Here is a 144,179-nt window from a genome sequence, read left to right on the forward strand (position 1 = left end):
TGTTGCATTTACAGCTTGGCATGCTCTGGATGTGTTTTCTTCCATTATGCATGTTGCGTTGTGATGCTGTGTTCAGTACACGGTCACAGAGAAAGAACGTTGTGGCTGCAGGGATCGGCTGTGTGTTTGTGTAGTGAGCCAGCGTGGAAGTTTTTGCTCTGGAAATGTAAAGCAGGCAAAGAATAACAAGCCCAGATATTTATATCCCATGGTGCATAATTTCAGCTTCATAAATGTCATCTCTCTCACTCTTCTCCCCCAAACTCCTCCTTCTCTGTCAACATCGTTTTTTATTTTTTCCTAATTCCTTTTTTATCCTCAATCTTTGTCTCTTATCCTTTATTTCCCCCCCTCCTCCTTCTCTTTTTGTTTTCTGCTTACTGCTTAGGTTATCTCCCCTCCACTTGCTTGTATCTACAAACCCCCATCTTCCCCCTTTCACACACTCTCTCTCTCTCTTTTGCTTTCTCCCTCTCATTCTCCCTCTCTCTTTTTATTCTGTGATTTAGGTCACTGACTGAGTAAAAGACTACACACAGCTGGCCTATAAACCGACCTCCTCTCCAGTCCTCTCCTCTCCCCTCCCCTTACACACACACACACACACACACACACACACACACACACACACACACACACACACACACACACACAAACACACAATGATGAATCACAATCTGGCCCTGGCACTAACTGACAGTGTCCTGAAAGACATTTGTTTCTTCTGGCTTATCATGTTGTATCTGTGCTGGACTTTACACCCTGCATCTCTCTCTCTCTCTGTATGGATTTCCTCAACTGGGCCTGTCTTTCATTTATTTATTTATTTGTTTTAATACTATAACAATCTCCTGTCCTCTCCTCTTATTTCCTGTATTACTGATCATCTTTCTCCCTCGTCAGTGGTTTCATAAACAAAACTCTGTGACCTGAATAAAACAATGCGCGATGGAAATATTGTGTGAGAGCTAGTGATTCAACCTCCTGCTCATTTCTCATCTCAAAGATCGCTGCAGTTTATTTCACTTTTTATTAGATTCTGTTCACTTATTGTCTTTATGCAACAGGGGAGATTTTGAGGGGGCATTAAGCATTTCTTTGATTGTTTCAATAGCAGTAGGTCAACAATTTAACCAGAGATTTGCTCATGCATGCAAGCTCTCTGCTCTTATCTGAATCTAATAATATGGCCACCAGATAGAGCACACAATCACACATACATGCAAACGCACTAACCGAGGCATGGGCCTGCACACACAAAAGGGCGGACACACAGAAGCTTAATCACATAATCTCTACACAAATAATTAATGACATCATTTTTGGTTGGCGCTACTACAACGCCGGCCAATTGGACGCCAGAGGTAATGAAGAGAGAATGAGACACTGAGAGAGACGGAATAGGAGAACAAGAACAAAGAAAGCTAGTATGAAAGAAAGAGAGCGAGAGGTTTGATGAGAGATCTAATAGACCAAAAAAAAGAGAGACAATACAGAAACAGGACGGATGGGGGAGAAGAATAGAGCTATTTGTAATCATTAGAAAATATAATAAGCTGTTTTTGGTCACACTGTTAATTTTGGGATGCGATATTACCTGATATACAGTATAACCAAGATTTAAGAGCATTTCACACACAGTAACAGGGGAAATAACGCACAACACAAATAGAAACCGAACCTGAAAAGCAGCAACACAAATTAAACCTCATTAAACTATTTTTGAATAGCAGCCGGCGGGAAGTAGACTCCAAAACAAACTCACAGTAGAAAGCCTTGATATGTACAATACATGTGTAATCATGTTTCTATGAATAGCATCACTTACACATCCAGCAGAAACAGAGCGGAACGTGCATCCCAGAGGATTCCTCAGTCTCACCACCTGTTGAAATACAAGACCAGTGTTCACTTTGTGGTTTGATCCACCAACTATTGAATAATATGTTCCTTTCTCTGGCTTACTAAAGGTTCAACATTGTTGTCATCTACTTTGACTCCCCAGCATTTCACACAGAGCAGGCACTAAGGACCGCAGACAATGGTTTTATATGCCCAATCTGTTTTGGGCACAAGTTTCCTACATTTATAATAATCAATATCATCATATGAGCATTTCCTGCATAACAGAACCACACAGTGCACAGATTATCAAAAGCAGACCAACAATAGTGGAACAATTCAGATATACTGTATGTTACACCTAAAGATACATAGTGGTCAATGGTTACACCTGAATAGCTGATAATAATAATAATAATAATAATAATAATGATATAAACAATAATAATAATAATGATAAGGAATTTGTAGACTGAGCTTTTTCCAGAGTTTTGGATATCTACTAACTATTAAAAGTCTAATTTTAGTATTATGGTAACTTGCTGGGCAAATTTAAGTTTTAACAACATATGTAGTTGCATTTTATTCACTGTATTTGCATTCAGCCCTATTTAGTCTTGTTGCTTGCTAGCTAGGCACTTACCTAGCACACCCTTTTATACCCAGTAATTATTGTTGGCTGGCGAATTTTGGGGTATTTACTGTAAAAAGCACCGTTAAACTACATTACTCTTTTACTCTTAGTCCTACGTACAACACAGAAACAAGTATGATATAAGTGCATATACTTACACTTAACCATTGACTGTACATGGGCATCATGTCAGCTCACCAAAAGTGAAGCCAATACATCTTATTCGCCCCCTGGTGGCCGGTGGCAGTATAGGTAATAATTCCCACCTCCTTCATGTTAGTGGGTGGGACACGACCCAAACTAAAAAATCAGAGCACATGTCAAATACATTTTTCCCAACGATGGTTTCTGTCATTTTAGGTCGCTCTTATCACGCTGATGTTTGTCCAAGTGCTCGTTTTTCTGATAAGTTTGTTTTTAATTAATTATTAATGACGATATAGAAAAAGGTTTGTGATGTTTGATTGACAGCTGTGACAGCCACTCTTAAGTCTCCATCAGACGGCGGGAATGCTGAAGGGGTGTATCCTGCACCGTCACAGCTTCCGGAAAGGAGGTATTTTGGCCAAAGTGAGGTTTGGCTTCACGTTGCAAGTATGATATATATGTCGAATGTCAATGATATATCCATTGTAGAGACGCGTCGTCCATATACAGTCAATGCATTTAACATAAGCTAGCAGTTAGCTGGTCACTAGGGGCTGGCCCGGATGCTAACACAACATTAAAAAATTGCCCGACGTGCTAACATGATTAATATTGCTCATTCTAGACGCTTTTTTTTTACCAAACTAGCAACTTGAAACTGCATTATTGCATGTAAGTATTTAAACTAGTATTACTTTATGCTCACAGATATATGTTCAGAGGTTGGAAAAGGGAGCAAAGGAAGACAGGAAAAGTTCACTAAGGCTAAGTTCTCAGTTAAGTTAACTTCTCGGTGCTGGCATGTGACTTCAATTGTTTACAGTATTTGCCTCTATTTTAAATGATCCACGGATTGCTCTGAGCTTCTGATCTTAAAATGTGGAACTTGACTTTGTATTAAGTTTTTGTTGCCTATTCAAAAATAAAATGTAAGGACAAAGTCATGAACCATTTTGAAGAAGAGAAGAAGGAAATGTTAATTTCTGTTCTTGACAGCACCATTATCCCATCTGAGCGTGTTGTATTTTCAATCAAAATTATCTTATGAGTATCACTGCAAATCCTAAAAAGTATATGTTGTGGGAGAGTATTATTAAGTGGCAGTTATATGGTATTAATCCATATTTATTTTGTAACATTTCTTGTCTCAATGTAAGGCTGCCTAGAAGAGAAGCAGATTGACTACACTGAGAAAATTCCAACAGTTGGTGAAGACTTTGAGATGTGGTTGAGCGCTCCGGAAAAAACAGGTATGTATATCTTCAGTAAGAATTACTGAAAAGGTCAAGGTCAAGTATAGACTTTTCTCTCTTAGCTTTATAGGCTTTGCAGAACAACTTTCCCCAAAAGTGTTGACAATCAATTGTAAAAATGAATCTGAAAAAAAGATCTGTCTCAGAGGTCACTTATAAATTTGTTTGAGGTAACAAACCAAAATGACACTGGGGTTTTCAGCCTAATCACTTCTTGCAGGGCAATCACCTGAAACCATGTTCAAACTGAATTGAAATGAAATGACCTTAACTCAGCAAATGTGAATTGAATATGAAAAAGACAGATGGTGAGAGAAGAGGAGCTAAAGATGAAGAGTTTAATGATGAAATGAATAGTCAGCTGTTAAATCAACAGTTATGGATCATAGGAGGAAAAGCAGCTCTACAGGAGTTTTTTTTTTTTACCTCTTTCCTTCTCATAATTCTTTCATCTTTTCATCATGTGAGGCGCGTCCCCGTGGAGAGGCGAGGCTCATTATTCATGCGCGCACCACGCTGCTTCTAATTCACACAATCACGACACGCGCCGGGCAGCTGCCGCCATATGCCATACTCACTGTGTGTGCGTGTGTGAGGAGAGGGGGGCTTTTCCGGCAAGTGGCTCTTCTGTCATTGACTGCCTGTCTGCCAATGACAGGCAGTGTCCGCCTCTCTCTCTTTCTCTCTCTTTCTGTCTCTCTCTCTCTCATTCACACACACATACACAGACACAGAAAAGCAGACACACACACACACACACCTCTGTCACCCTCGCCCTATGTTGAATATGCATCACTGCTGCATCATTTCCAAACCGGACAGATGAGCAGCAGGCCAACGGCCACATGCTGGCCTGCCGCTCAGGATCTCCCCAGGTTTTTTTGAGGGGGGTTGTTAGGAGGGGAAAGCTTGGTTATAGACAGCCTGTGGCCTGCCCTTCTACATCCACACCCCCTCATACCCCCTGTGGGATGGATCAACAGAGAGGCAAAAGGCTGAGGGCAGCGTGCAATTAGAGGAGAGTGCTATGCGAGAGGGGAAAAGCAATGAGGACACAAGACAACCTTATCTGTAAAGATCGTCTCTCTTTTTGTATTCCTGTCCTTTTTTCTTTTCTTTTTTTTGCCTCTTTGTGTATGTGTTTGTGTTTCTGTATTCATGTTCCGTTTCTTCGCAGTTTTTCCTTTTTTGTCATTTGCTCACAACCTTTGTGCTCACCTTTCTTCCTCTTTCTCTCTCTCTCTCACACACACACACACACACACACACACACACACACACACACACACACACACACACACCAGCAGCAGTAGTAGTAATCCACCAGTCGCTCTCACACACACATGCACACACACTTTCACTGTTCCCATGGAAACCCACACCGACGGAAAGCACGCGGGCCCCTGCCTGGAGGCTCGAGGCAGTGAGACTTCCCGCGAGGAGTCAGTCGGTTATTGATCCCTCAGCACACAGAAGCCAGTCCACTGACCAAGCGCGCATACACACACATTCACACACTCATGCTGCTGCTCTCAGCACAAAAACAAATCCACTGAAACAGGTCCCAGGTTTGACTTCAGCATGGTGAGTGACAGTACAGGCTGCAGTTTGACAGGGAAACTGTACAAATCATCATAGCAACACTAAATATGTGTCATACCTGATAAAAGGTAAAATCCCATCAGAAACAGATAACCACTTTGATTATAATCTGCAGTTGTAGTTCAAGCTTGAGATGTGAGCTTTTATGGCTGAGACACACACACAAAAGTAAAGCCCTCAATGGGCTGATGTTTGCTTTTTTGAAATTTAAGAACACAGCGATGAGAGGAACCATTCCCACACACTCCAACATGTAAACAAACATTATAATGTTCCTCAGCCAGAAAATATCACAGCTGAGCAATAAAGTGAATAATTCCCTGAGGGTTTGTGAAAATCCAATTCACACAGCATCACAGATATTGTGTGTGACATTAAGAAAACTGCATAAATGTTTCACTTCCCCCGAGCTGAGCAGTTTTACAAATGCAGGGGAAATTGTGGTGTCCACCTCTTCTAGTTTAATGTGAATGCACCATTACAATATGTCACACACTGACACGTCTATTTAAACTGCTCTCATACAGCACTCATAATTTTCATCAGCTAAAGCACCAAGAAATGTGAATGAGGGTTATTCGTAAACAGTTGTTTTGCTTCATTTAACAAGTAATAGTTTCCATTAAGAGCAGCAGGCCACAGAAGTTAGCAAAACATCTGGTCATTTCAAGCTTGTCAAAAAACTGTCAGATAGAGCTGCACGGAAGCCGCATTATTTTCCTGTTTAGAAAAACAATATAAGACGTTCTGTTCGTGTGTGCATAAATGCTGCTATTAATGGATTGCAGAGCAGACGGCAGTAGAGTGGATCAGCGGCAGGATCCAGCTGTTCCTGACCCACATTACCTCTACCAGACTGGGAATAAGATTTTCTCATTGGAATTAGGTTCACTCATTTCTGACTCCACAGCGAACAGTATTACAGGCGGCACACTGAATCATGAAATTGATTGCAGTCCGAAGTCAGTGAGTTCATTTTTTCGGTTTAGTCAATGCCACTCGTTCTGCCATGATGTATGTTTTTGCTTATCAAATTAAACATAATTTTCCTAGACATTACAGTGGACGCTGATCTTACTTAAAGGAATAATTATAAGTGAAGGTGAGCAAATATCAGAAACTACACACACACACAGCCATTACATTTGAAAAGTCTTTGCAGCAGGGTGTTGTCCATGGTCCTGAAAGAGTCGAACCAAGCCAGTTCACACCATTAAAAAACACCATTGTCATGTCAAAATAATACTGGTTATTGACTGCAGAAGAGGCAGATTCTCACACTTTTTTCCACCGACATGTCGCTGAAAATACACCTTAGATTTAATGAAAACTAAAGAATACATCCCTTTTTTGAAGAAAAGAACCTTCTGCTACTGCTATCTCTCCTTCCACGCTCCACAGCTAAAAGGGTGAACAAATTTGTACCAATTCTCTGGAGGCAGTTGAAAAGAATTATGGGTCAGATGTATCAATAAAATTAAACCAGAAACCAGAAACAGCTGACAAAACATGATTTACATAGGACTAGCTAAGACAACTATGAAGGAGTACATGCAGTGTCAGATGGAAATATCTAAATGTTGTCCTAAAATAATATGTGTTTAACCTCCCAGGCTGGTGATGCTTAACAGTTTGACAGTACTTCTAGTGTGGATTTTTTATTGAATGTGTTCAGACTGTGCTTTTCGTTGTTTTGAAGGGGACTGAATGACATTATTACCTTTGTCTTTTCCTCTGGACAAGGGCAATGATGCTAGAAAATTGGTCTATATACACTCCAGTCAAGTGTATATAGACCAATCTCTAAACATGAGTTGGATAGCTTGGAATTAGATGATTAGATAGCCTAATGTAATAACATAGACCTGAATGAGCCTGAATGTCTGTTGGACTGTTTGTTACAATAATTTGAAAATGTTTTATTTAAACATCAGGCTTTTATCCTCCTAGTTTAAACTTTCTCTTCCTGTAAGTCCTCCTTGCTTGTCTCTGTCTCTTATTCTAACATTCTCTGTCATGTTCACGCTTTCACCTTGTCTGTCCTTTTAGCCATGCTAGTGACCAGCTGGTTTGGTCCACCAGTCCAGACTTTGGTCCAGACCGAAACATGTCAACAACTATAACATGGATTGCTTTGAAATTTGGTATCTATGTTGCCCAGAGGACGAATCCTGATGACTTTGGTGATCCCTTCCTTATATGCCAGCAGCAAGTCTAATTTTGAGTGAAATATCTAGTGAAGTATGTCAACATCTAATAGATGGATTGGCACTAAATTTGGTACACATATCTATGTTGTCCAGATGTTTCCTAATCACTCTCAAGATCCCTTGACTTTTCCTTGAGCGCCACAATGAGGTTGACATTTGTGGTTTTGAGTGACATTTCCCACCAACCTTTGGATGGATTATCATGAAGATATTCCTTTTCCCCTCAGGATGCATTTTGTCATATAAAGTGATTAATTGTCTTTTCTTGTAACAACATTATCAAGTCAAAACTTTAAAGATGACCATTTCCAGAAATCTTTATTTTTGTACTCCACCAGAGTACCTTTGTATGTTCAAAAAACACCTTATTTATCTTATACTGGCTCTTTATGCAGTCCATCAGTATAGCCTTTATCTCTTTGCAGTCTGTTTTAGCTCCTGTCTCTTTAAGGGCCCTCCCGATTAGCTGCGCTGTTCTGATTGGCCAGCTTTACATATCAGAGTTCTGTAAAATTACTGCCAATGCAAACCAAATGAAACAAAATGAAAAGCTTTTAAATGACTAAATAAGAATAAGACTTTTCTTGTGAGGAATTTACAGAAGTGAAATATGCATGCATGGAACAGTTGACCATATAAAGAAATCCATCATGAGGCAATGTTGGCTCTGACTGAAAATAGACAAAAATGTTGAAAACCGAGCATGCAGAGCAGTCTGAAGCTGGTGAATTTCCCCTCACAGGGATTACCTCTACATACATTTACCTCATTATTTGACACGTCACCCACTTTTAACATGAACTTCTGATATTGTAAGTTGTCCAATACTTACCTGAAAAACTAATGACATTCCCCTCAGCCCCAGATGCATGTATTTGGTGTTAAGCAGCATGCTAACAAGAGTAACTAAGATGGTGAATAGTGACATTAGCATTTAGCTTTAGAGTAGAGCCCCTAGCATGATATAATCTTTTTAACCTATAGTACCCGATACTTCTCTCTTTGCATTGTGTGTGAACTGGAGCTGGAGTTGATGTCCTGGATATAGGTGATCCTGCAATGTCCCAAATCAGGACTTAGTGACATCTCCAGAAATATTAACTCTAACAATCCAGACTTGTACACATTGAACGTTATAAAATGTTTTCATTATACATAAAACAAATATAGAGTCTGGGCCAGTGTACTTCTTTATGCAGATTGTTCACAGCAAGCATTTGTTTGGAGCACTGTGCTTAGTGAAGAGTGGAGCACAGAGTTTGCTCATTTTAATTAGCTGTTATATAAACCAATTCTTATAATTATTCGGAATTTTTGTTGTCTTATAGAACTGCTATATAAATGAAGATTGCTTTGATGTCCAGCTTATGTGAAAGATCTCACAGACAGTAGCTCTTTTGCAATGTCTCTTTTGCACTACCTTGCTATCTACCCATGCTATCTCTCTCTCTCACTCTAACTCCCCCCCCCCCCCCTCTCTCTCTCTCTCTCTCTCTCTCTCTCTCTGTCAGAGCCCCACAGGGTGCTGTAGTAACTGTCTGTCAGTCAGTTTCGTTTAGTGTTTATAGTCTGTCCAGCCCCTCTGATCCATTATAAATAGCTCTAAGTGGCACAGCACTCCCTCCGTGCTGTCACTCAACACTCCGTCAATTAGACTTTCTACACACCCTAATTAATCTGACCAGTTAGTCAGAACAAAGATTAAGGTGGACATGAAACAGTTTCATCCTTAATCTAAAAACCCATTATCCAATTATTACTACATTTAAAAAAAAAAAGAGAACATAAAAAGAAAAAGTCTAATATTTAATATGTGTTCGTGCTGAATCATTTTGTTTACATAATTAGAGCAACACAGACAAGCAAGGATCAGCCTAAGTCAGAAGTTCATCTGATTTGACAGACTGGGCTGTTAATATTTCAGGCATTTTCAATGGTGCATTAGGGATTGTTCAACATTTATGACGTAATCTGCAGCTAGTCTACTCAAATTCCAATCAGAATAAATATTATTTAGGGCTGACGATCCTAATGGTAATGACTATATTTTCATAGATTTAAAGTGGGTTTGACGGATTAATTTCTCTTTATTGGTGTCTCTAGCCGATTAATCCATATGGATGCTCAAGAACATCCACTTAATTTTATTTAAAATTGTATTTTATTTTACAGTCTGGGTCTTTTTTTGCTGTTGACCTCAACAAGTTTCAAATGGGATATGGGGACTGGCCAAGTTTTAACATTCTTGTATTATTAGAGTTCCCATTCAGTGTAATTAACTGTCCATCTTCCAGCATAGGAACCAGAATTACTTCATGCCAGAAATTTTCCCTGGTGAATTCCCTGCTGTCTGGATGTTGCCCTGCTAGACCGAAGGCTATTAATATCTCAAAGACTTTCAAGGGTATGAAAGGATTAAACTAGTTTTGATTTTCTGTAATGCGGAATGGAAATATTTTTGATATGAAATATGCTGCGTAATCCCCACTGCCTCCTGTATTTTTTTTAAATTTCTGTTATGTGTGCCACATGTAGTGTTGTAGAGGTTATTTACTGTACCATTTGTCACGTTACATGAGCATCACACCCTAAATTGCTTTCTTGCCTTAAAAAAAAATCAAGATTTTTCAATTCATCCCACCCAGATTACAAATGCTCTTGCCATCTTTTAACACGATAAAATCACGAGACAATATTTCCCACTGGGAAAAAAATCTACTTTTTCGCTCTGTCTCATATCATTTCAGCTGCCAATATGGAAAGTGTACTGCAGTTTTTGCATTACTCACAGTGCTGCTCTCAGAGTTAGAGAGGATGACTATAATAAGATGTGTAATTTTGCTACAATTGCTGCAAGTGAAACAATATTTAGCTACAAGTGTTCATTTCCCTGTGAGATGTGTGGCAGAAATATACTATTTCTATTCTAGTTTCAGTGATTTCGGGGACAAAGCAGCAAGAAGAAAGACCTTCGATTCACCATGAAGAATTTAGATCCAAGCTTGGCAGCAACCACCTGCTCCGATGAAGTGTCCTTGTTCCAGACAATGAATCCCTGCCAGCTCCCGGGGAAACTTTGACCCTTGACCCTTGATGGGTGGCAAAGCATAAGAAGGCTACTCCTACTTGTCTGAAAAATGGTATTATCACACCTCTGCTATTATTACTAAGTGGGTAAACGGAGTAATACTGTCACACTGTTTCACACGCTGCCAAGTCACAACTTGTCTAGACGTTACCATGCTCCCCCGACATGCACCCATTCCAAATCCTGTTACCGCCGCCAGCCTGCGCCACAATAACCTACATTCCACAGTAATCACACTGACTGACTGAGGCGCGTGATGGTGTTGGAGACACGTTCGAAAAACGGCAGCAAATCCTGGTGACAGCGTACAAGGCTGCAGACATCCAGAGAGGGGAGAGAGGGAGAGCATTTTTTTTCTTTTGTGCATTTAAATCTTATTTGGAAAAGGAGGATATGCATGTTGGAGCACCATATTGCCGTGGCTGCGCTCCAGGCTTCTACCAGCTTCTGTTCAGGCTGACTGGGACACACACACACACATTGTCATACCATTGCACAGTAACTGTCTTTCTCAACATTTAGTTTTCAGTTTATTTTGACTAGAAGGTGAGACAGCTGTGGTTACTCCTCAGCATAACATTTGACTTTTTTCATTGTGGTTTGGGCACTAATATGTTAACAGCAATCATTTCGCCTTAGAATGAAAACAATGTAAGACAGGACAATTGAGAGATGGTGTTGTGTGTATTCTTTTAGGAAACACAACCGTAATAGTGCTGACAAAATAACTGATTTCAGGTACATACCCAACAATACATTTTTGATATTTTGAGGAACATAGATGTGTTTGGGTTTTTTTTTAAACAAAGCCCTTTTTTGTCATCTAACAAAAGAAACCAACATTCTCAAATGTAAAATGTCTAAAGACGAGCGGCCGTGTAAGAAATAAAGTGGCAAATTTACGATTAAAATTAGAAACAATAAAGAATGTCCTGCGAGGACATGTTGCTGTGCTGTGCTCTGAAGCACTGACACAGAAAGTGTACAGAAATCACTTCTACACGCACTGACAGACACACAGCAGAGACAGAGGGCCAAGCGAGAGAGCAGGAGGGATGATGACGTGCACGCGCATGCTCGGCCACGCGGCGCCGGGGCTCCGATTTGGCAGATCCTCGGCTTCTCCAGGCGCTGATGCACGGCGTCCCCGGCTGACACGCCTTGTGTATCTCCTCCCATCAGCCACAGGAAGAAATCATATTCAATTCCAGCCGTGTCATTAGAAAAACTACACCGCCCAGGCAGAATTATAAATTGGTATTGAATGGGAGATGGTGAGTGAATGTTGGAGGAAATTTGTAGCCAATATTTGCATAATATGATTTTTTTTCAACAAGTATCAGGAAATGAATCTGCCCATTTAGCCGTGCGCTAATTAGTGTTAAATTGGGATGATTGCCGGATTGCGCACATGAGTCTTTACCCCTTAAATGAATCACACTAATCCTATAAGAAATTTTAGGAGGATACTATAGGTTACTACTGCAAATGAATGAATCCCTATGGAAATAGTACAGCTTATAAAATGTTATAGTTAATCTCTCCAGAGGAAAACATACACAATAAAGCCAACGACTTTAAATGTATATGGATATTTCTTGTGTTTCTGTGTGTGTCTGTGTACGCGTGTGTATGTGAATTACTCACCGGGGATATTACGGAGAATGACGTCACATTTACTAGAGCTATCCCGTCTATTCAGAGCTTACGTCACCCGGCTGGAGTTTACTGCGTGTAATTTGAAGTAAGATGATATCACAAAATAAGAATATTTGGTCCCTATTTCACAAATGACGCTGCGAAACTGAAACTTATTCAAGACAGGAAATAAAATTAATCCGTTTCAATGATCTACTTGGTGCTTTACCTCTCTTGGTAAAGTTTTGTTTACGCTTCATCCAAGAACCTGCCCCACTGTTGCAATATTTCATTTTCTTTTAGATTATAAGAAGGATTTTTACTAATAGGCAGCATTTGATTTGTCTGTATAACTCTGGTAAAGCGTAACATATTTGTTCAGGTGAATATCTTTGAGATGATGCGGTGATGATGGTGTGATTGTGTAAGAAATAGGCTATAATGTCCCCTTCCTATTCCAGTTGTGGATATGGCTGCCGCGGGTGCTGTGTACAGCCCTGCGCACCGGAGCCAACCATTATGAGAGAGAGAGACGGAGAGAGAGAGAGAGAGATGCAAGCAATAGGGGGAGGGGAGGAAAAAGGAGAGGTGGAGAGTGTGATTGTGTGTGTGTGTGTGTGTGTGGATGGATGGATAGTAGCCTACCACCGGGCTAGAGGAGCGCACATACACACACACACGCGCACACACACACTCAGGATAGTGTGTGAGCCAGCCAGTCAGTCTGAGTGTGTGTATGAGCCATGTTGGATGTGAATGAACGTGAGGAGAGATGCTGCTGCTGCTGCGCCGCTCCTAACGCTCAGATCTCCAGCTCCACGGACCACAGCGGGTAGATGCCAACTCTTCAGGCCGACGGAGAGACGGGGGAGCCTGGGGGAAGGTGTCGGGCGGTGCCGGCGGTCCTGGAACTGGCCACCTAGCCGGAACGAGGGAGTGAGAGAAGTAACGGGGAGAAGGGAAGACGCACTCGAGAAAGAGAAGGAGAGAGAATAGGCAGAGGTGGAAGAGGGAGAAAGGAGAGGAGAGACAGAGAAAGGAAGAGACTAAATGGCTGCACCGCTACCGGGCTTCACCCCGCTCCTGCTCTCGTCTCTGGTACTCCACCTGCTTCTCCTCGGCCCTTTGTTCGCCCTCACCCCGGGGACGGTGAATACAGGAGGGGATTGCAACCGATGGACCCCGGGCCTCTGTTACCGAGACGCCGGTAAAGTGAGCCAGCAGCAGCAGTGCGAGGAAGCAGGGGAGTCGCCGAGGGGCAGCTGGAATCTACGCCCGAGCAGGTGGACTGTGGAGCGGATACAGACTAGGGGATGCTCTGGAGTGCAGCACGCAGGAGGGAAGCTGGGGGGATATCACCGGGATGGGACGAGGAGGACACGGAAGGAGAGACTAAAAGGAGTCGGGACGTTTTGGAGGAGCGGAGACGGCCCCCCGGCATCGCCGCCACCTCCTCCTCTTCCTCCTCCTCTCCTCCCAGGTATTAGGAGCAGGTCGAGCTCAGATGGAGTCGGCGCAGGAGAGGGAGTGGAGAAGGGGAAGAGGAGGAGGAAGGGCGTTGTTTCACCTCCCGCTTCACCTGCTTTCACCTCCTCACCGGTTCAAAACGGTAAAAAACGGGCAGTACAAAGAACTAGAGCGTGCGCGCAACGATGGCCGGCGTCGGGGCCACACCTCGCCAAACGTGGCGCCGACAGAGCCTTTGTGCACGCCTCTGGCCTGTGCAGGGAACCCGGAAGAGGAGGGGGAGAGGTTTGGGAGGGGGTTCATGAGGTGAGGAGGCTCCTTGCCACATGCTGCTCCCCGACACCCGGGCATCTCCACCGGTCAAGCCCCAACAAACAAGCCCCTTCCCCGGCCAACAACCCCTCACCTGGCAACTTGCCAACCGTTTCCTCTTGTTGCATGCATTCTCTTTCTGGATACAATTCACCACATGCTGAGGCTTCAAATTACACCTTTGAATTTAACCCCGGTTTCACTAACAATTCAGATTGTATCGGAGCATCAAAATTGGACTATGTTTTTAATTTTTCAACAGGTTATTCCTCCCAGAGTGAGTACACAAATGAAATTCAGCTGCATCCATGTTACAGGAACAACAGCAGGGCTTGGGATGCTGATGTGGGCTCAGCCAGGCTGGACAGGAGGGCTGGTAATTGTTCTCATTTGGGCAGGCACAATGTTATCGATCTCAGCAGCTACAGAGAGGGGGGTGATGATAGCTGTTTGACTGGATGCATTAGGAGCAGGAATGAGGGAGATGGGGAGGAGGGGAAGGAAGCGTACGGATGTAGTGCACCGGCAGTGATTAACCCTGGTACACTGGGTCCGCACATAGGTTGTTGCGGACCCTCTTTCCTTGATGCGAAAGCAATGTATTACCATGCCAGAATTATGGATAAGATGAGGGGGAGGGATGAAAGGGGAGATGGAAAGGATGGAAGAGGAGGAGGGGTGAGCCAAGGCAACAAACACATTAATTTATCTAATTATCCGGATAATAATTTGGCTTTTCCTATTCTGAAGCTCCTGTGTAGGGCTGATAATGAGCACCGGCAGGGGAAATCAGCACCGGCAAACGGGGGGCAGAGCAGGCAAACAAGGGGAGAGAGCAGGGAGGTTCCCGGTGGTTGCTCTGGTTGTTTGGACAGAGAAGAAATGGGGGATGGATATTTAGCAGAGTTTATGGTTCTCGAGGGAGGCCTAGCTCAGAGGAATCCCCCCATCCAATTCATCCCCAGCAACACTGAGACGCCCGGCCAGCGTTTTCTATCCAACAAAAGCGCCATTCCTGAAATCGCATCAAAATATCCTGGCCCGGTGCTCAGTACGCCCACTCAAACACAAACAGGCGATTATGCAGACACTGAAAACCTATCCAAACCGCTCCGTCTATCCGCTGATAAAGTAAAACCAACTTCAGAGACAGAGTTTACTGGTGACTCAGGCTTTTTGCGAAGTCTGCCTGCGAAGCTTCCCGTTACATCCCCCACAGTTGTGTCTGCCACGTCTTGCTTTGCAACAGCAAGTAAGCCACATTTTCTCACTCAGCCTGATTATATTACAGCAAAGCACCTATCGTTTTTCTCTGAAATGAACTCAACCACATGGCGGGACAACTCTCCACTTTCGCTTCACTTACCCTCTGTGGAGGACGTGATTTCAGCACAACGGACAGCTCCACCAGACATTCAGCTAGTGTTACTTTGGAGCAAATTCAACACCAACAGTAATAATAACAACAACCAAGAGGAGAAGGGAAGCAGGGAGATGGAAGGATATCGTCATGAATCTGAAATAGAAAAAACACCGTGGCAGGGTCAAACACAGCAACAAGACCTGTGGGAGAGCGCACTGCCAGAGTTGGGCCAAGCAGGGTGCGCTGACAGTGTTTCCACCGACTGTTCAGCCACCAAGCAGGGGGACCATCCACATATGCAATTAAAATCTGGTAAGCAAGTGCCATTAGAGCCCGAAGGTGTCAGACAGTCAGATAGGCAGCAGATGGGGACTGAGGGAGAAAGGGAGAGGGACGGAGAGAGGGAGGGAGACGGCGTGGAGGGCTCTGCTGCTGTTGCTGCCGCTGTTGGGGGAGGAAAATTACAGGTGGGGGAGGGCAGCGAGAGAGAGGCGCGGTTGATCGGAGGGAGAGAACCAGGGGGAGAAGAGGGGGAGACGGAAAAGGGAATAACAAAGGCAAGCCAGGCAGAGGGAGGGAAGGGTCAGGATAGGAGCAGTCACACCACTACCATCACACAGCCAGATAGCGAAAGATGGAAGAAAGAGAGCTGGGAGGATGAAAGCCACAAGGGAGGAGAGGGGGGTGAGAGGAAGGTTGTGGAGGAGAGGCACAGTTCAAGGGGAGAGAGGAGTCTGGAACGACTGATAATAGTGGCAGATGATGAAACCTCACAGGGAGAAAGGGGGAAGAAGGTTTTGATGCCATGGTCCCGCTCTCGACGTGCAGCCAACAGGCATCCTCATTTCTCCCAGTATAACTACCAAGTCCAAGTAGCCGAGAACCAGCCCCGCGGCACCTCAGTCATTGTCATGTCTGCTACAGACCCAGATGCAGGGGATGCAGGCAAGTTGAACTACTCGATGGTTGCACTAGTAAATTTTCGATCATCGGACTATTTCCACATCCACCCAGATACAGGTCTCATCACCACCACTCAGATTCTAGACAGAGAACACATGGATCTGCATTACTTCCGGGTCACGGCAACTGATCATGGCGTCCCTCGCCTCTCTGGCACCACAATGGTGGCCATTACTATTTCAGATCGGAATGACCACTCTCCTATATTTGAGCAGACAGAGTATAGAGAGACTATTAGGGAGAATGTAGAGGAAGGGTATCTCATCTTACAGCTGAGAGCAACAGATTTAGACTCCCCATCCAATGCCAATATCCGTTACCGGTTTATCGGTGACACAGCTGCAATAGCAAGAGCAGCCTTTGAGATCGACCCACGCTCTGGCCTCATTACAACCCGTGGAGTAGTGGATCGGGAAACAAACGAGCACTATACACTACAGGTGGAAGCCAGTGACCAGGGGAAGGAACCTGGGCCACAGTCTGCCACTGTGAGAGTTTTCATCACCGTTCTGGATGAAAATGACAATGTGCCACAGTTCAGTGAAAAGCGTTATGTAGTAGCAGTGAAGGAGGATGTGCGGCCTCACTCTGAAATCCTCCGTGTAAGTGCCACAGATCGGGACAAGGACAGTAATGCTGCTGTTCACTATAATATCATTAGCGGAAACAGCCGTGGACAGTTTTCCATCGACAGTGTCACTGGGGAGATCCAGGTGGTTGCACCACTAGACTTTGAGGCTGAACGGGAGTATACACTCCGTGTTCGTGCACAGGACAATGGCCGACCACCTCTCTCCAACAATACTGGCATTGTCAGTGTACAGGTGACAGATGTCAATGACAACCCACCCATCTTTGTTTCCACACCATTCCAGGCGTCTGTGCTTGAGAGTGCCCCAGTTGGAAGCTCCATCCTCCACATACAAGCCATCGATACAGATTCTGCTGACAATGCACGGCTGGAGTACAGGTTAACTGGCACCAGCTCTGACACACCATTTGTCATCAATTCTGCAACAGGCTGGGTCACTGTCAGCTCCATTCTTGACAGAGAATCTGTGGAGCACTATTTCTTTGGAGTGGAGGCCAGGGATTATGGCATGCCACCTCTTTCTGCTACAGCGAGTGTTACAATAACAGTGATGGATGTTAATGACAACCGTCCTGAGTTCCTCCAAAAGGAGTACTATTCTCGCCTGAATGAAGATGCGGTGGTAGGTACCAGTGTGGTAACTGTCACAGCTGTGGACCGTGATGTCAACAGTGCTGTGACCTATCAGATAACAGGAGGAAACACCAGAAACCGCTTTGCCATCAGCACAGCGGGAGGGGCTGGACTTCTCTCCTTAGCCCTCCCACTGGACTACAAACAGGAACGACGTTATGTTCTAACAGTTACTGCCTCTGACCGCACGCTCCATGACACCTGTCAGGTGCACATCAACATCACTGATGCCAACACACACCGGCCTGTATTCCAGAGCGCCCACTACGCTGTTAGTGTGAACGAGGACAAGCCGCCTGGGAGCACTGTAGTCGTCATCAGTGCAACAGATGATGATGTTGGTGAAAATGCTCGAATCACATATTTCCTTGAGGATAATATCCCACAATTCCGCATTGACCCTTCCACAGGGGCGATAACACTACAGGCAGAGCTCGACTATGAGGACCAGATGACCTACACTTTGGCTATAACTGCAAAAGACAACGGCATACCACAGAAAGCAGATACTACATATGTCGAGGTGAATGTCAATGATGTGAATGACAATGCACCTCAATTCCTCAGCCCCAGATATCAGGGAACAGTGAGCGAAGATGCCCCTCCATTTACGAGTGTCCTCCAGATCTCAGCCACTGACCGTGATGCACATGCCAATGGTCGTGTTCAGTACACTTTCCAAAATGGTGAGGATGGGGATGGAGACTTTACCATTGAGCCCACATCCGGCATTGTCCGAACTATCCGCCGTTTGGACCGTGAGAGTGTACCATTCTATGAGCTCACTGCTTATGCTGTAGACCGTGGTGTGCCTCCACAGCGAACCCCTGTCCACATCCAGGTTACAGTTCTCGACGTGAATGACAATGCCCCTGTCTTCCCTGCTGATGACTTTGAAATTCTAGTGAAGGAAAACAGCGTTGTGGGCTCTGTGGTAGCCCAGATCACGGCCACAGATCCAGATGAGGGTGCCAACGCTCAGATTATGTACCAAATTGTGGAGGGCAACATCCCTGAGATCTTCCAAATGGACATCTTTTCAGGGGAACTCACTTCACTCATTGATCTCGACTATGAGGCCCGCAATGAGTATGTAATTGTAGTCCAAGCCACCTCCGCACCTCTAGTAAGCCGGGCCACTGTACGGATCCGATTGGTGGACCAAAATGACAATGAGCCCACTTTGCAGGACTTCCAGATTATTTTCAACAACTTTGTGTCCAATCGGTCCAACAGTTTCCCCAGCGGAGTTATTGGGAGAGTTCCCGCCCACGATCCCGATGTGTCAGACCGGCTGTACTACACTATCGACAGAGGGAATGAGCTTCACCTGCTGCTCCTGAATCACACCAGTGGAGAGATCCGACTGAGCCGAAAACTGGATAACAACAGGCCACTGGTGGCTCCCATGCTGATCTCTGTCACAGGTAAGAGAGCATGGAGGGAGAAAAATTGGGGGGAAAGAATGGGAGGGTGTGTGTGTGTGAGTGTATGTGTGTCTCAGTTTAAATTTCCCTGCAGCTTTATTCACTGTGACAAATATGGTGAAGATAAGGACTGAGACTCCACAGGTTTGTGTGTGTGTGTGTGTGTGTTGGGTGGGGGGCCCGAGGTGGGTGGTAAGGCTGGATGGCATTAAGTTGAGCATTGCTTCTACCTTTTTCATTTGTCTTTTTTTCTTGACTTTCTTGACTAACCCTAAATAACAGCTACGCATGACAAAACATGTTAGAAAATCTTGAAAATTCATATTCCGGTTTTGGTTATCGATGGGACAAGTAATTGAAACTAACAAAGAGGCTTCTTGAAACACTTCCAGCTGATTGAATGAGTGGGAGGGAGAGAAAGGAAGAAAATGAGATTTGTTACCTGTTAGACATCTGCTATCTATACCTGAGTCTCTTAAGGAGATGACTCATGGGAGAAATTGTGTGCATGTGATTGTGAAAGAAATATACACAGTGACAGAGTTGTTACTCAAGTCATATTTACCTGAAAGCATGTGAGGTAAACAATTCAGATATTGGATGCTAGCTGACTTAACAGAGTTTCACAGTGTGGTAGAGGTGAGAAGTGTTTGAGAAAAAGATGATTAAAAAAAGCATGCGTGATGTTCTGTGAGAAAACATGACAATACAGAGGGGAGAAAACCTGTGACAGGTGATTTAGTGAATATTTGAAGGCGCTCCAATGTGAGATAACTGACAGTAATTATTAGTGGGTTTTAATATTAGTCAGTGTGTTGCCAGTTTATGAGATATGCTGTTAGAGGCAACTGGTGTAAAGCAGGTATTTAAATTTCAGGAATGGCAATGACGGTTGTGTTGGTGTGGTGTGATCAGTATCATAGGTACCAGCCACATGGTTTGATTGACAAGTGATCTGGGCAGTTCAAGTTGCCATAGTGATGAATGCTTTGTACTTTTGTAAAATTTAAGAAATCTATTGGAAACATGCAATTCCGACTGGCTACTGTCACTAGGTGTTACTGTAATAATTGAATATTTTGGGACACATATTTACTTGATTTCTTAAAAGAGTTCTGCTAAAATGACAAGTTGTTGTTTTCACATTTCTTTCTTTTTTTGTGTCCAGAATAAACAAATGAGAGCGTGGTCATTTGTGAGCTTTAAAAGTGCCTGTAGTCATATTTTTGAACTTTGGAAGGCTAGTTGTTTCCCATTGCTTCCCGTCTCATCTATTCATCATCTATTTGCTTGCTTTGCTTCCAGGCTTCCTAAAAGCTTTACAGCCCTCTTTGCTGTCAGTGATCAAAGCCCCAGAAACCAAATAAGAAACAAAAAAAGGAGAGCAGCATTGTTGCTTTGAAGGCCTGGTTAATGCTGTGTTTTTATTCTGTCAGAAAGCTTTAATGTTAGAGTGATGGCTTGGGAGTGCATGTGACCCGCTACCCTATTTACACTGCTTTTAAATTAGCCTCATGGGTGATGACCTCAGCTTATACATATTCATTTAGGTGTAATTTCGGATGTGTGAGTGAGGAACGGACTGTGTGAACGAGTGAGGAACCCATCAAGTGAGCAAAGAAAGAAGTGGTTGAGCGATGAAATGAGTGAAGCACCGAGTGAGTGATGGGTGAGTAAATAAGTCGGACAAAGGACAGTGAACAAGTGAGTGAAAGATCAAGCGAAATTAGTTTAAATGTTAATGAGTGAATGCTGAAGTAGTGAGTGCAAGAGTGAGTGAACAAATGAGTGTGCTTGCAAAACTGAAGTAAGTAGTGAGGTCATAAGTGGAAAAAGTGAGGGAAAGGATAAATAAAAGCAGTGAGTGAGTGGGTTACCATGTGATTGAGTGTGTAAAAGAATGAGTTTAATAGTCATAGAGTTAATGATCAAGTAAGAGAGTGACTGAATGAATTAATGAGTGAGTAAATGAAGTAATGATGTAATTTTAACATTAGAGAGTCCATGATGATGTGAGACAGTGCCTGAGTGATTACATGACCAGTACAGTGAGTAAATGAGTTAATGAGTGACTGAATGAAGAATTATACAAGGGAACAAATGTGAGCAAATGGGTGATTTTTTATTTATTTATTAAGGGGAGCAGCGACTGAATGAATGCCTAACTTTACTGGAATGAGTGAGTGAACAATGAACTTGTGAGTCTGTGTGTACCATAAAAAATGTTTGTATGCATGTGTGTGCCAACCTTTGTCTCCATCTGCCCCTTCCATTGAGTATTTAGCTCAGTTGAGCCAGACGTGTGGATTAATTTCTAATTTTCTCGCTGTTTCTCCGTCACTGCCAAAGTGTTTTACTCTCTCTCTCTCTCTCCCTCTCTCCAACCCTCCAGGATTTGACAGTTATGAGATTATAATGAAACAACAGTCAGCCAGAGTCATGCTCGGAGCAAAGCTGTCACTTTCATTGTGTGCTGTGTGTTATCTGCGACTACACGTCGCTCCTCTACCCATCACTTGCTTCTTCTCCTTTATTCTGCCTGTCCTTGGATAGATGGGTGAATGAATTCTTCTCAGTCAGTTTTATTGCTTGCATTTCTCTTCTTTTGATTCATTCATCTGTCCGTTTATTTCTTTTTTTCATGCCCTCTCTACCATCTCCTCTTTCTAACCATCTATCTTCTCTTGTTTCCTACTTTGTATACTATTTTCTACTGCCCTGCTATACCACCTCTTCTTCCCCTTTTTAACTCCCTCTCCTCCCGCCCCATCCCTTCTTCCATAATTAGTAATTCATCCCTCTCTGCTCTGACTCTTCTCTTTCCCTCAACACCTCCCTCTAATCCTCATATAACTCTCATGGGCTGCTTCTCTTCCATGGCATATTGTTTTCAACTCTGCTCCTCCTTCCTCCTCTTCTCTTTTTCGCTGTCTTCTCTCCTTATTTCCTCTCCTTGTGTGTCTGAATGTCAAGTGCCTGAATGCGTTGTGTATTTGTGTGTGCCTCTGCAGGTGTGTGCATGCCTGATGTTGCATATTTGCTTGTGTGTAAATGTATACTTACAGGGATGGTATCATTTGGTGTTTGCGCGTTTGAACAATGTTTTTGTTGTAGGAGAGGGTTTTTTTCCCGTATGTGTATGTGCTCGTGCATTATTTGTGTTCATAAGTGCGAATGTGTGTGTGTGTGTGTGTACTCTCAGGTGGCTCAAAGCATTGCACTTGAGAGCGTATTCATGTCTCTTCAATGAATTATATCTGTGCATGCCAGAGTGTGCTGGGACTACGCTCCTCTCTTTCTCTGTTTGTCTTGCTTTCTTACTTCCTCACACTTTCCTATATTCTTCCCTCAGTCTGTCCCCCATTTCCCTTCCTCTTAACCTCTCTTACACTCTCTATCTATTCTTTCTCTCCTATTCTCTCTGTGTGACAGTTACTTCCAGACTAGCGATCCTCAGCATAATTCCCATTTTTATGGTGCATTGAGATTAAACGTTATAGCCATGCTAGTGCTGCAAGCCGTTTAAGCACACGAACATTTACACACATGACACTGGCTTTGGGGTCAGCTGGTTGAGGGAAGTAATGGGGGGAAAATCATTTTAGCCTGGCACCCCAAACAGCCTCAGCTCAAGGTGCCCTTGAGCAAAGCAACCCCCAACTGTTCCAGTGGCCTAGAGCAGAGAACTGTGGTCATACTAGCCAACTCCCAGTTGCAAGTATGTGTAACAGTTTGAATGTAGAGCAGCGCTTTGCTGGAAGAGAAAACATGTGCCTAACTAGAGTTCCCTGGGTAAATGAAGGTCGAGGCAAAGACTCTTTGGCGTAAACATGTTAGAAAGACTGTGTTCAGTTGGCCTTTTTCACAGAAGACATTTTGACATGTTCTAGTAGGAGAAGCACAGGTGTCAACAGTACTTATTAATGGCTAATTCTATTTAGCTGCTTCAGTTTCAGGGTTCTGGTATTGCGATGCTGGCTCACAATCACACTGATTGTCACACTGTCATGGCGTACTGGGACACTTGAATAGAAGAGAGCCATTGTCAATGTTATAGAAGTGCTGTTAAAAAGGCGGATTGGTATTGCATATAAAAAGTAAAAAGTACTAGAAGTAGTATGTAGAAAACATATATTTGAAAATATAAAAATATAGAGGGTGTGAATCTTTTTCAAATTCGGTTTCATTCCAATTACCAACATCTGTCAATCCCCAATATCCAACGTCCAACGTCAATGTAATCTGGTTGGTTTAGGCACAAATGTTGTCATCTGTCTGGATCACTGTCTCATGTTACTTGAAACTATGTACAGTATCAAAGAGCTGAATGCTTGACCTCCATAACAAATACTCCTGATTGGTCCATATCAATATGGACCTCCTGTGTAGCTCCAGTGTTTCTGACCCTGATTACATTAAAATGTTGTTAAAACTGCATACATTTAGTTTTTTGGCCAGTTGGAAGAAGTACTATTACTAGGTACTAAGAATTACTATGATTAGTTGTTAGCAAAAATTGCATTTACACCACCACTGGATATTGTCTGTCTACTGTTAGTGCTGGGTAGGCAGTGTACAGCCGGTTTATCAGAACATGTTTTTGCTAAAAACACCTGCCTGCTGCTGCTGTGGAGAGCGCTGAGACTAACCCAAACTGTAAATGTCAAAACACTGAGCTGTAATAGGTTAAGAAGCTCAGCAGTGTTCTCTGTGGGTTTGTTACTACGAGCACAACCTCTCATAATACTCTTATTTCAACATTGTTTAATTTCAAAATATCGGTCACCAGAGTTTTACAGATTGTTAAAGATAGAAATTATGGTAATGTTTTGACATTATAGCATTATGTAAGACTAGCAGTTTATTTGTGCATAGTCACAGAGGATATAAGTGAGTTGCAGGTCTGAACAGTGCTTTGGTACTGTACACTTTGTAAATAAGTGGAGTCATGATACAGTTATCGTTTTTAATTATGACTGTGACTTATTCTACCCATGTACATTTTTAAGGGCTTTTAATGAATAGATTCGATATAGATGACTGGAACACACATAGATCACAAAGAAGACAAATTAAAACAAATATAAGGTTGAAACACCGGTGTTAAACAGCAAATAAAGCACATACTTAAGCATAAAATTGTGTCATTTGTTACAGACGCTTGTAGTGCAAGTTACAGTACATAGATGAGTGAGCAATCCACACAACCGTTTATACATCCAACGAGCCAAAGCATAATTTTGTGAATATGCAGGGCACCGATCTTTACTCTATATTGATTTGAGTTAATTGGCTTATGCGTGGGCTGGGGCTTCTGGGAGTTCAGATGGTGTTGAGAATGTTGACTCACCGCCAATACACTAATACACTGATATACTCTTCATTGTTACTTACAGTAAGCGTAGACACAGGTCAGTGCCCCATTAATACACTAACAGTGCATATAGGTCATTGCACTAATGTTAACAAGGACCTTTCCCTACCAGTGCATTGTGTGTGGGTACACTGATGCTGCACGTGTAAGACAACTAATGCATTTGCATGTGGGTCAGACGAGAAAGGTCGACACCCACGAGCAAATAAATTCTGAATAATGTTCATGTAAAATAATAATGTGCTTTTTTCCACAAGGAATGAGGTAAAATGAGGCCAGAGTACAACGTGTACTCTCTTGTTTTATCCCTGTTGTCGATGCCATGGTGACGGTTGATGCCACACCTTAATTACTATATTTCTACCGTTCCTTTCTATCACAGTACATTTATTTATTGCCGTCAGTTACCAAAGACAAGCACAACTTATGCACTTCATAACAACGATAGAGGAGAAGGAAAGAGAACTGAAGACAGAGAGAAAATGTCACAAACATTGCTTTGATGAAAACATGGTTTGCCCTCTGAACCCCCAAGATGGCCCACAGGCATTGTGTCACCACCAAAACAAAGTGTTTTTATATAAAAGGCCTTTCAAAAGCTCTGAGAGTGTGTGCAGTGTAGCTTGTCTGCTTTTTCTCCCGTGATTTGTCTTTATTCTCGGTTATTTGCAGGTTGCAGTCTGTCTTCTCAGTTCTGATAACATGGATTGTTGTGCATAAGTAAAATTATTACTTTACTATAGTATTGGTAGTTAATCATTATTATTATCATACATTAATTTCATGCAGTGCAGTAATTACAACTAATACCGTCACTACTACGACCATTATGACTACTGTTACTACTTCAATCATTTTTTTTCATACTGTACTCCCACACACTGGAGGCGTCTTGAGAATGTTAATGAATGATTTTCTGGAGAGCTGATAAGTTGACATTTATTCTTAACTCTTTTCTAAAAAACCCCAAAAACAAACAAACTAAAAACAACCATATTCGTAGTTGTTTATTTGACATAGACTCCTCCTTCTTTGATAACATGGCATGATTCATACTGAGTTTGAATGCACTTATTGTAATCGCTTTGGATGAAAGTGTCTGCCAAATGACTGTAATGTAATGTAAAGGATATACTCTGGCGCGCTGACTCATGTCAATTTGCAGTGATGTGCATCATTGCATCGGGATATACAAGTGCCTCATTTTTCCAGCACTGCCATATGTAAGTGCTCTACAAAAGCAAGGAAATTGTTAGCAGCTAACCTGGCTCTATCACAAGGTTTTAAAAAATCCACTTAGTAACACCTTTACAATTCTTTGATTAACACATTTTTCTCTTTCATCTTGTTTTTTGAGTCTGTACATAGAAGTGTGGTGCAAAAATGATAAGTTACCTCTTGGACTCTCTGCTTTTGGTCACGATTTTTTTAAAACCGTTGGACAGACCTAGGCTAGCTGATTCCAGTCTTTATGCTAAGCTTAGCTAAGTGGCTCTTGCAATAGTTTACTATTTACTGTGCATATGTAAAAGTGGTTTCAAGGTTCTCCCCTAACTCTGTGTAAGAAAGCTAATAAGTGCACTTCCAAAAAATGTCAAACTACTCCTTTGATCCTCAGAAACTGTTAGCTGTACATACTGACTTAAAACACAGCAGATATTGAGAAGAGGAGGAATGAAAGTGCCCAAACAAGGCTCAAACCCACAATATCATGAGCACACAGCACTTACTACAGCGCACTTGGCAACCACAGTGACCTATATGTAGTGTACATGATGTAGCAGCCACACTATAGAGGAACCTTTACCAAACCATTAATCCATTAGACACCCCCCCCCCCCCCCCCCCACCCCACATCTTTAGCCTGTTGTGGTTTGATGCATCTACCAACCATCAGGAGTTAAATGGTTCAGGCGGAGCAGAGAGGATCACAGACTTTGACACAGTTTTGTCTGTCCTCAGAGGGACCGAGAGCCAGATGGCTGGTTTCTTTGCTGGGTAGTTAGTGTCCTGTAACCATGACACTAGCACTGGGACCAATCCTGTGATCTCAACTGGTTTTTACATTGACTAGTATTTCTCCTCTATTTGCCTGCATATTTTTTTCAATATACATCCAAGCGCATAGAAATGAGACGGCAGGTGATGCCGGGGTGATGTCAGAGTAACACCATGGCATATTTAAAGATGCTCTCCAGATACATGCTTTGAATAATACTTTTTTGTTTTATTCTTTTTCCACAACAAAAGTTTTATTACTTTTTGTCCGTCATAATAAATGTGTATAAGTTGCATCCTGGACCATGATTGGCTCTAAAGTAGTCACAAATGATGTCACTAATCATGATCGTAGGTACGTGCCTTAAACTCAGATTCAAGGTGAGCACTCAGGAACTCTCCTCCTGCATGAGTAATGTGAAAACAGCCTTCAACCACCAAACTCATCAAATAATCAAAAAAATCATTCTGCTTAGCGAAGCTCAAACATCCAAGTAACAAGAAAATCAACAGTTTTAGTGGAGAGGGACATTAAGTGTTCGATAAATACAAGGCTTGTGTTAAAAGGAAAGTGGGCCGTCCGCCAGTCTTAAGTAATGGGTTTTGCTATCTTACGCAAATGCATAAAAGTATGAACAGAGAGAGAGAGGAATCACATTAACAGCACTGATAAGATAAGTACAGCTTTAACTTATTCAGGATTGGTTGGATTGGCTATCAAGTCTCTTTTAAATGCCAAGTTACTTTGCATTCATCCAGCTGTACATTTTCTCATCTCGGAACTGTCCTTCACAAATTCAGTCCACTCGATATGTGTCTCTCTCTCTTGGGTTACAGTGTGGTTTCAGTGACAGAATGACCGCAGAGATAAATAAGGCAACATTCTGAATTCTGAATGCGGTGGCAATTGGGAAAATTCAGGCACAATGAGCCACCATGAGCGACTATTTTGACAGAAGTTTTTCAGAGATTTGAGAACATAACAAATTTATGTTCCTGCTGAGACATTTGTAGGTAGTCTGGGAAGCTTCTGCTCTTTGCCACCCTAAATTAATACTACTTTATTTCACTGGCCTATAATGATTATGTAAAACAAAAGTCGATTTTATGGTTAACTTCGCTATTACTTAACAACGTTTTATGGTGTAGGCTTGTTGCTCATTGGCAGCCTCGACTTTTCTCTGTGGACCCTCAAAGCAAAAACACAGGTCCCCAACTTATGACTCTCATGTTCCCCAGAAAGAACTTCAACACGTGGTTCTTCACACTGCTCTTCTGTAGCCTGACTTTCCGTGCATATTACTTAGTTGTATTATGCAGGGTGGATATGGTATAAGCTCTGATAACATATTCAGCCTGCATAATACATCACAGAGAAAATATTCATACTCTTGGTGGCAGAAAGTTTTATTACAAGCCGTGCCTGTCAGATTTGCTGCATAGCTTGTCTAATTAGTATTTGTAATAAAGAAAAGGTGATTTATTGAATGTCACAAATTGGAGGAAATGTATGCATCTTTTATTCCCTCTCTCTCCCTCGCTCTCTCTCCCTCTCTCTCTGCCTGTGCTACGCTCCAACACCTAGCTGGATGTTTTTTTTGTGCTTTGTCTGTTTCTTTAATTAGGAAGGCTGACATTCAACCATTGCAATTCCTTTCCCATGAGCAGTCTGAAACAAACACACATGGCTGGCTGAGTATTCAAATACCAAAAATAAAGCAAAAGATAGATAATGGCGCCAAATGAGTAGAAAAACGGCAGCTGGGACACTATTATGCAATAGGCATCTGGACAATGATTGGAGCCCACCAGGATGTTATTCACTTCTTGCTCAAAGTCTTAATCCTATTGGGGTCTTTTTATATCATATAATCAATAATGAGTCTAATAAGCCCTTTGTGCAAGTAAAGTTAAAATTTCATCAAGCTTGCAACAATTGCTTTAATCTACTTTAAAGAAGGAAAAAAGGAGCTACAGAGCACATTAAACACTCCAGTACATCACAAACTCCAACTTACCCAAGGATCAGATGTTCGATCCTTTCAGACATTGAAGGGCCAAATGGTGGCTGGCAAATGGACATATAAATATTCATGAATAACATTTCAACAACTCATTTGTGCTGGTCTAAATGAAAATGGGTTCAGTCCAAATCAGCCACCAGAGAGGCGTAAGAAGCACAATGCAGGGAAAATGTGAAAACATTGTCAACAGACTGGAACTTCCATGCTATGTTTAGCATTGTATCAGCAGTAAATCATTACCACATTAGCTTTGTGACATTAATATGATTACTGTAAACAAACAAGATCATTGAACAGAGAGAGAAGCTTGACCGCAGTCCAGCCTCTGTTTGAGACACTGGATTTGATGAGTCTGTTAAAGTCTGGATTGCTTTTAAAGCTGTAACTCTTTGCAATGCTAAGAAAAAGCAAGAATATAATGTGTAAAGATCAGTGGTTAGATAGCCAGTATGTCCTTTGCAGCTCCCAGGATCCCATAATCTTTCATGTTTGGTCAGTTGTTAAATTTACCAGTCAGCCAATCCTCATCAATTTGTAAAGTTGGGAAATATCTTGTGACTATGTTAGTTTCACAAGATGAGTCACTGGTAAATGATGAAGAAACCTGGAAAAAAAACCCACAGAAAGGTTTAAAAATAAACTTCCCTGTTTCTTATTTTTATAGCATTCCTCTTAGAAAGTTCAGGAAATTTTACATTGATGACAGACGTGTAACGTAACAGAAACACCTCATGACCTTACATGACGCGGAAGCTGTTGAAAACTTATGAGGAGATAATGGAGGCCTGAGATTTTTGCTGGAACAACATTCCTACACATCTGCTTTTGATCTCCAGTTCAATATGTATTGTTAGAATATAGTAATAAAGACTGATGGGGCAGCTCCAAGCCACCTTGAACATCACTGTGAGGGGAGTGTGGTGTAGTGGACACACTCAGTATTGCAACTTCCAGCTGCATTTTCTGCATATGAAATAATTAGAAAAGGAGCAGCTGTAAAAAGGTGAATTCTTTTTTTCTGAGTGTTAACTTTCAAAGGATTGAACAGGACACCATTTTGAACACCGTGTCCAGTTCTCCTTAATACATCAATGGACATCCCTCCTGCTCTACTAGTGATAAAAGCACGAGTTAGAATTTAAGGACTGATTGCCAAGTGGTTGTGTGGACACAACCTGGGCCCCTTTTCCATCAATCTATTGTTGTTGCAATGTGTATTTGTGAATTCATTTGTTTATCTCTCTCCATTGTTGTGGTACATTATCGTACTTTATGTGTTCAGCTGTTTCGGTGTGGTTTTGCTTTGGTAGTGTGAGGCAGGGACAAGGGAGGGAGGAATGGTTGTGTTCATACTTGCGTTCATGCTCTACTTATATCGTAATGTCTCTTTTTGTTATTTCATTTGAAAAATCTAAATCTAAAAATAACAAAAGAACAAACACGTCTTACTACAATGATTGCACAGGAAGCAACAAGCACCGTGTGATTTGCATCGACAAGTAGACATCACAGGAGTCATTTTTTTCAACATGGACCTCAGTGAATGGACTATTACTGCTGCACTATTACACTGTCCTGCAGGAGCAATTGTTTGGAAAATTTAAATTTGGGATCTTTTCAGGCGACAGAAGGCCCTCCCAGTCATAGGAACGATGAAAGCTGCTGCAGACACACCCAGCCTCAGGTGCTGAAGTGACTGCAATGATTTACACCAGAGAGTGTTCAGCCTGTATTGTTATGCTCCAAAAATGCCAAATCATTTAACACAAAAACAACAACAACGTCTCACTGCTGATAAGGTGAAACCTTGTTTACAGGGTAAAAAGAAGTGAAATCTAGTTCTGCTTTACTCCTGCACAAACTTATTGTCTCTGTGGTTGCACACTTGAAGGATAAGACAAGCAGCAGTAACCGCAGTACAAACAGAAGACAGATGCGGGATGGAGGAAGATGACTGCTGCGAACAGCTGCTAACCGATGTCATGTCTGCATGTCAGAGAGGTCAGAGTGCGGATTTGTGTTACACTGTGGATTTGCTCATAAGTACAATAGACGCAGGGTGTGTATAAATGAGATATGGGTTAAAAGTGAGAGGCTCTACATGCAAGAGGGCTTATTGCGCAAGTTAAGTGTATCTGGTTTAATGTAAAGGATTAGAGCTTCTGTTGTAAAAGGGTGATTTAAACCATTATGTTGGTGTGTGTGTGTGTGCTGTTTTTTTTTTACTCTGTTCTACTTTCCTCTGAGTGTAATGAGTGCTCAGACCTTAGGGGGAAAAAGGCTTTAAAAAACAAACAGAGCAGAAATCAGCTGTCAAGCCAGCGCCTCGGCCCTGTGTGTGTGTGCGCGTGTGTGTGATTTGTAATGATGCGTAGACAATATTTTTAACGCTTGTGTTATTTTACAGGCATTAATTTACGGTCTCCCTCTCCCTCTTGTTCCTGATTTCTCTGCAGCCATCCACTTATTCGCGTATTTGTAATTATTGGTGTGCGAGTGCCACTTTGGCTGTTCATAGTTTTGCTCTCTCTTAGGGAGTTGCAGCCATTATTTTCAGGCGGCTGTCAGAAGTGGGCTACGTTAACAACTTCAAACAGTTTGTGTGTGTTCAAAATGGGCAAAGAGTTTGTTCACTGGCTACAGTAGCTATTTATTTTCCTGACCTGGGGGCATATTTCACAGCTGAAAACATGAAACATAGAGTCCTTGCGCTTTGTGTTACACAGCATTTTGAAAAGTCAGGCTGCTCATGTATTTTAGGGCTTTTCGGGGAAGGTGAACAGAGAGGAGAGGCAGGAAAATGCCAAACAAAGGCATGTGACAACACAGTGTGAAATGGGATTTAAACCCATGTGATTGTGGCTACATGGACTGTGAACTAATGGGCTGAAGGCACCATGACAGAGTTTAGTGTTTTTCAGAGCAGCAGCATACGGCTTTTGTTCAGTTTAAATCCAATTTTACTGTTTTTTGGGGTTTTTGTTGTAATAGATCTCCCCTTTTGGGCTTTTCCATTTAATCCCAACCCCTTACATTATCAAGAGAGCAGACATTTGCAGTGTCAATGCCATGTCTGACAGAACCATGAAGGGATTTGATCCGTTAACCCTGTCAGTGCTCTGGCGGATGTATACAAAGCTATGACAAATGAAAACAAAAGACATTTTCTGAGGATGCATCTGCCATGAAACCCATTCCAAACAAATTTTCAATCGACATTGGTGCCTTTTGGCAAGATACAAACTTTGATTAATTCATGTACAACTGACTTAATAGATATTCAAGGTTGTCCTCCCACAGTAACAGTGGGAGGAATTTGAATACAGGATCCATTTGAATGGTGGAGCTGAATGCACTGATTTAAGATAAGAACAGCTTGCTTTTACTTTTACAGCAAGCTGCACCTTCGCTGAGACTTGGAATCTCATGTCTGGTGAATAAATGAAGCGTATCTCAATGACAATTTCAGATAGGTGTATCTCAGTCTGCATCTGAAACAGGTGATATAATAGACTGTCTTGACACTTTCACACAGATCTTGTAGCTCTGTCCCCATTCCATACTAAATACTAATCATATACACCACAGTACATACTACACACTTGCAGTTTTTTGCATCGAGTAAAAAAGAAATGGGCTTTATAACAAGTTTTTGTTCCAAGAATTCAATACTATGTGCACGGATGGACTTTGATCAAAGTGCAATATAGAAAGCCACTGCCCTTTAAAACTTCTCTCAAGAGAGAGAGAGAGAGCAACATATTAAATTGGTATTTTTTGTTTTCCTCAAACTGTGACCAGCATCTGCTGACTGTTTTTTTATTTTCGCCACCTCTAAGCAGCATATTGCATACCTCCTGTGGGATATAGGTTAAATCAACACTTTTACAGCGTGAACACACTATATATTCAAAACCTCCAATTTACGACACAGCTTGTCTGCTCATTGATATATATTTGTATGACTGATGTGTTTCTGAGAACGACACTAAGCAGCTTCCCTTAAAATTCAAGCAGGAAACCACATAGGTGTATTTTTTAAACCAGTTCCACTTTAAATTTAAAGCATCTGTGATCTTTGTGAGACTGTATGAGATATTTTTTCCTATATCAATTTTAAACCAGGGACTTTTCCATCACAAAACACTGCAGTGTATCCAAACATTTGATTGCCTTGCAGTGACATTCTTGCTTTCTTCTTTAAAGGAAAATGCCAGGTCTCTGCCTTGCGACCCATCCTCCTGCCCTGCATTGCAGCGCATTGAAAAACATTTCTAGAGCTGTTTTCAGCTCCAGCTGTGGGCTTCTATTGTATGCTACTTTGCAGACTATTTCTGTGCGGATTTCCAGGAAGCGAGCTGGGGATGCTCTGACATTCAAGTAGCTTTGAGTGTGCTATTAGTCAGGCTACCTGCCGCAGCGAGATAGCACTGAACTCCTTCAACCCTTTGAAACGTCAGGGACCGTATACCCACAAAGCATCTTAGAGCTGGAGCACTGATCGGAGGCCAGCCTCCGTCTCATGGCATATAGATGTTAAGGCATCCGCAGGAACTCGCTGATGATTCCAGACCGGTGTGTTTATTCTTAGAGGCTTTATGCATTCCTACCCCCAAGCCTCTCCTTCCTCTTTGAAGTGCGGACACACGAATGGGGAAAATGAAATGTTGGCTCGAAGCCCACAGGAGCCATGAAAGCTTGCAGAAGCGTCTCCAAGTTCTTATTTACAAAATTCTTTGTTTTCCCATGATGCTAAAGATGCCGAAATAACCTTCCATTTGTGGGATTTGGAGTTTGGAGGATATTAATGTTTTATTGTTTCCATGCACACTAAAACAGAGAGGCAAAGAGAAAGGGCGATGCATTAGTTATGACTTCCTGGCTTAATCGGAGGTTATGGACAATATTACCTTTACTCACTTCTCATCAGGAAGCAAAAGTCATTCAGAATTTGCCCATGCTTTTATATTCCACTGAGATAGACCTGGTACTGTTGGATTCAGACCTGGATGTGAAGGGTTTTCATTCAAAATGACATAAAGATGTGATATATGTTCTGACAAAATGATTGACACCTCAGCATCTCTTAAGTTATCAAAGGCATTTAAAGTGACTTAAGTCCTTGGTGGATAAAATAGCACTTTAACATGCTTGATCATCTCTGTTTGATGAGCTTCATTGAAGTTGTGCTTTAAAGTCAAAACCTTCATTTACTGAGTTTTTAGCAGCTTTTTCTTATGCATATTTTGACACAGCAGGAAACATTCTAATTAGGCATAACTGTTTCTGTCAGATTTGTGGTGAGATTTTTCCACTATAATCATAATCCTCAATTGGATAACTAGTGACAAAAAGAGTAAAATTCTACATTAACTTGAGCTGCAGACATGTTGGGTAATGGCCTTTATATTTCTGCAGACATACTGGTTATGACTTGTGTTTTCAGCAGAACTATAATTGGACATGACATGTACTTGTGTAAAGTTTGTAGCTGAGCTCAGAGAAGGACATGGATGAGTCATTGACCAGCGGGAAGAGTTTGGTGGTCTTAGATGGCCATTCTAGCTTGACTTGTTCTATGTCAAGCCTCAAAATTGTTTCATACGTGTATGGATGTGCTGATGCAGGTCAGAAAAACTAGCTGGACTGCAGCCACACAGGAAAGCTAAATGAAGATATTTCACCGTGCATGTTTATTTATGTGTGCGTGCTGGGTTTACTGTCAGAATTTAATTGCTGCCCGGGGCAAAAAAGCCAATAAAATCACAGTAAAGTTAAAAACCATCAGGGAGAACTGGCACTGAGACTTCAGTGTACCATATTTTTTGCATTTTAGCCTGTTACATGTTAGTTGAGTTGACAAATATTCTTGTTTGAATGTCACATTTGTCCCTCATGGGCCACTGAAGAGGATTCCTGGGAGCCTGTGACTCAGAGGGAACATTTTTCAGTGTTTTTTCAATTTTTAAAGCTTATCAGAAAACAGTCGAGCACACAGTCTTCAGAGGGCCAACATGCCCACTGTACATAAAAGACTGTGTCAATACAATAATAAAACAATCTTGGTGCAGATGGACTGGATGCACACAGAGAGGAGAAAAACAGCTCCATCTTCTCCTGCTGCCAAGCAATCGTAATAAAGCACAGTGTGAATGGTTTATCATCCTTTTAAAATAAAACAAGCCTCAGGGGTGAAAATTCATTGTTTGTCTGCCAAAAAAATACAAATTAAATTCAGCAGCTAAGGAACACAACCAAATTTCCAAAATTCTTTTTTTTTAAATTGTACGTAATCCAACTTCCTTAATAAGATTTGTTATAGCAGTGTGTGTATGTGTGTGTGTGCATGTGTGTGTGTGGGCGGGTATATGTGTGTGTGTGTGTGGGTGGGTACAGTACATTCCAAAAACAACAGGTGTTGTTTGTAAGGCACCTGTGTGTCATCTGTCACATGTTGAAGTTATATCCCAAAGCTTAGTCGTGGGCTAAAATGATAAATGCTTATGTACAAGAAATAATCTGAACCTCCACCCCTTCTCTCTCTCTTTCTGTGTGTGCGTGCGTGTGTGTGTGTGTGTGTGTGTGTGTGTGTGTGTGTGTGTGTGTGTGTGTGTGTGTGTGTGTGTGTGTGTGTGTGTTATAATTGCTATTTTTTCTTACATTTTGGACAGAGCCAGGCTAGCTGTTTCCATCTGCTTCTAGTCTTTATCTATGGTAATGGCCTGCTGGCTGTAGCTACACATTTATCACACAGATATGAGAGTGGCAGCTTCTCATCCAAGTCTCAGCAAGACACCGAATAAGAGTCTTTTCCCTAAATGTCTTACTGTTACTTTAATGTTCAGTTTTAAATTAGTGTGAATGTGTGCATTTGTGAGTATGTGTGTGTTGAGATTGAGTCCTATTCCAGCAGATTATCCCGGATCTCTTCATAGATCCCTATCTCATTTTAATGACAATAGTAGATCAGTGTCAATTAGTGTTGCGTCTTTGCATCGTGATCCAGAGGGCTGATCATAAAGCTAGCTTTTAGCCCCAGAAGACGAGGTGACATTTAATTATCTACACACACACACACACACATAAATATATATATATATATTTTTATTCAGTGCAATTGCATTACAATATTTCCTAGTGGCTTTCTGTGGGTTTTTCTTCTCTGTTCCCTTCATAATGCCACTCCTCCATCTGGCTCTTCATTTATTACGAAATGCTCTAGATTTTAGTGTGTGTGTGTGTGTGTGTGTGTGTGTGTGTGTGTGTGTGTGTTTGTGTGTTAGAGGTCAGTGGGGAGTGAGCTCCTCATAATCCGGTAATCAAACCAGCTGCCACTGGACCCAACCCCCCATCCCTCCATACATCTCCCTTTCTCTTTTTTCTCTATCTCTCTCTCCTTCTGTTGCTTTCTTTTCTTCAGTTTTTTGCTGCAATTTTTTTTTTGCCTTCCTGTCTACATTTTGCTCTTTATCTTATTCTGACACTCTCACATTGAATCGTTCTCCTCTAATGTTTAATAATAATCACAAATTACACTCTTATTTTATCTTTTCTTTTTCTGCCCTTTTGCTTCCTTCCTTCCTTTAATCAATTAAAATTTGGCCACGATCCTTTAAATTCAGTCACAACATTACTGTTAAATTAATTTAATAACTCTCAGTTTTACTAAAAAAAAAAGGAAGCTTACATATAATTATAGTGCTTTTTGCCCCTTCTTTTTCATTCACCCTTGGTAAAAGCCCCCTCGCTCAATTTCTCATTTCTTTTCTCTTGTTCTTCTCCATCATGTCCTTTTCTCCAGTTCTTAATAAACCTCCTTCACCCTCCATCGCCTCTCTCTGTTCCTCCCTGTGTCAACATCCTCCCTCTGTCTCCTCCACCCTTCCCCTCTCGTCCATTGCTGCCTCACTCTTATTCTTTCTTCCTATTGTTCATCCTGTCTTTACACCACTCACTGTGCTGTTTTTTTGCATCCAGACCCCAGCACTTAATGTATTTTATACTCTGTCTCCTTTTCTTCCTCTCTGTCTCATCGCTCACCTGGCTTCACCTCCATAATATCTCAGAAAATTGCCTCCTCATGCCTCTGCGGTCATGTGCATTTAGTAGCCGGCTTGTTGCACCGAATAGCTCTACAATCCACAATTCAGCCCAGCGCTGGATTGTGTCTGTATCCAGCATAGATGAAATGTGTCTTGTGTCTTTTGTTGAAGCAGTTATTGTTCTGTTTGTGAGTGTTGTGACCTGCTGCGATTCATATGAACTCATTTTGTAGCAGCGGGTTTCAGAGAGAAGAGGAGCGCTGTGTTGAATTTAAAACAACGCTGAATGTGAGGAGACAAGAGGGAGAAGAGAATGATGTTTTCAAGTTATACATCACTCTCTCTCTCTCTCTCTCTCTCTCTCTCTCTCTGTCTGTCCCTCTGTGTCTGTCTCTTTGTCTTGTTCAATCTCATGCACGAGGCTCGAAACCAGACGTCTATGTGTGTGTGTATCCATACTCATCAGGCAGCTCTTGGCTTACTTTCGTCGCTCAAATATTTTGTAAATTCATCAGAAATGCCACAAACACATCATCACTCCACCCTCCACCTAAAATTTTGGTTCATATGTGACCAAATGTATAGTAATGCAACCATGTACATACTGAATGTACCTGCGAAACACTGACTGTCAGAGTGTTTAGGCAGCTCAGTACACTTGGTTAAGGTGTGGAAGATTGTGGTCTTGGTTTAATATTGAAAATAGAGACTTGAATCATTAGGAAATATAAAATAGATATTATTATTCCAAGCATTTTTATATATCTTAAAACATGGCTGGAGGGGATCTTTAACCAAATGTTTTAGCATCCTCAAACTAACCACACAAGGAATACAGGCCAGTCACCAAATATTTAAATCCCTTACCCTGCTTCTACATCCCACCATCCACCTGCTCCCACTAAAAAGGAATCCAGGAGGCAATTTCGTTTCCTGCAAAAAACCTATTTAGCAAAGCAAATTCTTAATACATAGAAGTATTTTGTAGGAAACTGGGTTGGCTGTGGACATGAATAATTTGACAGTTATAGCAGTCATCCACCTCAAGTGACAATATAACAACTGGGATGTCAGTTTAAGCTGCTCGCCAACCTTTACGCTTATGCACAAGGCTCAAATCATGTTATGGGTCGTAGGGTTTCGCTTGAACAACAAAACCTCCAACAGAAAATTAAATACCCAGCAGATAAAATCTTACAGAATTTGTAAAAAAGAACTGAATCTGGCCTCAAACACCAAACTACCGGTGCTACTTCAAACACTTGCTCCTCTTCCTGTTTCAATCAATTCAAATTAAACTGCACATGACGTTATAGCACATTATTTTTGACAGTTGACACATGAGATTAAAAACTCTTTTCTGGAGGTTAATAGCCTCCAGTCTGAGTTTGTTCACTTCAGAATCATAATCTTCTTTTAGACTTAAAGGCTGCCATTACACATTTCATCTTCTTTGTCAAACACAAAGCAGCTTCAACAATAATCCTGGATTTTTCTTTGGGAGATACGTTTCTTTTATATTTGTTAAAACCTGTATGTAGATGTGAATGTGTACAATGTGTACGTTTTTGTTCATTTATTCTCCCCTCTTCTATCTCTTTCTTTTTACTCCTTCAACTCTTCTCACCTTTATGTCACTCTCTGTCCTCCCCCAACCTTCTTTATGTCCCTTGTGCTTTTCTCTTTCACCTCCTCTGTACACTTTTATTCTTAATGTATCTTCTCTTGATTCAATCGCTCTTTTTTTGTTCATGTTTCTAAACTTTTGTCCTCCCCTCTCTCTCCTTCTCCTCTTCAGACGGCATTCACAGCATCTCAGCTCAGTGCATCCTCCGCGTCCTCATCATCACTGAGGACATGTTGGGCAGCAGCGTCACCGTCCGCCTGCAGAACATGTCCCAGGAACACTTCCTGTCACCGCTGCTGGGGCACTTCCTGGAGGGCGTGTCGGCGGTGCTCTCGGTGCCCGTCGAGGACGTTTTCATTTTCAACATCCAGCCGGATTCGGCGCCGGGAGGAATTCTGAACGTGAGCTTCTCTGCTGCATTGCCAGGTGGACACTTCTTCCCCTCTGAAGCCCTGGAGGAACAGCTGTACCTAAACAGGCCGAGGCTGACGTCACTGACACAGATGGAGGTTGGTTCGCACAAATATGAAAACAAACATGAAAATCCCTAGTTTTAAGTTCTGAGTTTGTGTATGGATTTGATGTATGCATCTAGTTTTGTAATAAATGTGGAAAATCTTAATTTTCATGATTCAAAACATCAGCCTACTACATGGTTTACAAACATTACAGATTCATTTTAATCTTAAACTGTATCATGAAATATGGATTGTGTTGTTATTTAGTGTTTATTGTTTTGGGACTGACGGCAAGTTCCAATCTTGCGATTTTCTGTTGTTGGTAGGCCTTCTCTTTACATGTAAGTCATGGACTTCTTCTTCAATATTTATAGATACTAATATGGTTTAAAGCTTCTGATTCTTTTGGTGAAAGTGGAGGTTTGTACACACAGAACGTGAACACAATTTTTTAGATTTTTCACATGAAAATTCAGTGAAAAAAAGTCACGTGCCACACAATCATGCATGTATGCAGCAGCTAGAAATCAGGATCACATGTAATAGCACAAGAATAGGAGGAAAAACATTATGCAAACACACAAATCTTAAGTGAGTCACCTGACTGAGTCAACTGATAATACAGTAATCTAACCCAGATGCTTTGCCATAGCAGCCATATGGCTTTATGCCACAATACACAGATATGGCCACTATATGTTTTCATGCATGAAATCACCCACACCTGAACACAGCATGCACATTAGTTACATACATGCTTACACGCCCTCTGGGCATTTCTCAACATGCATGAGGGAAAGAGATGTTTTTCGATAAAAAGGAACAAGTGAAACCCAAAGGAGGAAAGATTTATGAAGGGGTGAGAGAGAGCACAGGGGAGTCAAGAGATACATAGTTTAAGGGTGAGTGTATTCAACCTTGAAACTGAAACTATACCTTCTTCATATCAAGGAAGACACAATCTTGCCAGCACATCTGATCCAATGACCTCAACATCAAACTGTAAACGTAAATATCCTTGTCTGGAAAATAAATGGTTTTACAAAGAAAAACCATGGCAAAAAAGAAAGAGAACATGACTGCAGGAAGGTGTTTTTTCAAGAATGACTCAATATGAGTAAATATTCTGAATGATAGCTTATTATGCCATGGGTTGGTCCAGAATTAAATGGATGGATCACCCTGGATTGGAAATACAGCTGCAACAATCAAGCTTTTACTAATCAGAGAGGGAATGGCAGCCTCTGTAGCCTGTGAAGCGAAACCCAGGGTAAATAAAAACACCATCTAACTGCAAGAGTTATACTATTTGAAAGCTACTTCTTATTTTCATATGTTTTATCAACCCAAAGCTTTTCTCCTGTGGAATATGGCTAACAGTAAGAGGGTGAAAATCTAATTGAAACTGAGGGGTATGACTGAGGTGGATTTATAGGGGTTGGTTTAGTTTTCTCAGACTCTGTTTCTCAGAAGGTGAAACATGATTTTTTTTGGGGGGTATATTATAAGCTAACTTTGCCTCTCATGTATCATCATACACTCGAGTAACAGAGTTAAACATCATTTTCTCTAAAAGATAATTAACAGGTGTGGGTACCAGATGTGCTCAGCTTGCCAGATCTTCTCAGGGTCCTGCATTTACAGATGAGGTCACACATTAAGATTGGCTTTACATTGGAAAGTGTACAGATGCTGCCAGGTGTTCGCTCTTACATATAAACCTATTGCATATGTCAGCTCTGCAGAAAGAATGCTTACAGACATGAAGGTCGTCTATGATGCTGAGCAATGAAAGATAGTAAACTACGAAAGTAAATTACTGTTTGCAGGTGAACACATCAATAATTCATCACTCTGAAAGAGAACACTCACAATGACTCACCAATATCTTCCCTCTCTCTCCTCTCTCATCGTTCCAGGTCCTCCCGTTCGATGACAACGTTTGTCTGCGCGAGCCGTGCCAGAACTACATGAAGTGCATATCCGTGCTGCGTTTCAACAGCTCTGCCCCCTTCATCTCCTCGCCTTCCATCCTTTTTCGGCCAATCCACCCCATCGCGGGCCTACGCTGCCGCTGCCCAGTGGGCTTCACGGGCGACTACTGTGAGACAGAGATCAACCTGTGTTACTCTAACCCCTGTCTGAACGGAGGGGTGTGCGTCCGCAGAGAAGGAGGGTACACATGCATCTGCCGTGAAGACTACACTGGTGAGCGGGGAGGGGAGTGTGTGCGTGTTGTTGTGTTTTTGTGGCAGATTTTGTTGGTTCCTGGTAAGCTTTGAAGTGTGTGCATATGTGTGTCTTCAGCAATTTGAGAAGAAACCCAGCTTAAATTCTTCATTCCATCTCAGTATCTTTGGAGATATTTCAAGCAAATTCACTTACCATTAATGCTTTAACATTGAGGAAAGGTGAATGTTCACTTTACTGGAAATCTCCTACATCTGACATGATCTTGATCACTCTACTTAGCTACCTGTAGCACACAACATAATCTTTATTTGTGTTGCAGTTGCTGTCTACATGATATTGGTTTAACCGGTTGGTGTCTCCAGTGCACCAGCTTATTTTTGACACTTGCAGGGCAGTGTGGTATACAGTATCGTAGCAGTATCATTCCTCTGCAGGAGCTATGAAGAACTTTAGAATTAGACTTAGAACTTTAAATTTGTAGATAATGCTATGATACATTATAAAACAAATTGACTGTATGTTGTCTGTAAAATCCATAAAAACAGACACAAAACCAACTTTTACCATTTCCTATTTGCATTGAGTACATTGCTTGAAACCCAAGCACAAAATGCTCAAATATGTGGAATTCAATCAAATCTGGATGTCAGTTAAAATATTATATTTACATCAGACTTTATTAAGTATTATCAAACAATAAGTTAAATGAGATATCCCAAATGACTCACAACACTGCCACCTGCTCCTATAAAATCTCACATTTCACAGTACATAGGGTCATCTTTGTGCAGTTTTATGTGCCAATTGAGACATATTTGGTGTCTTTGGAAACTTTAAAACTTTTAAATAAAGTGCTTCAAGTTAGATGTTGAGCTACATGATTAACATTCATTCGTAATGCCTTTGGGATGTTTAAGGGAAAAAGCCTAAATGAACACATTTCTGACAATTGAATAGATTTCCCGGTATGTTGGCTGGTTTAAAGTGAGTGGCCACAGATATGATAGATGGTGCTTGTTAAAAAGCATTTGAAAGGAAAAGGATACGATGGAGCGTATGTGTGTGTGTGTGTGTGTGTGTGTGTGTGTGTATGTCTGTGTTTTGGTGTAGTCTGTTACTCTAACCTGACAAACTTAAGCTGCATGTGCGTGTTTCTTTGTTCATGTCTCATATCTTCTTCTTTTTTGATCTGATGTGTTTCCACTCATTTGTCATGTTGAGGTAACAACATGAAAACACACGTTCTGCCTCGTGGGAGAGCTTCACCTCAGCTTTCTACCCGTTATTTAGTCTTTTAACTCACACAAACATACACACACACACACACACACACACTACCCAGTACCACCCAAAGAAAGAAGAAACTCACTATTTTTTACTGTCACCAAACTAATTTGTTCCCTCTCTAAAATACACATGCACACACGTTTCATTCTTTCCTACTTTTCCCAATATCCCAGCCCAATTTCAGACTTTCTCCCTGTCCTCCTCTCACTCTTTTCTTCCTCTTCCAACTGCTGAGTCGCTTCAGTCTACAAGCCATTGAGTTGATGTAGTAGAGGATTGATGCTATGTGTGTGTGTGTGTGTGTGTGTGTGTGTGTGTGTGTGTGTGTGTGTGTGTGTGTGTGTGTGTGTGTGTGTGTGTGTGTGTGTGTGTGTCTCGGGGATATTTCACGTTGCCTTTTATTTTGAATCAAAAGAGCGCTAGGGGAGTGAAGCAACACTTCTTTCATGAGAGAGACAGAGTGTTTTTCAGACTCCCACTGAGACAGACAGAGAGAGAGAGATAAAGGGAGGAAATGTGCAAAGGAGAAATGGAAGTGGGGAGAGACAGAGAGCAAATGGGGGAAGAGAGATGCGAAAGTAAAATTAACAGGTAACTTTCATCATTAAATGTTTTCTATACGGTCTCGTGTCTTAGAAGACAACTGGGTTGCAACATCTAATATCTATAGTACCAGGGCAGGATTTACACCACACACAGCGTTATACCAGTGGCATGGATTCATGGATGTCCCTATAATGCCCCTTCTGAAATTAACTACCCACACAGCCAGTTTTACATGACCTGTTTTGCACTGAAAGTTGTGCCCTTAAAAGAAAATATCAGATTTCTTCATTTAAAACTACATGTGATGCAGCAATTTAACAAACTCAACGTTTCCCAGCTTCTTTGTCATCAACAGTAGCGTGAGATTTCTTCCGCTCCTGCAAATATATGCGCCACGTTAACCTAAACATTAACATCTGTGACCTAAAATTATGTAACAGTTACTGTGATAAGCACACGCAGCTAAACACTGTACAGTGCAAGTATTAATTCAAGTTTACCAGGATATTGCTGCAGGGTGACTGGCGTTTGAGCTTATAAGCTTCAACAATCGAGGATCTGCTGCACATCCCTACTCTCGGTTCTAAGCTTGAATGGTTTGATAGTGAAGATGCATTAAAAAGATGCTGTTTACTATCTTTGCTCCATAAAAGGATATAAGCGAGACCAACCTCAGAGGACAGTGCATATTTGGTCCATAGGCACCTAGACTACTCGTACCTTGAAACATTTTCCTCTTTGGAACCTGTTGACTGATTTTTGCGGTCGGCTACAGATATTTTGCTTCTGTGGAAAAGTATATAGGTTTGGCTGTGTCCTCACTTGCCATAGAGACAGCATTCACCCCAGTGGTGTGGGTATGTTCTCTCTGATTGAAATGTATTGCATTTTGATTTCACCACTTTAAAACTGCCAGCACTTTTTGTGTCTGCGTGTTTCTTGAGCGATAAAGGCAATTTTTCCACAAAAGAGAAGAGGCTTATAGAAGAGGCTGATTAAGAAGAAAACAGAGGAGGAGAGAAGTTAAAGAAAGGAAAAGTTAGGAGAGCAAATCAGAATGTTGAAGGGAAGGAGGAAATAAATCACCAGGAGATAAGGTGAAATCTTTGATCTTCAGGCCAAAATACTGCTGCATCAATGGCTGACCACATCTAAAATTAATCAGACTATAACTTGAAATAATGCAGAATACAATGGCCATTTCAACATGGTAAGTTTTTGTAAATTATTTGCTATTTTTTTTTAGATCAAACAAACAAAATGCTGTGTCAGAGCTATGGTCAAAACTTGAATGATGGACAGTGCTTCTCATTTGAATTTGTATTTCTGTTTACATGGGTTATGATTCATTGCACACTCTGACTTGCCTTAAACCTGATATCATACAGTTTGACATAGATGCATAGGTTTTTATTAGATCCATATAGCACAGTGTAATATGCAGTGAACCTACAAGATTGTTGTTAACGCACAGTGTGGATTGACCTTATGGATGGAGACAAATAAAACAGTCAAGATGAAAGCAGGGAAACTATATAATTGATAACAGGGGGCGAGAGAATAAGAGCAATAGTGGTAGAATAGAAGGAAGAACGTGAAAAACGAGATGGAAAGAGTGAAAGATGGGACAGAAGAGGGAAAGAGAAAACAGCATTACAGATGAAGGAAAGGACAGAGAGGAGACGGGTATGACAGCAATATGAGAGACGAGGGAGATGTATGAATTCAGAGAGAATAACATGGAAGAAGGGCTGCAGGGGAAAAATGGGGCAAGAGACATCCGTGAGCAATGAGTGAGAAAGGGGTTGGAAGATGAGAGGTGAGGGGGTAGAGCGAGGGAAATCAGATGGGTTCTGGGTAGTCAGTGTTGTGCTTTTCCTGCGTAGGCGTCGGGTGTTGCTGTGCCTTGTCAGCGCCCGGGGCTACGGGAGGAAGAAGAGGAGGAGGAGAAGCAGAACAAATAAACAGGGACGAATTGATTCTGCAACACAGAAATCTCCAGACATCTTCCAACCAAGTCTGCTCGCTCTCTCACTCATTCTTTTTTTTCTTTCACTTTTCTATCCAACCTACCTTCATCCATCCCCTCGTACGCTCTTTGTGACTTTGAATTGCTTTTCCCTTAAAATCTATGGATTGCTCTTAAGGGCAGGAGCTGAGCCGGGGGTTTTGACAGAGACTGGAAACGTTGTTTTTCCGTAGAGTGGGAAGTATTTTTTGTGTGTATAACAGTAGCAGAACTGACTCAGATGCGATTTGTGAACAATTGTTTTCATTGTTTTGCGCCACATTAGCAAGATTTATGTAAAAATAGTTTCATTCACCATAATTCACAAAATGTGAATGAGAGTGAAGATATGCACATTTGGATCAAATTAATTCTTAGTTATTTGGTGGCATTTGATGATAATAATAATAATAATAATAATAATAATAATAATAATAATAATAATAATAATAATAATAATAATAATAATAATAATAATAATAATAATAATAATAATAATAGAGAGCTTATAATAGTAGATAATACCAGAGCTAGAATATGTCAAACTGGACAAGATTAGAAATAAAATAGAAGCTTCATAACTAAATCATATGACATCAATTAAAATCAGGAGAAGCACTCTGATTAAAGAAGTAAATAAAAGAAGATATTGACTCAACTTGTCCCAGAGACTGTAAAGGTTCTGTCCCATTCTGTTTTTTTCTACTAGTTCAACAACAGCAGGGGAATGCTTCATCCGTGTGAAAATGGACTCTTTAAGGATGACTGAGCGTCTTCACTGCCTCCATCAGTAAGACAAAGACGCACAATGGCTGTCGCAGTGCAGATAACCTCAGGCTAGCCCCCTCTCTAAACCCTGCATTTAACCCCAGGCTAAGTGAGGCTTGACACTGTGAAAGAGGTTAAACCCTGCTGTGTAGAAAGGTAAACGGTACCTATACGGTTCCAACACCAGAGACGTGGTCTTAAGAAAAATAATGCGAAACGGCAAGGAGCGCATCAGATGAGGTCATCCAATCTTCACCTGGAAACTCAAAGCCCAGCTTTAGCCTAGAGTTCACATGAAAATAAGTCAACTCAGAGGCGTTACATGCCATTTTAACATATGTATTAAACTAAAACTACTTTTTAAAGTTTAGAATAGGTAAAACAGCTGTTACTATGGCGTAGTAAAGAAACATCTGAGAGAACCACATACGCCATTTTCAACTGATGGCCTCGGGATATAAAGGTGTAGTTATCCAGATTTCTCCAACATTTTCTTAACACAGTAGTGATCTAAAAGAAGGAGACGTCTTTCTATACTGCAGTATTGTTGTGCAAGAATACGCCTATTCCATCATGGGGAATTGTAAAAACTGTGGAAGTTTCGGTTTTGTGCCACAAAGAAAGTCACTAGATTTCCTCTGATAACCAACAACATGCCTCATAAAGTTGGATGCAGTGTAAAGCCTGGTTGAGGCTGTCATGCTTGTGAGTGATGGGCTTTTTTGTTTGCCTCACACTGTAGATTTGACAATACTAAGAAGTAAAGTAGTTTAGTAGATTGTTTTAGGACCAGTGATAAAAAAAAGAGTTTCTATAGTATGGAGAAGATTATTGTTCCTCTATATCCAGAGTACATCGTTTCAGAGTTTATGAGATGTAGGAATGAAAGTTGCAGTCCCAAACCCCCCTGCTGCTACAATACTAAACTCAGTTGGAGCTCTGCACTCTTTTATTCATAAAAATTTAAATATTTCTAACCTCTAGCGTTTACTTCTCTTCTCTGAAACATGCTAAGCTTGCAGTGCTGATGGGAATGTGTTAAGTCATTAACCCTGAAAACAAGAAGAAGAAAGAAGAAGAAAAAAAAGCTCAGTGGGATAAAGAGAAGCTCCGAGTACACAGTAAACCTTAAAGATGGAGATAACAGGAGACAGGAAAGGAGGATATCTAATCGTCTTCAAAAACCGAAGGAAAATACACTCCAAGGTGATAAAGAGATTCACGTTATGCGAATGGTAGGAAGATATAATATAATGGATAACTCAAAGTAGAGCCAAGAGATGCAAGGAGGAGATGAGAGAGACTGCGAGAGAGACTTGGATGCAGACTAAATTAGTTTGTAAGAAGATAAAATGGAAAGCATTGAGGAGAGGACAAAGGTAGAAATGAAATCTCTTGGCGGTCTGCATTTTACACAAAAGGAAGCTGAGAAACAGAGAAAGAGAAGAAATGCGGAAGGCAGAGATGAGATTAGTTTTGGATGTGATAAAGCCGATATGCACATTAAACTGAGACATTTAATCCAGCTGATAGGGGAAGGGAAACAGATAACGCACACACATACAGCAAATTAGCCTGAGGTAGGTACGGTGATGTCTTGTGAGGAATGCAAGTGCCTTAGTTACTGCAAAGATGGTAGCTTTTTCAAGAAGGTGTTAATGGTTTGAAAGTCAGAGACAGAATTGGAAGAGCCATGAACAACCGAGAACGAAAGAGGGAAGAAGTCTAGCAGGTTGAAGTTAGATTGAAGGATGGGCTGCGAGACTAAATTAGTTTGGTTGAGGAGAGACAGACAGAGAATGAATGAATCCAGAGAAAGAGAGAAAGAAGAAGAGTGAATTAGTTTGAGGGATGGGATGGAAGAGTGAGACTTAACGTAATTTAAAGACCAGATTATGTTTGGCACGATAGGTTGGAAAATATAGAGGAGGTAGGGAAGGGATGCGAAACTAAAAGTTGCAGGGAAGGAGAGAAAAGGCAGAAACAGATTGAGAAATTAAATTATTTAGAAAGTGTTTTAGTACTATGATTTCTATATTTCAAATAGTAGTACTGAATAGATAAAAGTATAAGGGACATCATCTATCCTTTAGCATAGTTTAGTGACAAAGTCACAGTAGACAACATATAGCAGACATGCTGCCACAACAATAGTAACACTAAAACACAAACTAGCATATTCTAAAAAAACAAAATAACATGCAAAACATATTAAATGAAACATCTTCTAAATACTAAATCTTGGTTTCATAACCAGTCAACCAACAAGCTTTTTTGACTAAAAAATACCAAAGAATAGATGACAATTAGACTGAAGGATGATGTGAAATCTTCTCTTGGTTCATTCCTCTAAAAGGTTTTCTAATGATGAGGCCGATCAGATAAGGCAAACTAATCCCGCTGGCACAAATATGCAGATGAACACCCAGGACAGCTGCAGAATCAGCAGTAGTTACGCTCCCCTACATACCTGATTCACTGTTTTACAAAAACACCAGCTCAAGACTCAGTGGATGCTGGAACACAAAGGTTCAGAAAGCTGAACTGGTCCATCTGGTGATGTTAAAGTAATTTAGCTTCCTGATGGGGAGTTGTGGGGTGACAGAACTGAAATCTATTTGCAAAATTATTAGATATATTAAACATATGCCCAATGTCAGAGCCATGAAATCAGAGCTAATTGTTAAGCTAATCTGAGTTAATTGTGTACTCAGCAATTTACAATTCCCACATGAGAGTGAAGAGAATTGATTTTCTTGAAGCTTCGTATTCTCTGACAGTACAAGTATTTCTCATTCCAACCAATGGACATATTTACATTTTATTTCACTTAGTTTTTGAGAATTAAGGACAAAATGAAGGAAATGATAAATCGCCTTCCATTTCATGCTATGTATCATAAAAAACTCATTAATGAACAATGACGCAGCTAATTACTGCAGCATTTATCATAACATGACAGCAAATAATACGACTGTAACAATTTCTACTGTGTACAAAATGAAGTAATTTAAAGTTAGCGTAATTCACAGAGAAACAATAGAAAGACAAATGGATACTCAATTACTTTGGCAATGATAAGACATGATAAGAAGATAGGAAGTTAGAAATTCAGGGAGAAGTAAAAAGGAAACGAGTTTCAGAGACAAGCTCTGCAGTGATGAGGCGGTGACAGTACTTGAGAACAAAGAGATGAGAGAGGTCGTAAAAGTTGGAGTAAGGATAATTTTTCAAAGTGTAAAAGTGGCACGGTGTCTTTATATCACGATATATCATCCATGTGATGGAAATAGGAGGAAAAAAGACTTTTAAAATAGCTGAATGAAAGTAGTTGACGGTTCAGAGTGAGAGTAGGAGACGAGGAAGGAGATGAGCCCTGATGTCGTGTGTGTGTGTGGGGGGGTGTAGGGTGGATTCAGACGTCTCAGTGACATTAATTTTAGAGGTCATTAATAGAATGTGTGTTTGTGTGTGTGTGTGTGTGTGTGTGTGTGTGTAAGTAAAAGAGATACCAAGGTAGCTAAATTACTTTTGTGAAATTAAGTGTGTTGGCGGTGGCTGTGTGCGTGTGTGTGAGATAGAACAAGCATGTAGGACACGTAAGGAGAATAAATAACTTTGTTGAGAGTAATAATAAAAAATAAAAAAACAGTTAGTGATGCAGGCAACCAGAGCAATGAGACCACTTAATTTTTGGGATTAGTTTTGGGAGGAAATAGAGACATCTAAATATGTAATAGACATGATTTGGAAATGTGCATGTTATATGAAAAAATGCACTGCAGGGGACATGATTTGCTGAGTTGAGTGGGATAAATGCATTAAACAGTGTGAGAGGAAGGAAATAGGCTAAATTAGTTTCGAGGGGATAAGTTGGAGAGCACAGGGGAGGGGGGGGGGAGGAAGGTGAAGATAAACTTGTACTAGTAAAAGCACCCCAGGCCTTTTCGGGGTGTTTATGCAAGATGTGGTTGTCAGGTGAAGAATTAAAAGTCAGTACTGTGTCTTTAATCACAGTGTACAAGTTTCTTTTGAGGTATTTTGTCTTGTGGATACAAGTGGAAGTTTACACAATTACAAATGTTTTCCTGATCTTCTCATTCATTTTCACCACATTAATTTCTGGCAATACCAATACTTCAATTTGTTGGCAAAACCACACATAGCATTAATACTTCTTATAAGAGAAGGATTGTTGACCATGAAAAATTTGGGCTTTACACTTAAGAACTTAAGCAGCAGTCAGAAGAAAGACTGACCTTATACACAATAAACTATAGTCTGACTTTCTCTTAATCTCTGATGTCATTGTTTAAGTGCAATACAGTATATATAAGAAAACTGAGTATGACCACGTGCCTCACTAAAATGTTAAATGACTCAAAATTGTATAATCCTACGAAGTGTAGGATAGTTGATCTTATTTGTAATCAAAAACAAACAGGTTAGATAGACTACATTAAAAATACCAGCCTCAAATCTCAGTGCAGCAAAAGTGACAACACTTCTGACCACTGGAAGCAAAGTGAGTACACCTGTTACCTCCACTTAACACAAATTGTAATTAAAGAACCTGTGAACACTGCAACTTTCTGAGTTTTGGACTGGGTTGTGTTTAATGCAACAAGGCTTCACATGGTGAGGAAATATTTGAACAAGTAAGAAACCAGATTGGGAGACTTCATAAAGATGGGAGAGGGTACACGATTATCCGTAGGCTGTTGAACAGAAGCTAAAACACAGCTGCAGCAGTGGTTAGGAGGTAGAGGAGGACCCATACTGCAGAATGCACAGTGGCCGTCCTCGAAAAATGATAACACACACACTTTGCTAATTACGCAACCTTGCATTGAAAAACAGAAAGGGTGCTTCTGACATGGCACAGAGATTATCTTTGGAAATTGATGTTTCAGTGCAGACAGTGTGAAGGACATTGTGTGAGGTCGACCTCTACAGATGACATCCAAGAAGAAAACCTAGAATGCAAGTTTGCATACCCAAATACTGAATGAAAAGATGACGCCCAGTCTCAAAAAGGTTGGCAGGAGAGGAATTTTTCAACCTTACCATGTTTGTAAACACACTGTAAAAGAAGAAAAAAAGTAAAACTGACCTGACAAAGTGTTTCCCCTGACCTGAATCCAATAAATCACCTAAGAGGAAAGTAGAACAATAAAACCCTCCAGCAAAGAGCAGCTAAAAACAATAACCTTTGAAGAATGACAGTACATCTCCACAGATTTGCTCTTCACTGGCATCATCCATGCAGGAGGATTGAATCTGTCATCAGAAATGAAGACGGGCATATTGAAAAAAGAAAGAAAGGAGTCTTACCAGACCAATGAGGAATGTGCTGACTTTTGTTGCTGTTCGTTATTAAATATGGACAGTTTATTATAGTTTAATTAGTCAACATCCTGCTTTTCAAGTGAATTGGCTTAATTCTTCTTGGTATTGTCTAAAAAGAACTCAAATTGTATTAACCTGAGATGATTTGTAATTACTTAACATTTTAGTGATATTGACCAGGGGTATACTCAGTTTTGTTATATACTAAATTAAACAGTCTACACAGAGAGCACAGAGGTATGTAAGATGAATATCAGGAAGGATGAGACTTGAAGATGACTTGATTTAGTACACTGCTGTTTTCCAATAGTCTACCATGCTGTTTGGGAGTGTCTGTGTCCTCTCCGGTGTGCATTGTGGGATCAGCACCATGGAGAGCTCTTGTAACAAATTAAGCCATTTGCCAAAATGTTGGCTCCATCAAACCCTTCTTGTGTTTTTAGGCAGCATTGTTGACCCTCCTGTCATTAGTCTAGACTCTTTACATTTGCTGACAGCACTCACAAATGTATCATCAGATTATACTTTTCCATGACTACCTGTGTTTTTTGTGAATCTGTGAAGTGACCTAGCTCTGCAATCACTGACATACAGTAAAATCCACTTTCTTTATTGACATTTACACACACAAAGTGAATATATACAACCTTGAACAAGAAGGGTATTGGGCATTCCAATTTTGGGAGAAAACAGAAGAGTAGTACAAAAGGAGGAATAGACAATGAGATCGGGAGGGAGTGAAAGTAAGGAGAACAAAAGAATAAATAAGAAAAGGCTAGAGGGAGGAGAAAGACAGCTAAAAAGAATCGAAAATAAGTGTGGGAGGTGGGGGTTATCAATATCTAGGGCTCGATCTTTTGAAAAAGGCCAAAAAAAACAGGCAAGAGAGGATTGTGATGAAGGCCACGGCTGATGAAAGTGGAAATGAGGGTACTGAAAAGGAAAAAAGCGCAAAGAAATGGCAAGGAAGGAAGAGAAGGAGGACATTGAAAAAGGAGACAGGTTTGAGAGGCAGATGGGGCTTGTAGAGGCTTGTATGGAAGGGAAATACAGCGAAACTGAAACAGGTTTAAAGAAAGGAAACTGAAAAGCAAAAAAAGAAAGTAGGCGAAAATAGGGAGCATATGTCAAAGAGAGACAGAAATAAAAAACCCAGGGCCAAAACAAAAGGAACCTGAAGATGAGGTTTAAAGAGACCTCTAGAAAGAGGAAATGACAGCGAAAAACCATAAAAAGAGAGCTGTGTTAGAGGAGTGGAGAGAGAGAAAACAAAGAAGAAAAAGGAAACATATGGAAGAAGATGGAGGTGAAAAGTACAAGCAGGGCGGCAGGGACAAGCAAATAATCAAGAAAAATAACACCTGACGGTGGAGGAGCGTAAAGCTAACGTCAGTGAAGGAAGAGGAGAGACTATTTGTGTGGAGAAGGAAGTGTAAAAAGTGTAAAACTAAAAGTTAACTAGAACAAATGAAAATAAAAGTGTTTTTACTGCATGACACTCAAAAGATCTAGAGCTCTAATTTACTCTGGAATCAAACATGTAAATATTGTCTATAGATTGTTTTTAAAATGCTTTATTAGTAAAAGTTGGTTTGTTTTTATTTCAAATGAGTAATCCATAGCAGTCTTTTTTAAGTGGTGTTGTTGCACTTCTCTTCCCAGCAGTCACCTGTCAGCTAAACGCAGCAGGTGGGAAGGTGAAGTCTTCTGTTACTCACTACACTTTCTGTGTGTGGTGATCTTTGCTTTGTTTCTTTTTGTGCCAACTGAAAATGTCTTGTCAGTTTATTCCAAGTAAACCAGAATTTTTTTTTTTTTTTAAACCCAAAAAACACTTCCTGTACATGAGTTGGTTTTTCCTCCTATCATAGACTCAGTAATTAAAAACAGCCCATGGAAGAGACCTTTTAGGATATGGTTTAAATTGTGTAAAATTAATTGAGGATAAAACATCACAAATTCAATAAATTAAGAGATTTCTGACTCATTACACATCCACCCACAACTCAAAATCTGTAGAATCCTTGAAGGCGTCTTTTCTTGAGGGGGTGTACAAGGAAGAGAAAAAAAAGAGCAAAAAAAAAAGGTAGCAAGAGAGAGACAAGAGGAAGGAGTAGAGGGAAGCAACTGGGAGTGTATTGGCCTCTAGGGACGTACCATGTGTTAGGGTGGAGGTGGAAGGGGGGGTGATGGGGTGGGAGGTAGGGCGGAGCAATCTAAGATGCCTGGGGGTGGTTGAAGAATACCGGCTTTGATGAATAAAACATCCTCGTGAATGAAGGGGTGGTGTGAATACATTAATACAGGCATAGAGGAAGAAGAGAGGATGGAAAGGAGAGAAAAAAAAGAAATGGCAACATATGAAGAGAAAGATGAAGACAGGAAGGAGAAAGGAAGAGCAAAGCATGGAGTATTTTATATTTAGAGATGTTAAGGTGGAGAGAAGATGGAAAAGGAAGGAAGGAACAAGAAGCTAGAGGAGGAGGATGGAGGGAGTGGAGGACAAAAAATAAAGGAGCTGAATGAAAATAGAGCTGTGCTTTTAAACAGTAAAGGCAAGATATGAGCAGCTAAGAAGTTTGCAGACTTCAAAAGTGTTTTTAAGTTTGTGTAGCATGGTGTGTATGAGTCGACATGTCTTTGTGAATGTGTTGGATTTTTTATTTAAATAAAAGCAGCAATGTCACAAGGTAAATTATGCAAAACTTACTTTTTGAAACAGTCATGGTACACAAATGGTTGAATTATTATTACTGATGCATCAACATGTACGCAGCCTGGAAAGTGGTTGAAACACGGCTTATTTTAACGAGTGCTGATATGATAAGAAATGATAGTTTGAACTATTATTCGGTTGATAGGCAATTAATAAAGATCCTTTTGTGAAATAATTACTTATTTGAGTCACTTCTATAATAAAAATACCAAATATTCACTGGTTACAGCTTCTCAAATGTGGAGGATTTGCTGTATTTCTCTGTTTTTATCTTTGTAAATTGAGTATTTTTTTTAGATGTTTGGACACTGTCGGGAACTTGGGGTTTGTCACTATTTTTCATATATTTTCATAGACTTAATGATTAATTAAAATTGCAAGCTTAGTTGGATGTTAAACTATGAAACTTATTTTACAAACTGATTGTTTTTTTATTTGTTTTGTGTCAAATCTGAAAAGTAACTAGTAGCTAGAGTTGTAAATGTGTAAGTATATATATTTATCTCTGAAATGTAGTGGAACAGAAGTATAAAGTTGCAAAAAAAGACAATTTGCAAGTAAAAGTTCCTCAAAATTGTATTCAACTTAAGTACTTCAGCAATATTTCTTTGTTGTTTTCCATCAGTAGTATTTGTGCATAATGGATTGTGTTTGTGCCTTGGTGTGTGTGCTCCTTTGTTCGACTGTGTGTATGCATTTAATGGTATCTTGCATGTCTGGGTGTGTGCATGTGTGTGCGTGTGTGTGTGTGTGTGTGTGTGTGTGTGTGTGTGTGTGTAAGTGGAATCTTTAAGAGCTGCCTTGCTATCAGACACACAGTATTTGTTTAGTAATCGCTTGACCTTTGTGTCCATGTGAGTCTGAACGCTGTGCAGAATGAGGAATCACACACTAAAAGCAACGCTTTGTCCCACTTTGTTTATCTGTGTGTGTGTGTGTGTGTGTGTGTGTGTGTGTGTGTGTGTGTGTGTGTGTGTTTGCGTGTGCTTCCTATCACTGTTGAAGTGCCTCAGTGAAGTGGACGCCCTCACACTGTCTGGGCAAACCACGAGAATAAAAACAGTATCATTGAGTCACGTCTTCTCTGCTGTACTTCTTCTAATTAGAGTGTGAGCGTTTGTGTGTGTGTGTGTGTGTGTGTGTGTGTGTGTGTGTGTTGTTTGTGGGTGTGTCTGCATGCATTAGGTTTTTGCTGCAGCTTTTATTTCTCACACGGATTGTGTGCATGCATATGAATGTTTTTTGTTTTTCTATCTGTTTCCTGCTGTCAATTTATTTCGTGCCAGTCTTTCAACCTGTGCACAACTGGGAGTGCATAATGAACCAGTCGATGTGTGCGTATTCATAGGTGTGTGCGTGTGTGTCTGTATGTCTGCGTGTTCAAGTCTCACCAGACGCATTATTCATGAGTATTAATACCTATTTATTTATTTTAATATTAATGAGAAGGTCTGTACGGGTGAATGGGTCCACCAGACAAAGGCATGGAAATTGTGCTGTGTTAGAGTGCATATATGTTTGTAAGAGCGTACGAGTGTGTGTGTGTGTGTGTGTGCATGTGTGTTTCCCTATTTAATTGGTTCCCTGTTGTGTGCACTTACATATAAGTATATGTTTAATGGGAGAAGGAGACGATGAGAGAGAGCTAAACAAGGACAGACAGATGTGATAATTTGAATGTCCTTGGGTTATTGTTAGCTGAGCCGGGTGTGAGCGTGTGTGTGCTTATGTGTGTGTATGCGTGTGTCCTCAGGGGTGATTTGGTGGTTTGGGAGAGTATGCTTGTCAGCTAAAGCTGGCAGATATCAACTGCCCAGCGGGTAGAGGAGGGAAGTGGAGTGGGAAAATGGAGTGGTGAAGAGTAGGATGGACAAACTGATAAACCGAGTGATCAAGGGAGCGAATAATGGGTGGAGAAATTAAAATTTAGATGACATGAGGGAGAAGAGATTTAGAGTAAAGAAACATGGGTGGAGGGTCATTGGACAGATAAGTAATCATATGAGATTTAAAGCATGGACTTGTTTGTGAGTGCAGAATGTGTTTTGAAAGCATTCAAGGTCAGAGTCAGGAGTGTAATAAAAGCTTCCTTTGCTCACTGTCTTCAAAGTTGAGTGCTTTCAGTTTTAGCAGATTGTAATCGTCACACGGAGGAGGGAGGAGGATAGATGGATGATGAAGAGATGAAGGAAAAGACAGATGGAGGGTCATTTCAAGCAGTTTATACCCTTGATTCTCGTACAAGCTCTAGATGTTTTTCCACTTTATACATCACACTGTGCAGCTCGGTTTGTGTTGTACGTGCCACAGATAGTCAGTATCAGAGTGTGTGTCAAACATCACTGTGTGTGTGCGTGTGCACACATTGGCAGCCTTTCCATGAGTGTGTCTTTGTCTGCATGGCATTTGTTTGTGTGTGTGGTCATGGCTTGCCCTGAGGTGTGTGTGTGTTTGTGTTTTGACTGCGTGTGAAAGATTGTCAGTGTGCGTCCGTGTCCTGTGTGTGTCAGATTATATTTGTATACATACGATCATGAGGAAAGGTGAAGGCTTCTATTGACTTACAACTGCAGTACGTCATCTGTGTTCATGTGCGTGTGTGTGTCGATGTGTGTGTGACTGCTGAGATGTGAGGACTCCGCCAGTGGGTACTTTGGCATATAAAAGCTGCGCAAACAAAGTGCCAACAGAGACAGCTACAAGATAAAACCTGACAGCCTCGAGGGCAGGGGCAATGATCCATGTGTGTGTTTGTGTTTTTGTGTTTTTTTTGTGTGTGAGAGAGATAGAGAGAGAGAGAGAGAGAGAGAGAGAGAGAGAGAGAGAGAGAGAGAGACATAGAGAGAGAGAGAAGATAGAAATATGAGAGAATTGTTTTTGTGTTATGTCTTTGTTTGATAAAGAAAAAAAATCTGTATTGTGTCCACTAGTAATGAGTATGCATTTTGGTTTGTTTATTATCTTGTGTGTGCGTGTGTGTGTGTGCTTCAGTGTGAGTTTGCGGCCGTCAGCAGGTTCTAAAGTGGGTCCTTAAGGAGCCATCTGTCTTAAGGCTAGTTTCAAACCCTGTCTGCTCTGTTTATGTGGAGGGCACCGGGTGCGGGTGTTTTTGTGTGCAGCTGCTAAATGTCAGACAATGTGTGTGTCCAAATACGCTCAAGGAAAGGTGAAAAAAAAAAGAGTGAACATGTACACCAATATGCCATTTTATGTGGTTGATTTTGTGTATATGTGTCGATTTGTGTGTGTGTGTGTGTGTGTGTGTGTGTGTGTGTGTGTGTGTGTGTGTGTGTGTGTGTGTGTGTGTGTGTGTGTGTTACGTGGGAGTTTCAGCCTCTTGAGACTCTTCAGACTGGCGCTTGTTTGACTGGCAGCAAAATCTCAGTTTGTTCTCGTATGCAGTTTTGTTTGTGTTGCCTTTTTGTTTCCCCCACACTTCTAAACCAACAGAATCTCAGTCGACAGAAAAATACTTTTTTCCCCTTCTCTCTAGCGAACATGATTTAAAATACTTTACACTGCTTATCATATTGCTGTCGGGTCAAATCTTACAACTCTAATTTTGTTGTTTTTTTGTGTTCATTTGATATATGGGAACTGCCTGTTTGATTGTAATGGTGAGTCCTCTGTAACAGTTGCTCTCACTCCTGCTCCTCAGGATCAATCAGCACCCGCTGCTCCCACAGTCTAATCAAGAGCTAATTTGCATCCAAAGCATCTAGTGAATGCAGTTGACTGCCTGATAGAAAAGAAATACAGTCTGTTGGCATGGAGTAAAATGGTGTAAGTGCTACTGCCTTATAGAATATGGCAATTTCAAGATCCTTACCTTAAATAACGTCCTTCAACACCGACAGAAAACATGCTGAAGGACCTAGCTGATTGCATTTCTGTAAACTTCCACATCAAAATAACTGAAACGATGCGATAACTACATGAGATATGCTCATTGATTCACAGATTTTGGATTTTATAACATATGTCTCGCCTTCATACCACATCACAGCTTCAAGCTAAGCTGACTTCAGCAACTAAAAATTTAACTAAAAAGTTCAAGCTAACCCAACAGTTTTGAACCTAACAATGTAACAATTTTGTCAATTTTTGTCAAGCTAACATGAGCAGTCAAAAAGCTATCCCAGCAGTTGCCAAGCTTTCTCATGAAGTATGTTAGCAATCAAGCAAGCAAGCAATGTGCTACCCAAGTGCATAGTTCGTGATCCCAAAAGTAAAGCGGAAGTGCCTTAAACCTGCATTCTTTCTAATGGCTAGCAGAGAGCTCCAAAAATAAGTTTAATTGTATAGAAGTCGAAAAAAAATAGTAAATCAGTAAACAGCAGTAGCATTATCAAAGTTAACCATAGGTCTTAAATGCAGCTAGCAGCTAGCAGCTAGCGTCAGGGTCAGCTCCAACCACGCATCCAAATATGATCACTTCTGGCTCCAAATATCCAAGATGGTGATGGTAAAAATGATGTCAACCACAAGTCCATGAACAAATGGGTGATGTCACGGTCACTACGTCCATTATTTTTATACAGTCAATTATGCTACTTTTACTTTACTCATATTTTTCCTAGCTACCTAATGCTAACCTAAACCTACCAGTTGCTTTAATGTTTTGGAGACAATACACAGTTTTGACTATGCATTATTTCTGGTGTGTTTGTTCTTAAAGTTCTTATCAAATAAACTCTGTTGGTTGGTTTAGGGAACAGTTTGAGCCTTTATTAATTTGAGCTGCAACATTCACCATATGGAGAGATGAGAGTTAGGGGAGTCAGTTTTGTGCAACAGCAGATGTACTTTGACCCAGGTTCATGTTTGTTGTTATAGTTTGGCAGTAGCAGTGTTTTCTGAGTAGACAATGTTAGAGATGGTGGAAATGTAATACCTTGCTCAAGAAAAGAATTTTACCAGCGATAAAATATTGCTCAAATCACGTGCTAGGGAAAGAAAATGATTTTTTCGCATCTTTACCACCCTGTCAGTGACACTGTCTATTACATATTCAGTATCCACTTCTTGTGTCTCTTCTCTGTCATGCTTATAACTTAATGAGTAACGTATTAAAATCAAAGCAATATTTTGTCTCAACCATCATTTGAATTCAGCATATAATCTATGGGATCTGGACTAGAATTCAAAACAAGGCTCTGTGGGTTTGGGTTTGCTTGGCTGCACCGCATGTGTTTGTTTTGATGGACTTGCCAATGAGTGCATTGAGGTCAGAGCTATGAAAATTAATTGCCCGAAGTCTCTGTGAATTAAGGACCAAAATAGCAAAACTGTCCAAATACTGATTGGAAAATCTGCCTTTTTTAACCTCAGACCTTTTGTTTATACAGTAAAAGACGCCTTTAAATGACTCTAAATGTTCATATCTATATGTAAACTGTTGCATTCTAAATAAGTTGTGTTGTTTTTTGGGGTTTTTTTGTCTGCTCAGTCTTGTAAATAACTGATTAAGTGATTGTGACAATTTGGGCTTTCCTGTGTAACAGTTAAATGTCTGCTATTATGAAAATGTGATTGTATTTTTTTACATCATTATTGTTGCAATTCCTATAGAGGTATAGAAGTTAACTTAATGATTTGTTTTATTTTTACCCCTCAGGTGACCGATGTGAGTTTGATCGACGGCAGGGCAGGTGTGTGCCGGGAGTGTGTCGTAATGGTGGGACGTGTCGGGATCTTTCAGGCGGGGGTTTCCGCTGCGAGTGTCCTGCAGGGGGCTACGAGCGACCATACTGCACTGTCACTGCGCGGTCCTTCCCACCCAAGTCCTTCGCCATGTTCCGGGGCCTCAGACAGAGATTTCATCTCTCCATCTCATTGACGTGAGTAGATGTAGTGAATGGAAACTTTTTTACAACTTGTCTCTGCTTCTCTTCTTAACATTTCTAAGTTTGCTATATTCCTTTTTTTTCTTTTGACCTTTGCTCTTTTTCTTCACTTCGTTCCTTCATTTCTTTTAGCTCCCATCCTTTTTCATCTAGTTTCCCTCACAGATCCATAACCACACCTCTTTGATTCTCAGTTCTCTCCCTCTTACAGAGTCTCTCTCCCCTTTGCTTTAATCTATTTATTTCATCTCCTTCTCAGAGATCGATCCTATTATTCATGGTTTCTTTCACTGCTGCCTCCATCTCGCTCTTCAATGAGGAGTGTGATTTTTCCTGTCTCTCTTCTTTCATTTGTCAATTTACTGGTTTCAGTAAAATCTCCTTTGCTCTTGCTCTTTCCACTCTTCTTATCTTGAAACTTGTCACTCCTACACTCTCTTCTCTCAGTCTTTTGCCTCTTTCAGCAAAGGTTGGTTTCTGGTGACCTCACGGTTTCTCTAAAAGTCTTCCAGTTAACCATCCAGTCAAAAAAAGAGGCTTTGAGTTAGAGTTAGCATTAATCTAAGTTCAAATGCCAAATTTATCAGTGTAGCAGAAAAGGACAATTTTGACACTTTAAATCAGGCTCACTCTTAGATCTTTTGCCAGGTCTTTTAAGCATTGTGAGGATGTCTAAACCAAAGTTATGCTCTTTTTGCACCTCAATTTAAATTCCCCAAATTGTGTCTAGAGAGCACTGAACAACATAGACTCTGTAAGGGCAGATGAGTGAGACCAGATTTGCTTTACATGCAGTCTCTAAGGTTGTTGTGTTTGGTTTTACTTTGTGGTTTTTATACCTGGTCATTAATGTATTATGAATGTTACTGCAGAGGTCAGTTGCCGGTCATCACTTACTTTAGCTTCTTTGTCTCCCTTACACACCACCATCATATCTCTGCCGCTCCTTCGCCTCGTGACATACTGAGTGGTTGTCCATGGGAGATCTGAAGTGGTCCTTAAGAGTGGTCAGGCAGGATGGTTGCCATGGGTGATGTCGACTAATGGTAGTTGCTAAGGTGACGTTGCCCATGGGGTTGTTGCTAGGTTGATGTGGCCACCATAGAGTGGTTTCTATGAGACCTTTTGGCCATGGTATTCCTGCCAAATGAGCTTCTGTGCATCATTGGCGTGTAAAGGCACTACATGGTATAAGTCCCATTGATTTGTGACCGTCACTTAAGTAGTGATGGTGAGTCAAGGAATCAAGTTTGAAGTGATGGGTTTGTTTTGAAGAGAGGCTCATCTACTGAGTATTTAAAAGGTTTTGTGGTAGAATTGTAGGATTTCTCTTCTGGAAGAGTAATATAGACAAATGTTGGGAGAAGTGATGTAGTTTTACCTAAAGGAAACACAATATCTGTTGTTAAACAGATATTCCCTGGAGTTTTTCCAGCATCACCTTCAGTCAAACATACAGTATTTACATCTGGGAGCTTTGTAGGTCAATCTGTATCTACTGGATCAACTAGAAATGTAATGCCTTGCTTGGGGGCATCACAAGACAATCAGATACATGTTGTTTAAAGTATCGATCCTATTCCCATCCCTGTTGCAGGATAAATTTATTTTTATGTTGTCTGATGGTGACTCACTCCAAAGTGTTCAACTGTAGAGATACACATTACTCTGTCAGCCTTCCTCCCCTGACGTCAGTGTTTCATTTCGCATCCTGTTGGCTGCTAGCCACACTCCTTGGCCTGATTTCCACATCAGGGCTGAGCAGGCCTTAATCATTATTCATGTCACTCAATTTCTCCCAAAGCATTTGATTTTTCCACTGCAAAAAATGTAATCATGCACCTCAAAGCTGCTTCTGAGGTTTTTAGTTAGTAACTCGAGTTGAGAAATATAATGGTTAAATATGGCTCCGTTCTCTATGGCTGTTACAGCAAGATTGTAGGGTTTGTAATATAGCTGGGAAGAGTGTGTATGAGGGTGCTGCAGCTCTGTTTGAAATTGTCATTAGCGTCTCAGCTCTAATGTTAAAGCTTGATAAGACTTCATGAAGTTCATTGCCCTCAGGAAAAACAGATATCACATATATTAAATATAATGTGTTTGTTTGTTTGTTTCACTGTTTGTTCACATGTAGTTCTTTGACTTCAAATAATATATTTATACAACACATAAGACATTTATGTAACATCACAATTACATAACACAAAAGAATCAGACACATTGGGCATATAACATTTGCTATTATTATTTACTCCTTCAGCTTCTCTGTGTTTACAGTTCAGTGACTTCACTCTCAGTCTCTACACTGCTTAAGCTCAGGTTACTCTACTTTTCAGCTATTTCTGTCAGCTTGAAGAGGTTGGATCTGCATACATCAGCTCAAGATAGGATGACCCAGTCCTGCTGGAAACTATAGCAGAGCCATGCAAACAAGACATGTGTCCGCTATTGAATAACCCTGTGTTTATTTTTGACCACATTCTCAGATAACATATATTACATAACATTAGTATATTTACATAACATGCTCTTTTTTCATGGTACATTTCCACACACAAAAATGCAGCTATTGTTACATTCACAACAATCTTTGGTGGATGTTTAATGAATGGATTTATAATTCAGGTATCTAATTCAATGCAAAGTAGGAATACTGTTGTTCAAAGACATGAGCTTAAGCCAGGAGTTTATAAAGCACAGAGCAAGACATTTAAAGCTCTCAGCTCCAGGCCTGCTATAGCTGACCCTGACCTCTGGCATCTAGTGACCTACTCAATAGTAGGGTTGAATTCAGTTTTGATGCCTTTAAATGTTCCTGAAAGGAGACAAGCCTGGAAGGAGAATTTACATTTTAATATATTTTTATTATAATATATATTTTTATATATATTTTAAATTTCTAAACCAGATGTAAGTACTTTTTAAAGTGGACATTTACTGCAGTGGGAATTGTAACGTATCTTGTTGCCAGGAGAGTAGATTTGTCATCTGTGCTGTAGTATCAAACAGTCTTTTGATCAGGCTGTGTTAGCATGGCACCCTTGGCATCAGTGCGTCCCCCTGGTCTTGCTATAGAATACAGACTACTGTATAAATGAGCAGCTGGAGGCAGTGGAAGGCTGGAGTAATATGGTTTGTCACTGTGCCTCATTTTAGACATTTTTAGCTTTTTCATTTTCACTTTTTTTCCCCCAATCATTTTGTCTTTGTTAATGCATACGACATGAATTTTTATTTTATTTTTTCATTTTTAATTTTTTTTATTGTTATGTTTTATTTTGGAAGGTCAACCTCAGCTCCTGTAATATGTTTATAATAAACAGTGTAAAGACATTTGGATCCTATTACTATATATATATTATTTATCCCACAACCATTACAGCTTATTATAGCAGGCTCTAGAGCCCTGACTTCAAAATTGAGGTTTTTACTCTTATCCACCAGTTTGAGTCATTTTCTCACATTTGCCCTATGGGACAAATACATGCTATTTGTTTCCACCAAGGTCATTACTGCTGTATTATGGGGCATATACAGAGTATTACAATTAAAGTGATGTGTGTTGATATGGATGTCAGACAGTGGTGTGTTTGTGTGCAGACACTAAAATTTCTATGGACAGAAATTACCTCATTCAAACCATAAATTTTGATCCTGTGGCCATTAAAGCATAAAATTAAGCATTCTATTATATCAGGCTTTCAATCTAGAGCCCAGGCTTCGAATTTGTAGTTTTTACTATTTTCCACCAGATTGAGCTATTTTCTTCCCTATGGGACCAATATGTACTATTTTCCTGGTTATCACTAGGGGCATTGCTACTGTATTATGGAGCACTGCAGGCCAATGCAGCAGCCAAAAAGATGCGTGTGTTGATATGGATGTCAAAGAGTTGTGTGTGTGTGTGTTTGTGTGTATGTATGTGAGTGTTTGGGTGAGAGAAAGAGATTATATGCCATTGAAGGTCACAACCCCCCTCCCTCTCTCTCTTCCTCAAAAAAAAAAATTTAAAGGGTTAACATTCTGAAAATGAATGAATATTTGGTTGTGGCAGAAGTTAAAAGATTTAACTCAGTGAAAGTGGAAATTGTTTTCATATGTAATATTTTTATGGAAAGGTTTTGACGCAGACATTTTTGTACTGAGCCCCTCAAGGGACATGGTGGCTTTTTTTTCTCTTTTTCTTTTTTGCATTCCTTCCATTATTTTTGTCCTTTAAAGACATGAGTGCAATTTTTTGAAGAGGCACGAGGGTTAACTGATATACAGTTTGAAGACCTTTGTTCTCTTTCGCTTAGCCTCTATGAGGAGGTTTAGAGGAGTCCGTTTTGTTTTACTGTTTGAATCAATCAAATGCTGCATTAACCCAGCCAAGAGTTAAGAATCTGAAAATATATTGATGTGTCATACAAAATTACTGGAATTATTTGTAAATTTTTCACAAATTTTACGCAAAAATGTAAATACACAGTATTTACATCAATAAACTTATTATGGACATGTGTGTGTTTTTGCATTTTGTAGTTTTGCTACCCTGGAGAGCAGCGGTCTTCTCTTCTATAACGGACGCTTCAACGAGAAACACGACTTCATCGCCTTGGAGATCCAAGAAGGACAAGTGGTGCTTAAATATTCCACAGGTACTGCATCTGTGTGTGTGTGTGTGTGTGTGTGTGTGTGTGTATTTCTGCTAATTCGGCCATTGCCGCAATCAAAGCCAAATTAGGGTCTAATTATATTTGTACCCTTACAGTCTAGATTAAGTCCCAGGTTAATTTCTGTCAAAGCACTTATATACATATTGTACATACTTGTTATCTTAAGGAGTGAATGCTGTCAATCAGGGTCCTCACAGTATGTATAATGTTTTTTATATAAAGTGTGAGTGAGACATGTAAAAACAACAAAAAGTCAAGTAAATGGTGGAGTTATAATTACAGAGATTAAGAATATAATTGTTATGAACCTTATAGAATTATTACCTGCTCATGCTCTGACACAAACTTCATCCATCCGCCTGCAGGTGAATCTTCCACTCAGGTGAGTCCCTTCCTGCCTGGCGGCGTCAGTGACGGCAACTGGCACACAGTTCACATCCACTACTACAACAAGGTGAGTTTACATCTCAATTTGCTTGTGTGTTCCAGACCATTTTGATCTTTGATCTTACTTTTGAGCTCAGATTTTGCGTTGCTGATGATGACGAGTTATCTCCTGAAGTGTTTTCAGTTGTGATAGTTTGCATTTCACTTATTTGAACTTCTGATGCGTCTGCAGAAATGTTTCTCAGCCTTCATGCCAGCAAAGCACTTTGAATTGATCTGAGATGTTTGTGCGTGCATACCATTATGTGGGTGTTTACTTGTCACCATTTTATTCATGCATATTCGCCTCACATCTCCTTTAATTTTCTTCATATTCTTTCATTTTCCTCAGCCAGCTACACGCTATGTGAGTATGAGTGTGTGTCAGAGTGCACATACTATACACTTCCCTCTCTCTTTCTCCTTCTGTGTCTCCTTCTGTCTTCCTTTTCTATCCAGCAGACAGTAAGAGAAGAATGAGTGTGTTGTCTGTCCGTCCCCTCCACTATTTTCTTACCTATATGTGTCTGTTATTACTTGTCTTACTAACTAAAATTTTCCCCTCTTCTTTCTAACATCGCGTACATTGTAGATATTGAATATAGTCTGACATGTTTAGTAACTGCTGATGCAGTGTATGATTGTAGATTTAGCAAGTGCTGCTTATATTTCTTGCATGTCTAGTGTCATAGTGTTTCTTGTTTTTTGCTTATTTGGACTCTGTATTCAACCTTGCGTTTGTGTGTGTTCAGCCCAAGCGCAGTATGAGTGGCGAGGCCCAGGGTCCATCAGATGAGAAGATTGCTGTGGTGAGCATTGACGACTGTGATACGGCACTGTCGCTTCGCTTCGGTACCCAGCTTGGAAATTACAGCTGTGCTGCACAAGGCAAACAGACCAGCAGCAAGAAGTGAGTTTATTTTCTCTTACAGCTCTTCATCTTTCTTTCTCCCTGTATTTATACCTCTGGCTTGTTTAACCTTAAGACTACTGACTGGGGTACCGACAGACCCCAGAGGTGTACTTTTTATCGTATCTCACAGGTGCTTTGTTCTATAAGTCCAAATTTTCACGACTGTGTCAATCAAGAATTGGGGTCCTGGGAGACTCCAGTCAAAAGCATCCAATTCTGCCTGTGCAGTTTTAATACACATAAATATTTGTTGAGTTAATGTTTGCCATGGCTCCTAATTTAAAATAGTTGCTCACATCACTAAAATGACAAATCCCCATTATGACATGCAGCATGAACACAGATCCTGGGTCTACCAAAATTAATCACAACATCTTTAAAAAACTGCAGGACCTTTGGCTCTATTAACATAATATAGCTGATGATGACCAGGCTGCAGAATGATTTTAAACAGCCAGTTTAACTATAACTCAAAAAGGTGTCAGTGAAGTAAATTTGTCTCATAAATCTCTCTCTCCACAGTGAAAGTCTTTGAACTGTAACTGACTCTAAGCTGTGGTTGGCTTTTAAACAGGTTGTGCCAGCAACAATTTTCATTAAACATCATCTGTGGATAATTTAACAGATATTCAAAGGCACCTTTTACTAAGTAGAAAATCATTAAAGCAGGTTAGTGTGTGTAGCAGCACACAGGCAGCCATTGGTACATAGGGGGTAGATTATAGGTATAAAATGGTAAATAATGTGGAGTAATAAGTGAAGAATAATGGTGCCATTGCTATACTGAGAGATATTAGCTTTATTAAAAAAATATAATATTATTATCTATTAGCTTTGATTAGAATACATGTCAGCCAATCGCTGGAGAGGTTTGGAAACACCTTCGCTTACAGTATGTTCTAATTTATTTCATCTAAACTGAATGGGATTTTTCCCACCAGTGTCTCATGTTGATCTCCTTTTCCTCTCCTCATAAGATCTGTCATTTTGTCATGTTTTTTGCCGCACATGTACATGTCATGACATTCATTTGACATGTACCATGGCAGCTGCTTGCTATAGTGAATGTATATTACATAGAACAGAGAGAGTGATCCCCCGCTGTCTACGTTGACTTAAGATGCCATTCTCCTAAAAGCCAGCTGTAAAGTCTCAACTTCACAGATTGTGAACACAGGCCTGTAAGCAGATCACTGATGAAAAGTACATGTAACACATGACTTAATGCAGATTTACACAGTCTAATCTGTTAAAATCCAACTCAAACTTTGACTAGGACTGTAGCTGTTGGAGAATATTTTGCTGAATGGCAGATCATGGTGAAGAGGTGACTAGAGGGATAATCTGTGGGGACCATAGCTTTAATGAAGCATGTCTGTTCCACATCTTCATGCTCCTTCATGTCTATATATATTTGATGGTCCTGTTACTCATCGTCATTCTGCCTGGTATCGTTTCTTACTCTCTGCCTGCTTCTCTCATTCTCCTATATAAAACCAAAACATCTAAATTGACAGCTTTAAATCCATCCAGTGCTTTTAAATTTTGTTTGACCTCATCAAAGTTTTGTTGCCCGGTCTACTCGTAGTGTGGGACTACTAATAATGTCTCCATGTACGCAAACAAGTGTATAAAACATACACACACGCACACACACATACACTTGCATGCATTCAAGAAGCAGCCTGTCATAGCGCTGATGTCTGGCCTCGCCTTGGTAAACTGTAATCACGTTGGCTGTGTTCTATCAGCGCTAAGTGAGGCTGAGAGAAGAGAAGACAGATCAAAAGACGAAGGCCCAAGACTAACGCTTCAACGCTCTCTTCCTCCTTTTGCTTCTCATTTCTCCATTAACATCGCGCCCTTCTCTTATTCAGTCTTGACATCCGCTTCTATTGATGCTCACTGTTGATATTAGCTGTAACTTGCACTTAATCTCTTGTTTGTTCATCTCCACTTCTTGTGTCTTTTTGAGTTCCTCCCTGGCCAATCCTCCCTGTTCAATTCCACTCATATTCCACTACCGTTTATTGACGTGACGCATAGCATGTGTCGCCAAAGCAAGCTGAAAAGGAAAACCTCAACCCACATTGGAGGGAAAAAGATAGTGCTCACCAAATGACTACACAACCATTTCTGTCTTCTCATAACTGTAATGTGCCATCCCCATCATGTTCTTCCTCACATTTCCCCCGTTTCTTTCCTTCCACTCATCTTCCATCTGTCCTGTCGTCTGCCTCTACGCTCTTCCTCTCTTGATATTTGCTGTAACTCACATTTAATCTCCTATTTGTTCATCTGCCTCCCCGGTTGCTTCCACATCTCCCTTTTGTCATTGCTCTTTTTTGTCTCTGATTGTAAGCTTGCTTTTGCTACTTATCACCGTCCCCTAACATCTGCCTCCATGTACTTGCTGCTCCTGTCTCTGCTCTTTTTCTGCCTTGTCATCCACCTTTACCTCTTATCTCCTGATATTTGCTGTAACTCATGTTTAATCTCCTGTTTGTTCATCTGTCCCTTTGCCTGTCTCCTTTTCTTTTCTTTTCAATTTCTCTCTTTCCCTGCTGTTTCCATTTCTACTGTCATTGTCATCACAATCGAAATTTCTCCTCAACATCCACCGTTATTCTCTGATTCTGGTTTCCTTTTGTCATTTACCTATGATGACAAATCTCTAGGTCTTTTTAATCCCTTTGCCTTTTGTTCCTCTCATGTTTTTTTTTTTTTGCCTTTCTTACCCTTCCTGGTTCGTCTTTTCCACTACAAATTTACAAGTCTTTCTCTTTATCTCCTTGTTTCTCAGGTCTCTGGACCTGACTGGTCCATTGTTTCTGGGCGGAGTTCCCAACGTACCAGACAACTTCCCATTTGGCACCAGGGAGTTTATCGGCTGTATGAAGGAGCTGCACATTGACAACAAGCCGCTGGACCTGGCTGGGTTCATTGCTAACAATGGAACACTTCCCGGTCAGCACTGCTAAATATATTGAGAGAAAAAAAGAGTGATGACACATAAATAACATTATCCATTTGATGTTAACAAAGGCCCTTGATTTTATTAAAGAAACTGATACAAATCATGTTAATTAAATGAGCCATGTCTTTAGGTGTTGTAAATGTGCTATAAATATAGACCTAGACTGTAAAAACAATAATATTCATAGGCACTTTGAAGTCACCCAATTGTTTGTGAACTCCTGTTTTGAAGCCTTGAGTTTGCATTTTGACCGTCACCATTTTGGATTTTTTTGGGCCAGGGATGACCATATTTGGACGAGAGGGGGGAGCAGGCCCTAACGCTCGCTGCTAGCTGGGTTAGGACGGTGCATTTACAGTCTATGGTTAACCGTGATAATGCTAATGCTAATTTTTGCCAGCGAAAAACAGGCTTTAAGCCTTTAAACCAAAATGTACTTGCCAGAAAAAACTGAATGTCCGACTCTTCAGAGGGTATTTTAGTACAAACAAATGCTGAAAAAGACTTTTGTAGATGACTTAAATGTTACAATTCAATTTTATGAACTGAAAAGACACTGAAATAACACAGCTACGCTATGCCTATACTCCATAATTTACAAAATGTCATACATCATGATGTATCGAAGAAGACTTAAAACTAGCGATTGACATTATACACTCATTAGGAAACTGTTTATTGAGGTAATAAATCAAGCAAGAGTAGGCTGATTTTCTCTTGAACAGTGCCAGTGGAGTCTCCCCCTGCTGGCCATAAGAGATAGTGCAGGTTTAAGTCATTTCCACATTGGCTTCACTTTTCAGACCCTGAGCTATCTTGGCTATAATCCACTTGTTAAGAGCTTCAGAATGATAAAGTAAACAGCTAAGTGTTCAAGTTTGGTTGCTGATTAATGCTATCGATGACTTACCCATGCTATTGCTTTTTACAGGCTGCAGTGCCAAGCTTCCCTTCTGTAAGTCCAACCCCTGTCAGAATGGAGGTACCTGCAGGGTGAGCTGGGAGACTTTCTCCTGTGACTGCCCCCTAGGATACGGAGGGAAAGACTGCAGCCATGGTGAGAGCCTATATGAGTTTATTTCATATTATGGTCCTACTTGTTGCGGTTTTAACCAGTGGCAACCTTTTAACAATGTCACATTTATTGTGTTAGTTTGGTATAATTATCAGTCACAAATCGGGCTGAGATAATTGGCACTTTTGGGGTCAATATCAATGGCGATGACAGTGGTCATGTTTTTAAAATGTGGACAAACCATTTTGATCTCAGTGGCCTTATTTGTCGGCACTCATTATGCCTCATTAGTGAATAATTTATGGATGTTAAAATGCCCCAGGTAATGTTCCCACTTGTATTGTGCTGTATTTACAGATTACTTTTAAATTGGTTAAGTGATAGGGGGAAAAACTTTTATAATGGGCTGCATCAAGTCAATTCCAGTCAAGTCAGTTTTATTTATATAATGCAAAATCAGAAAGTTATCTCAGGGCACTTTTCACACAGAGCACGTCAAGACCGTACTCTTTAATTTACAGAGATCCAACATTTCCCCCTGAGCACTTGGCGACAGTAGCAAGGAAACACACTTTAATACTTCAGAAGTTCACATTCAGGAGCGCTGTGTCATTCATTTAAGTTCACACTTCTGTCTGCAGTTTGCCTTTATTCCTCAGATCAAACGTATAATGCATGTTTATGGATGATTGGATGGTTTAATGAGTGACGACCTCTGCAGAAGTACTGACAGAAGAAAAGTTGATAGAAAAAATTGATAAATGGGTATGCAGAGAGATTATTATCTCTAACTTCCCATTAATCCTGGATATTTACTGAATAATTGCGTCTGCAGCACACTGAGACCAATAGTATCGTGAAGAATTACTACATTTATTTACTAAACTTGGTCTTGACTGACATGTGTTGATTGGGAGCACAGACAGTCAACCACTGGGGAAATCATGTGGCTAAAGGCGCTTATGGGATAAAATGTTTTTTTCAGTTTCTCGAAGAAAAATGTTTACAAGTTCTGAGATTTATTTATAAATCAGTCAATCAGTGACACAAAACCAGATAAAGTCCCACATAGACTGCACAAAAACCAGACACACACTAACTGATAATTCACAAAATCACATCAGAGCCCGATTAACTAGTATGACATCCTGAGGCTGGTCGTGATACCTTTTATTCAATTTCTTTCTCTTCCCCTCCACCTCAGTGATGCCACACCCTCATCGTTTCCTGGGTAACAGCGTCCTATGGTGGGACCTGAAGAACGATGTGACCATCTCTACGCCCTGGTACCTGGGCTTGGTGTTCAGAACCAGAGCAAGAGAGGGGACACTGCTGCAGGCCCAGGCTGGCCAGTACACCCGCCTGTTGTTCCAGGTGGGCACACACCCCGCCTCCTGTGAATCTCACATACACACACACACACACACACACACACACACACACACACACACACACACACACACAGTGTGTGCCGCTTCATGTATTAGCCACGGCCATGTCGATTATGGGAATTATACTTAAGCCTCATGGTTAATGTAGGACTGTTTTGTCTTCATGGTGTAATACTAAATCATCATCTTTCTCTATGTTTAAGACAATCATGTGAAATGCTGGTATTGTCTTTGACATTATGTACAGTTTAAATTTCCAAAGACAGTCTTGAAACAGCAGCATGTAGGCAGGAGTGCAGCCAAGATGTTGGATTTCACGCCCCACACAGACACTACCTACCAAGCAGGTTATTTTCAGTGTCAGTGAATCATGTTTTTTCACCTAATTTGTTTTCTCAATCTCTCTCTTCTGGTGTGTGTGTGTACGTGTGTTTGTGTTCCTTCACCTCTCGCAGGTGACAAATGGTCAGCTGGTGTTCTCAGTGACCCGCGGTTCGGCCAGACCGGTTAGTTTGCGGTTGGATCAGGTTCAGGTGGCAGACGGCCGGTGGCATGATCTCCAACTGGAGCTGCGAGACGTCCGCAGCGGTCGTGAAACTCGCTATGTGGCCACGCTACGGCTCGACTTTGGACTGTATCAGGTAAGAGATGAGATACAAACCTTCAAGAAAAGGTTTTGAGGGCACACTTTTCAGATTTTCAGCAATGGCGTCACAAATTTAAAAGCAGACATACGAGGAAATTTTTAAGGGCAGCACATCTGCAGATTATTTATTTATTTAATTATTTCAAAGTTTAATTACAGGACAAACCCCCTCGAGATGCACCATGTTGTTTTCGAGGAGGTCCTCAGGCACAAAACATAAAAGTTACAACATTTAAACAAAACAAAATACATTAGTAATAGTAATGATAATAAATTAAACAATACAACAACACAAAACAAACACAAGTAACATCAACAGGGACATACACCATCCCAAACCCCACCTGCTACATCTGTTCCACATGTCAGCTGTACAAAAAATGAAAGAGACGTAAAATTATGAACAATGTTAAAAGCAATTATCTAAATATAAGCCTGATTAAAGTATTAAAATACTGCACGTGCAGTTATTAGGTGACTCGTTTTTTCTGCTCATTAGTAACTAATCTTTTTTCTCTCCAAGTACAGATTTAAGTTAATAAAGGTTTTCCAAGGTTTTCATCATATCTGCTTGACAAAATCAATAAGACTTAATTTCCCTTAACAATTCATTTCCTGGTGTCCTTTTTTTCCCCAAACACTACTCAGTACTGATTCACAACCTTAATTGACCGTGTTAAATTAGAAATAGACAGTTCTAGTTCTTGGATTGATTTAATTTGGCTGTTAGAAATCTGCAGTTAGTGCGATGAACAACATTATTCAGGCTAATCAGCAGTGAACTCTAATTGGAATTGTAAAGGATTTAATATGAATGGAGGCGAGAAATCCTTTTTGCATGTAATATCCTGTAATCCGAAATCTGTTCATATAAACAGACTTCCTATCTCACTTCCTGCTATAAGCTGGTGTCTGTATTTTGAAACACAGATTTCCTCAGTCTCTCTAAGACGTTGGCTGGTAATCCTGGTTTTCTTAATCTCCAGTGTATTAATATTTCAGATTGTACTGGATAATGTCTTCTTGATGTGTGTGTGTGTGTGTGTGTGTGTGTGTGTGTGTGTGTGTGTGTGTGTGTGTGTGTGTGTGTGTGTGTGTGTGTGTGTGTGTGTGTGAGAGTGTGAGTGTGAGTGTGAGTGTGCATGTGTTTGTATGAGGTAGGTACAGTGTACATATGACAGGAACATTCACTTAGAAAAGCATACACGCTATTATTTCATCTTTGGCTTTGTTTAAAAAAGAAAACACCAGTTTTTAGTTTTATTTTCAAGTTGATTTAATTCTTAATGTGTCTGCTGGCAAGTTTTGTGTCATCTTTTTATCGTAGCTCACCAGGCTATTCTCTAAGTACATCAAATAACCCACTGAATAAATGTAGCAGAAAACATGAAATTATTGAACATCTTAGCTGCCAGTTTGACATTTGGCATGTGTGCAGCAGTTATCATAGGGGCGGCTGTGGCTCAGAGGTAGAGTGGGTCATCGACTAATTGGAAGGTCATTGGGTCGATTCCTGGCTCTGCATGTCGAAGTGTCCTTGGGCAAGATACTGAACCTCAAATTGCTCCTGAAGGCTGTGCCATCAGTGTGTGAATGTGTGTGTGAATGGGTGAATATTGACATGCAGCGTAAAGCGCTTTGAATGGTCGGAAAACTAGAAAGGCACTATATAAATACAGTCAATTCATCAGACAGACCTCACCCTCCATTATACTAAAACACTGATATATGGGGCTTATTGATTTTATTTTCATGGTTGTTGCGAGCTAAGTTGCTTGTCAACAGTGCTTCACAACGCTGTCAATGACAGTTCATTATTGGAGCATTGACCTTCTCCACCTTGATTGTGTATTATTGTATTTTTTATTAAATAGTCAGTCATTTAGTTTACAACTCTAAAACATTTTCCTTGGTGTCTACTTTCTCCTCCTCCCCTCACCTCTCCTCTTAGAAAGACATAAACTCCATTATGACCTGACAACTCTAAGATATAGCAGTAGATAAAAAGATAGAAAAATCCTGACTTTCAGTCGATGATCTGAAAAAAAAAAGAAAAAATCAATACCGTCTTCAGAAACGCATTTTTATCTTTTAGTTTAGTTGTAGTTTAAAAAACACTTTCTGGTTTATATAATTTTGATGGTGGACCTTTATATTTTGATGTCATAAATTACCAAGTTTGTCAAGTTTGTGTACGTAGTCAAATAATGGCATTCAAATGTGCTCCTTGTGTATATCGGTCCAAGTATTCAGTATGCATACAGCTATTAATAATAATAATCTTTGCCCCTTCTGTCTCCATCTGTCCCCCGTCTTCTGTCCTTCTTTCTCTCCCAATTAGGGAACAGTGATAGTGGGAAATGAGATTCATGGTTTGAAGGTGAAACATCTGCATGTGGGAGGAGTGCTGGGCTCTGGAGAGGTTCAGAATGGGATAAGAGGATGTATACAGGTAAAAATGAATGGATGGATGGAATTTTTAATGTTTATTGATGTAAAGGTGGAGTGAAGCTGGGAATATTAACAAGTTAGAGATGAGAAATGTGCTAAGAAATGAGTCTTGGGGTAGCTCAATAAATGCATGAAGCTGCCAATTTCTTGTTTCTAACTCCTCTCTGTAACATAAACTCTTTATCTGCAGGGTGTTCGATTGGGGGTGCGCCCTGACGCCCCCGCCTTGCCCCGCCCGTCCAGAGCTATCAAAGTGGAGACCGGCTGCAATGTTGGCAACCCCTGCGTCTCGTCTCCTTGTCCCTCCCACAGTCGCTGTTCTGACCAATGGGAACGGCACTCCTGTATATGTGAACCTGGTGAGTGAACACAGAGATGATGCTGTTTTTTTAGACATGGCTGAAGGTGCTGTGACAGTTTATATCATTCAGGAAGGGGGTGAAAAAAAATATGCACCCAGGCTCGGTTTAACAGAAGAAGTGGGATTGACTTTTTGTTAAGGACATAAGGATATGTTGATATTGATATCCTTGTTTATAACTGCATGGTGACATAATAACTATTGGCTGTAGTGAGAACAAGGACAGTGAATTAAAGATAATGACAATGACAGGTGTTTGATAAGAAGCTTTATAATATACAATTTGTGGAAAGCTGTTTTTGGCCTGGTAGCCATTCTAGCGCTGTAAGTGATGTGATTTTCTCTTAATGATAATGTTGTAGCTTTGTGAACGGCAGTGTGATTGCGTGCTGTGTCAGTTTATGTGTTGTATTTTATCCTCCAAGACATGTTAAATATGTTGTTCAAAGACAGCAATGGAAGTACAATTGCATGCATGCTACCCCCCTAATATTTCTGCACACTCTAGACATTGGATGTGAAAGAAAATACTTTTGTGAGAAGGTGATGAAAGCAGCCAGCTGACTTAGATAGAAAGAGAGAGAGAGAGGAAAGGGGAGTAATTATAATATGGCCATATCTGCGTAGGTGCCAATACTCTAACTGGGTTAAACAGATATTTAGGAACACATAATGAGTTCCCATCCACCTGAGACCGAAAGAAAGAGACTGACTGGAGGCTAACTTCCAAAATCTCCTTAGTCAGGTGAATATAATGAGGCATAATAAATGTGGAAGAGAAGAACCTGATTAAAGGACGAGGAGAAAAGTGGAGAAGTAGGGGAAGAGAGGAGAGAAAAACCAATATAAGAGCAGCGGAGAAAAGCCAAAAAGAGAACAATCGGAAGATGAAAAAGAAGCAGAAGAGGAACAGAGAGATTGAAAATGTTAATAATTAATGAGGAGAAAGAAGCAGCAGACAGAAATGCTATATGATAAACACTAAAAGTTTGGAAGCAAAAGGAAAGAAGAGATGAAGAAAAGAACGAGGGCATGAGAAAGTCAACTCAAACAGCCTGAAAACACTGGTGACACGTTTGGGAATAGATCTACACATAGCTGGCATATATGTACATAGACACACACAAATCATAAAAGTGAGAGAAAATGAACATGACAGACCAAGATTGATATTTGACACGTATTTGGAGCTTTATTAGCAGCTACTGATGCAACACTGCAGTTGAGTTCTACAGATATTGATTAAAGAGATGAGACCAACTGAGTAGAGATGATTAAAGGAGATTATTTATGATTGAAGCAGAGAGGAGACAAGAGATTGGCAAGTAATTTAAGAAAAAAGAACCACATGAAAGACAAAACCAGGAGAGAGAGACAGAGAGAGAAAATAGAATAAAATTCATTTATCAGGACATAGATACCCTCTTTCTCAGCATCCATCACCTTCCTTCTCTGCATCTTGAGCTATACGTATACATTTCCTGTTATCATCTAGACTCAAGTGGTTCTAAAACTACTTTTTTTATTTTCTCATGAAACTCAAACGTGTCTTGCTCTTTAAGTGCAGAATAATGTAATGTAAAATAATGTATGGGATTCTCCAATGCCACATCTGCAGAAAACAGCATAATGAAGCAAATGATGAATGCTACAGGGTGGTAGCATTCATCATAAAGCTAAAACATTAAGCTAAAACAACACAAAGGAACGAAGAAAAAGGATTTGCTCCCTGTTCTTTTATTGTTAGTATGTGTGCATGTTGGTGTCTTAAGATATGTACAATCCACAATCTCCTGTTGCCAAATCAAAACTGACTGTAATTAAGCAGGAAGGATTAAAGGACAGGTTCACAGTTTTTCCAAGTCTGTCTTTAAACAACAGTCAGATGTCCATATGAACACTGAGACAGGTTGTCCTGGCTGTAATTGTCCCTTCTCTTCTTACTGGCTATTTAAAGATCTCCTTAAAATGTGCTTTCAATGTAAGTGATTGGGGGTCAAAGTCCACAGTGTGTCCACATAGCCATTTAAACGTTGATATGAAGCTTATATGAGTCTTAGCAGTCTGAGTTAGTCATATCAAGTGGATATCTGACACATTTACTTTTTATTATCAAATTCCCTCTTTGTGTTTCCTCAGATAGTGTTTCCCTGTTGCAGTGGAAGTATAGTAACAAAAAGAGGGACTTTGACACTAAAAATACTGTACCATTGAAAGATACTTGATTCTTCTTTGGATAAACTCTTCAATACATTTGTTGCAAATTTCCCCATTGTGGGACTAATAAAGGAATATCTTATCTTATCTTATCTTTACAGGAGGAGGAGTTATTCTCATTTTATTCTCCATCATTGTAAGAGAGTACATTGTAAGGGCATTATGAAGGGATTTTCTGATTGGCTATTATGAACAGGAGGATTCATCATGAAAAGAAAGCCTGTTTTAATCTTAATTTGGGCACTTGATTGTTGTTTTAAGACAGACTTGAAAAGTTGTGAAGCATTGTGAATCCTTTTAAGTAAGAGATTGAGACAAAGCTTTAAACGGTCCACTCAATAGATAACTTGGTTTTGTCCATTTAGACTCAGGATTTGATTGAAGCTTTTGCTTTTGGTCTGACAATGCGGCTAAGTCTAAACAAGTCTAAACATTCAGCCCTCCCTGAATTTTAACTAAATTTAAAAAAATAATTTTCCATTTTGAAAGGCAAAGTGGTGCTGCTTTACAAAGCAAAGCTGCAAGCCAAAGTCAAGGTCATTGATTAAATGTGTGTTGTGCCTTCAGCTGCAAATGATGTCAGATGATGGAAGAAAGTGAAAGAGAAGTTGGTAAGAAAATAAAAGTTTGGAAACGAGCATAAGTTTCGAGCAGAGATTGCAGAATGAGTGAGTGTGTGTTGCGTGAAGAAGATACTGTGTTAAAGTGAGAGAGCCTCAGGTCTAGCAGCATGGGGGAGGAAGCACAGAGGCGCCACTATCCCTGTAGCCTCCTGCACCAGCCCTCAAGCTAATGCTAACACCTTGACTTATTAACGTGGAGCACACATTCAGAGAGGGCACACTCACACACACCCTTACGCCTTCACACATGGACACAACCACACACACACACACACACACTCAGAAGATATGCACAAACATCCTGTGCATGCGCTTATTTACTGTAAATACACACAGCCGAACTCATTATCATTAACTTTGAGCAGCACAATGAGCATTAAAAATGGAGACTGTTTTACAATGAGTGTCGCTTAGAGACAAATCAAAGTTTAATAAAAGCAGAGAGAAAAAAAGAAGAGAGAGATGCACTCTGAATAATTCTCTTTCATGTTTGTGTGTGTGTGTTTTAGCCTGGTGCTGAAAGTAGCCTAATGGGTCTCTCATGCAACTGACAGCGCCTCTGATTCATTCAGTACAGCATCCTGGAAAACACACACACACACAGAGAGAGATAAGGTTTTGCATGACAAAGCACAGAGACATCTGCTCGCTCATCTCCTTACTTAGTGTGTTTGTGCATTTGTGGGTAAGTGTACTGTATGTTAGCCTGTGTGTGTGTCTGTTTGTGTGTTTTGAGACAGTTGCTGCCAGTTGCTACGGGCTGATTCACTGCAGTGAAAATTTGAATTTAATGTGATAAATTAGAGCCATGTTGATTTATGTCCGCTTGAGTTCCCTGAACTGTTTAAAATTTTAACATGCAGAAAGCGTATGTTCATAGTTTGGTAACCAGAACTCTCGTAACCTCCTTTTACTGCAGTGATGAGTAATTGTCTGTTTTTATCAAATTGTCAAATTAGTTATTGAAGACAGCAAATGTCAAATAAATATTTCCTCAGATGGAGTTTGTCAGAAAAGTGCATTAAAGTAGTTTTCTTCCGTTTGGGTGGAGGGGTGTGGTGTGCAGCTGCAGTATATTAAGCTCGGTCCCTCTGGGGAAAAAAAAAACACTGAGAGATTTATGAGTTTCAAGCTGTATTTCCTGTGTTCCAACCTACAGTACACCCATATCCTCAAGGTGCTGAATCAGGGCAAAGTCATTCCCTGTGACAAATGACTCTTCACCTAGAAATGTCATTTATTGATCAGGTTTAATATCAAAACTAGAAATATACAGGTACTTGGCGCTGTTGTGCTGCTATATTAAAAGAATGTTTGGCATAAAGTGAGGTTTGTCTAAAAATGAACAATTTGCTATTTGAAGAAAGTGTTGCTTACTTGCAAAAATAATGGACTCTTTCACACTTTCACAGATGAAGTTTTCTTTTAATTAAAAGTTCTTCATGGGTTGAGAAAGTTCTGCAAATCTCTGGTTCAAGCTAACATAGAATACATTATTATTATAAGATATAAATAACGCCATTATTCTCGCTACCATTATTCTCAGGGTTGTTTGAGACATTAAGCTTCAACTTCACACCAAACCTGCTATTTCTTTTATCCAACATACTGGTCTAAACACGACCATCAGTTTAACACAACATTTCTCAAAACAAACTCCCCAGATTTAACAATTTAACTGGATCTTTAAGTCTTGAACCCTGGACATCATGGTGAATACATTATTATAAGCCAGTCCTTTATTCAGATCCACTGTTCATTAGTTTAGATCCCAATATTTTTAAAGATGTAAAATGAATCATTCTGAATTGTGGGTCATTTTTATATTATGATTTAGCTTTAAAGCTGCATCATTAGGGTACAAAAAGACTCCAAAACCAGCTGACCCACACCCTTGACATATTGTCATGCTAAAATGTTAGCTATAGTATAACAGCCCCTCAAGCCAATTAGCACCTATTAACACATCTAATACACAAATAAAGTATTTTATGGGATGGACAAAAACTTGATTTGAAATGAATGCTGAGTTGATGTTTAAGCTTCTTTTATGAGCCTCCACCAACTCCTGAGAAGAACATCCTACTATTTACCAGCATGTTCCTCTTTCTTCATCAGCTAGAGCTTTATTACTGAAAACTGCAGCCTGCTGCCTGAGACTGGTGAGACTGAACCAATGCCTTAAATGTACTGCAAAACAAAAAGAATGGCTTAAAAATGCCCAACAGCTCTATTGAGCTGCATTTAATTGGGCGTTACTTGTCAGTGCAACTGTCCACATTTATATATCACACACTTGATTCAGTGAACAACGCTTTCACAGATCATTCTGTTGACATCCACAGTGTTTCCTCTGTCAGAAAGAAGACAGTTGGATACACTGCAGATTAATTGATGGTTCAGTAACCAGATGACTCATCGTCTTTTCCCGACCGTAGTCTTGAGGAGAAGTCAAGCTGATGTTGTGTTACAGTAAAGTGTCTAAAGCCAGTTAGGAAGCTGTGAGTCACACTGTGTGTGTGTGTGTGTGTGTGTGTGTGTGCGTGTGTGTGTGTGTGTGTGTGTGTGTGTGTGTGTGTGTGTGTGTGTGTGTGTGTGTGTGTGTGTGTGTGTGTGTGTGTTTGTGTAGCTCGAGAGGCCTAAAAACTTTTCAAAGACGCTTCTGGACTCTGAATGCGAAAGTCAAACACATTCACACACATGATGGAGCACTCTTTGTTCTTACAAGCACAAGCCTCCCTTTCTCTCTCACTATCCACGTGTATTGCCTCTTTTTCTCTCCCATATTGTTGTGACAAGGCCAATGTCATTAAGAGCGTCTGAAAACAGCCAAGGCCGTTGTCGCCTCTCTCTCTGTCAGTTGCCATGGTGAACGTGTAAAGATGTATAGCGCCGATAGAAGATGATTGAATGTGTGTGTGTGTGTTTGAGAGAAAGCGACAGAACTAGAGAATGACAGAGACGGAGAGTGGGGGATCATGAGATAACAAATAAGCCACAATTTGTGTATGTGTGTGTGTATAATCATATGATCATACCTGTGTGTTTGCTTGTGAAAAGAAACTGAAATGAATAATTGAAAACTGAACAATACATGTGATTATCTTTACTCTTTTGTTTGTGTAATGCCTGAAATATTTTCAAGCAAGAGGAAGACAGAGAAGCATGAGTTAAATGAAAAAATAGCCTAGAAAGGTATTTTTTATATATTTTTTGGAGGCATTTTATGTCTTTATCATGACAGTGGAGACATGACAGGAATTGAAAGGAGAGAGTGATGGGGAGTGACATGCAACAAAGGACTACAGCTGCATTCCAACCGCAGATGGTGCTTTTTATATGGCATGCCTCTTAACCAGTAGGCTACTGGGGCATGTCATGTGGAAAGGTTTGAGGTAGGCGGGGAGCAAAGCCAAATGTATGTGCATGTTTTTAGTTTCACAAAGAACAGAATGAGCTGGAGAATCAATGAGAGAGAGAACTGATATTTAAAGAATAGGAGTCATTGGAAAGCTAGTGTGTGTCTAAAGCTGCAGCCAAGGCCACAGGCTTTAAAGGCAGAGTGGTTTCTGTATTTTCTATAGACGGACACTTAAAAGCATACCTCACACAGGTCTGTCAGCTCCAGAGGGAGGGAGGGAGGGAAGCAGACCTCAACAAGCTGCACACATACTTCAGTCACACTTCAATCTATAGAGACGTCCTTCTATTTGGTGCTGTGAAATTAAAAAGGTGGCTTCAGAGAAGAAAGCGCTCGCTGAAGGGTGGGAGGTGATTGTATAGAGTGTGAGGTAGATATTTTTATTGGTGAAAAAAAGTCAGAGTGATCAGTGAGACAAAATGGAATATCTTGTTGCAAGGATATAGAAAGCTTGTTTTCTGTTTTTACCTGATGGTTACTATCAGTGTGTAAGGAATTGTTACTCTTAAATACTTTGATGATCTAATTATTATTGTGCATGATAGGGCTGGGCAATATATTGATATTATATCAATATTATGATATGAGACTAGATATCATCTTAGATTCTGGATATCATATTATCATGATATGGCATAAGTGTCTTTTCCTGGTGTTAAAGGCAAATTACAGTTACCAGACTGCTCTAGCTGTTCTATTATTGGCTTTTATCCATTTAGTCATTATATCCACATTATTGATGATTATTTATCAAAAATGTCATTGTGTATATATTTTGTGAAAGCACCAATACTCATCCCTACAATAATTGTCGCAATATCAATATTGAGATATTTAGTCAAAAATATTGAGATTTTTGATTTTGTCCATATTGCCCAGCCATAGTACATGACTCATGAAATAATTCATCCAGCGACATATCTCATATGAGAGCATGTATAATAATAGAGAAATAGTTCTTCTTGTTGGCCACATAAGAGAGGTCAATTATGATTGTTATATTCTGGTGAGTGAGAAGTTTGGAAATGTCACCGCTGTCTGTTGTTGTTTGTACCATCTGCATTTAAACCATGAGGAGACTTTCATCTACAAGTCATATTAATGTTAACATGAGTTGTGGATCTTTTCAGCGCTTAGAGGAATATTTATATTATGGAAAGTCTCAAAAAGAAATAAATTGGTATTTGAAAGTATGAGTGCTTTTCTGACATGCTGAGCATAAACCACACATTTTCACCCCCCGAGTTGTCTCTTTATATAAAAATGACATTTTAACGACTCTAATACTAGCATGTGATTGCTGATATGAAAAATGCCAAAACGTGACCACTGTCGAGAAAGCACAGGCCTTTGAATTCACCCTATTAGGTATTTTTGTATGAATAAAGTTTTATGACCCAAACTGAACTTGATTGATTATATATATTATATATTATATATATCTACAGCATTGTAGTATAAACACAAACATCATTGAGAAGCACTGTCAATAACAGATGGCTGTGTTCATGTTTAAACATTTCTCATTGAGTTTTTTACCAGCTGTTATCATCGACATCTTTATGTTGTACTGAGATCATTTGTTCTAATGTGTGATGCCTATAACAGTATCTTGGAGTCCCCCGATAGGATATACAGTATATGATCATGAATATTGACATTTAACCCATATAAGAGTAAGGTTACTACAAAAAAAGGGAATTGTTCCAGTCTCTAGCTTTTGGTTTTACTCTAAACTAATGACATGAAAAGGCTCCTGATGATGGTTTGAAAGTGAAACTGAAATCTTGAGAGTTTCTTTGTTAGTTTCTTACATGCTATAATGCGGTCAAAGTCAGTTGAGGTGTAAACATCTTGTCACTAACCTTATTGTTACATTTTCTCGCTCTTTTTTTAAATCACATTTAAAGCAACAAATACCTACATTCCTGGGATCTGCTGCATTATAAGGATTCAGTGTCATTAAATTATTATTAATCCCAGCCAATCATCTTTAAGTCTACTCATACCTTTTTAGCCAGTCTGAATGTGATTTTATTGGATTTACCACATTTATTTCCATCCCAACATGAAAGTGGGATCTTGTGGTGTAGCTTAGTTCTAATATTTTAATCCAACTTTTAGTACAGGTACTTTAAAGACTCAATACAACAAGTATCCTCTTTTTAAATGAAAAACAGGTCTGGGTTGGAGGCCTTTATTTGTGTTAAATACACCCCAAAGAGTGTGTAAAGCATTCTGCTTTAGTCATTAGATTAAAGAGGGGTTTTATGTGCTGGCCTGTATTACCATATAAGAGGCTGGTGTGTTTGTGTTGAGTATCTGGGGATTGCATTGAAGTGTGTGACAGCTTCGTTTACCTCGTCAAACGTGTGTGCTGTACGTTGTTGTGTTGAAGTGGCTCGTTTAGCAGCGTCAAAATGTGCTGTCTGGGTTTTTATTGAGGCACTTTTCTGTGCTATTATGGTAGAGACGTTTTTGAACTTTTTCTCTCATGGTTTCATTTTTTTTTTTAAACTCACTTCTTCTTCGGTTCCACCTGATTTGGATCCCTTCTTTTTTGTGGCATGCAGAGTTTGTAGCAGCAACATGTTGGTCACTCTCATGGTTATTTACACATCTACTGTAACCCTAACCCTAACCTGAAAATGTATGGGCTGTTATGAACACACAGAGGTTTTTATGATATTAAAAACACATTTTGTTGTTAAACTTTTCTTTGAGGTGACTTATAAAAATAACCTTCCTATTTTTACAAGGTTTTCATGTTTTTCATGTTCATGTTTTCTTGATGCTCAGCCTGTTTTTAGAGATATTTCTGCTAAATTGAGATAGATTACAATGTGGTTTCCTTTTCTCAAGCAGTGATGGTAATTTTCTTTCAGAGGAAGCTTTGTGTTACGGTGGATGACAGAATTGTAATTCACAGTTGTGGCTTGTTTTTTAGTGGCTCGCCCAGCTGGAGTAGTAAGGGGAGACGTTTGTGATAATCACTGTTTGATGTTTGAGATGTGTACTTGGAAACTGACAGGTTATTATGTCTGGTACACGGAAGGGAAACGAGAGATGTTTTGCATAATTTAATTTCAAAAGTTGTTGTGCTCTCATATTATGATTGTGTATATATAAGGGAAATCCTTCAAGCACATTTTGACTGCTCGGGTCCTCTTTTTGTGCTGTACTATCTCTGACTATTTTCATTTTCAGAAAGTAGAACTTTAAACTGGAAATGTTCACATTTGATGTATCCGCAGACTGTTTATTACCAAGATAAAATGTTCCTACTGAACGTCAGCTTATTTCATTTGTACTTACCTACAATATCTGTCCCTTGGAACTAAAGCATTCTGGTTTTGCAATTTAGAGTAGGTTAGGAAAAGATTGAGTCTTTGGATAAATAAAGAAAAGGTGCAGAAGCTTTTATAATAATTATGTTTATCTTGTGATATATATTTATTATTATAAAGATATTTCCCTAAAGAAAGGAAATGCCAGTCTCCAGTGTTAAAATCCTGACATTTGTACTGTCCAACCATCCCATCCACCCACCTCTCTGTGACACTTCTTGGAGAGAAACATTCAGTATTTTTCCAGTGAGTGTAGAGCAGGCAGCAATTACATTTCCTCCAACACGTATTTAGCAACTGTTGTTTGTATTTGACTTGTAGGATGGCAACCCCCACACAGATCCACTACAGCCAAAAAGCATTTTGAAATTAATTTCTCTCTCTCTCTCTCTCTCTCTCTCTCTCTCTCTTCTCTCTCTCTCTCTCTCTCTCTCTCTCTCTCTCTCTCTCTCTCTCTCTCTCTCTCTCTCTCTCTCTCTCTCTCTCTCTCTCTCTCTCTCTCTCTCTCCCAGGTTACTATGGGAAAGGCTGCACTGATGCTTGCCATCTGAATCCATGTGAAAATGAGGCTCAGTGCCACAGGAAGCCCAGCTCTTCCCATGGATACATCTGTGACTGTGGGGACAACCATTATGGACAGTACTGCCAACACAGGTACACTCACACAAACACTCTTACACATTCACTCAACAATTGAACTACAGTTCACCTATGAGAGATGCCAGCACGGTATAAAGCTATTTGATGCTGCCTGTAGCCTGGCTAAGCTCTGTTCAAGTGTGTGTGTGTGTGTGTGTGTGTGTGTGCGTGTGTGTGTGTGTGTGTGTGTGTGTGTGTGTGTGTGTGTGTGTGTGTGTGTGTGTGTGTGTGTGTGTGTGTGTGTGTGTGTCTTGCCAGCTTTAGTTCAGCCTTGTTGTCCCACATCTCCAGCCTTGCATGTAATCCACAGTGGGATGAGCGTAGACTTAATGTAATAACACACACACACACACACACACACACACACACACACACACACACACAAAAACCACATTAAAGTTATATGTGTGTGCGTAAACTGTGCAAAGCGAGCGTGACCCCGACCTGACCCCGTACTTCTTTCCTTCCTGCCTGTGAAATCCACAGAGCTTTACTGTGATCTGTTCTGTGTGTGATTGTGTCTCAGATGTTCGCCTTTGATCCGGTGAGTGGGTGTTTTTCGCAAAGACACACGCTGTCAGCTGCTGATGTAATATACTGTCTCTACAAGTCTCGCTATCTCTTAATTTCCACGGATGTGCCCCACCCTCTCTCCACAGCTCTAATTTGACCTCTTTCTTAAGATATGAAGCTATCAAATTTAGAATATCGGCTCATTAATCAACTTCTTTGATAGGTTGTTGGAACGCAGGCGCTAAAATCGTCAATATTTACTCAGCAGACTTTAGATTAAGTTGCTCCCTGCTACTGTAACTCTATCATGATAAATAGATGATAATATTAATAATGCATTAATCCTCTTTTTTCAAGAAGTAGGCACACATTTTCAAATTGCAGCTTCTCAAATGTAATGTACTCATTTAAACTGGACTTAATCTATTTATTAACAGCAAAAGGTAATTGGTAGCTGTTCAGGTGCATCTCGAAAAATCAGAACTTGTATCAACTCTGAATGGTTAATAATAAGTAATACAGTGACAATTTTAACTTTTTCCTTTTGTTATACTAGTTTACTTTTCCAGCCTTTATTTCTATGTTTTTCCCTCCCCTAGTTATGATGACAAAGTGTCTTTCTGGATGTACTTGTCCCCTTTAACCCCTTTAAGCAGCCCAAAATACACAGCAGGGACCGATAATTCACTTAGAAAGCCGATTCTGTTGGGTGATGTAATATAAAATCTCTGGAGACACAGAGTCAATCCTAATATTTTACCAATATCACTGATATCTAAATCCTCTCTGCAAAAACGCCACATAAGGAGCGATGAGATGCACACAAGAACTGTGAGAAGTGCTCATCTCTTCAGTGATCCATTAGACACTGAGAGCAGAAGGAGAGCAGATTTAGTGAGATGTGAGCAAAGGGAATAAAAGAGTGAAGTGACGTGTACAACCAGAGTGACAAAATCGGAGGCGTTCTTCACAGGAGCGGAAATTTAGCACTTTGATAAAATGAATGAATGAAAAGCTGTCTTAAACTGGAGTCAGTCAGGTGTGGCTGGTCCATCAAAATTGAGTTATTGAGTTTTGCTCTTTTTATTCATGAATATATTACAAAGCCCTAATATTTCCTTCATATTTTTGTAAAATGATAATTGCTCTCTATGGCTGTGCATATTCGTGTGTTTGTGTAATATTTATCTATAGTGTATATTATTTTATATTGTGTTTCATTGTGTCTTTCTTAACCCCTCAATTTCCCTTTGCTATTTTTCTTTTTCTAGTTTTTTCACTCCACCTTTCAATATTAATATTTTCTCTGTTTAATCCCCCTCCTTCTTTTCTCCCTGACTGCTTCACTTTGCTTTCATGTCTTTGTTCCCAACTCATTAGTTAGTTAGAAATCAGAGGGAAATATGCCCCCTTTGAAGAGTTTAGAAAAACATTGTTGAAATATTCTCTCACTCTTTCCATACTGATTTTACTTTCGTGTGTGTGTGTGTGTGTGTGTGTAGGATTGATCACCAGTGTCCCAGGGGTTGGTGGGGGTCTCCGACCTGTGGACCATGTCACTGTGACACCAATAAAGGCTTCGACCCTGACTGTAACAAGACCAGCGGACACTGTCACTGCAAGGTAAGAAAACACACAACAAACACACACAGTGCAGCTTTGGTTTGCATTTCAATTTGCAACATATTAAAAAGTTATTTGAGCATGTTTTTACATGAGTATCTGATTATGACAATGACAGTGCAGTAGCTACTTGTTTGTATTTTTAGTTAACAGGTAACAAACTCTCTGTATGAATGATATTTTTTACACACACACTGACCAGCGATACTGTTTGGATTAGAAGGACTTCACTGGTATAAATCTATAGATCAGTTTGGTTTAACTCAGACGCACTGTAATCAGCTCAGTCTGATAGATCTGCAGGCTAATCCAGATATACTAGCTACATCAAACATGATACAATGATCATCCCCGTGTATTGACATTTCTACCTTGTCTGAGTGTGTATATTGAAATATTTGTGTGTAACCAGTGTGTTTTTTTCAAGGCTTACTCTGACATTTGACCCTAATCTTTAATCTCTGATATTGACCTCAGATATAAACCTAGCAAATACACAGAACACAGAACACACACACACACACACACACACACACACACACACACGCACATATACACACACAATAAACTCTATAGCCTTCCTCTATAAAAACTGATTGACATGAAAGCTTTCTCTCAGCGTGTTATGCTCATGCTGAGAATGTTCTCATTTCGCCTACATACATACTGTTCAGGTTGACACACACAGCCCTGTATCCAATATTATAGTGTACATCCTAATGGCAGCTAGTATTCGCCCTCTTTCATGCATTTATTCTGCCTCTACTGAATCAACACTAAAGTAAATGATTTCTTTGTGTTAAGCTCACATTTCACAAACACTTCTCCTGTTTTTCTTTTGAGAAGTGTTTTTGGTTTTTCTTCCACATGTTGTTAAATAAGATTATCATACTGTGGGAAGGGGCTCTGCATTTGCGCATTTGTTTTACACCATAAAGTAACATAAGATTAACTGCAATTCAACTGTAAAATGCAACTAAAAGCATCCTCAGACTGACAGTCTTGTCAGACATAATCTTTTGTGCTTTTTAATTAGAAGCTTTCCCCTTAAGACATGTTTTAAGACAAAATACTCTGCTTTGAATAATGATTTGTGTTGATAAGGTTTTTTCATTAAAAAAAGTTAAATTACCTTATTCAAATTACATGTAGCCCTTCTTCCTCACTCAAAAATCTATGAATATGCAAATACTGAAAATGAAATGTAACTAGATAAAGGATGGCTGTTATTTCACTTTAAAGTCCATTTTCAGAGTGTGTGCACTGCAGGCTTTAAGTTGCCACATCACACCTGGTGTTAGTTGAATATTAGAACATGATGAGCTCTGTCATGCTCGTACATACACATCTTAAACTGAGATATAAGGTGAGCACAGATAAACTTTCCCACCATCAGTAGATTGATTTGAAAATAGTACCTCAATCAGTACAGTGAGGGTCAGAGCATCCAAATGAGGGAACAACAAGCAACACATATTTTTGAAGTAGGAGAACAAAAAATGGTGGTGCTGCACCGTCGTCCCCTGCTGTAACACCATCATTCATTATTTCCAAAGCGCAGTGTTAAATATAAATATTCTAATGCAGGTTCAGCAAGCAAATAAATAACTGCCCTACTTTTTGTCTCTGCCACTTTTACACATGGTGCATGCATGATTGCTCCTTTATTCTTGTCTCTGTCTTTTTTATGCCATTGTATAAATCTTGCCCTCATGCATGTGGTGATGTAATCGCTGGCACTATTCTTGGCGCTGTGACATTTTACATTCGTCTGACAGAGGTTGAACTGTGTGCCTACTTGTGCCTACTTGTGCCTAATGTGCCCTCCATGTATGTGTGTGTGTGTGTGTTCAGGAGTTTCACTACCGTCCGCGGGGCTCTGACACCTGCCTGCCATGTGACTGCTACCCGGTCGGCTCTTTCTCGCGGTCATGTGACTCAGAGACCGGCCAGTGCCAGTGCAGGCCCGGCGTGATTGGTCGCCAGTGCAACGCATGTGATAACCCCTTTGCTGAGGTCACAAATTCAGGCTGTGATGGTGAGAAAGACAGACTGATGTTTCTCAATTGATTTTTATTCTTTTAGCATTTTTGTTTCCTCATATGTTTTTCTTTTAAACTATGCTATTGATTACCAGGACTAGCGGTGACCTAGTAATTATCTATTAAATCATTTCTTGGGTTTTAGACCTGAGATAATGATGCATCTCACTGCTGCATTTAAAAAATACTCTGGTTTACCCAACAGGGAGGCTTCTTTGTTCATTCATTAATGTGTCCTTGTGCTCAGCATCACACATGCAGACAGTGCAGATGGGATTTATTAAATTAAAAAAAACTTAGAGAAATGAAGCATCTCACTGCTGCATTGTGTTCTTTCCAGAATAACAGCGAGTCGCCCAGCGGGTGGTAATTATGGGTTAAAACAACATATTTGTTATTGACTGGAAGACTGAATCATTGGTGGAAAATTGCTAACAACTAAAACTGTGCTGCTACCTTGCAGCTCCTTTGTGGTTCATGGGCAAAAATTGTCAGGTTTCGGACAATAGTTTGCAAAGATGGATTTAATATTAAAGCTTTGTTAGTGTTGATCTCCAACAGTAGCCAAAATCATTTGTTACCTTCTTTGTTTCTATAGTAGAATTGCCCCCAGGCCAGTGGTAGACTACAGAAAATTAATAATAATAATAATAATTTTCGAGATGGATTTAAGAGCAGTATTCAAACAGAGTAAATCATCCATGAAGACAAACAGATACGGATGAAAATTCTGAGGCACAACTGAGCTCTCACCCATATAATCATCTCTGTCTAATAACAGATTTCATATTCTTCTTTTGGCTTTCAAAATGGTCTTGTTGACTTGTGCCCAAACCCAAAATAACAAAGAAACCATTAATTATATTCAGTGTCTGTTTAACATCCTCAAGTTAATTCTATGTTTCTGTTTTTCTCTTCTGTGCTTTGTCACTTTCCAGTTTCCCCACTTGTAATTACTTCCTTTAATACGTAGTTGCTCTTTTATTCTTTCGCTCTCATTTTCATCTCCATTTCTGCCTGTCAAAAGAAAAACATTTCCACCTCATTAGTGACTTTTTGTTATGTTTTTAATGGAAAAGTTCAGTGAACTGATATGAATGAGTTTAAATGATTTTCTGTTTGTCTCTCTCTGCAGTCATTTATGATGGTTGTCCAAAGACCATCACTCAGGGGATCTGGTGGCCACGAACCAAGTTCAGCCTGCCTGCCGCAGTGCCATGCCCCAAAGGCTCTGTGGGTCCGTACAAACTCATACCCTTATACATTTAATCAATATATGCTGTGTCCTTGTGAAAGGATGTTCAAAATTTTGAGTTTCTTGTTTCTCCTCCTGACAGGTGCCGCCATCAGACACTGTGATGTAGAGAGAGGATGGTTGGAGCCAGACCTTTACAACTGCACCTCCCCTCCATTTGTGGAGCTCAACACTGCTGTAAGTAGACCGATATCATTGATACCACTAAACACGTCTTCATGCTTCCCACAACTTGTTCCTCACCTGAAAAGCACTGAATCGTAACCAAACCTTAGATGCACTGTCAATTTGAAAAATAATAATAATAGAGGCTGAACAAAGATATCAGCACCTGAAGTCCAGACATAAAGGTTAAAACTTCTATTTGCCATCAGTTTGTTTGAGCTCTCATGTCTGTTACTTTATTCAGCTCCCAACTATTGTCAAACTGTTCAAAAAGCACACAAAATAAAAGTGCATTATATGTAGGAATATTGTACTTCTTGTAAAGAATTTGTAGGACAAAATGTTTGAATTCACATATGAAAAACTCACATGCAAGTATGCTCCTTTTGTGTCTGTGTTGGTTTAGCTTGACTCTCTGGAGCGTAATGAAACGGAGCTGAACACCATCATGGAGAAGAAGCTCGCCCACCAGCTCCGTGACATCACCGAGGCAACTGCCCGACTCTACGGCAATGACCTGCAGATCGCACAGCGACTGCTGTCCCGCCTCCTTACCTTCGAGACCCAACAGAGCGGCTTCGGACTCACCGCCACTCAGGACGCACACTACAATGAGGTAGAAAAACGCAATGCTACATTTTCATTTGCATTCATCCTTTTTGTTTTGTCCATAACAGCCATTAACAGTTACTTGCAAATACATCTTTACCAATAACTGTTAATGGCTGTTATGATTCACCTTGCTGTTCAAATCCAAAACAGTTTTGGGAAAAGAGCAGGCAGCAGCAGGAGACACAGGATACAATGAGATTCATGGGAAAAGGTCTTTTTATTTTATTTTAAGAAGCACTATCACACATATCACACACAGAGTCCAGGTTATTTCTTATCATTGTTCTGTGTTATTAAGGTTATTTTGGTTGCATTGATCTTTTGATGATTAAAAATGCACACATTTTAATGAGAGGTAATTAAAATTCTGTTCAACACACAACAACTGTGCAGGTTGTGAAAGGTTGTTTGAAAGGCAGGTCAGATAGCGAAGTGTGAAAGACAATAATCAGTGTGCTCTGTTGATTTTAACTTGTGAAAATACAAACATGCTGTGAAACTCATCACTGCCACCATCACGTTTATTAGTGTTGTCAGAAGAGACAAGTGTACCCTTAGAATCGACATTATGGAATAGTAGGTTATTATATCCAACTATGCTAAATGTATCAGTTTTTGCATTTTGATTCTCCACCATCCCAAATTGATGTGCACTGTATTAAGTTAGACTATAAACCTCTACATCTGCACAGAATGTAGCAGAAGACATAAATATCTGCTGTTATTTAAAACAGATTGATTGATATACTGTACCTTCATGGCGTACAGACCCACTGACTAGATTGCACAACGAGATAGCTTTTCTCTGAAATGGGAAGTAATGTTACTATGGTGATGTCATTTCCCTATATTACCTGATGCGAAACGCAGGAGTAGGGGCTGACATGCGATAATTTAAGCATGTTGGCGTTTTGACATAGCGCCAGCAGACATCTCCATATCATTTTGCTCTAAATATTTAGCTTATACATCAAATTTAGCTGGCAAGAAATGAGCTGTCCATACGTCACAATTAAATGGTTGAAGCACCCCCCCTCCCCACGCACACACACATTTACCTTTTAAACTTCTGTTTCAGTTTACTGGCTCATGTGTCAGTAAATGAAAAATTGCTTATTACTGTGGTAAGGGTGATTTATTATCAGAATATTAAATCGCTTTTCACCTGTTATTCAAACACATACTGTCACACGTTGCTACAGTACATTGTATTTTTACTCTCAGTACCAGCTGTAGTGGTAGTAGAAATACTGGTAAGGGATGTTCATTGTGATACATTTTACACTAGCTGTTATTTTCAGTCATTTATCTTCAGCTGCTGATTCAGTTCCAGCTCATTCATGCAGCTGGAAGCTGATTTATTCATATTTAATAGGGGCCGTGGTGGGCAGTTAAAACAATGTTTTTTTGGTTCTCATATCTCTCTTAAATATCTACAGTTGACGCAGGGAAGCATTTAATCATTTAATCATTTATGCTAACAGGGAAGATTTTAGCCTGCTGATAACAACAGTAGCAGTCGTAGGCACACCCTGCTCTGCTGAAACAGTTTAAGCCATTGATAATGTCATTGCAATACAGCTAACAATGGGTTGCTATAGAAACTGAGTGGCTGTGGTAGTAACATCTGGTCATCTGAGCAAAAGAGTGGCATCTGTGTGTTCTTGTGATGCTTGTGACATGATCTTTGATAAAAAGATTTTTAAATTTCCAATTTCATGAATACATACACGGTTCTGTTTTTTTTTTTTTTACACAACTCCCAGAATTAAAGAGACAACATTCACTCTTTTTCTTGGGGTTCTACATAAGCAGCAAGTACTTATCCTAATTCATGGCATACGGTGCTGTTGTCACATTTTATCTCCTGCGTTGTGGTTGAAAGTGAAAAGAGTGTACCTTCTCCTCTGAGGTGCACTCACCTTCATCTGATTTAATGCTCACTTGTTGCACGTTCTGAATTCACAGATACAAATTGTTGCTCCAGCTATGAAATTATGAACAAGGAGAGAAAATGTCAAAACACTGGAGAATGATTTGTCTGGGGTTTTTTTCCCCTTTTTGTTTTGATAGGACCCTCAAAAGCACAACGCCAAATACAGTTCATTGCTTTACGTGATCAGTACATAATCTTTGGTTCGGATAGTTGCTATGGCAACACAGCAATAGCATTAACGACATCCCACAGTGACTGAACCTTTTCCTGCCTGACATTTCACTTTACTGCTTTACCTGGTTGTAATTTAGAAACATGGCCATCAGGATTTAACATTTGGTTAGTTGGATTACAGCAGCTAAGAGCCGCTATATGTCGCTGCCATAGTGCAGTAATGATTTGTATTGTCTTCTTGCAGTTTTTGTAAAAGAAAGACCTCAACTCACCTCACTTGTAACCTCAGTGTCTGGCTCTAAAACAGTCCTGCCACCTACATCTCATCATGTCAAGTTAATGAGGCAGCTCTGGTTTATCCTGCCAGCACGGGAGTGGAGCTGCAGACAGCCATTTTTTTCTCAATAATTAAAAAAATACAGTATATAATGTATCCAGTAATACCTGACACCTCGCTTTAAACTGCAGCTATCAGACCAGATGAAAAGGTGATGTGGAACACAGTTACTATAGTAACCCAGCGGCGGTAACAGAAGCCCGTGGCTGCAGAAGAAACGAAGGAAGGCAGACGGGGAAGCAGGGTTGTCACAAGAGAAATTTTGTGATGAATGAAGGAATGGTGGAAGATGGAAACCTTTAATGTTCAAGCTGTGATCAAAATCTGGTTCACTACTACACCTCCAGACAGATGTGTCACCACGTACCTAATTGCAAAAATATATCAACTTTTATTCAGTGAGGGAGAGACCTTTGTATATTCTGCTACAGTCATTAAAACAGCTGGCGTTTGCAATGTGCTGCACAATAGTCTTAACAAGGTGATCATGTAAAGCTTTCTCATTGTTAATTCTCCACTGTATAAAAAAGGAAAACTATTGAAATAGTTTGAAAGAAGATTCCAAAATAAAATGTGATGAAATTAATTTGTCCTAAATAAACTGCATATGACAACACATTGCTGTTTGTACAAAATGTCGGAATCAGTTTTTCAGACTGATCTCTGATGTAGAAATATGCTCCAACCTGCCATCCCATGCTGCCTGTCTTTCAGCCTTTGTGTGCCCTGTGCCTCTCTCTCATTCTGTAATCCTGTCATCTGCTGCCTCATTAAAACGATTCTCTTTCTGTTTGTTAGCCTTGCTTGATTTTCACCCTCTTTTTTTCCCCATAGGTAAACACAGCTCATATGAGCTCTCGCAGCGCACAGCCTGCTTGGGCGTAAAGCCTAAGATCCCCTATAACGTGTTTTCATGGTGAATTACTGGCTTACTTCCAATCTGCGTAACACAGCATATTTGAGCTCCTGGTTCTCTCCAAACAAAGCCACATGTTCAGAGGAAACCATGAAAGGAAACTGGACTTGGCGTGTTAAATGAGCCTTTTTGAAAACACAGCGGGCATGAATGTGTGTTTGTCCTGAGAATGATTTATTCATAGCAGCGTTTTTAACCTTCTTTGGGCTGACATACTTCACTGTACAGTACTGTATCTCTTCACCTGCTACAATGGTGAGACAGAATCAACAGGCGAGACATCCATTACTTGACTTTTATTGTCCATATGAGGTCAACAGAGAGGTCATCTCTCCAAAGAGTTTAAAATGTCAGTCCTAATAGGTGTGAATAGACACAGATCATTAAACAACTCTATTTAAAAGAACAAATGCAACATTAATTTAATCTTTAAGTGTCGGTTTTTTATGTCATCAAATCATCTAATTTCTGTCTCATTATCTTTTTCCTGCATCTCTCCATGACTTGTCCTCCCTTCTTCCATTCTTATTCACTTACTTACAAAACCCTTTTCTTACCTTGTCTTTCCCCTCCCCTATAGTTCACTACCTTCCTCTTATATTGTACTGTATATTATTTTCCAAGTTTATCTGAAGGTTTTCTGTGTATTTCTTGTCCCCAGAGCATTATGTGAGACTGCAGTGCTTTATTGGGTCTGGTGCAGTCTGACTGCAAGGAATCATATTGAGCAATTTTCCTCCCTCTCTCTCTCTCTCTCTCTCTCTCTCTCTCTCTCTCTCTCTCTCCTCTCTCTCTCTCTCTCTCTCTCTCTCTCTCTCTCTCTCTCTCTCTCCTCTCTCTCTCTCTCTCTCTCTCTCTCTCTCTCTCTCTCTCTCTCTCTCGCTCTCTCTCTCTCTCTCTCGCTACTGACCCTTACAATTACTCTTTGTTTGTTTGAAAGTCCATGCAGTCTATACTATCAATAACACGCCTCCATACAGAATCACAAATACCCACTGAATAACATGTAAATGGAGGCAAAGTGCATAAATGGCAACATCAGGGTAGAAAATCTTTATCATCGGGGTTGAGATGTACTTTCTAACTATATGTAAACATTTTGCAAATTTCTTCTAGTCACTATCACGGCAGCCCGACAAAAGATTTTACAATGAGGCTCTCTTTAGATTTCTCCTCTCCTCAACCAGGATCAGTAACAAACTCAAATTCTGTCTGTTCTCCCAATCAGTATTTATTATCTGCATCCTTAAAATATTAAAATATACAAGCCTGCAGTGCATCATCCATCCTTCTATGACGAGTACCCACCAAGTCTCTACATGAAGTTACCTTTTCACTTTTCCAGCCTCTTTGCTTCCCTGATATTCTTTGCATACATTGACTTCATTGAGTCTGAAAAAAGGTGACTCCGCCCTGAGCAGCAGACATCTTTCCCCTCCCTCTCTGGCTTAATCGTAATCTTTACAAAATAAAACAATTAATTATTTGAAATAAACTAAGAGTGATCATTTCAAATGTTTCTTCCTCATGTTCAAGACTGCTGCTGGCTTTCTATCACACTGTATCAGCTCTTTTCTTTCAGTACAAACTCTTTTCTTTCTATCTTCTATCTCTCTTTCCATTTTCTGATCCAGGATGTTGTACACGTGACTTTTTCCTCCTGAAGGCAGATAACCATGACTTACTTCTCTCTTTTTCTTCCCTTTGCTATCTTTACTAACAGTTTCTCTTTCTGCTGCTTCCAGAACATTCTGCGGGGCTGTAGCGTACTGTTGGGTCCTAGTGTAGCGGGGCTTTGGCGGGCCCTCGCTCAGAATCAGAACCACATCCCCGGTGGTGGTCCGGGCGAGCTGACAGACCTGCTGGAGCAGTACACCCAGATTCTGGCACGGAACATGAAGCTCACCTACCTCAACCCTGTGGCGCTGGTCTCTCCCAACATAGGTGGGTTCAGAATGACTACATGATCTCACACAGACACACTCACACACACAGCTAATCACTAGTCAGACCCAATAGAAGCAAATAAGACTGTAATAAAATCTTAATATTTACAGGCGATTTTCAGCGGTTGTCTCATAATACTGTAAATCACTGCTGTGAAATCAGCTAGAATGACTCATTGTAAACCGAGAGATGAACAGCGTTAATGCAAATGATGGTGGCACTGCCTGAGAGCTGGCAGCAGCACACAGAGATGGATTTCACACTCCCACACACACACACACACACACACACACACACACACACACACACACACACACACACACACACACACACACACACAGGAGCTAATGCTTCCAGCACATGCACAAATGCACAAAAAGCCTGAAGCGATGTAGCTCTGGCCAACATACATCACTTAGAAGTACAGATGCCAAACACACACACACACACTCATATTTACAGAGTATCACACGCAGGCATAAGTACACTCTCACACAGGGATGCACACACACAAACACACACTCCTTTACATATACCACACACCTGCAGGTTTGGCCATATGCCCTGTGTCATATAATTTTTTTTGGCATCCTGTCACTTGTACATTTTGCTCTACTTCACATTTTTGTCGCTTGCAATGTTGAAAATACCATTAACTAATCTGGACCACATACAACAACAAGAGGCGTCGAAATAGCAACAGCAGCAGCTCTGGTGGCGAGGAAGCCAGACAATGAATTTCACACTCAGTTACTGTAATGCTCTTAGCTCCACACTCAGATTGAATTTCTATAAAACACCCAAAAACTCATGAAACTCTTCAAAGTAACCAACTATATTGAATCTTGCATCACCAGCTTATTCCTGTGTATTTCGGTAACACGCCTAATAGAATCTCAAACCTGAAGAAAAATATAAAATAGTCTTGCCCATTTTGGCCGATTTTATAGCTTTCCTGCGTGCGTCTCATCTTTCACTTATTTTTACTGTATTTGCTCCTACTATGGAATACATCCAGAATGCTGTGAAATAATCTTAAATGGGACAGCCTGATGCAGATTGCCAGGCAGAGAGTGGAGAATTAGCAACAGCAGTGAAAGCAGAAGGAATAAGAAACACAGCCAAGGCTAAATTTCACACTCCTACACATAAACACAGACAGTTAATGCTCTTAGCCAAATTGGATGTGATGGATAACATTGGAACGGATATGGATGGACAAATGCCCATCTGTTAGCATCCAGTAAATGAGTTCCTTTAAGATTTTTTTGTATGTATCGATGTATTATATATGTTTATTTCTCTTATTATAGACTTTTAAAATCAGGAAACACCTTTTCTACCTCTCACATATGCACACACATGTGCGCGCATGCACACACACACAGGTTACACATCAGTCACGGCATATTGAGTGATTTCTCATCTCTCTCTGTATTGAGTGCAGTTCCACTTCTGTTTGCTGGGTCAAGTGTTCACTCATTATTGAACACTACACATTGATGGCGTACTTTCTGTTCACCACCTCATTTCCTATAATACGACTGTGTATGTGCATGTGTGTGTGTGTTTATGGATTTTGTATTGGCTTTTCACAAATCCACAGTGAATAAAGTGGCTTATTGATAGATTTCCCCTCAACTCTTACAGTATGTAAAAATGAAAATGAGTTGTATTGTTGAGCTGAGAAGAAGAAAACAACTCTCTGCCTACACATAATAACCCAAATTTGAATAAAAGTGGCTATCATCTATAGGAAAACTGAAAAGCCACCTTGAATCTTGTTTAACTTTGGTTCTATTAAAAATAGTAAGTGTTGTATGTTGTTGTTTGTGCTCTAAATTTCATCGACCATTGATTCAAGAGGTGGAAAATGTACCAAATGTACCAGACATTATTAGTGTGTCCATAATAAAATAGGGAAGTAAATGAATGTCAGTGTGCAGTGGTTTTACAACAGGAAGAGAATGTAGTCTTAATATTGAGAAACACTGGTAATGCTGCCTGTTGTATGAGATATAATCTGCCAGTTATTTCAACTATATAGTCTTGCTATATTAATTATAGAAAGGGGTCATTCTTATTCTTGTTTTCACTTTTAAGTATACTTCACATTAACAGATACCTGTGACTTGATATGTGAGTTCATATATGTGTTATCTCTGAATGTGTGCACTTCAGTCATGAACCTGGACCGTGTGGAGAACCACACCCATGTGAGGCGGCGTTTCCCACGTTACCACACCACCCTGTTCCGTGGTCAGGCATTGTGGGATCCCTACACCCATGTGATACTGCCCCCTGCTGCCCTGGTGCCACAGCGACAGCAGCAACACAGCTGGAAGGAGAGGGAGAGGACAGAGAAAGAACGTGAGAACAGATGCACAAATAGAAACAAAGCCTGGACTATTGGTAGGAGCTTAGAGAAAATACTCACACACGCTTCTCTCTTTCAGCCTTGACCCCTCAGAATGGTGCTCAAGCTCCCATCAGTATATCAGCCAATCAGACGGGAGAATACACTGCAGCCAGACGCACCGTCACGATGCCTGAGCAGCCTATCACCATTGTCATCTTGCTGATCTATCGCAGCCTAGGCGCCGCCCTCCCTCCCAAGTATCACACAGACCGCCGAGGAGTGAGGTGAGAAATCAATCACACACAGAACAATAAAAATATGATTACAGCAGCTCCCAGAAGCCTTTAAGAAAGAACACATGCTCGATATAGAAATCTGGATTACCTGTGTGGCTTTTATTCAGTAGCAAACAGTAAACCAGAATTGCTTTTATATAACATGAACATCACATCTTTAGAGAAGAATATTTTTTACTCATCCTCAATTTTAACAAGTAACTTGCCAGGATTTGATGAAAAACTTAAAAATGAAAAATAATAATAAATGGCAAAGGACAAATGATTGTACCAGAGGTGTGTTTGACATGTGTGATAATAATGATAATACATTGTATTAACAGAGCTCCTCCAAGATAATAAAAGATGCTTTACAACTCTTTAGTCTATTAAATGTGAAAGAAATTTAAAAATACTGATTGCAATACCCCAGAGCCCAATGTGACATTTTAAATTTGTTTATTTTATCTAACAAACACCCAGAGATACTGTACTGTAATATACAGAAAGAAGCAGCTTATCTTCACATTTGAGAAGCTGGAAATAGAGAGAGTTTGCCATTTCTGCTTGATAAATGCCTTTAACAATTAATTGAGAATCAAAATTGCACTCGGTTAATTTTACACAGTTGACTAACAGATTCATTGTCTACTTGTTTCCTCTCTAATCCTGTTATCATCTTATTTGACATCAGTTCATTTTCTCTCACTTTCTCCCGTGCTGTTTTAGCTTCTTTTCCTCTCCATCTCTCCTCCCTCTCTTCTCCTCCTCTGCTCTTCCTCACCTCACCTCCAGGCTTAATTACCAAGTAACAAACTGTCCAGTTTTCAGTATGTGTCAATAAACAGTCATTTAAGTCTTTCATCTAATGCATTAAACTCATTCCTCTCTGCTCGCTATGTCTTTGCCTATTTTACCATCTCAACCAGGATATCAAACTCTACTGTCTGTCTGATGTAGCAAATGTACATAACTTTGCACTTTCTCTCTCTCCCCTGGCCCCAGGCTTCCCAGACACCCAGTAATGAACTCCCCAGTGGTCAGTATCTCTGTCTACAACAACCAGACATTTGTTGGCGGACACTTAGACCAGCCCATCCTGCTGGAGTTCAAGCTGCTGGAGACGGCCAACCGCAGCAAGCCGCTGTGTGTGCAGTGGAACTACAGCAGTCAGTGAGTACCAATTTACATATAATATAATTTACTCATATAAACCAACATAGATGTGAATACACAGAAAAGACAACATTGTACATTAGGGCTGGTTATTGTCAATTACACCACGCTATATGGAGAAGATTTTGTTACCATGATGTATTATTTTGATACTTAATCTCGTAAACTGTACAAGAAATGCAGATGTCTGTGTGGCCCAGTGCTTCTGTTGCATTCTAATGTGGAAATATTCACAGAGAGCTGAGCACAAATATTCACATGAGTATGAAAGCCTATGATGTTGGGAAATATCTGAGTAACTTTTGTAAATGTTTGCATGTGGAAATGTACATTAAAATTACATATAAAGGTAATTTAAGGTATAAAAGCATGATTAGACTTAGCAGGAAACGCACAGGTGTAATTAATAACAATAACGATGCTTCTGTTCCCAATAAGTCATTCCAGTGAGCCAAGATGCACGATAACAGGACACTGAAACTGGCTCACCTACAGGGACTGCTGTCGTTACTAATGCAATTAATTAAACCTGTGCTTGTCCTGCTCAGACATGATTAAAAAGTCAACTGTGAAAAACATTCAGTACAGAAATGTGTTTTAAACTGGATATTTAACATGTCACAAATTGAATGTTAAGTGACACCAAAGAAAAAACAAATCGTGTCTAATTTTGAATTAGCATAGTTCCACCATTAATTGGGTTGTCAGTTCTGAATCACAAGTTATTACCTGCAATGTATTGGTATATTCAGTTTTCACCAGTGCCGCACTCACACAGTACCAACCTAAACACATACACTGTACGAAAAGCCTAACTATCTTTTCAAATTTGACCTTTGATCTGATCATGTTTGTCTGCATGTTCTTTTCTCTGTGTCTTCAGGTATGAGATAGGAGGCTGTTGGACAGTGAGGGACTGTATGGTGGTCTACAGGAACACCTCTCATGTCCGCTGTCAGTGCCAGAGACTGGGCACCTTCGGGGTGCTGATGGACAGTTCACACAGAGAGGTTAGTGATCATTCAGTGGAAAGCCACTCATATTTATTTAATCATATTCTTATGCATCTCAGTGATAATGAAGCACGTATGTAGATTTCCCATCAGTCCCACCTGCTTTTGATAGTGTGTTGATGTTCCTTCTTTTCTTCAGTTTAGCCCCTCAACTGATAATATCTGAATTCAACAAATGTAAAAGTTAATATCCTAAAGAATTCCATCCTGCCTGAAGGAAGCTTTGTTGTAGATGTTGAAGATGTTAAAGATTTAATGCAAACCACAGCATACTAAATTATGTTGTATCAGATCTTGAGACAGGAAACCGTAGGGATCAGAAACCTTAAGCCTCCAAATGTATATGACTTGCATGAAATTCACTGTTTCAATTATATTTTTATCGTTACCACCTGTTAGAGCTGCATTTATGTCAAAAACACACCTGTCTCGTGAGTCTATCACAATAAGATGAAGAGTGTCCCATTTCCATTCATTTGCAATGCTGTAGATGTGCCCAGTCCTTCTGGGTAAAAATTCTGGTGGTGCCTGTGATGCTTTCTGGCAGTAAATGTTCTCTGTGCATGCACAGGCTGTGATGAATCGATTTCATGCTTTTGATACTCTGCTTTCCCATGACGGATCAGATGGGTCTGCTAATTTGCTTGGTCTGTTGTTTGATTCATCTAGATCATTTAGATTTTTGTGTGTGTGTGTGTGTTCCTTCTTTTCCTGTCTGCTCTCTTTTATAGCCATTTTGAAGGCGTATGAAATTACATGTATTTTACATGTACTTTGCATCACAAACCAGCCAGTATTTGCAGTTAGATGACATCCTATCTGAGGATTTGTGGGTGTTGATGTTTTGGGTTTTTGTTTTTTTATGTCAGACAACATTGTGGCCGGTGCAACTTCAGTTTCTTCAGCTCATTGACCTTCTTTCCAACTAATTTAACATCTCTGACATTAATGTAGTCAGCTTGCACTCAGTGAAGCCAGCCAGTCAGTGGATGGCAGACAGTGACCCAGACAGAAGTAGCAGCATTTCAACAGGCCAAAATTATTCATCACTTTGACTTCTTTCAAATTGTGACGTTTCATCTTTTGCTCAATCTTTCTCCTTTCTTATCTTCTCTCCACTTTTTTTTTTCCCCTCCCTATGTCTCTCCGTGAGCAGCAGTTGGAGGGGGATCTGGAGACGCTGGCGCTGGTCACCTACTCCTCTCTGTGTCTCTCCATGCTCGCTCTCCTCCTCACCGTTCTGGTGCTCTCCTGCCTCCGAGGCCTCAAGTCCAACACCAGGAGCATCCATTCCAACACAGCGGCAGCCATGTTTTTGTCTGAGCTGGTGTTTCTGATGGGTGTCAATCATACTGAACAACAGGTAGGCGCTAGTGGGTGGAGGGAATTTGTTTTGTGATTAATGCATTTTGAGATAAACAAGAAAAAAATTATTCATATTCCTGTTTACAGCCATGTTGTGCAGGTTCTAGCCTTCCTAATATGCTAGAAGTGGAAAACAGGACTTTTACCTCCTGTAGAGCTGTGTTACAATTTTATTATGATTGAAAAACCCAAATGTATCTCAAAATTGATAAGGTTGTCAATAACTTTAATGACAAAAGATGAGCAATTGGAGACATACAATTAAAAAGGAATTGATTAATCAATTATCTTTTTTACTGGTGACTTGAAACAACACTAATTGAACTTATCTTCCCAAGTAAAATCAAAATAAATGATATCCTCATTCTTTGGTGCAGCACTAAATGTCATATCAAGATATGTTTCAAAGCAATATTATGAAATGTATGTTCTCGAATAGTCTGGTTCTCCTACTTTGTGCCTCTCTTCATCACATGTTTTTGCTGTTTGTTTAAATCAATGTTCCTTCGTTTCATATCACACGTTTCATTCCTCTCTCCTGACCACTCTTTTTCTGCTTTGTTATATAAGTGTGTGTAAAGAGTATCGAGTATTGTTAGGAGGGTACTGAAAATATGAGCTCACTCAGCATGAAATCCAATTAATTAAGCTGTGTCCCCCACACAGTCAACTGTATGGCTCCTACAGTGTGAGTGGTTACTTGTAGCTGAACAATATGCTCTCTAAATCATGTACATCATGCTTGGAAGAGCGTGTTAGTGCTCTTAGCGCTTATGTGCGTTTGTGTGCGCGCTAGTTTTTACATGCTTATGCATATTTTGTGTAGTGTTAGTATTCGCTGTATGTGTATATGTGGGAGGTAGGAGTGTGAAATTAATCGTCTGGCTGTATTCCTGCCAAGGCTGCTGCTATTTTTGTTTTGTCTCAGGCTCCATATTCTTTAATCTTAAAGACTGTGACTTACAAGTCTGCTTTCCTTGACGTAAAGATGTTGTGCACTCAGATGTAGTATTGCATCGAAGTACTTTTCCTTTTTCCGTAAGAGGTCACAAAAGCTGAAAGAGAGGCATATTTACGTTTTCATTTTAGGTGCTATAGCTGCTTTCTAGAATAACTGCAGAGCAATGGTGCAATCATGTTGATGATTGGTTTTCCCTGAGCCAAACTGAAGAGAGAAATTTTATGCGTTTTTGCAGTCATGCAAACAATTGAACCTGAGATGCAATGCCAACGTGAAGCTTTTTAGACCTTCTGTCATGTCTGCAGGGTGCAGTGAGATTTCTCAGGGAGCCAGAGCTTATAAAAACTCACGTGGACTCAGAAGAAGCTCGCTCATTATTTAGTCAATAATCCTTAAAGATTGCGGCAACAAGAAAGTCAAAGCAAATCTTATTTCAGTAAATGTAACGTTAGACAAAATAGGACTGCTTGAGCATTTTAAGCTTTAATATACCTTGCCTAGTGTCTACAGTTGATAAGAATATATAACTACAAATGAACATCAGTCCAGACACCTGTTGGCTTTCGCTTCATTCTCTTACACTTGATGACTTTGAATACTGGCTGTCAGTTGCCAACTTTTTTAACTTTCATACCCATGTGTTTTAAAGTTTAAAATCTCCTGTGGTTAGTTTAGATTTTGTTTGTACTTCTGACAAACAGCAGCACGGTTATATTGGAGGACGGTGACAGCTCTTGTAGATGTTTGTATAGTTGTGCGCCACTTGAATTTGAAAGGCGCCTTTCTATTCTAGCCAAATAAGCGAAACAGACTGAAGGCTGCAGAGTTCAAATCAACCCATCCAGACGTGCTTGAATACAGCCTGAGGGTGATTCTTCAGAAAGCTTAATTGCTAATACTCTGGATTATTCATTGGGCAACTGCCAAACCAAACAGCATCACTTAACTTACAAAAGGCACAGGGAAATATATCTAATACTGTGAGAAAAATTATTGGAATTAATTCCTAATGATATATGATATTGGACTGAACTCAGATTTTATTGTTATAGCAGATTGCACCTTCTGTAGGCGCTGATTGATATCTTTTCTGCGTCAATGCAGCATCACATCTATGACAATAAAGACAAAGTTTGCTATATGCATAAATAGTGTGTGTTTATATTCTATTTCAAAAGATTAAAATAAATAAATCAACTATGAATTAAGCTAGATGTTTCATAAGTACCTCTTTAAATGTATGGTATGGTCCAAAAGCCTCACTTATTTTTTCACTATTTACAAATAAAATACAGTATGCCGAATAAAGGCTTTTAAGGGCATTCTTCAGTCTGTGTATTTCTTCCACCAGTGGTGCTTAATGTTGTACAACTAATCACAGTTAAGAGTGCCATCTTGGGTGTTATTACTGTAATTCAGCACATTAACAATATCATTTACATTCATATCCGTTATTTCATGCATTTCCTAGAGTTACACTCTAACACGCTGCCATAAACTCTGCTCATTAGTTGCATTGCCAATTAAATCATGCACGCTTGTCACTTCATTGCTGACACCTGCTGTGCTGTAATAAAGATTTGCTCTGCCACTGTCACAAAATCAATACAAAGGATAATGTTTTTTATATCTCACCTTTTTCTCACACTCCCTCCATTTCTCCATCTGTCTCACACTTTTTCTGTCTTCCTCCATCCCTTCTAATTTTTCATCCCTACTCTTCTTCCCTATTTTTTCTTTATTTTCCTCCTTCCTTCTCTTAATCACTGTCCCTTTCTCTTACTCACCCTCCAGTTCCTGTGTACAGTCGTTGCCATCCTGCTGCATTACTTCTTCATGTCCACATTTGCCTGGATGTTCGTGGAGGGCCTTCATATCTACCGCATGCAGACAGAGCAACGCAACATCAACTATGGAGCCATGAGATTCTATTATGCCATCGGCTGGGGCGTGCCTGCTATTATTACTGGTAACTAACACGCACACACACACACACACTAACACGCACAGTTCAAACACCTACACATACGATTTCTGTGATTTATGTTGGAAATGTGTCTTTGCATCCATGTACAGAGATGGAAAACATGACACATTTAAACATTTTTGCCCACACACAAATCTCTCCCACACACGTACACACACACACACACACAGACACACACACACACACACACACACACACACACACACACACACACACACACACACACACACACTGTGAGTCTGGCTGAGTAGATAAGGTGTGCTACTGACACTTCGATTAAACAGGTTTCAGTGACATTTTAATATGGAGATAGTCAAGCACAGACATACATGCATACACAGCTGGTTGTCCACCATTCAGAAAACTGGTGTTTTGATTCCTGGCTCCTCCAGTTTGCATGTCAAAGTGTCCTTGGGCAAGATACTTGACCCCAAATTGCTCCGAAGACTATGCCATCAGTGTGTGTGTGTGTGTGTGTGTGTGTGTGTGTGTGTGTGTGTGTGTGTGTGTGTGTGTGTGTGTGTGTGTGTGTGTGTGTGTGTGTGTGTGTGAAATCAGAGGGAAATATACCCCCTTTGAAGAGTTTAGAAAACATTGTTGAAATATTCGCTCACTCTCTCCATACTGATTTTACTTTTGTATGTGTGTGTGCGTGTGCGTGTGCATGTGTGTGTGTGTGTGTGTGCGTGTGTGTGTGTGTGTGTGTGTGTGTGTGTGTGTGTGTGTGTGTGTGTGTGTGTGTGTGTGTGTGTGTGTGTGTGTGTGTGTGTGTGTGTGTGTGTGTGTGTGAATGATTAGATCCTCCTGATGAGCAGTCAACTTGCATCATCGGTGTGTGAATGGGTGAATGTGGCTTGTAGGGTAAAAGCATTTTGAGTGGTTGGAAAACTAGAAAGGCGCTTTACAAATGCAGTCCATTTAGCATTTACCATTTTACACACACACACACACACACACACAGACTTTTTGGCCCCATAACAGAGGCGAGTCCCCACAATATGAGGAATTACTGGTCCCTATGCACACACATACACACACACACACACACACACACACACACACACATACACATTTGAAGTCTTCATACATACATGCTGTCAATCAACTCTCCTCTATCTATTAGTGTTTCTGTCACTGTCTGTGACTGAACGCTGCGTCTCCTCTCCTCTCCCTCCACCCCCAACATGTGGTTGTCCTCCAGCCCAGGGGTTTGTTTATCTTCCTGCCTGTCTTTATTTAGGCTTTTCTCGTCTCTCTTACCTTTCCAATTGAATTTTAAAATTCTTTATATATCTGCAACTGTCAAAACCTTGACAGTGTTGTTCAAACAAGGACACACAAGGACTTCACAGGACATGTCAAACATCACTAGTAGCAACCACGACTGGCACCATTGTGGAGATTCACTGGTGAACTGGCTGTGCATAAATTATGGATGGATATAAAAAAACAACCTGCCATGATAAAACTGATAAAAAAATTGTTGTGTTGTGATCAATAAAACAAATGTTGATCAAATATATGTATACTTTAAAGAGTAATTACTAAAACCACTGATTAATTATTAACTGGCCCTGTCATTCAGATAATCACACGCTGTCAAATACTGCCCCACATCTCCCTTTTCTGACCTTGGGCTCTCTGTGATTGACAGAAGAGGAGATCTTAGAGTTGATATTTCCGTCTGATCTGACTGTTTGTCTCTTTGCTGCAGGCCTGGCGGTGGGCTTGGACCCAGAGGGTTATGGGAACCCAGATTTCTGCTGGATATCCATCTATGACAAACTCATCTGGAGCTTTGCTGGACCAATTGCCATCGTCATACTGGTAACTGTCTTTGATAGACTAAACAAATATTGTTTACACCTCAGTTTTCATTCAGTTTATTATAATGCATTAATTAATGAGCTATAGGGGTATTGGTTAGGCAGATTAAAAAATATATCTTTGGACGTATCTAGGTTAGCTGTTAGCCCCGTTTCCAGTCTTCATGCTACGCTAAGTTTACCTCCAGCTTCATATGATACAAACAGATATGAGAATAGTATAGATCTCCTAATGTAACTCTCACTAAGAAAAAAATGTTTATGTAAACAAATATATCAGTTTGCCTCTACTCTGCAGGCTTAACATCAGCCTCATCTTTCCTGGCTGTAAATCTCTGGCTTGGCACACTCCCAAAATTAGAAGACTCCACACTCCAAAAGATTACCACACTTGAACTCTGTTGCACCATAATTTTAATTGCTGCACACATCAAGCTGACACCAACTACACTGCAACATCTTGCAATACTGTGCCAGGTTTTATAAGTTATTACTTGTTCATTTATTCAGCAATTCAATTTCTTACACTCACAGATTTGTCTATTTTCATACAGTGTTTGAACAGGAGAACCAAAGCAGAATTAATGAGCAATTCATAGTTTCCTGCAATAGACATAGATGGCTTAACCTTTTAATAAATCTACCTTTTTTTTCTCGAGAAGATGATTATTTCATCCACATTGACTTTGCGTCACCTTCTCATCCTCATCCCTGATGTTGCTAACGGCGGTATTGGATTAGTTGAAATGCAATAAAAATGTTGCCTTACAGTCTGTATTGATCTCCTTCTGTCCAGATGAATGGAGGGATTTTCATGATTGTAGCCAAAATGTCCTGCAATCCGTCCCAGAAGGAGACTAAGAAGCTTCCCGTCATGTGAGTACAACAGTTGAATTACTGTCTAAAAGGGACTTTAGGGTTACATATGAAAAATAGCCAATAAAGTCTTTAATTACTGCACTCTTTATGTTATTAGGAAAAATCAAGCTTTGCTCTTTCAGGCTAAATAGTAGCTACTAATGATGTTAACGTTTTAAGTTTTAAAAACTATAAATCTGTGCTTAAATGCAGTTATTCTAGGAGATCATAGTGATAATCTAGCTGTCATATGACATCCCAAAACCATGGGGAGTGTAGTCTTGATGAATGGTTAGTGACTGGTGAGCAAACATTGAACAGAGGTCAATATGTCTGTATTGCTGTCTGTCTCATTCTGTCAATTTTGATTTGGTAACAATAATCATGTCAGGCTTTGTTATTGATCAAATAATTTCTGCTTAAATTACCTTATGTATATCACTTAAGTAGTATTGTGTGTGTGTGTGTGTGTGTGTGTCACTCTGCCTCGCTTCAGTCTCAGCTTTAATTGGAGGGTTTAACCAGTTTATTTTTCCTGCTGGATCTCACTTCCTGTCACTCTTGAATCTTGTATTTACTGTTTCGCTCCCGTCATGAGAATCAATGAAGAACTGGCCTTTGTGTCCGTAATGTGTTAAGTTATAATGGGCCACATTTTAATAGTGTTACATGTAAGTGATTTGTGTGATGAGAGACAAGAAGCATATCTGCTGTGTTAGACACGCATGATACGACGGACGACTACTGTATGTAGACACAGTGTTAGAGATGCATCATGATGACATTGTCTGTTTCCAAAGAGCTGCAGAGTCACCAGAGTGTGTGTTACATTAGAGATTCATCCTGTTGAACCCAAATCTAACCTTTTTATCCCCTACTGCCCTCTGTGTTTCTCTGCTCTGTAACACTGCAAATTTCCCCGCTGTGAGATTAATAAAGGATTATCTTATTTTATCTCTGTCTGTCTCTCTCTCTCTCCAGTGCAACAATTCGCAATGCCTTCCTGCTGTTGCTAGTGGCCACCTCCACCTGGCTGTGTGGTTTGATGGCTGTGAACAACAGCATCCTGGCTTTCTATTACATATTCAATGCTCTCTGCTTAGTTCAGGTACTGGTCAAGTGCTTTTTTGCTTAGTACTAATCCTTTCATTTTTCTGTCATATAAATAATGTTGGTTTACTCTTGTTCTGATTCAATCGACGTTCAATAAACCAATGCTTTCCCATTTTTAACGTGCTGTATATCATATGTTATTCGACACTTTAAAACCTTCAAACTCATTGCTCGTATGCCAGTGCAGCTAACTTCATCTTCTCTTTCTGTCTTTCTTATTTCTTTCTACCACCCTCTCTCTCTCTCTCCCAGGGTCTGTCAGTGATGCTGGTCTTCACTGTATTCAACTCAGAGGTTCAGGAGGCCTGGAGAGTGGCCTGTTTGGGTAAGAAGAGCCCTGGAGAAGACCCACCAAGACCACCACAGAACACTGTGAGTTACACACACACACACACACACACACACACACACAGTTGGGTATTTATGCTGCTGCAGTTCAACTCTACAGTTATGTGAGGGCACTTTCACACCTGCAATATATCTACTACCATAAAATCCAACAGTCCGTTTTGATTTTACACCACAAACAGAGTCTGCCTGTCTGACGGCTTTCACATCAGCCAAAGTCACATCAGTCATTATTGCAAATTTCTACTTGCATGATACATCCTTAGGTGAAGCTATAAATCCGCTTGCTGTTTCACTGTTCTGTTCTGCAGTATTGTTTTCAAGATGCACAAACTCACTGTGTCCATTACTAGACAGCACAAAGCCCTCCTGACTCCATACCTCCTTCCTTCTATCCATCCATCTTTCCTGTCCTCTCTCCTCGTCTCTCTCTGCCTTCAGGGTTTGTGGCTGACCCAGATAAAACAATATACCGACCAGTGCAGCCCTGCCTGCTCTTTAGCCCACTTTTACAAAAGCACTGTGCATTGCCTGTCTAGAGTGTGTGTGTGTGTGTGTGTGTGTGTGTGTGTGTGTGTGTGTGTGTGTGTGTGTGTGTGTGTGTGTGTTTGTGTGTGTGTGTGTGTGTGTGTGTGTGTGTGTGTGTGTGTGTGTGTGTGTGTGTGTGTGTGTGTGTTTTTAATCTCCTCTTCTGTCTAGTTAAGTTCATATGTAGTTTGGTGTGTGTGTGCTTGAGACTTTTGTGTTTATGTGCATGTATGTGTGTGAATGTGTTAGTTCATTCCACCCTTTTAACCCCCATTTTCTCCGAAGCTCTTCCTATCCATCACTAAGTCATTTGGGACGAAATTACTTTACCTTCCAAATCCTATTATTAGACACACAAGCATGATACTGTTTAACCTCTTCCACCACAAACCCATATTTGTCTTTTTTAGGGGGTAATAGCAGGTCAACAGTATATACCACATAGAGGTGGTTTACATCATCTGAAAGTTGGGAACCTGAAGTTTAATTTTATATATATAAATACATATACGTTTTTCTAGTCGAATTTGTAATAAACATTGTGTTTTGTTTAGACCCCTAAGTATATGAAGGTTATTCACCACTCAATAATTGCTAAAAGCACCATAAAACAATAAGTCACAATAGGTCATTTTATACAGTGAGGTCAAGTTTTTAAAAATGCTCTCTCTACAATGAAATGGCTACTATGGGGACTTACGCCATAACACATGAATACAACTGGGCTCATTGAATCAACAAGAGTCTCTGCTTTCCAGTCACATCAATGTATGCAGTTCCAAGACGGTTTAATGACCCTGTATGCAGAAATATTCAAATACATCATTTTTAGAATAGGAAAATAATACATTTATACATTGATACTATATAAAACTGGATCGTCACTGTAGCTTTAAGACTGAGCCTGCTACAGCCTCTGAAAGACAATTATGTCGGCCGAGGAAACTGGCGTCCTTGGGGAATTTAATACGTTAACCTCTGATGTACTGTACTGTATGTATATAAGTGATCATTTATGAGCATCCTTTAGTTCTCTGACTCATATTATATGATATATTATTTATGTCTAATACAGTAAAGAAAGCTGAAGTCCTGCCCTAATTCCAGGATAACTTCTGCTCCACTTACTTTCCTTCTGATTATTTTTTATTTTTTTGCGGTCCGAATTCAGAAACCATAATGGCTCCATGGGTCTCAGGGAAAGCAGGTGTAAGATTTTTGAATAACAAAAAAAGTGGGTTTGTCCTTGTTGTGACAGGGTTCTTAAATTTTAAGCAGCAATCATAGTACGTAATTGTTATTAGGATATGGATGAAAAATCACTGACTGTATCAGAAAGAATCTTTATTTGCAAAAATGCATCATAGAACAAACTAACATTGGCCTTTTACTAAAAAAAGTAGAGGAATGGAAAAAATTGCCTGCTCTCAGGGTAATTTAACATTATTTGAAAAATGTAACTCTCCCTGATCTCTCTGAATTTAACCTCACTCTTCTAACCCCTGCATGTGTGTGTGTTCAGGCGCAGAACCCCTATCACAACGCATCTCTGTTGGAGCAGAGTGGGCTGCACCGCATCACCCTGGGAACCTCTACCATCTCCTCTGTCAGCTCCGCAAGGTATGTAAACACACAAATGCTCACACGGACACATCACAACTTTTACCAGTGAAGATTCTCAGTCATCCAGGTCATGGTTATCTAAGGAGGGTAGATTCGAGGGCCACTGAACTTGGTTGTCTTAGCTGTTGTAACCACAGTCGTTGCAGTCACCTGAGGCCAAAACATTTCTCCCAATATACAAGCCTGTGCATTCCTCACTGCACTGGACTGCATACACAAGATTCTCTTGTGTTTTGGTGTGCAGTCTTTTCTGTCTTAGTGTGTTGCAGGGATGCAGCGAGGTTGTCCTGAGTTTCTCAGATACTCCAGTCACATAAGGAATAACAATGTTGTTGTGTTTATTCTTCTTTTCTTCCCCACCTGTAGTTTTAGTTTTCTTCTTTGATCTTGTAGCTTTTTTCACAAAGGTCAAGTTGGGGTATACACAGGCTTCAAGTGCAGACTTCAGTTGTTGGTGCTTCTTCTTTTTGGCATGGGCACTTGTTGATACATTATGAGCTCAGTGGTACAGTGTTCTAATAACTCCTAGCTTATGCTCCAGTGTGCGGTGAGAGCCAAAGAGTAGCTATTGGTGTCTGCATCGGGGTTTCCTGTATACTCCAATGTGGACGCTCCTGTCCTCTTCAGTTTATAAGGCACAGTCCCAAAAGGTCAAGCTGTTTTTCATGAAACCTCCTTGTGTAAAATTGATGTTACTGTCCACTGAGTTAATCTGTCCTGTGAAGGCGTTCACTTCCTGGGTTTTAATTTTGACCTATGTGTCGTCCACATATCTTCCACTGAAGGAATTCAGGGCTCTGCTAGAAATTAGCTTGAATGAATAACACAGGAAGTATGATAATACTAATTAAAATGAGACTAGATATTAAGTTAAAGAGAAAACAGGTGAATACCAGCAATATACAAATGATAGATCATCATTCAGATAGGAACATGTCAGGTTTCATTAATTCAGTAGTTGGATTTGGGATAAAGTTGCCTCAGGCAGGAAATCCCTTTACTGTCATGCATTTTGTGGGTCAGTGGGGTAAAGATGAAGAAGATTGGATATAACAATGTACTGTACTGTATGTAGAGCAACACTAATGTACTTTGAGAGTGGCTATTTGTGTCTTTATGGCTCAGTGATTGTATGTCTTTATATGTGTGTGTGTGTATTCACTCCTCTCCTCTCTCCCTGTTAGAGAAAACCTTTTGGCTCGACAGACTCTGGAACAAAACATCGTTCACACTGGGGCGACAGACCTGGATGTAGCCATGTTTCACAGAGACGGAGGTAAGAATGCACACTGAAACCAGAATAAGCAGACACACACACAAACACACACCTAAGTAGCTGTATTAGGTCCTTATTACTCTTTGTCCGTTTGAATTTAACCAAAGGTCAAGCACATGCCTACAACAACCCATTGAGAATTATAATTTCCCTCTTCATTATTTTTATTCTTTCTCTCACTTGTTTTCGCTCTCTCTCTCCCACTTTCTTTGCCTCTCTCCTTCCAGGTGAGGACTCAGACTCAGACTCAGACCTCTCCATGGAGGAGGAGCGTAGTCTCTCCATTCCTTCCTCTGAGAGTGAGGACAATGTCCGCCTCCGTGGACGCATCCAGAGGCGCTTCAAACGCTCCAATCACAGCGAGCGCCTGCTCACTGAGCCGACCCACAATGGTACCAAAGGTAGGTGACCACTTTAGCAGTTATCAAAATACTAACCTAACATTTCCCCCTTTTTGCTTTTCGAGGCATTTCTTCTTAAAGTTGAAAGCCAGTAGTGATTAAGTGTTGGGTGAGAGGCAGGGTGCACCTGTCTAGGTCTCTAGGCTATCACAGAGCTAACATATTTAAACAATCAATCATTCACAATCATATATGGTATACCTGGACACCTCTGGGTAATAGAGAGTTGCCTGCCAATCTAGCCTGCATGCCTTTGAACCAGGCGAGGAAACCCACACAAGCACTAGGAGAACCTACAGACTTTACACAGAAAGGTCACAGTTGACCAGTAGAGTCAAACAATTAGTAGAAAAGTGCACTCTTTTATCTCAGACACAAAAGACACACACAGCAAGAGGGAATGTCAGTGCCAGACAGATTAATCAATAACTTCTTTTTTTTCTGTTGCACATTCAATGCATGCATTATATTTACGCACTTGAAAGTATGTGATATAAATGTCATGCATATACAGTGTTCTGTGGAACATTTCAATGTGAGAAAAGGCCTGCGCAAATCTATAAATCCATATAAGTAATTAATTCCTAGCATAATAAGCCATCTGGATCACATGAACTCTATTCTGAGTGAAACATGGACCAGAGCTGTCAGTTTAATGGAGGTGGACAGGATCCAGATGGCCGGTACAGTCCAATCAATTCATCAATGCAGTCAAACTGAAGGGCCGGAGAGGAAGTAGAAGAAGTACTTTATTGATCCCTGCAGGGAAATCCTCTGCATTTGACCCATCCTATATGCACACACCAAGAGCAGTGGGCAGCCGCAGTGTAGCGCATGATCATCTTTGGTTCTTTTGCCAGGAGTACTGACAGGAATGTTAACCGTATCATACAGTACATGTCTTTGACGAGCAGTGCTGAGAGATGTGGGCTTTTTAATGAAAAGTCACATCTTTTTGTAAATGGCGCCCTGTTTTACGTGACAAATTATTAAACGCCTCAATTAACAAATCTAAGACAGTAATGATCATGTTTTGATAAAAATGTGGTTGAATGATGGATCTTGCCACTTCATAATGGGATTTTCCAAATTACGCCCAAAGTGTTGAGGATGTCACATATGAGAGCAAACAAACATGCTCCACCATCATATGTTCATCTGTGAAATTTCATTCATGAATCACTTTGTAAACAATGATTTTTGCCTGTTCACAGGCTTTGCATTAGTTCTCTTCACCTATGACATTTTTAATTTGCCCATGATGACATATCGTAATGAACATATGGTAATAGTCTCCTAACACCTGCTATCTGGTACAGACATCTGTTTTGTGTGTCACGATGCACATGCGGCTACAAAATCTATTCAGAACACAATGCTTGATGTCAATTTAAAAAGATGAATATGAGGCATAAAACATGTTGGCTCCTTTTCATAACTGCTATTTACTGGCTTCATGATCAATTATTTTCAGTTAGTCCTGGCAGTAATAATAGTGATTTTGTCCACTTCCCATCACATGTCTACTTTTCCATATCTTTATCACCAGTTTAAGGAGCTTTTTCTTTTAGCTTTATAGAACGTATGTCATGGGTTACTTGACATGAAAACATCTAGAGTAATGTTGAGAAAGTTCTCAGATTTTGTAACAACAGATTTCACTTCACAACCCGGACATGTTTGTTCTCTCTGTGTGTGACAGATCTAGATGGAAATGACCTTCTGTCTTACTGGCCAGCATTGGAGGAGTGTGAGACACACACCCTTCAAAAGTGGGGCTCAGAGCGCCCCCTGGGGGCAGATTACAGCAAAGATGCTGCCAACAACAACCAGCCTGATGCAGCGCTGACTAGTGGGGATGAGAGCGGCCTCACCCAGCCGCACAGGCACCGCAAGGGTGAGAAGACGCAAAAATACACACATATAAATAAACACAAAGGACAAACTGACATTTTGGATTTGCTTTTGATATTTTTCTAATCTTTGGTTCCTCCTTCCTGTCAGTATAACGAGGCATCAGGTCAAAGATTTATTTTTTTTTAAACTTGCCCATTGCTTATAAATTACATTTTAGTTAAGACAATATGAAACTTACCTTTAAAAGATACGATGACAAACGTACAAAATGATGTCTACAAATTCTGAATCATTCCAGTTAAAACAATGATCAACAGATGGGTACCTACAGTATTTCTTTCTTCTTTCTGGTTGCTATAAATATCTACTCATAATACGTATAATATGATTGTTACATTTGTGTCTTTGAGGGTTCAGTTTTTGATCATGATACTCTGGAACTCAGCTTCTGGCATATACAAATCTTTTTTATTGTCGAACAAAAATAATCTGCGGATATGCTGATGACTGATGCAGCCTCGCTCATCAGGATTAAAATGGGGCATTTTGCCAGCAGGAAGATGGAGGAGATGTCAGCTGTGTGGGCTGATTGAGCCAAGCATCATTCAAAACTCAGTAATAACTGAGACTTATCTGCAGTATGCACAGATTATCTGTTCAACATTTTAATTATTTCAATACACCCTTGATATGACCTAGCGGTGCCCTCTCCCATTGAATTTATCCAGATCCTTTTTGTTTTTTTGAAGTTATGATTGTTTACCTCCACACAGCACTCCAGGGCTAGGATCAGCTGGAGTCAGCAGTGCAGGCAGAGCAGAGTTGGAGTGGCCCCGTACATAAAAATAACTGAAACACAGCGTGGCGCTTCCGTCAAGGTCTAAATATGGCACTAAAAGCATTGGTGACACCATATGTCTACTCAGAATACATACATACAAAATTGGCGTGTGCTGGGGTGCGACACACATACGAAGACGCTCTGAGTGACTAAGAAAAGCAGGCAAAGTTTAACATCACTCATGTTGCCTGAAAGCATGAGTGACATTTTAGGGCACAAAAGCAAGAGGCCACCCTTCAGCAGCATACAGTATGTATTTGAGTTGCATGATTTATTTTTAAGTCTCCCTCAGGACATCCAGATTACTCAGACCCAAGATGGTATTTTGATTCATAAAATGTTAACAGCACATGTAGAATGGCCCAGAAATGTCATTAATAATTCCAAAACATGTCTTTCTCCTGCTCTTACGCTTTTCTTGACATCCTTCTTCTTTATTTTCTCATCATTCCCTTCTTTCATCATCACTCTACTTCTACCTCCTGCTTTTCCGTCCTCACCTTCAACCCCTGTATCCCTCTGCACTTTTGTACTCCTGTCCTGTTAATGGAATTTCATCCCTTCTATAAGTTTCTCCTCTCCTTCTGACATTTCTTATTCTCTCCTCCCAGGTATCCTGAAGAATCGACTTGGCTGTCCCCCAGCGCTCCAGGGTCTTTCCACTGCGGGCCGGAACCCTAGTGAGCTCAACTGGTACCGCACCTCTACTCTGGGTCACCGAGGAGTTCCTGCGGCCTCTTATGGTCGCATGTACTCTGCCACGGCTGGCGCAGGTGGAGGTACGGGCTCTCTCTCCCAGCCAGGTTCCCGCTACTCCTCCAGGGAACACCTGGACTCGCTGGCCCGAAGGCAGCTGTCCCGGGATCCTCTAGGGAGGCAAACAGTTGGGGGGTCGAGGGACCGGCTAGACTCCCGGGGTTCCAGGGACAACCTGGATCTCTTACCCAGGAGGAGAGAGCTGGGACTGGGACAGGGAACAGGGCTTGGGGGTCTAGGGCTGGATCACCAGCGAGCCTCATCATCCAGGGAGAACTTGGCAGGATCCAGGGACAGACTGGACAACCACCACACAGGCAGCGTCCACGCCTCGAGGGAGGACTTGAGCGGAAACGGGGGAGCTGTCGGAGCAGGAATGGATGGATACCTCAGCGGATCCAGGTCGCAGCTGAACACGCTAACTCGACGGCAGGCCTCGTCCCGGGAGCACTTAGGAGGGGCGCTGATGAGCAGTAGATCGCGAGAACAGCTGGAGACCAACGGAGTCGGAGCCCAGGCCCAGCCGTGTCGGGAGTGGCTACGCACTCTGCCTCCCCGCCAGCCCTCACACCCCGAGCAGCCTCCCTCCTCCTCCCCTCCTCCGCCGATCTCCGAGGAGCCCCAGCAAGAGCAGCTCCCTCCTTCGGCTCAAGTTAGAGGACGGCTGGACTCCGCACCCCCATGTAGGTACCCCGGTCAGACTGTCCCCCAGGTTGTAGGTTCAAATCCAAACCCTCTGGGTCGACAACCGTCCTGTGAACACCTGGATATTCTGTCCTCCATCCTGGCATCCTTCAGTTCCACTGTCCTCACTCCTCCCCCCGCTGCCTCTAACCCTGGTCCTAATGGCTCCGCCCAGGGACCTTCACCCTCCCCATCCCAGTCTGCCACCTCCCACAGCATATCTGAAGTCTCCCCTGACTCGGAGTAAGTCTTCACTAAATTTCATCCTGTTCCTTTCTTCCCATAGTATTTTACATATTTAACTTCTCCTTATCTTGGACGTTTACTTTCCTGCATCTCCCCCCTTTCCTCTTCCTCAGACTGAATTCCTCTTCCTCAGCAGTTTCATGGAGATCATCTCCACTCCAACTCTCTTACTGTTGCTTCACTATGTTTTCTGTCCTGTTTTTCAACTCATCTCCCTCAGTTCCACTTTCTACCTTTCAAGCTTCTTTACATTTTGTCCCTTGTGTGTTAGTCTGTTATTTCTGTCTTCTAGCTCTGTCTACTTTGTCTCTCTTTTGACTTTTCGGTTCCAACATCTCATTTCCATTTTGCTCCTGTATTTTCATCGTCATTGTGGAACAAAATAAGTGGAGAAAATGTTTACAGTTATTGATGATTCGTTTTCCTTTCCTTCACCTCAGAGCCAACAGAAGTGAAGGACAGTCTTGATGACAGCTTCCATCTCCCTTTTATGCATTGTGACAGTGCTTGGGGCACCTGGAACAAGTTCAAAGGTCATGGATCGTCCTGCACCACTGGGGCACCCTGGGATATCAGAGGACTAGAAAAAAACTTGGGACAGAGGAGACAGTAAGATAGAAAGTAAGGCAAAGAGAACATCCGCTGAGGATGCAAGTGGGCGGGTTGTACTGTATAAATTAAGTTTTTCAAGACCCACCGCCTACAATAATCTTTGACAGTTCTTTGGACGATGACTCAACCACCTCGACTACCTAAAAACTGTAAAAGACAAACACAAACTTCTCAGATTTCAAACACAAAAGTCAGCCTGACCGGAAAGATCCGTCTAAAAGAGAAAAAAAAAAGACTGTAAATAACATTTTTATACATTTTGTATCTTTTTCATAGGAGATGAAGAGGAAATCTCTTGTGATGTTTTCTTTCTTTTTTTTTTTAATGATTGTGTCCGTGTGAGGTTGTGCGCGAGGTTGATGCGAGTGCAGTCTTGTTCGTTGCTGAGGGAGAGATTTCCCCCACAAAGAAAAAAAAAATCCCCAAATTTCTCCCCGAAAACCATTTTCCTCAGAAACTTTTCCTCATGCCCATCAACTTTGTGTACAGCGACAGGGGGTCCGGCAATAGTATCCGATGAGATTATGGAAAACCACGAGACGTGGTAGAAGGGAAAATATCAAAAATAGCCAGAAGTGATTGTAAATAGAGGAAGGGATTATTATAAGAGATTTTGATGGAACAAGATGATTGTGCAGAGAAAGATGTCCAACTGGAAGCTAAGACACAACAAGAAGGTTCAGAGTTGATGGGTCAATTGTTAAAGCTAAGTCACAAGTGTCAAAGTATCACCTCTTTCAGGAGATTGTGCTGTTTTGTGATCCAATTTCTGCTGTATATGAATGTGACCTTGTCATCTGTCCATGTATCTTTGTGCCTGGTGCTGTCTGAACCAGACCATATCGTTCAATTGATATTACAAGACCATATCTATAGTGTTCTGGAGACCTGGTGGGTGAGGGTAGATATCTGTCTGCCTCTCTCTGTGAGGCTGTATCATGTAACAACCATTCAAAAGCCCTCATGGTGTTTTGTACTTTGATGCATCACGACTAAACCTGCCTCAAGAGATGCCACAGGAGCAAGCCAAACCTTTTCCGGCAGCATCCAGGAGACTCAGTTATAAACACTTCTCATGCAAAACTTCTGTGCAAATTCAAGCCAAAGGGACAAACTGCTTCAAATCAGTACGAGACGTCAATGTTCTCCAGTTTTCTGGGATGGAAGGGAGTTGTGCAGGATGTGAACGCTGTAGATGGAATTCCCAGTTTTGTTTCAATCATGATTTTTTTATTATTATTATTATTGTGCCATGGAAACAAGATTAAAGTGAGATATTGGTTGTGTCTGAAATGACTCCCTATTTACTATATAGTGAAGTAGTACAAGAAGTAGTGTCCATGGCATGTACACTACTTTCTGTGAACAATCCCACAATGCAATGCTCCACATGTTAAAGATGTGAAAACTACCGTCACACAACTCTACAGCTGAAGGTGATGACACAAAATGACGATTAGTTAATGTCTGAAATCTTGATTTGCTGCTCACTATTGACTGAACTATTTAGTGTCTATTATATAGTGAGCACTGAATGAGTGAATAAAGATTGATTTCGGACACAACCATTGTTTTCATAAATTAGGCCATAAACCACTGTCAGCTATTTTATTTGGCTGCATATACTGGATGTATAAGCAAGTGGATGTTTGAGCTCATGTCTGTAGCACAAAAATCCCATGTTAGATTTTTTTTTAATTGTAAGGTTGAACACAATTGCTACAAAATATCCTTTTAATCTAAAAAGAAATGTCACAGAAAAGAGGCACCTGTTCTAAATCCGTCCACTCCTGACTTCACTTTCAGGCTTAAAATCATCCAATGTGACCTGTCATCGATGGAGAGTTTCACAGCAGAACGCATTAATCCAGATTTTGTTCTTGTTTAGGCTGCTGTAGAAAGACTCAGTGTATGAATTCAGCGTAGCCTCTGCAGCAGCGATCCTGTTTGCAGAGGAGACGATGTCAGTTGTGACAGCGCTCAAGGCCTGTAAGTGGGTTTGAGACGCAGGTCTTTCCATCAGCAGCTGTTCCTTTCTCACAGCTCAGTTAAGGTAACAGCGCGAAGGCATTTGTAAGCAAAGGAGACAGACAGGCGGTCTCCACCAGCCTTCAGAGGGATTAAAGGATTGTGGATAATATAACTGCTTTTTTTGTAGTGAAAAAAATCGCTGTGGGTCACATAAACTGAAGGCAAAGTGGAGTTTCTGTATTGCAAAAAATGTGTTGCCTGTTTGTCCTCAAGCAGAGAGCATTTGTAAAAACAGAAAGAAGAAGGAAGTGAATAAAAAACAAGAGGGCAGGGAGCTACAGATTAAATTAGAGCACAATGAGCATAAGAATAAATCGCGATGTACAAAACCAGACAAGGTTGGAAGGAGAACAAATTGGGTCAGAAACCATGACTGTGTGCAAAATGTGACCGCAGGGATGAAGGCGATGTTACTCATCGCAGAGAAAAAGAAAAATACAAACAAATGGACGGAAATTCAGATAAGGGAAAAACAGACACACATATCTCAAACACTTGCAAACGCATGTCTCCCAGCTCTGACCGCTCGCTGTGCTGTCATTCTCATGTCTCCGGGATGTGACAAGCAAAACCAGTTTGTGAAAATACTATTGCCAAAAAACAAACAACAAAAAAGTGCTCCTGCAGGGGAACGCGAACCACAAGTCTCTTAAAGGGGTAGTACACCTGAAAAAAACTCAGTGATTCCTTGTCATTCTTTCATAAAGCTGCTCCGTTTGTTATTTCATGGATCCTTTATCTTCAACTGACAGTACCTTTAACCTGTACAGACATGAGATTTATTTTATTTATTTATCAATGATTTATTGACATTGTTATTAATTGTTTATGTTGACATTTTGTACAAGAGGTTGTTGTTAAAAAGGTTTGTTTTTTTGGCCAAATGTTCCTTTTTTATCCATATGTAATGTTTCTTATAATTGGAGTCTCTCACTGCAACAAATTCACAGATGGATGACAAGAAAAGAGGGGAATGTGAAGATAATTATGTCTCTTTTTACACCTGGAATTAAAACCTGATGCTAAGAAGATCCTTATGAGGACACAGCTTTTAAACATTTAAACGCTGGCATACATGCAAAATATAAAATTATTGAATTGGTTTTCTTTATCTAAGCACAGAGGTGAAATCTGACCGAACAAATTTTATTTCCAATCCTTTGCAAGTGCATTTATCTTCTCATGACAACATATCTAGACATATCTTCACTGAACTTTTTTTTCTCCCCCCCGTCCACTTTCAGATCAGATGATTAACTGGTCATTTATCAGCTTGTACACACAACAGACAGCTGTCAGTGGCGATTAAATGACTCCAGCTTCAAGGTTAATCTGGTTGGGGCCAATAGGAGCCACACAAGCAAGGGGGGGGGGGGGGAAAGACTGACACACAAGTTGTGATGTGCTCTGAAAAAAGACAGAGTGAGAGAGTCAGGGAAGAGGAGGAGGAGTGGGAGATTGTCTTTGTTAGCTTGTGTGTTAATTATGGGATGCCTTCTTTCCCGCCGTCGGCAAGGGGACGGCGGCATGGAAACAGCTGTTCCCCTGTTACCGCGGAAACAAGAGAAATGTTTGACATTAAAAAAAAGACTTATTCCTACAAGGCTGTTTGTGTTTGTATTTATTCTGTGTGTGAGACAGAGAGAAAGGTTTGCTCTTTCATATTCATGAGAACAGACATTTCCAGGTGCGAAAAGCCGAGCAGAGAAAATATCCTGACAGAAGGACACAATATTCTGGAAGCTTCTCTGACTTGTTTTGACTCTCAAAGTATTCTCTGTCACATTCAGAAGCATCAGAGATGGTAAGCTGCCACCTTGATACATTCAGCTCAAGGCAAAAGCACCCAGCTGCTACCATCAGTCCTCAAATAAACCTGCAGAGGCTGAAACAAAAAAACTGATTTGTGCTCCAGTTTTTACCACAACGTCTTGATCTCAAGTCCATGAGAAGATGCTGTTTCAATTAGTAAAATACAAAAGACATGTTTGCTCTGAAACATACAGATGAGGGAAAGATTAAATTACGAATGAATCACTCATTTGGCTGCATTAAGTGTGAAGCTGGAGCCACAACTAGCTTAGTTTAGCTAAGACTGGAAGCACAGGGAAACAGCTAGCCTACCTGTGTTCAAAGTCCAAAATAGTTAAAAGCACACACTCTACAACTCTATGAAACTGCTGTTTTTAATGTTGCATGTATTGAACAATGTACAGTGTATAAATTGAATGTTTTAGGGGATGTAGTAGATGTATTTTTGAGCTTTGGGGTGAATCAGACTAGCTGTTTCCTCCCTGCTTTCAGTCTTTATGCTAAGCTAGGCTAACTGATTCTACCTCCAGCTCCATACTTAACACACAAACAACAGTGGTATTGATCCTCTCGTCTGAGTTTCAATAAGAGAGCCCAAAAGCGTATTTGTCAAAATGTGACAATTTATTTAAAGAAACAGAAGGCCCATCATGAGCTTCAAGAGCAGCTTTATAGATCCTTGACATTGATTCTCTTCTTGTTCTGCCCATAATCTTGTGCAAACTCTTCTAGGAGAGTGGAGGATGTTACAGCACATATTAATGCCCCTGTTTTTTTTTTTTTTAATAGGTTCTTCAACAAAGGGCAAGGTGTCCACATACTTTTTGCCACGTAGTATATGTTTCTACAATCATTAGACTGATTTTTTGTTTGGATTCTCTGTGCCAAACTTCCACTTTGTACTAAAAGCAGATCTCTAAGCAAACGAAATAAGCTAAAGCATACATATTGAGGCTAACATGCACTTTAAAAACAATACAAGCTAAATGTTTTCATTTCTATTTAAAAGTTTTGTCCGTTCAGGAACGTCATTACTTCATCTGTAGATGTAATCTCAGTACATTATTTAAAATAATGTCCTTCCTAAAACCGGCTTTGACCTTTACAGAAGCTGTCACTTGTCTCACATAATCTTAAATGTCAAAGAAGATCATGTGATTTTCAATAGTGGAGCTACATTGTGATAAAAAAACATATAAAACCAACTGATAATTGTGATTTTGATCTTAATTCTTTCACATCGTTCAGAAGCATTTATACAAGGTGTGCAAAGGAACTCATTACTCAGAATATATTGTTCAGTGAGATCAGAGTTGAACATTTGGTAGTTTTTGTACCATGTGGAAAAAAATCCCAACTAGTTACACTTAAAAATACTTACTTTTGTACTTTTTAGTCTAGCAGTACTTAATGACCTCAACAGAATCAAAGTCATCTAACTCATCTAGCACAAGTACTTTTCCCTGTTTGTATTTTAAAAAAGCAAAGCACAGCTGAAATGAGGCAACTGAGAATCCTCCTTTTGCATTTGAGTACAAAAAAAAAGTACAAAAATAGTAACAGTTCAAGAATGAAACAAGCTTCATCCTGTCGGATGAGATGTTTTTTCATCTTCATCGCTGCTACTGGAGGAAGACGGGGGCACGTCCTCGCCCATCTTCTTTAGCTTGGCCTTGTAGTAAGCCTTCTTCATCCTGAAGGCCTTCTCCTTCTGCTTCGTTGCTCTCCTCTTCTCCCTCATCAGCTCCTGCTCCCACGCCAGCACCTTCATCCTGTTCTCCCACTCCAGGATCTTCATCTGCTGCTGCTGCTCCAAAGCTTCTGATCTCTGCTGATGCTCCAGCCTCGACAGGTCTATGGTGTCGTGCTGAGCTGGGCGGTGGCCCACTTCTTCTGCCTCGCTGCCTGGCGGGAGGAGACGTTGGCTGATGAGCCTGGAGGTACCTGGAAAATTAAAAAAGGGTCAGTGAAGTGAAACTCACCTCAGACATCAATTTATAAATGCATTAAAGTAGTTATGCCACTTTTGCCCCAAATCCTCCAACACGTCCACTATTTTGTTACCTCACATGCACATATACAGATGCTCCAAACAACATACCACTGCGATTGTGTGTAGACTATTCAGAAAACACTGCTATACAGTGATACAATTAAAAAATACTCTGCTTAGTATAATATATGTCTGATATGGTTTTTTATTATCCGTAAAATCACATCTACTTCTCCAGTACTGTTTACATAAGTTTCGCATTTCATAGAAACACATTCTTTTAAGAGTCCAAACTGCCACTGATATTTGCCAACAGAAAGTTCACCTGCACGTGTTTCTAGGCAACAAGTGCAGTGGCAGCTTGCAGAGCTTCATTTGTGGCTACCTGGTGCTGTGAAGTAGGAAGCAGGAAATGTCACATCTCGCAGATCTGCATTGTGGGAGTTGGAGTTGGCCGTGGGGCTATGGTGCAGATCTGACCATTCGCTCCCTGTGATTCTGTCCAAGGCGTGACGCTGGAGGCAGATGGCCACTTGCTCCTTGCTGTCGTCAGCCTGAGGAGGAGACAACCAAGAGTGTTTTTGAAGTGACTCTTTCACACTGGTGAAACATCTGTCATCTCTAGCATTCAGTATTAAGTATTCTTAGTAGTCCATGAATATTAGCTGGTCACACTGAGCTTAATCTTTGGTTTAAATTCTGCTCATGTGAAATTCTGCTTTTAATAAATTAAAAAGCAAAATGACCACTTTTAAATATTTACCCGATTCACGCTGCCATTTATCTGCCCAGCAGCATTTATCATCATAAAGCCGCCTGCTAATAAGAAAAGAGAGAAAAAGAGAGAGAGAGAGAAGCAGACAGACAGGGAGGGACTGCAGGTAAATGTGTTAGGAAAATAATCAGAGGGTGCCTCCTTCTGGTGAAAGCAGGTACAACACACACACACAAAGCTGCAACTAAACCAACACTTCAGCATGCATCGACTGCACCTTATAGCATCATCTTTTAAGCAATGAGGAAAGTCCACCAAGTCAGCCTCAAATTTACTCTCAGTTAAGTTTCAGGTTGAAGACAACAGCTTTCAAAACAATACTGTAAACCATTTAGAATCATTCCTACACTATTATAACTATACTACACTATACTATAATATTCAATCTGTTGTTGTTTTTTTATTTCAAAGTTTAACAAATTGTTGTCACGTGTTTGACTAACTGCACATGTTTTGGGCAGTAAGGGTGATAAAGTGAGATGGATTTAACTTCAGGCTCTCTTGGCAGCAAGTTTCCCCTGTGCTGAAGTGTCCTTGAGCAGGATTAATCCCTTACAAAATTCCACCGCTGCAGTTTTGTAGCTTTTTCTGATCTCAGATCTCAGATTGTATCTTGGGAGGGGGAAGAGGAGCTCAGATTTCCCCCTAAACTCTCAGTTAATCTTACAAATGAACATTAAACAAACAAAAAATATTTAAGGGACTACAATTAAGCAGAGACTATGTGAACACTTGAGGGGCAGTTAAAAAAAAATTTGTTTGTTTGTTTTTTTAAATTTAAAAATAGAAAAGAATAAAATCTCAGGGTCATGCTCAAATGTTATTTAAGGCAGTGAATTCTGCTGTAAATTAATAGTAAGTTATTTTCCCCCAAATTTGGATTAAGCCTTTTAAATACATCTGGAGGTTATGAATTGGTTTTGTTCATGATTAAAGGATTTAAATAGATAAATCCCCCTTAAGATTTATGGATGCATTGATGCATTCTGATATATTAAGAGTTTATTACATGGATTAACAGTTTTATTCATTAAAAAAAAAAAACTTAAATCAATTGATTCTTCCTTTATTAAAAACCACTGGCCGTTTAAGGTATATATTAATGAATGACAATCCATCAAATGATCCAATAAGCATTCCCTTTAAATGTACCTAACATTATCATTATTAATATTATTATTATTATTATTATTATTATTATTATTAAATGTAGGTTAATTGTATTATGAAGTAAAATAATAAATGAGGGCTTCAGTATTATAATGATGATGCATTATCAAAACAGCTGTTGATTAATCTGATTAATCCTCCAGAGAGGAACACAGGGGCACTTCAGTAGGCTGCAGATGTTCAACTAAAGATCCAACAACAGACAGTCAATGAAACCATGACAAATAACTATAAATCACAACTTTCCAACATTATATATACTAACATTACACTACGAGTTGTTTTTATTGTTGCCATACATAAATCTAAACATACACAGAGTACATAACACAGTGGGAAAGCTCCGGGTGATGACCTGAAACAGATGTTCAAATACTCACACGTTCCCACTGCTGTGACCAAATACACACATACACATACATATACACACTCACACACACACACATCAACCCACACATACACCAGCAGAATGAACCACAACGACTCGATTAGGATCAAATGCACTGAGCTATTTCTCCGTTTAACCTGTGTTTTGAGTGAAGCTAGGCTACCTTCCACCAGCTTGCGGACCGCTGCTTTGTGGCCAGCTCCCCCTGCGTGGCTGGTGAGAGCAGCCTCGCCCATGGTCTGAAGTTTGATTGATTTACAACAGGCCCTGCATCGGGCGAAGTGAATATCCTGGACGTCTTTAACCAGCCACTCCTTATAAATGTCCTTAGAGAGCCAGGAGTCTTGAAATTTACATTTTCCAGGCATAGTCAGCTGTGAAGTTGACTGGACCGCTTCTTCACAGCCAGCCGCAACCTCTTACCTCCTGATGCGTTCAAGGTCTGCTCAGAAGCTCCGGTGGTCTGACTTTGTACCACTGCGCAAATGGTTTGAAATTAGCTTACTATATTTTCTTCTGAAACAAATTGACATCCTCCCAGTCACTTCTAGCATATAGGACTGAACTGGAATAACACGTGGATTCTGTGAGAGGGATACTGAAACTGTAGAACATATTTTCTTCGAATGTGAATATGTGCAAGAAATACTGGCTTTTAGTCAGAGCTGCTTCAATCTTTAGATGTAATGTTGATTAAAGCTCCAATACTTCTGAAAGAGAAATAACTTGCATTATCTGGTAAACAATGTGATTTTATTGGGTAAACACTTTATTCATAGATGTAAATCTCTTCAATGCATGACAGACAGAAACAACCTGAAACTTTTTTTCTTTTATTTGACCTGTTTGTACTGTTTGAATATAATCATCTCTCTTAGATAACTTAATTTCACAGTTAAACATGTTCTTTAATCTTTGTTTGTGTCATTTGTTTGTCTTTAGTAAGCCTACTGTTTCAACGCAAATTACATTTTATATTACTGAAATATGCCATAAAGCTTTTGCTTTTTGGTGTTGTTGGGTTTGTTTTACAATAAAAACAAAGCAAAAACTTCTTCAATAAATTATAGAAACAACGTTCAAGTTAACGCAGCATTGGTGTGCTTTACTTAAATATCCCAGAGCATATGAGATAATTTGTAGAAACAGCATGGTTGCATCTGCTGCTGTGGTTAAAAAATCTATCCAAAACGGTCCATCATTAATTGTAAAACATGCCAAACGTGCTGTTTATTATAACTGAAGACACTTAAAGGCAGCACAACTCAACGGCGCTCTGTCACGTGTATCGTTTCTCGTTGTAACCAATCAGCGTCCAGCAAGCCAGCAGCGTGTGCTGATTGGTTAGAACGCGGCAGAGCAGAAACACACGAGGACTTGATGAAGGATCGTGGATGAAAATAAAGATGTTTTAAAGCAGATTTGACACACACTTCTGTGGCTTCTGAGGCATTTTGTAAGTAAAGCACGTCACGGACTCTTTATTTACCTAAAAAAGTTGCTTTCCTGGGGTTGTAGCCACTCAGAAGCATGATATATGTCCTTGTTGTTAGCTGTGTTGGCTAAGTGAAAAGCTAACTAGTGGTGACTGTACTCAGCACAGACTTCTGACACCGACCATGCTTGCTGGATATAATCGTTTCTGACTCTACCATCTGTTTAAAAAAACGTGTGTTTTACTTGATGTCTTTCAGACAGCATTGATGATGTGTCCTCACTGAAAAAGTCATTAAGAGATGGAGACAGCAGCTCTGGTAGCTCCAGTCACAGCTCTGGAGTTCCTTCAGGATGCATTTCTGCTGTCAGGTAGGCAGCAATGTTCAGACAATCAACATACAAGTCATTCATTCAGTGATGCACTGATACTGCTGTTCACTGACACAGAGACATCTGTTTTCCTGTCCATATTGGTCAATTTTGATGTGGTTCAATCTAGTTATACAGTCCAAAAGTGAAAGTGTCTAACATATTAAGAGCCCTACAATATATTCAGAGTCACTTCTATTTTGCTTTTTTCAATTTTTTGTTATATGTAAATATGTATATGTAAAGGTTGCTCCTCTCCCCTTTCACTAAGCCACGTTTCCCAAGATTATCATTGTTTTGTGTGGCTATTTTGAGTCAATCTTTCCATTAATTTGTTGGTTAGGGTTTTTAAATAATGGAACACATTGGTTGATATGTGTGGTTGTTGATATGTGTTTTTCCACCCCAGATTTTCATTTTTGTCTGTTTCATTCATATTTTTGTTAATAAATATCAGAGTTGTGTGCACATTCTCCTGCTGCCAACCTACTTCTTTGACATCCCTTTAGAAGTTTACAGTGCCAAATGACCTCTGCCCTTCACTACAGTAAACTTAAAGACTTCATAAAGTATTGCACAACCCACATTTAACCCAATTTGTGTCATCCTTTTCTGGCAGGTGAGGGTCCAGTCTTGACAGTGTACAGTCTCCAGCCTCATCCTAAAGCCTGTGCCTCACTGAGCGTGCTCCAACACTACAGAATCCATGGGATAAGACCAAGACACCCGTCAGCTTTCCAACCGCACAGCTCTGTCACAGGATCTTACGAGAAGAAGAAAGATGGTTTGATTTTGACAATTTTAAATTAATTTCCTCTAATGTGTTAAAGGAGTGTTAGGAGGAGTTTTTTTCACACAGTCCCCTCTCATCTTTTAATCTCCAGGTCTGAGCACCACCGTAGAGCCCAGCTTCTGTGACCTAGCAGTGTTTGGAGGCAAGGCTGTAAGGCTGGTGAGGCTCCATGATGGAGAGCATCTGCGCTTGGAGATCCTGGGTCCTCTCATGGAGCTAAAGGACTGGGCCCTGGATGTCCGTTGGCTCTCTGGGGACAAACACTCACTTCTCTGTGTGGCTGTAGCCCACAACAGTGTTCTTCTCCTGGATGTCAGTACAGGAAATGCCCTGGTTCAGCGCTCCTGTGTGGAGGGGTGTCTACTATACTCTGCCTTGCTTCTGGTACATGAATCTTGGGAGGACACCGTCTTTATTGGAGGGACTGTTTTCAACCAGCTGATTGTCTGGAAGCCTGGCGGAGGAGGAGAAAGTAGTGATTCTGACCACAAAGCTCCAGTTGAAAGGCGTCTACTGGGCCACAGCGGGGTTATCTTCAACATCTCCTACCTGCAGGAGAAAGGATGGCTTGCTTCAGCCTCTGATGATCGCAGCGTAAGGGTGTGGGGTGTTGGTGCTTTAGGGGGTCCTGAGGGGGATTGTGGGGACTTGAACCCGGCTTGTTTACGGGTCCTATATGGACACCAGGCTAGGGTATTCTCTGTGCGTCTCTCCCCAGGGAAAGTATTCAGCGCTGGGGAAGATGGGGCCTGTTTAGTTTGGGACTGTGCTAGAGGTGGAAACGTGGTTCGCAGACTGAAGGGACACCGAGCAGGTGGGGTTCGCGCTCTGGCGATCAGTGAGGGAACAGGCGACGAAGCAACCCGAGCGAGATGGGTGGCTACAGGGGGAGCGGATGGAGGGGTGAGGTTGTGGAGGGTGGATGAGAGTGAGGAAAGAAAGGAGATGATGGAGGACACAGAGACAGAGAAGCTAACTGACCTTAAATTTACCGGCCAAGGTATGCCTAAAGTGGTTTGTATAGCAGGAGGAGAAGATAAAAACACAGGCTGGAGCCAGTGCAAGTTTGTGGTTTGCACTGATCAAGGAATAGTTTACCAATACAGCGATGGGCAGTGGGAGACGGTGTGGCAAGGGTCCCCTGAGTTTCAGTCCTATTGTGTGATGGAAACAACAACCATCAGTGTGAAAGACTCAACTGTTAAAGCGAATTTGTGTGCTGTGGGAAACCTCAGTGGGTCCACCCAGGTCTTCCCCATCTCTCATCCTCAATATGGAATCCTTCTCACAGCTGGATCAGGAAAGATTCACAGTCTTATCTGGCAAGAGAGAGGAAAAAGCGCATATTTGCTAGCATCAGGCGCCAAAGGACTTGTTTATCGCTGGTGTATAGAGGTGATATTAAGTGAAAGCTGTTCTTTGTCACTTAGCGTAAATTCCCTTCCTTCATTCCTCCTTCCCCCCTGCGCCAAACGCTGGCTGACAGCTTCAGTGTGCCTCCACTCCACGTCAGAGGGCTCGCTGTGGGTGTGCGGGGACAGGAGAGGCTCCCTGCTTTTGTTTCAGGAAGGAGGAAAAAGTGAAAAAGAGAAAGGAGACAAGGGAGAAACAGATAAAGGTTTGCTAAAACAAACTGAGGAAAATGGCAGCAATGGAGACAGAAAAAATGAAGTTACTGACCTAACTTTGGAGCCACTGAGCTGCTTGTTCGGGGTGCATGGAAAACAGGGTATAACCTCAGTGTATGAATACCAGGGACTGCTCTACAGCACTGGGAGGGATGGCTGTGTGAGGGTCTTTAGAGTGCATCCAACATCACCAGAAAAAGGTGAAGAAAGTAGAAAAAATAGCAACGGAGGGAGCACAGAGAACAGGGGAGGGCTTCAGCTGGAGGTTCTAAGAGTCCAGCGGGCCTGCAAGGGGATGGAGTGGTTGGAGAGGGTTTTGATTCTGAAACCTGAAATTCCTGAGGAAGAGGAGGAGGAGGAGGTCACAGATGAATGTGAGAATCAATATAAGGTAAAGCAACAAAATTCAACAGAAAAGCTGGAAGTTACTTTAGAAGAGGGTTTTAGAGGGGAAGAAGTACAGAAGGGGAACAAGGGAAGAGAAGCCAGGTTTGCCATCCTCGGCTTCCACGCTGTCCATTTTGTGGTATGGGACCCAGTGAAGCAGGAGAGACTGTTGGCGGTGCCTTGTGGTGGGGGCCATCGCTCTTGGAGTCTCTGGCCGATCCACAGAGGGATTTGGAATGGATATGGAGCCCTAGTCTTCATCAAGCAGGGGGCTGTACTGGCTTCCCAACCCCCTGGAGAGGCACTTAACTTGGCTGGGAGTGCAGGAAGGACTGGAGGGTGGTGTCTGAGAGAGGGTGTCCATGGGAGGGGGATTGGGTGTGTATGTAGGCTGGGGAGGATAAGGGGGATCAGGAATGACATTCAAACAGGGACGACAGAAAATCTGAGTGGAGCTGAGGGAAGGGATAGATTTAAAGATGAAGTAAGGGGGATGGAGAGAGACACGGAACAATGGGAGATAGTGGTAACAGGCGGAGAGGACACTAGCTTAACTGTCCTGGCAGTACATCCTCACTCTGGCAGCGTCAAAGTTCTCTCAGTTATTACCGACCACATCTCAAGCATCCGGACGGTGACGGCGGTAACACGTGAAACCCAATCGCAGTCTCTCTCCGCCCTGCTCGTGTCAGCCGGTGGCCGTGCTCAAATGCAGTGTTACCGTCTGGTGATCAGCTATGACAGCCACAGACTGGCTCCCTCCTGCCAGGTGATCCAGGTGGCCAGTCACCGATTGGATGAACAGTGGGAGCGGAGGCGGAATCGGCACAAGACAGTGAAAATGGACCCTGAAACAAGGCAAGTTAATGGCTACAGTGGAGGAGAGGAATGAAAAGGAAGCTATGCCACTTAAAGGTGGGAATCACCAGAGGCTCCATGATACAATATTTAGGGCTGGGCGAGAAATATAACGATATTATAGATCAAATACCTATACCTATTGATATTGCAACAATATTGTAGTGATGACTGTTGATGCTTTCACTAAATATTTACACTATGAAATTTTTGATAAATAATCATCAGTAATGTGGATATAATGACAAAGTGGTTAAAAGGTAGTTAACTGATCAGCTAGAACAGTTTGGTAAATTCAGAAAATCATATTTTACTGTAATGCAGCATTTCAAGCCAGGAAAAGTCTGATGACATATCGCGACATTACGATATCCAAAATCTAAGACGATATCTAGTCTCATATCACGATATCGATATAATATCAATATATTGCCAAGCCCTAATGATATGATCACGATACTTGTGTCACGATACAATATTTTTGTGATTTTAAATATATTGTGATATGCTGCAATGTATTGCAATTCATTACCTTTTTTCACCTGCAAATTATGTCCCCAAAGGAAAAAAAACTTAACTATAATAAAAGATTGATACTTGGCGTCCGTGTATCGATACAATATTGCCATGCAAAATATCACGATAGTATGCTGTATCGATTTTTTCCCCAACCCCATCATCCAGGTTTATTTTTCTGCTCATGTACAGTATAAAAGGAATTTCATCCATAAAGAGATAGACTTCTTCTTTATTTATGCCTAATATCTGTCTACATGGAGAGGCTTTTTCTTGCATTGCTTCCTTCTTTTCTCTCTTATAATCTTTATCCTTTACTCTAGCTTCCATCTTTATTAAGAAAAGAATACATTCTCAAACATGTCTGTTCAGCCTTTTTCAGTTGAAGCACAATTCACCCTCTACTTTTTTCCTTTTAAATCTACATTTGACCCAGTCTTACCTGCTGTGCCTGTGTGTTTTCAGGTACATGTCTGTAGCAGTGGTGGATGACAGAACTGACTGTGTTCTTCTGGCTCTGGCCTGCAGCGACGGAGCTGTCAGGTTAGTGTCTGTCATAGCATGTTCTCAAGAGCTAGATAGAGAGAGCTGCAGCAATATAAAAACAGAAAGTCTTCCTAGTGTATTAATGCTCTCAAATGAGTATTTTCTTCATAAAGTGGTAGCGATGATGATTGTTACTGAATGAAAGAGGAAAATAAAATGTGTGTATAGCTTGAATGTGGCTTTAGATTTCAATTGTCCTTCATGTGTGACATCATTGTGTTTTCCAGATTGTTCTCAGTCAGTGAAGTTAAACATCAAATTGTTTTGTTATGGGAGAACTTTTACCACCAGCGCTGTGTGCTCAGTGTCGCCACCTGCAGCCTGGAGGACGGAAAAGGCAACAGGTGAGTTAATTATTAATCACGATAATAATAATAATAATACATTTATTTTATAGACACTTTACAGAATCAAAGACAAATTCAAACAATAAAACCATACAGAATAAATAAAAACACAATCAACAAAAGCAATGGAGGGAAGAAGAAACCAAAATAGAAAAACAAAACAAAGAAAAGAAAAGAAAAGAAAACAAAGCAATCAAACATTAAAAGTGGATTTAAAAAGCTGTGTCTTTAGAAAGTAATAACACAATACTTTATTATTATTATGATTATTTATTTATATTTAATCTCTGATCAGACATCCCTTTTTGTGCACAAACCTTAAAATAACATGCCTAAAATAAAAATGTTACTGTTCATAATCCTGGTCTCATTTGAAAGGTAACTCTTTAAATCTAGAGCCAAAAAGTCCAAATGAATAAAAGTAATTTATATAAGTTTAACTTTCAGTTTCCAGCAGGAAAATACGGAGAATACAGTCATGCTTCCTCTCTTTCTCAGGTATAAGCTGCTTTTCAGTGCTGCAACAGACGGGAAAATTGCAGTGTGGGATCTGACTGCAGCTTCTTCCTCATCGACCGATACCAATCCACCAATCCCCTGCCTCGAGATTCCCGCCCACCAGAGCGGCGTTAACTCACTGGCTGTTTGGGCAGAGAAACTTGGACAACAAGGGGGCGGTTGCCTGGTAACTGTTGCTAGCGGAGGGGATGATGGGCAGCTGACAGTGTCCACAATTAGGGTGCAGTACCCAGAAGATGGTAACACTGGGGGCAACAGTGGGCTTTTGCAGATTTCTCAACAGACACAACCCCAAAGCAATCTTCGTCCTCATCTCAACTCCCAGTTTCACATCCCGTTGGCCCACGCTGCCCCTCTGACAGCCCTGAAGCTCCTGAGCCCGGGACTCATGGTCTCCAGTTCATCGGATCAGAGGGTTTGCCTGTGGAGTATCTGCAGTAGCGGGATCCGCCACAGAGGGGCGCTGTACTCCCATGTTGCAGATGCTGCAGGACTGGCAGTGTGGGAGGGGCAAGCAAAGCAGGGAAATGAAAAGAGGAAGTCATGGTTTGAGTCTGAGCAGGATATTGCAATTTGGGGAGGGAGAGGGTGTCAGACGGGATTAGAGACGATGGGTAAGACAGTCGAGGGTAAGACAGGTGGGAGGTTCAGTGAGGATAAACGAACAGCTGATGAGGGGAGAGAACCTGATGAAGCAGCGAGTAAGACAGATGACCTCATTTGTAAGATGAGTGATGAGAAGGGAGAAGAGACAGCTTCTGAATGTAGAAATCCAACAGAGACTGACAGCGGGGGGACAGGAGGGAGGAATTTTAAGACTTCCTGTGAGAGAAGGAAGAAGATAGAAAAGACAGGATGGGTGCTGGTCTGCGGTCAAGGCTTCCAGCTGTTACAAGTCAGAAATACAGAGAGATGAGGACAGAAAGAAAAGATGAATCACAGAGTTAAAGTCACTCAACATAAGTGGAATCAAAATGTCCAAACCATAACTTTTTTTTCAATGGCCACATTTATGGCAATTATATGAATCTTTGAGTAATATTCTGTAATTGCAGCTGCATGTATTGATATGAACTGATTTTACTTTGGAAATTTTTAAGTACATTTTTAATAAAGTTAAATTATTAAAAATATACGTTTTTGTTGCTTTTGGGTGCAGTTGTTTAAGTTGTTTATTACCTATGTGGTTTAAGATTTAATTATAAAGCAAAAGCAAAACTAGAAATTCGATTTATGAAACAGACAACAGCTCCAAACAGGGACATTACCAACAAATCTGTGTTTAATCTCTCATGTGGAGTTATAGATTGGTTAAAATTTGTTTTGACTTCTCTGAAAACCAAAATCTATTCTTGAAAATATTTCACATAAAATAAAAAAATCTGTGCAGGGATACATTTCTCCCCATAACAAAGCACCAAAAGCATTTGGTGCTCACCAAGGAAAAAAATAAAAATGTTCACAGCTATTTGAGGAGAATATTAAAACAATCTCTGATGTGTTTGTGCCATCTGTGGCCTCCTTCAGGGAATAGCACCACACTGCATAAAGATGGCTGAAATGACAGGAGTTATTTTTAATACAGTATGTTACATGTCAGCCAGCCAGGAAAGAGCCTTGTACTTGAGCCTTGGCACTTGGTTGTTGACAAGAACCCCAAAAAGACACCAAAGACACTCTTCACCAAATGTCTCCATGCAGAAAAATCCCAAATCAAAAATGTTTTTGGGAGATTTGTGGATACAAACAACCCCTGAGTTGCCAGTGTGCAGATTATTGTTCTGGAGAAAAGCTGATTTTTCCACTGTCATGACAGGCTTAAATCTGGTAGCTGACACATGATGATATACAGTACATGAAAAATGAAAATGAAAAATGTATACAAACTGTTAGAAGTCAGTGCCAGAATCTTTGCAGGAGTTGTTTAGAGATTAATTAAGCCCTGCAGAGAGGGAAGAATCCCTGAGTAGACCTGATTAATCTTGTAAAAGAGTTGTTTCCAAGCAGGGAGTCATGAGTAAATAAGAATGCATATTTCTGCTACACAGAATTATGTTGAACAGTTTATCTTCTAATTGTATTCAAATGACACCCTGAGAAGGAAAAGTCACCCTGGTTGATGTGTTAATAACAGATGTAGCTTGTGCTGAGGGATCATTGCTCATTTGTGTGTCTGGCCACAGGGTTATGAAATAGTGTTTGATTTTGGATGACTAAAGACTCAATTATCATGCACAAACAGGCCAAGAGTGTGCACTGAATATGTGTTTGGTTAAAGGTGAGGATTTGTATAAGCGTGCCCACTTTTGCTATGATTATGTTGTGTACATGTGTTCTGAAATGTTAATTCATCACAGTTGAAGCCAATGTGTTGTGATATGAAATGCTAATGCTTCGTATATTTGGCTGTGTGTGTGTGCGTGTGCACATGTGAGTGGCTGCCTGGTATGTAAATGCCACTGTGTTGAATGAAGTGTGTGAGACGGCTAGAAGCGTGTTCACCAGAGCCACGTTAAATGTCATACACACTGTAGATTAGAGAGTGTGTGTGCGTGCGTGTGTGTGTGTGTGTGTTGATTCGCAAGTCACGTGATTGGAATTTAAATGTAGATGTCAGATAAAGTGTGTGTGTGTGTGTGTGTGTGTGTGTGTGTGTGTGTGTGAGAGAGTGAGTGAGTGAGAGGTGACTTAAAACACTGATGTTACTCAAGACGTGAGGTAAATGAGATGTGTGTATACCTGCCCGTGCTTCTGTCAATACCTGTCTCTCTGTGTGTGTGTGTGGGGGGGGGGGGCTGCATGGGGGTCAGAGCCCATGAAGGGGCCAACTGCGGGTACCCATGAATATTTTAATATTTTAGCCTCGTCTCACATTGCCTTTTGTCAAGCAACCATCTCCCCATCTGCCACTCACAACGGAGGGAAAGAAGGAGGAAGAAGGCAGAAGGAAAGCTAATGTCACTTTAAAATATAGTGAAGTGGGAGAAAGAGATAGGGGAGGAGAAATCGGAAAAAAGGACAGGATGTAAGCTCCTATGTTCCTTAACCCTGTCACTCACAAAGTGAAGAGAAAGCCAAAGAGGGAGGGAAACATAAAGCGCCCTTCTCAAATTTGTTCCAAAGAAAAGAAGGAGGGAGAGAAAGCTAAAGCCAAACTACCCGTGTAATCACTTACAAGGGGAAGAGGGGGTGAGAGAAAAGGGTGGAGGGAGAGTGAAAGCAATGGTGGTGACAAGGTAAAGGTGAGGCCGATGAGGAGGGAGGAAAGGGGGGAAATGGAAATGGAGAAGACACTTGCTGGACTGAGCGTCACTGCTGGTGTTTGTTAGGTCGCAGCAGAGAAAGAGGGAAAGACAAAAAGAGATTACAGGAGAGATGAGAGAGAAAATTTAGGAGTAAGGCAGTGGTAGCTGAAACACAAAGAGGATGATGCTTTCCAAGACCAGGGTGTGCCTCTGCTGGATAGTTTTTATGTTTTAAGGGAAGACTTTGGTATTTAAAAAACTTGATATGAATGAATCATCTTGAGTCTTCAAACAACATGTGGAGACGCCGTAAGTGACTTGTGGAAACCAGCTTGAGAGATCATCAACATCTGTACTGATGATGAAGAAGTGAGAGGGAAATTGTGCCTGAACCTTCCTATGTGTGAGCATCTGAGTGTGTATCTGAGAGGGATGCTGTGTTTGACCCAGGAGAACAAGGAATAAGAGTGCTGCAGTCAAAGAGCAGAAGAAGTGTTTTCCACCCGTCAAAGAGGTATATACTGTACACACTCTCTCACAGCTTTCTTTCATTACTTCTATGTGCCATTCACAGTGTTTATTTCCTGTCTTTTATCTCAACCTTTATCTGAAACTTTGAAGCACTAGCGTTAAACTTCAAAAGGTTAAGAGGATGTCCCTCAGTTTAGAGGATTTTTAAAAATCTTTCTCTCCTTATCAGGACATTTGGTGCAAGGACGCAGCAGTGACCGTTCCTCATTTCCCATTTCAGACTGACAATCACAAAATAACTAAATGTTCCATTTGAAACCCAACAGAAAATATATTTATGGGAAAGATTGCTGAGACTGTAAAGTGCATCCTGAGCATGCACATGGTAAAATAGAGGGAAACATTTGCTCTGCTTGTGCTTTAACCTTCATCCTACCAATATATTTAACATTTAAGGACTACAGAATTGAAAGAAAATACTATAAGAAACAACCAACATAGAAAAACATTTCATATTTTTCAAAACATTATTCGTTATGTAATTAATGTTATCTAAAAGGGCCCCTATACACTGGTACTGTTAATTAGCACTTATTATAACAGAATCATAAAAATACACAAAGTCATTCAGAACAAATTGATTGACAATGTCATAAAAATGTGACTGAAAGGATATAGCACATGTGAGATATGACCAAAAAAAGACCCTGGTGTCTGCTGTTACCCCAGTCAGTGGGACTAGGGTTAAGCACAACATAAAACAACATGCAATGTAAACAGTAAAGTTTTTTTTAAATTACTCCCTGTGAATAATTTTAATGTGTGTCTACATTTGAAATGTATCTCCTTTTTGTTCTAATTCATTGTTAAAGATTAAAGTTAATTGTTCATTTACAATTGTGCACACCTCTGGTCACCTTTGGTTCCAGTAATACTTTTTACAGATTTTTTCAGTCCTCCATCTTTGTTATAAGGTTGTCTCAAAAGTTATCAGTGTTTTCTGCTCTTAGGCTCTCGGATTGGTGATGTCACGTGAACGGCTGCCTCTGATTGGTTCATCTGGGACTAAAACAACAGGTGATCCACTTAGGACCCACTCACCTCTCTATGCTGAAAAATCAGTGATAAAAACAAATAATTTACCCTCAAGAATTGCAAGAATATACATCCGTCAAGTTATTTCACACTGATAACATTTTACTGTTTTTGTTAAGCTCTGAGTTCTCAGAGTGAATTCAGTAATTTAAAAAAACAAAACAATTATTATTATTTTTATATTTTGAATATTGCATTTCTGCCTGACAGTTTTTTTTTTTTAAATCATTGCTCAAATACAAAAGTTTCAAATAGTTGAAATAGGAGTTTTAATGTAACTTTTTCGTTATTCTTATGATTCTTTAAAGAAATAAAACACGAGTATCAATGTTTTGCAGAACACACCTGGTGCCATTTACTGATGGATTTTACACTGTATTCACATGTGTGGATTTGCAATAAGAAATGTAGTCAAGATTCATTAATTTCACTAAACAGATGTTACACAAACACGTTATTGTTCAACAAAAGTGATTTCTGAAGTTAGTATTATCAATTCAAAATTGAATTATGTGGTCCTTTATTGATTAGGCATGTGGTGGGCAAAGATCACTTCCAGAGAGCTCAGATATGAGATTATGCAGAGCCAGGAAGGAATCAGTGTGTCTTGTTTTACAGTTATCTTTCAACTACCACTACCTTTTATCTTTTTTTATTTTGGCTCTTATCTCCCTGTTCAAAGCCAAGCCACCTATCTCCTCCCCGGCTCTCCAGCGCCGCCACCAGGATAATCGCCGAAAACGCAGCCAGCAGCAGACATCCCCTTCCTCCTCTTCCTCATCTCACCCTCATCCAGGGCCTTCTGCCATCCTTCTTTCAGACACTAGCATGACACCTTGGGGAGGCCTAGCTCTTTCCGAATCCTCCTTTACCTCAATCCCCCCACCTCCTCCTCCACGACCCCCTCAACCTCCACCTCCACCTCCGCCTGCTCCTCAGCCCACGCCGTCTACCCCCTACCGTGGGAGACAGAACAAAGATGAAGAAATTTCAAGTTTTAACTCTCAAGTCCCATCCCCACCTGTGACAGTCCCTCAGGACAGTGCAGGTATGGTTGGCACAATTAGGCCAGTGATACTCATGTCTAACCATGTATATTTAAAAAATAATGTCAAGCTGTAAGTTTAGTTTTTATTGTTTTAATTTAAATGGGAAGCAATCCATACTGTCTCATAGAAAGAAGACTTGTTATCTGACAAACAAAAGTGATGCAACACACCCATACAAGTGCTTTCAGTTATTCTGGTGGACTAAACTTCTTTAAAAACCTTTTTGTAGCAGACACTTTGTTGTTAACATTAATAATAGCAACATTTCAGTTCAGTGACCCATTAAGCAATTTCATTGAGAACTGGAACACTTCAGTGGGATTCAAAAGCACTCATTGAGATTATTATTTACACCTGTTATTTTTATGCCATTATAAGGCAGAATGTCTGCAGTGGTAGTGATTTATTATGAAGATGATATAACAATGAGTAGTAAGGCAGGTAAGGGAGATGTCAGTGAAGCACAACCTGTATGCCCAGCCCTGAGAAGAGGTCTGATCAGGCAAAATGAGTAAAAAACCTGTGTGAGTGGGTCATGGGCGTAGAACTTGAGTAAAGAACTTTAAAGTTGAGCGTGAAAACATAGGCCTGTCCTTTTAATATTCTGTCTAACACACACTGGGCTTTCACACACACACAAACACACACAATCTTAACTAAAGGTCCACTAATAGGGACAGCTTACTTATACTTACATATTTAAATTTTCTAAATGTTTTTCGATCTTCCATCAAAACATCTGCTCTCACTTTACCCACGTCTGTCCTTCTCTTTCTCCGCAGGTGGAGGGGGGAGAGAATTACGGGCGAGGCGGAGGGTGTTGCCCCAGCGCCGGGTGCCTCGTCCTCCCCGCCTCCCACCACTGCGTCCGGTCACTAACCTCAGTTTCTCTCGGAGCTTCACCTTTTCTTTCTTCGAGCTGCCACTGCACCAGTCACCTCGCTGCCGTGCTGAACGCATCCGAAACCTCATGCTGCTTTTGAGACAGATACACTACTGAAGGATCAGTGCTGCGTGGACAGTATTTTCCTTTTCATAGGACGCCAATCTGCTTTTTTCAAATATATAATTTTGTTTATAAGTGATACATGTAAGATTTTTATCATTGTTAAATTACCAGGGGGTTAGGAGTGAAGTTTATATCTATGAACAAATGAGGCATCCTGTTAAATCTTTGTGTATGAATTTCTGAAACAAAACTTACCATGTTTATTTGACATCTTTTCAATTTTCTGTAGAGTGCATACCTTATTTTTTAATGAGCTGAGGGTCTGGAGCCCTGTTTTTTCTCTTTTGCAGTGAGATTAAAAGAATGATAACAAACACTTAATATTCATTTTGAGTTTCTGTAAAGACAGTATCTGTAACAGTTTCTATTCATGCAGTCTATGTGATTCCCACAGTTCTGGGAAAAAAGCCCAAGTTTCCCTCTTTTTATCTGAATGTGCCTCTCATTCTTCATTCTCAAATGTCAGTTTCAATAAATTCCACATTTACTTGTCAAAAATGATCGATTGTACAAAGTAGAATACATTCAAATAGACTAAATTAGAGAAATATTTCTCTTTCTCATTTGCGGTCTCTCTCTCTGTTACTTTGTCTCTCTCTTTCACAGACGCACACATACACACACATTCAGACCATGAGTCTCTGAAAGCTGAGCTGTGATAATAGAGGCATTCAGAGTTACTGAATGGGAGGGGGGGTGAAGGGGAGGAGAAAGGGGGCTGTAAACTCGCTGTAATGTGCAGAGTTCAAGGCTGTTCTCCACCTTCCCTGACTCACGTGCGAGTTCGGGGGAATGTGTGTGCTTTACTCTCATACTCTCGCTTTCGCATGTGAACTCTTTGTACTCGTGCAGCCTCATGCTGATACAGAATAGGTCAGCCTCTCTCTCTGACTCGCTTGTTTATCTGTACATTCACTACCAGTCTTCTTCTGCTTTGTCATGTAACTTCATTCACATATTTGACACATAAAGAATAGTCCACGAGACGCATTAAACACAGACCCTGTATTGCAACAAGAACAAAGTGAAAGTTGGCTGAACTGACAGTAATCATTTAGGCTTTAGATTTTAGATGGACAGCATTGACCGAAATGGCCTTCCCCACTACAGGCAGTCTTATCTTTCTGTCGCCTTGGATGAAGCACAGCTGGATGTCCTTGGGCAGCGGGTAGAAAAGAAGTCCCTGACGTTTTTGGAGAGGGTGAAGACACAGTGTTGGTGAGTCAAAAGATAGGTTTTGTTTTCGGAGTTGCTGCATGTCAGTTTGGGCCTTCAACCACACTTTAGGGCTAACAGATGATTTAGGTCCTTTATCTGAAGCCCTTTATGTGTGCGTGTGTTTGTATGTGTATGTTTGTGTTCCTCCAGGTGTTCTGGTCCAAGGCTGAAGAGCATTCTGCTGGGCTTTCTTCCTGTCCTGTCATGGCTGCCTCACTACTCCATCAAAGAAAACGCCATCAAAGACGTGGTATCTGGAGTCAGTGTTGGGATCATGCATCTGCCGCAGGGTGAAGATGCAGCAACAGATAACAATCACATATTAATCACATAAAGTGTTTTTATACATATTAAACATCTAAAAGTCGCCTGGATAGAGCCATGTATATGTGACCTCTTCTTATCATATTTTCCACATAATTTAGTCAATTGATTTCTTTGAGAATTTGGGTTATAAGTTCCAGTATACATGTTGAAGGCAAAAACATGACAAACATTCATGAAATTTTTTTTTTACCTGACATGGCAAAGACATTTTAAGCAAATGGTGCAAGCAAGTTTCTTTCCGGGACCATAACACCTATAACTGCAATTCAAGAATGCAATCATATATGATATACATGCTTCTGTGCATCGATAAATGTTCCTCTTTTCCTTCTTCTATCTTTTTCCTTTATTTGGCAGTTCTTGTAAAATCACCCATCAGGGTATCGGTCCTGTCAGAGAAACTTGTACAACTTGACCTTAAGGTGTCTGCCGTCCTTTCAAAAAACAGAATGCTTCATGAGTGCAGAGACCCTGTAATCCTCCAACAATCCTCTGATGAGTTTAAAAAAAAAAATGCACAGCCATTTCTGAGCAGTTGAGTTCTTAAAAGATACAGGTTATTTATTTGCTTTTAGTAATATACACTAGCTGTTCAATGAAGACAGGCTTTTCATCTCCACCTCTCCTTTTTTCCCCCAGGCATGGCCAACGCCATGTTGGCAGGAGTTCCTCCAGTGTTTGGTCTGTACAGCTCTCTCTATCCTCTGATCATCTACTTCATATTCGGCACTTCCAGACACCTCTCCATCGGTGACTATCAAATGATGTCCATATCTAGAAAGTATTCAGTGAGGAGTATTTCCAGGATTCAATGCCTTGCTTATTGGCACCTCTGAACATGTATTACTGAAGATTATTGTTTAATATTGCACAAAATATCTTTTAAAAAATACAACACCAGTCAAAAATTAGCCACAAAAAATGACATGTAAAAAGGAACGCTGACTATTAAGACTTGAATGCATTCATACCACTGTGTGATTAACAAATACTCTTAAACCCAACACTGCATTACTGAGTTAAGATCTTCTGTACTGTTTGTGTGTCTGTTTATGTTACAGGAACTTTTGCCGTCCTGGCCATCATGATTGGGTCTGTGACGGCTAACGTGGAGTTGCTAAGCAACGGCATTGAAGAGAGTCAGGTTGATATGGAAGCAGCCAAAGTGAATGTGGCTGTGCAACTCACCTTCCTTTGTGGCCTCATACAGGTACACACACATACACAACAGACAATACATTGGTAAATAGTATGCATAAGCACTCACTCACCGCTCTGCAGTTGACCTCTGACCTCTGACCTCTGACTCCATTATGGAGATGAGCAGAAGAAGAGAATTCCCCAGTAGACTTTCGCTTAAGCATCACAATTGTTTTCATCATTGTACCTCTATTGATGTTCATACACAACATGCTGTGTTCTCTAAAACACTCAAACTGCACTGTTGCTTTTGTACCCTTCTTCATCACAGGTCAACTTGAGGTATTAAAGAAAATATCTGCCCTAAAAAAAATTTAAATGTGGAAAAATTAGGTATTTGTGATGTTCATTTTGTTGTTTGGTATATTTTTTATTCCTCTGTAATGTATGGGAAGTTTATGCTATTACACCACACCCCAATCCTCTGCATGCAGGTTCCCCTTGCCAGTTGATGTCACAGGTACAGAGAGAAGTGGGTGATCCCCATCTCACCTCCTACACTGCCATGAATTTAAACCTCTCTGTATTGACAGGCATGTTGCCCTTGTGTTACAACAACTACCAGATCAACAATGACCAGAGTGGAAAACAGCCATATCTGTTGGATTTTCACTTTTTCTCAACTTGAAGACCTCACTCTTTAGTCATTGCTCACTCTCCCACCTATAAAACTTGCATCTGACTCCAATAGTGTTATACCTATTGAAATGCCTTCTAGTAAATATTAGGAAATCATACTGACATGCAGGTTAAAGGATATGGCTAGTAATTTTCTATATTTTTCTTATTGTTAACAACTCTCATAGGCAGAGCCAAACCAACAATGAACTCATCATACTTACAAGTATTGTGTGCATATCCAAAGCCTGATATATTGTG

General features: G+C 40.4%; 4 protein-coding genes across 4 annotated transcripts in view; 3 read left to right on the forward strand and 1 right to left on the reverse strand.

The window, feature by feature from the left end:
- Window positions 1-13,449: 13,449 nt before the first annotated feature.
- Window positions 13,450-117,973, forward strand: celsr3 (cadherin, EGF LAG seven-pass G-type receptor 3). The gene is made up of 37 exons (XM_062427388.1): window positions 13,450-19,171; window positions 38,408-38,745; window positions 40,614-40,902; window positions 59,179-59,401; window positions 63,932-64,047; window positions 64,431-64,519; window positions 64,844-64,858; window positions 65,244-65,401; window positions 68,208-68,371; window positions 69,313-69,438; window positions 70,601-70,770; window positions 71,243-71,428; window positions 73,775-73,885; window positions 74,075-74,243; window positions 84,366-84,507; window positions 86,508-86,628; window positions 88,483-88,666; window positions 89,806-89,907; window positions 90,008-90,102; window positions 90,497-90,706; window positions 95,811-96,009; window positions 98,194-98,382; window positions 98,469-98,655; window positions 99,652-99,819; window positions 100,706-100,832; window positions 101,992-102,198; window positions 104,956-105,130; window positions 106,863-106,975; window positions 107,771-107,850; window positions 108,814-108,940; window positions 109,198-109,317; window positions 111,344-111,441; window positions 112,629-112,720; window positions 112,948-113,121; window positions 114,824-115,018; window positions 116,431-117,502; window positions 117,946-117,973. Exons 1-37 carry the CDS (start codon window positions 13,465-13,467, stop codon window positions 117,971-117,973), a joined length of 12,066 nt encoding a protein of 4,021 aa, XP_062283372.1. The 5' UTR covers window positions 13,450-13,464.
- Window positions 117,974-123,542: 5,569 nt separating this feature from the next.
- On the reverse strand, window positions 123,543-126,717 carry LOC133987307 (uncharacterized). The gene is made up of 4 exons (XM_062426625.1): window positions 126,450-126,717; window positions 124,717-124,769; window positions 124,339-124,507; window positions 123,543-123,904 (listed from the first exon to the last, which is right to left on the reverse strand). Exons 1-4 carry the CDS (start codon window positions 126,652-126,654, stop codon window positions 123,543-123,545), a joined length of 789 nt encoding a protein of 262 aa, XP_062282609.1. The 5' UTR covers window positions 126,655-126,717.
- Window positions 126,718-127,637: 920 nt separating this feature from the next.
- On the forward strand, window positions 127,638-134,821 carry wdr6 (WD repeat domain 6). Its single transcript, XM_062427389.1, has 7 exons — window positions 127,638-127,742; window positions 127,981-128,092; window positions 128,712-128,876; window positions 128,977-131,758; window positions 132,740-132,817; window positions 133,048-133,164; window positions 133,666-134,821. The coding sequence occupies exons 2-7, from the start codon at window positions 128,023-128,025 to the stop codon at window positions 134,600-134,602; spliced, it is 4,149 nt and encodes a 1,382-aa protein (XP_062283373.1). The 5' UTR covers window positions 127,638-127,742; window positions 127,981-128,022; the 3' UTR covers window positions 134,603-134,821.
- A 5,680-nt stretch (window positions 134,822-140,501) lies between these two features.
- The window catches only part of LOC133987308 (prestin-like), a 19,073-nt gene continuing 15,395 nt past the window's right edge, over window positions 140,502-144,179 (forward strand). The window contains exons 1-5 of the mRNA XM_062426626.1: window positions 140,502-140,636; window positions 141,666-141,773; window positions 141,924-142,063; window positions 142,740-142,850; window positions 143,162-143,310. Of these exons, the coding sequence (XP_062282610.1) occupies window positions 140,635-140,636; window positions 141,666-141,773; window positions 141,924-142,063; window positions 142,740-142,850; window positions 143,162-143,310 (510 nt within the window). The 5' untranslated portion in view covers window positions 140,502-140,634. The remainder of the gene's footprint in view (window positions 140,637-141,665; window positions 141,774-141,923; window positions 142,064-142,739; window positions 142,851-143,161; window positions 143,311-144,179) is intronic.

This window comes from Scomber scombrus, chromosome 10, assembly GCF_963691925.1.
Source record: "Scomber scombrus chromosome 10, fScoSco1.1, whole genome shotgun sequence".
Classification (NCBI taxonomy): Eukaryota; Metazoa; Chordata; class Actinopteri; order Scombriformes; family Scombridae; genus Scomber; species Scomber scombrus.

Coding starts and splice junctions, on each gene's coding strand:
- celsr3 (XM_062427388.1), top strand. CDS start 13,465: ATGGCTGCACCGCTACCGGGCTTCACCCCGCTCCTGCTCTCGTCTCTG. Junction 59,402..63,931: donor CATCTCTCCATCTCATTGAC/GTGAGTAGATGT, acceptor TGCATTTTGTAG/TTTTGCTACCCTGGAGAGCA. Junction 89,908..90,007: donor ATGCCCCAAAGGCTCTGTGG/GTCCGTACAAAC, acceptor TCCTCCTGACAG/GTGCCGCCATCAGACACTGT.
- LOC133987307 (XM_062426625.1), bottom strand. CDS start 126,654: ATGCCTGGAAAATGTAAATTTCAAGACTCCTGGCTCTCTAAGGACATT. Junction 124,770..126,449: donor GGTCCGCAAGCTGGTGGAAG/GTAGCCTAGCTT, acceptor TCTTATTAGCAG/GCGGCTTTATGATGATAAAT. Junction 123,905..124,338: donor TTCCTACTTCACAGCACCAG/GTAGCCACAAAT, acceptor TTAATTTTCCAG/GTACCTCCAGGCTCATCAGC.
- wdr6 (XM_062427389.1), top strand. CDS start 128,023: ATGGAGACAGCAGCTCTGGTAGCTCCAGTCACAGCTCTGGAGTTCCTT. Junction 128,093..128,711: donor GGATGCATTTCTGCTGTCAG/GTAGGCAGCAAT, acceptor CTTTTCTGGCAG/GTGAGGGTCCAGTCTTGACA. Junction 133,165..133,665: donor GAGGACGGAAAAGGCAACAG/GTGAGTTAATTA, acceptor TCTCTTTCTCAG/GTATAAGCTGCTTTTCAGTG.